The sequence below is a fragment of the Scyliorhinus torazame genome, chromosome 5 (genome assembly GCF_047496885.1).
Source record: "Scyliorhinus torazame isolate Kashiwa2021f chromosome 5, sScyTor2.1, whole genome shotgun sequence".
Taxonomy (NCBI): domain Eukaryota; kingdom Metazoa; phylum Chordata; class Chondrichthyes; order Carcharhiniformes; family Scyliorhinidae; genus Scyliorhinus; species Scyliorhinus torazame.
In genome coordinates this window covers 81,359,668-81,503,210 of record NC_092711.1, presented here as the reverse complement: position 1 = coordinate 81,503,210, position 143,543 = coordinate 81,359,668, and the positions used below count along the sequence as shown (strand labels likewise).

The following is a 143,543-nucleotide window of genomic DNA, read 5'->3' as shown; positions in this document are numbered from 1 at the left end:
TTCCCTCTTTAACAGCACTCTGGGTGTACCTACCCAACATGGACTGCAGCGATTCAAGAAAGTAGCTCACTACCACCTTCTCAAAGGCAATTAGGGATGGGCAATGAATGTCCTAGCCAGCAATGCCCAAATCGCTTGTATTCATTTAAAAAGAATCAAGACTGCATATTTTCAGCTCAGTAACATTGCCAGCCTCCAGCCTTTTCTCAGCTCATTTGCTTCTGAAACTCTCATCTATTCTTTTATTTCCTCTAGACCCAACTATCCTAACGCACCCTGGGGTGACCTCTCACATTCAACCTCCCTGTAATATTGAGATCATCCAAAACTGTGCTTACTCACACCAAGACGTGGTCATCCACCTTCCCTTTGCCCACTGACTTATAAAATCTCTCGTTTAAGAAGCACCTTTTCCTCCAGGGTTGTATCTCCCTATCTCTGTCACCGAGATATTTACTTTCATCTAATTCAGGACTCAGGCAGACAATTGTTAATCAGGAAGGGAATCAAGGTTAGGGGGATAAGACGGGAAAGTGGAGTTGAGGATATCAGATCAGACACAATTTCATGGAATGGCAGGGCAGACTCAATGATCCGAATGGCCTACTTCTGCTCTGCATCTTACATCTTATGGTCATGAGCATTTGCAATATTAATCACTCTATGACTGGTGGCTGTTCTTTCAGTTGCCTGATAGCCAAGCTCTGGAAATTCTTCCTTAAGCCTCTCATGCTCACTCCTTCACTTTCTTATATTAAGACCATCCTTAAAACCTACCTTGGAAACAAGCTTTTGTCCACCTGCCCTGATATCTCCCTGTGTGGCTCAGTGTCAAATGTTGCTTTGAATTGGGCGAAACCTGGATGGCTTAGAAAAAAAAAATGGATCAAATTGAAGCATGTTTCTCTCTTTCAAATCCTCGACATGTTGCATAATTACTCTTGGTGGCTGAGGTTGCACCAGAATGTCCATCACCACCTGAACCAGTGTCGCCTCTGCGTCCACATGAATCCAGCTCTGAGAACAGAGGTCCCAAAGGAGACTCTCCCCTGGTCACCGGGACCGAGGCCCCGCCCACACTATTGCGTCACATAACGGCGCATGCGCTTCACTCCCCACTGATCCAAGGTGGTGCCAGTCACCTGGGCCTGTTCATGGGGAAAAGCCTCGGTGTAACTAACCCGGGGCCTGCAGGTTCTTATTGAGGTTGTGAGACCTGCACTGGGTTTTTATGAAGCCTCCGCTCCCTCCCCAACCCCACTCCATCTCCATTCCCCCCTCCGGCCCACCGACTCTCACCCGTTCAGTAAAGCATCTCCCGCACGCACAAGGCCTCAAGCAAAATGACACTGTGCATGCTCCACATATAGCCCAGCATTGCGCCTGCGCGGTTGGCTCCTGTGGTGTGAATAGGGCACTTGCACATACGCAGGGAATGCTGGGTAATTACAGCGCCACTGAACTGAAACTGCAGAGAAAATAAATTTGTTACCCAATTGAGATGAATTGCGTTTTGAAAAATTCAGACTAATTTTTGTGAGTAGGTGCTTGCTTCTATATATATTTTTGAAATTTTCTAATTAAGGGGCAATTTAACGTGTCCAATCCACCGACCATACACATTTTCTTGGGATGTGGGGGTGAAACCCATGCAGACACGAATGTGACCCGGGGCCGGGATTGAACACAGGTTCTCAGAACCAGTGCTAACTACTGCACCACCGTTCCGTCCCAGTCCTCTCTTATATTTCATTTCTGGGAATAAGGAGAGATTTTTAAACGTTTCCAACCTCCCTTTCACCTCCCCTGATTCTATTTGGACTGGGTTCTGTCCCGGAATCATTGCTTTCCCTCTCTTTTCTCTCTATTTCCTTACATTGACTATTCATTCCATTATAGGTGTAAATCATGCGGCTCTTCATCCCTGTGCTGGCTCTTTGGACATTCAATCCAATTACTTACACACAACAGGCGGCACTGTCAGAACAATATCTATCTGATATATCAGATGTGGAGGTGCCGACGTTGGACTGGAGTGGGCACAATAAGAAGTTTTACAACACCAGGTTAAAGTCCAACAGTTTTTTTTGGAGTCACTAGCTCTCGGAGTGCAGCTCCTTCATCAGGGCAAAAGGTGAATGGAGAAGGTCTTCCAACGTTTCAGATCGAAGATCTACAGTCCTGCCACATCCAATCGTGAATTGTGGTGCAATTAAACAACTCACTGAAGGAGGAGGATCCACAAATATCCCCATCCTCAATGATGGAGGAGCTGCCACTTCCGGGTGCGGCGATGACCAGCTAAGTCGCACGTTTCGGCAGCTCCCGGTGGAATGGACTTTTGGGCTCTTAATAAGAGCCCCAACGGCAATTTTAACGGCTAAAAGCACTGTGCGGTAAACCAGAAGGGAATCCCCCCTAGATACGGATGGAAAAAGGAGAGGAAGGTGGCTGGATTGCGGTGGTTCCTTTAGAGCAGCGGCAAGGAAGGCAAGCAAAAACCAAGATGGCGTCGGAAGGTGGCAGTTTAATATGGGGCCCTGAACAACACGGGTTTTTGAAACGCTGCGTGGAAGAGCTTAAAAAGGAGATGAAGAAGGAGCTGTTGGCCCCTATATTACAGGCGATTGAAGGGCTAAAAGATGAGCAAAAGACCCAGGAGCGGGAGCTTCGGGTCGTGAAGGCAAAGGCTGCCGAGAACGATGACGATATACAGGGCCTGGTGGTGAAGACGGAGATGCACGAGGCACACCATAAACGATGTGTGGAAAGGCTGGAGGTGCTGGAGAATAATGCGAGGAGGAAGAATTTAAGGATTCTTGGTCTTCCTGAAGGTGCAGAAGGGGCGGACGTCAAAGAACAAAAGAACAAAGAAATGTACAGCACAGGAACAGGCCCTTCGGCCCTCCAAGCCCGTGCCGACCATACTGCCCGACTAAACTACAATCTTCTACACTTCCTGGGTCCGTATCCTTCTATTCCCATCCTATTCATATATTTGTCAAGATGCCCCTTAAATGTCCCTATCGTCCCTGCCTCCACTACCTCCTCCGGTAGTGAGTTCCAGGCACCCACTACCCTCTGCGTAAAAAACTTGCCTCGTACATCTACTCTAAACTTTGCCCCTCTCACCTTAAACCTATGCCCCCTAGTAATTGACCCCTCTACCCTGGGGAAAAGCCTCTGACTATCCACTCTGTCTATGCCCCTCATAATTTTGTATACCTCTATCAGGTCGCCCCTCAACCTCCTTCGTTCCAGTGAGAACAAACCGAGTTTATTCAATCGCTCCTCATAGCTTATGCCCTCCATACCAGGCAACATTCTGGTAAATCTCTTCTGCACCCTCTCTAAAGCCTCCACATCCTTCTGGTAGTGTGGCGACCAGAATTGAACACTATACTCCAAGTGTGGCCTAACTAAGGTTCTATACAGCTGCAACATGACTTGCCAATTCTTATACTCAATGCCCCGGCCAATGAAGGCAAGCATGCCGTATGCCTTCTTGACTACCTTCTCCACCTGTGTAGCCCCTTTCAGTGATCTGTGGACCTGTACTCCTAGATCTCTTTGACTTTCAATACTCTTGAGGGTTCTACCATTCACTGTATATTCCCTACCTGCATTAGCCCTTCCAAAATGCATTACCTCACATTTGTCCAGGTTAAACTCCATCTGCCATCTCTCCGCCCAAGTCTCCAGACAATCTAAATCCTGCTGTATCCTCAGACAGTCCTCATCGCTATCCGCAATTCCACCAACCTTTGTGTCGTCTGCAAACTTACTAATCAGACCAGTTACATTTTCCTCCAAATCATTTATATATACTACAAAGAGCAAAGGTCCCAGCACTGATCCCTGTGGAACACCACTGGTCACAGCCCTCCAATTAGAAAAGCATCCCTCCATTGCTACCCTCTGCCTTCTATGGCCTAGCCAGTTCTGTATCCACCTTGCCAGTTCACCCCTGATCCCGTGTGACTTCACCTTTTGTACTAGTCTACCATGAGGGACCTTGTCAAAGGCCTTACTGAAGTCCATATAGACAACATCTACTGCCCTACCTGCATCAATCATCTTAGTGACCTCCTCGAAAAACTCTATCAAGTTAGTGAGACACGACCTCCCCTTCACAAAACCGTGCTGCCTCTCACTAATACGTCCATTTGCTTCCAAATGGGAGTAGATCCTGTCTCGAAGAATTCTCTCCAGTAATTTCCCTACCACTGAAGTAAGGCTCACCGGCCTGTAGTTCCCGGGATTATCCCTGCCACCCTTCTTAAACAGAGGAACAACATTGGCTATTCTCCAGTCCTCCGGGACATCCCCTGAAGACAGCGAGGATCCAAAGATTTCTGTCAAGGCCTCAGCAATTTCCTCTCCAGCCTCCTTCAGTATTCTGGGGTAGATCCCATCCGGCCCTGGGGACTTATCTACCTTAATATTTTTTAAGACACCCAACACCTCGTCTTTTTGGATCACAATGTGACCCAGGCTATCTACACCCCCTTCTCCAGACTCAACATCTACCAATTCCTTCTCTTTGGTGAATACTGATGCAAAGTATTCATTTAGTACCTCGCCCATTTCCTCTGGCTCCACACATAGATTCCCTTGCCTATCCTTCAGTGGGCCAACCCTTTCCCTGGCTACCCTCTTGCTTTTTATGTAAGTGTAAAAAGCCTTGGGATTTTCCTTAACCCTATTTGCCAATGACTTTTCATGACCCCTTCTAGCCCTCCTGACTCCCTGCTTAAGTTCCTTCCTACTTTCCTTATATGCCACACAGGCTTCGTCTGTTCCCAGCCTTTTAGCCCTGACAAATGCCTCCTTTTTCTTTTTGACGAGGCCTACAATATCATTCGTCATCCAAGGTTCCCGAAAATTGCCGTATTTGTCTTTCTTCCTCACAGGAACATGCCTGTCCTGTATTCCTATCAACTGACACTTGAAAGCCTCCCACATGTCAGATGTTGATTTGCCCTCAAACATCCGCCCCCAATCTATGCTCTTCAGTTCCCGCCTAATATTGTTATAATTAGCCTTCCCCCAATTTAGCACATTCATCCTCGGACCACTCTTATCCTTGTCCACCAGTACTTTAAAACTTACTGAATTGTGGTCACTGTTACCGAAATGCTCCCCTACTGAAACATCTACCACCTGGCCGGGCTCATTCCCCAATACCAGGTCCAGTACCGCCTCTTCCCTAGTTGGACTGTTTACATATTGTTTTAAGAAGCCCTCCTGGATGCTCCTTACAAACTCTGCCCCGTCTAAGCCCCTGGCACTAAGTGAGTCCCAGTCAATATTGGGGAAGTTGAAGTCTCCCATCACCACAACCCTGTTGTTTTTACTCTTTTCCAAAATCTGTCTACCTATCTGCTCCTCTATCTCCCGCTGGCTGTTGGGAGGCCTGTAGTATACCCCCAACATTGTGACTGCACCCTTCTTATTCCTGATCTCTACCCATATAGCCTCACTGCCCTCTGAGGTGTCCTCTCGCTGTATAGCTGTGATACTCTCCTGAACAAGTAGCGCAACTCCGCCTCCCCTTTTACATCCCCCTCTATCCCGCCTGAAACATCTAAAACCTGGAACGTTTAGCTGCCAATCCTGCCCTTCCCTCAACCAGGTCTCTGTAATGGCAACAACATCATAGTTCCAAGTAGTAATCCAAGCTCTAAGTTCATCTGCCTTACCCGTAATGCTCCTTGCATTAAAACATATGCACTTCAGGCCACCAGACCCGCTGTGTTCAGCAACTTCTCCCCGTCTGCTCTGCCTCAGAGCCACACTGTCCATATTCCCTAGTTCTCCCTCAACGCTCTCACCTTCTGACCTATTGCTCCCGTGCCCACCCCCCTGCCATACTAGTTTAAACCCTCCCGTGTGACACTAGCAAATCTCGCGGCCAGGATATTTATGCCTCTCCGGTTTAGATGCAACCCGTCCATCTTATACAGGTCACACCGGTTATACACGTCGGGGCACATGTGAGCACGATGCTGCATTCGTTGATGGGATCGGAGGCCCCGACGGGTCCGCTGGAGGTGGAGGGAGCCTATCGAGTTATGGCGCGAAGACCGAGGGCTGGAGAAATTCCTCGAGCCATAGTGGTGAGATTCCTCCGTTTTAAGGACAGAGAGACGGTCCTCAGAAGGGCAAAGAAAACTCGGAGCAGTAGATGGGAGAACGCGGTGATCCGCGTATATCAAGACTGGAGTGCGGAGGTGGCGAGAAGGAGGGCGAGCTTTAATCGGGCCAAGGCGGTGCTTCATAAAAAGAAGATCAAATTTGGAATGCTGCAGCCGGCAAGACTGTGGGTCACATATCAAGGGAAGCACCACTACTTTGAAACGGCGGATGAGGCGTAGACATTTATTGTTGAAGAGAAATTGGAATGAGTGGGTTATTAAAAAAGAACGTTTGAGACAAAGTGGTGGGGCGAATATGGGGGGCGAAGAGGGGGAAAAAAAGGAGGGGAGAGATGATTTTTATGTTGTTAATCCTGCGACCCGGTAACTTTTCTCTCTTCCACAGGTTGTGGGGGAGGGAGGAAGGGAGGTGGAGGAGTTGGGGGCATTGGCCATTGGGGGCGGGGCCAAAAGGGAAGCGCGGACTTTGTTCCCGCGCTATGATAATTATGGCGGGAATAGGGAAGCAGGAAGGAGGGGGCGTCGCACGGTGCGAGCCGAGGTCACGGGGGGAAGCCGAGGTCGGCCAGAGTTTGCTGACTTCTGGGAGCAACATGGGGGGTGTAACTACGCTAGTGGGGGATCTAGCGGGGGGGGGGATTTACTGGGTTGCTGCTGCCGGGGAGAAGGGGGAGCTGGTATGGGGTGGGGTGGTGGGGCGGGGGGGGGGGGGGGGGCACCGCCTGGGGGGGGACACAGCTGCGTGGGAACCGGGTGAGGAGCTGGGTAAAAGGGGGTGGCTAATCGACAAGGGGGGGGGGGGGTAAAGAGCCCCCCAACCCGGCTGATCACCTGGAATGTGAGAGGGCTGAACGGGCCGATAAAGAGGGCACGGGTACTCGCACACCTAAAAAAACTTAAGGCAGATGTGGTTATGTTACAGGAGACGCATTTGAAACTGATAGACCAGGTTAGACTACGCAAAGGATGGGTGGGGCAGGTGTTTCATTCGGGGCTAGATGCGAAAAACAGGGGGTGGCTATATTAGTGGGGAAGCGGGTAATGTTTGAGGCAAAGACCATAGTGGCGGATAGTGGGGGCAGATACGTGATGGTGAGTGGCAAATTACAGGGGAAGGCGGTGGTCTTAGTGAACGTATATGCCCCGAACTGGGATGATGCCAACTTTATGAGGCGCATGTTAGGACGTATCCCGGACCTAGAGGTGGGGAAGTTGGTAATGGGTGGAGATTTTAACACGGTGCTGGAACCAGGGCTGGACAGATCGAGGTCCAGGACTGGAAGAAGGCCGGCAGCAGCCAAGGTGCTTAAAGACTTTATGGAGCAGACGGGAGGAGTAGACCCGTGGAGATTTAGTAGACCTAGGAGTAAGGAGTTTTCGTTTTTCTCCTATGTCCACAAAGTTTATTCGTGAATAGACTTTTTTGTTTTGGGAAGGGCGTTGATCCCGAAGGTGAGGGGGACGGAGTATACGGCTATAGCTATTTCGGATCACGCTCCACATTGGGTGGACTTGGAGATAGGGGAGGAAAAGGAACGGCGTCCACCCTGGAGAATGGACATGGGACTAATGTCGGATGAGGGTGTGTGTCTAAGGGTGAGGGGGTGTATTGAAAAGTACTTGGAACTCAATGATAATGGGGAGGTCCAGGTGGGAGTGGTCTGGGAGGCGCTGAAGGCAGTGGTTAGAGGGGAGCTGATATCAATCAGGGCACATAAAGGAAAGCAGGAGAGTAGGAAATGGGAGCGGTTGCTGCAAGAACTTCTGAGGGTGGACAGGCAATATGCGGAGGCACCGGAGGAGGGACTGTACAGGGAAAGGCAAAGGCTACACGTAGAATTTGATTTGCTGACTATGGGTACTGCAGAGGCACAGTGGAGGAAGGCACAGGGTGTACAATACGAATATGGGGAGAAGGCGAGCAGGTTGCTGGCCCACCAATTGAGGAAAAGGGGAGCAGCGAGGGAAATAGGGGGAGTGAGGGATGAGGAGGGAGAGATGGAGCGGGGAGCGGAGAGAGTGAATGGAGTGTTCAAGGCATTCTATGAAAGATTATATGAAGCTCAACCCCCGGATGGGAAGGAGAGAATTATGTGTTTTCTGGACCAGCTGGAATTTCCTAAGGTGGAGGAGCAGGAGAGGGTGGGACTGGGAGCACAGATCGAAATGGAGGAAGTAGTGAAAGGAATTAGGAGCATGCAGGCGGGGAAGGCTCCGGGACCGGATGGATTCCCAGTTGAATTTTACAGGAAATATGTGGACTTGCTCACCCCGCTCCTGATGAGAACCTTTAATGAGGCGAGGGAAAGGGGACAGCTGCTCCCGACTATGTCAGAGGCAACGATATCGCTTCTCCTAAAGAAAGAAAAAGACCCGCTGCAATGCAGGTCCTATAGGCCTATTTCCCTCCTGAATGTGGACGCTAAGATTCTGGCCAAGGTAATGGCAATGAGGATAGAGGATTGTGTCCCCGGGGTGGTCCATGAGGACCAAACTGGGTTTGTGAAGGGGAGACAGCTGAATACGAATATACGGAGGCTGCTAGGGGTAATGATGATGCCCCCACCAGAGGGGGAAGCGGAGATAGTGGTGGCGATGGATGCCAAGAAAGCATTTGATAGAGTGGAGTGGGATTATTTGTGGGAGGTGTTGAGGAGATTTGGCTTTGGAGATGAGTATATTAGATGGGTACAGCTGCTGTATAGGGCCCCGATGGCGAGCGTGGTCACGAATGGACGGGGGTCTGCATATTTTCGGCTCCATAGAGGGACGAGGCAGGGATGTCCTCTGTCCCCATTATTGTTTGCACTGGCGATTGAGCCTCTGGCAACAGCACTGAGGGGTTCCAGGAAGTGGAGGGGAGTACTCAGGGGAGGAGAAGAACACCGGGTATCTCTGTATGCGGACGATTTGTTGTTGTATGTGGCGGACCCGGCGGAGGGGATGCGAGAGATAATGCGGATACTTGGGGAGTTTGGAGAATTTTCAGGATATAAACTGAACATGGGGAAAAGTTTGTGGTGCATCCAGGGGGGCAGAGCAGAGAAATAGAGGACTTACCGCTGAGGAAGGTAACAAGGGACTTTCGCTACTTGGGGATCCAGATAGCCAAGAACTGGGGTACATTGCACAGGTTAAATTTAACGGGGTTGGTGGAACAGATGGAGGAGGACTTCAAGAGATGGGACATGGTATCCCTGTCACTGGCAGGGAGGGTGCAGGTGGTTAAAATGGTGGTCCTCCCGAGATTCCTTTTTGTGTTTCAGTGCCTCCCGGTGGTGATCACGAAGGCTTTTTTCAAAAGGATTGAGAAGAATATCATGAGTTTTGTGTGGGCCGGGAAGACCCCGAGAGTGAGGAGGGGATTTTTGCAGCGTAGTAGGGATAGTGGGGGGCTGGCACTACCGAGCCTAAGTGAGTACTACTGGGCCGCCAATATCTCAATGGTATGTAAGTGGACGGGAGAAGAGGAGGGAGCGGCGTGGAAGAGATTGGAGTGGGCGTCCTGCAGGGGGACTAGCCTACAAGCTATGGTGACGGCGCCGTTGCCGTTCTCACCGAAGAAATACACCACAAGCCCGGTGGTGGTGGCTACTCTGAAAATCTGGGGGCAGTGGAGACGGCATAGGGGTAAGACGGGAGCCTCGGTGTGGTCCCCGATAAGAAATAACCATAGGTTTGCTCCGGGGAGAATGGATGGGGGATTTGGAACATGGCAAAGAGCAGGAGTAACACAATTGAGAGATCTGTTTGTAGATGGGACGTTTGCAAGTCTGGGAGCGCTGACCGAAAAATATGGGTTGCCCCAAGGGAATGCATTCCGGTATATGCAACTGAGGGCTTTTGCGAGGCAACAGGTGAGGGAATTCCCGCAGCTCCCGACGCAGGAGGTGCAGGACAGAGTGATCTCAAAGACATGGGTGGGGGACGGTAAGGTATCAGACAAAGATAGGGAAATGAGGGACGAGGGGGAGATTATGGTAGATGAGCTGAAAGGGAAATGGTAAGAGGAGCTGGGGGAGGAGATTGAGGAGGGGTTGTGGGCTGATGCCCTAAGTCGGGTAAACTCATCGTCCTCGTGTGCCAGGCTAAGCCTGATACAATTTAAGGTGTTACACAGGGCGCATATGACTGGAGCACGGCTCAGTAAATTTTTTTGGAGTCGAGGATAGGTGTGCGAGATGCTCGAAAAGCCCAGCGAATCACACCCACATGTTCTGGTCATGTCCGGCACTACAGGGGTTTTGGGTGGGGGTGACAAAGGTGCTTTCGAAGGTGGTGGGGGTCCAGGTCGAACCAAGCTGGGGGTTGGCTATATTCGGGGTTGCAGAGGAGCCGGGAGTGCAGGAGGCGAAAGAGGCCGATGTTTTGGCCTTTGCGTCCCTAGTAGACCGGCGCAGGATACTGTTGATGTGGAAGGAAGCCAAGCCCCCGGGTGTGGAGACCTGGATAAATGACATGGCAGGGTTTATAAAGCTGGAACGGATTATGTTCGTCCTAAGGGGGTCGGCTCAAGGGTTCACCAGGCGATGGCAACCGTTCGTCGAATACCTCACAGAAAGATAGAAGGAATGGAAAAGAAGAAGACAGCAGCAGCAACCCAGGGGGGGGGGGGGGGGCGGAGAGGAACCAGAAGGACTCTCAGGGATGTTAGTGTATAAGTATAATATGTATAGGTTGTTGTTATAGGTAATTGTATATTGGACTTCTGAATTGTATTTTTGGAGAGTATTTATTTGGGACAAGGCAGTTGCCATTTAGTTTTGTTTTTTAATTTTGTTTGTTGATGTTGTTTATATATTATTTATTTCTTGCTTAAAACTGGCCATTGTTATTTATATTGTTATATTACTGTGTAAAGGATACACAATGTACTGTCATGGGTTGGCCAAAAATTGTGAATAAAATATATATTTTTAAAAAAATGATGGAGGAGCTCAGCACATTTGTGCAAAAGACAAGGCTGAAGCATTCGCAGTAATCTTCAGCCAAAAGTGCCGGGTGGATGATCCAGCTTGATCTCCTCCAGAGATCTCCAACATCACAGATGCCAGTCTTCAGTCAATTTCATTCACAACACGTGATATCAAGAAATGGCTGAAGGCAGTGAATACTGCATTCGTTTTGAAGACTTGTGCCATACTCCTAGCAAAGCTGTTCTAATAAAGCTAGAACACCGGCATCTACCCAGCAACTGGAGGGTAGCACAGTGGTTCGCACTGTTGCTTCACAGCACCAGGGTCCCAGGTTCGATTCCCGGCTTGGATCACTGTCTGTGCTGATTCTGCACGTTCTCCCCGTGTCTGCGTGGTTTCCTCCGGGTGCTCCGTTTCTTTCCATAAGTCCCGAAAGACGTGCTGTTAGGTAATTTGGACATTCTGAACTTTCCCTCTGTGTACCCAAACAGGCACCGGAGTGTGGCGTCTAGGGGCGTTTCACAGTAACTTCATTGCAGTGTTAATGTAAGCCTACTTGTGACAATAATAAAGATTATGTGTTTGTGTATTTTAGGGAACAGGTCGAACTTCCTTGGTTCGACCTGTTGTCCCCTCAGATATTCCATCTGTTTTTGATTAATGTATCTGGAGTCTGAGTTCTTCCAGTCTGTCTCCAATTCTCCTTCCTGTCTCGGGTATATGGGTCCAGGTAGCTTGGTGTTGTGATTTGTGTTGTTCAGTTGTCTGTCTGTCTCCAGCAGGTATTGTTGTCTCTCAATAATGACTGTGCTGCTACCCTTGTCTTCTGGTCTTATGAACATATCCGTGTTGGATCCAAGCTCCCGGATTGTCTGTCTTTCTCTCCGGGTAAGAGTCTGTTTGTGTCTTGTATTTCACTACTCTGACTGGGCAGAGACCTGATTGAAGGGATTCAAACATGGGAGTTCTGGTAAAGATGAGCAAGGATTTGGGAGGTGACAACATGTTCAAACAATTTAAAGAGGAGAGGGCGGTTGAAGGTGGGGCACTAATTTGTAAGGATGGCAGGGTCAAGTGTTTGTTTTATTGAGGAGAGAGTGATGATGGCAGATTTGAAGGACAGAGGGACAGTACCTGAAGAGAGAGAGAAATGTTGACAATATTCGTGGACACAGGGTAGTTGGCTGATCAGTAGCTTAGTGGTAATAGGGTCGATGGAGCAGGAGCTGGGACTCATGGACAAGATGAGCTCTGAGAGGGCATGAGGGGAGATGGGAGAGAAACTCGAGAAAGATGTGGGTTCACGGCTCGGGAAAGGATGAAATTTAGAGACAGTTTGGTCTGGTGGGCTCAAGGAAGGGAGGGAATCAGCAGAGGCAGCTGATCGGATTTACTCAATCTCAGTCACAAAGAAGCTCAGCAAGCTCCTCACACTTCTTGTTGGTGGTGAGGATGGAAGAGACGGGAGAGCGAGATTACTTCAAAAGGAACTAACTTGTGTCAGAGTAATTAAAGAGTTTCAGCACACTGCATATTTCACACAAATCTAATTTATTTTACTTTTAGCCAGAATATTAGCCGCTGTAAATGGGCTGGAATTGTTATCAGCAGAAAGAGACCCAAATGAACATAGTTCAGTCCTGAATGTGAGAAACAGCAAAACCCAAACGCAGTCGTTACTTGTGGCCTCGTTGGTGTCTCAGCAGGTGGATGAAGTGGTGAATCCCTTCCCACCTGAGCAGATGAATGGTCTCTGCCCAGTGTGAACCCGCTGGTGTGTCTGCAGGTTGGATGATCGAGTGAATCCCTTCCCACACTTGGAGCAGGCGAATGGTCTCTCCCCAGTGTGAACTCGCTGATGTTCAGTGAGGTGAGATGATTGTTTGAACGCAGTCCCGCAGTCAGAGCACCTGAACGGTTTCTCGTCAGTGTGAACACGTTGATGGAACATCAGTTCCCAAGAACTTTTATAGCGCTTTCCGCAGTCTGGACATTGGAATGGTCTCTCTCCAGTGTGAACACGCTGGTGTCTCAGCAGGTGGGATGACTGAGTGAATTCCTTCCCACACTTGGAGCAGGTGAATGGTCTCTCCCCAGTGTGAACTCGCTGGTGTATCTGCAGGTTGGATGAGTGAGTGAATCCCTTCCCACACTTGGAGCAGGTGAATGGTCTCTCCCCAGTGTGACTGCGTCGATGAATTTCCAGCTTGGATGGGGAAGTAAATCCTTTCCCACAGTCCGCACATTTCCACGGTTTCTCCTCCGTGTGACTCCATTTGTGGCTTGTGAGGTCTGATGATCGAGTGAATCCTCGTCCACACACACAACACATGTACGGTTTCTCCCCACTGTGGACTATGCTTTTTCCTTCCATGTTCAAAATCCGCCAATCTTCAGGATATGATAAATTGAGGACTCTGTCAGATCCTGATGTGATGCTTGGTTTGAGTTTCCGGATTTTGAATCCTCCATTTCGAACACCCTGTGAAACTGATTGAAAACAGAAAATAGGGAGTGAGAGAGAACCCACAAAAACACAAAGGCAGGTTGTGAAATTGAGCTGAATGAATCTGGTCATTTGTGGGGCCGGCACTGGGAAGAAGTGACCATGAAAACTGCTGGATTGTGTATATCTGCAAGACATATTAAGAGAGTAGTTGGCAAAGGATTTTTGACCTTGAGTTTCATAAATAGAAATATGATACTGAAACTATGCTTCTGGTGGCACAGTGGTTAGCACTACTGCCTCAGGGTCCCAGGTTCAATTCCCGTCACAGGTGACTGTGTGTGGAGCTTGCACATTCTCCCCGTGTCTGCGTGGGTTTCCTCTGGGTGCTCCGGTTTCCTCCCACAGTGCGAAGGTGTGCAGGTGAGGTGGATTGGCCATGATAAATTGCCCTTAGTGTCCAAAGGTGAGTTAGGGGCACTGGTTTACAGGGACAGGGTGGAGGCATGGGCTTAAGCTTAAGTAGGGTGCTTTTTCCAAGGGCCAGTGAAGACCCGATGGGCCAAATGGCCTCCCTCTGCACTGTAGGAATTCTATGATTCTAATTCTATTCTATGAATCTTTATAAAGCTCTGGTCACCACTCTTCAGGAAGGATGTGAAGGTTCTTGGAGAAGGTGCAGAGGAGATTTCCCAGAATGGTTCCAGGAAAGGAGTTTGAGGGGAGATTTGATTCAGGGACACAAGATCATGCCAGATTTCCATCAGGTGGACAAAGAAACTCTGTTTCCATTCACTGGTCGTACAAGCAGTCGGGACACAGATTGAAAGTTTTGGGTAAAGCCTGGATTGAACTGTACAAGATCCTGAGCGGTCTTGACAGGGTGGATGTGGAGAGGATGTTTCCTCTCGTGGGAGAATCTGGAACAAGGGGGTTACTGTTGCAAAATAAGGGGTCACCCATTTCAGATGGAGATGAGGATTTTTTATTCTCTTGAGGGCTGTAAGACTTTGGAACTCACGCCCTTAAAAGGCAGTGGAAGCAGAGACCTTGAATATTTTTTTAAAATTTAGAGTACCCAATACATTTTTTCCAATTAAGGGGCAGTTTAGCATGGCCAATCCACCTAGCTTGCACATTTTTAGGTTGTGGGGGCGAAACCCACACAAACACGGGGAGAATGTGCAAACCCCACATGGACAGTGACCCAGAGCCGGGATTGAAGCTGGGACCTCGGCGCCGTGAGGGCGTAGTGCTAACCCACTGCGCCACCGTGCTGCCCGACTTGAATATTTTTAAGGCAGAGCTGGATAGATTCTTGATGAGTAAGGAGGTGAAAGGTCATTGGGGTAGGCAGGAATGTGGAGTTGGGGTTAGAATGAGTTCAGCCGCAATCTTATTGAATGCTGAGCAGGCTCGAGGGGCCGAGTGGCCTGTTCCTAGTTTGTATGTCAAAGGTACAGGAGATATGAGGTGATATGAGATGTATGTTTTTACACAGAGAGCGACAATGACCTGAAACTTGCTGCCTATGAGGGAGTTTGAAAATAGACACAAACGAATGATTTGATTTCAAAAGGAAATTGGAGGGAAATAAACCTGCGAGGATACAGGGATAGAGCAGGAGAATGGCACTGAGTGGATTGTTCCAGAGAGATAGCATGGACTCAATGGGCCGATTGCCATTCTCTGTGCCATCATGTCTCTGACTCTTTTGTGCAGGCTAGTTTTGTAATTTAACCCCGGGGGGTTCAGGTATCACTCAGATAAATCTGATCTACACTCCCTCCGAGGCCATTCTATCCTTCCTCAGGTTTGTTGCCCAGAGCTGAACACAGTTCTCCAGGTTTTGTCGAACCAGGGTTTGTGAATCTCGGGGCTTTTCCAGTCACACTGAGACCTGAAATCTTCCCTCACAGACAGAACAGACAAACCTTTTACCTTCCACACCCAGATGCTGCTGAAATTCAGTTTCTAATGAATCGAGTGACTCTGTCAGATCGCGATGTGACGTTTGGTTTGCTTTTCCCGTTGTTAAACCTCCGCTTCCAGTATCTTGGAAATTTACAGAAACCTCACTGTCAGTTTCGGATAGAAATTCACAACATTCTCTCCTCGCCAACTTTGATTAAATATATTCCTGGAGGTTTGATCACATGACGTACCCCCATCCTCCAGCCATTAATCGGTCAACACATCCATCCTTGTGACACACTGCCTTCCTCGGCCAATTGGGAAGCAAAATGACTCATTACCTTACAGGACAGTTACTGTCCTAACGATTTTCCAGACACCCAGGTATGAATCTCACGAACGCAGGGCGTGGAGTTGGTGCGAATCCAGGGAGGAGCAGCTTTGGAACAGTAAATATAAATAACTTACCATGGGGATTTACGGCCTAGACAGCAGGGAGAGGAGTTGGCGCAAATCCAGGGAGGAGCAGCTTCGGAACAGTAAGTATAAATAACTTACCTCGGGGATTCACGGCCTAGTCGGCAGGGAGCGGAGTTGGTGCGAATCCGGGGAGGAGGAGCTTCAGAACAGTAAGTATAAATAACTTACCTCAGGGATTCACGGCCTAGTCGGCAGGGAGCAGAATTGGTGTGAATCCGGGGAGGAGGGGCTTCAGAACAGTAAGTATAAATAACTTACCTCAGGGATTCACGGTGTAGTCGGCAGGGAGCGGATTTGGCCCGAATCCGGGGAGGAGGAGCTTTGAACAGTAAATATAAATAACTTAACTCAGAATAAAGCTGATTGGCTGGTTGGGAATCTGTACTAAATGTGAGAAACTGGAGTAATTAACTAAGTCGGGGAGTAACTCGGAGATCAGTAACTAGGAGATTGCTGTTTGTATCTATATCAACGATTTGGATGAGAATGTACAAGGCATGATCAGTAAGGTTGCAGATGACACTAAAATAGGTGGTATTGTCGACAGTGAGGAAGGTTATCAAAAATTGCAGCAGGCTCTCGATCAGCCGGGGAAGTGGGCCAAGAAATGGAGTTCAGTACAGATAAGTGCGAGGAGTTGCATTTCGGAAAGTCAAATCAAGGTAGGATTTTCACAATGAATGGTAGGGTCTTGGGGTGTATCATGGAACAGAGGGATCTTGGAGTTCAGGTGCACGGTTCTCTAAAGGTGGAGTCACAGGTAGATAGGGCAGAACGGTAGCATAGTGGTTAGCACAGTTGCTTCACAGCTCCAGGGACCCAGGTACGATTCCCAGCTGGGGCACTGTCTGTGCTGAGTATGCACATTCTCCCCGTGTCTGCGTGTGTTGTCTGGTTTCCTACCACAGTCTAAAGATGTGCGGGTTCGGTGGACTGGCCATGCTAAATTGCCCTTAGTGTCCAAAAAAAGGTTGAGTGGGGGTTACTGGGTTACGGGGATAGGGTAGATAAGTGGGCTTGAGTAGAGTGCTCCTTGTAAGGGCTGATGCAGGCTCAATGGGCCGAATAAATTCTCTGAAGAAGGCTTTTGGCGTGCTGGCCTTCATCAGTCAGGGCATTGAGTATACAAGTTGGGAAGTTATGTTGCAGTTGTACAGGACGTTGGTGAGGTCGCACCTGGAGTATTGTGTTCAGTTTTGGCTGCTTTGCTATAGGAAAGATGTTATTAAACTGGAGAGAGTGCAGAACAGATTTACAAGGATGTTGCCAGGACTCAAGGGACTGAGTTATAGGGAGAGATTGGACAGGCCAGGATATTTTTCTTTGGAGCGTAAGAGACTGAGGGGTGATCTTATCGAGGTGTGTAAGATCATGAGAGGCATGGATAGGGTGAATGCACTCAGTCTTTTTCTCAGGGTTGGGGAATCGAGAACTAGAGAGCATAGCTTTAAGTTCAGAGGGGAAAGAATTAATGGGAACCTAAGGAGCAACAGTTTTACACTGAGGATGGTACGTATGTGGAATGAGCTGCCGGAGAAAATGGTTGAGGCAGGGACAGTGACAACATTGAAAAGGCATTTGGACAGATACATCGATAGGAAAGGTTCAGAGGGATATGGGCCAAATACAGGCAAATGGGATTGGCTTAGATGGGCTTTTTGGTTGGCATGGACCAGTTTGGGCCGAAGGGCCTGTCTCCATACCATAGATTCTATGAACCCCCAAGTCTCTTTGGACACCCACTATACTTAACATCTTTCTATTCAGAAAGTACTCAGTTCTATGCTTTTTTGGTTCAAAACAGATAACCTCACACATGTTTACATTGCCACAATCTTGCCCATTCACGAGTTTGTCAATATCTTCTTGCAATTTTTTGCTATCATGTATGCTGTCTACGATGCCACCAAACTTTCATCAGCAACAGTGCAGAAGAGGCCCTTCAGTCCATCGAGTTTGCACCGACACATGATAAACCTGACCCACCTACCTAATCCCATTTGCCAGCACTTGGCTCATAGCCTTCAATGTTATGACGTGCCCGTCTTCATCCAGGTACTTTTTTTAGAGGATGTGAGGCAACCCGTCTCTATCACCCTCCTGAGGCAGTGCATGAAATGAAAATGAATGAAATGAAAATTGCTTATTGTCACAAGTAGGCTTCAATGAAGTTACTGTGAAAAGCCCCTAGTCGCCACATTCCGCCGCCTGTTCGGGGCATTCCAGACCGTCACCACCCTCTGGGTAAAAACATTTTTCTTCAGTAAATGTGTTAATAAATCTAATCCCCAATCTCTGCTGTCTGTTGGTTAGCCAATCCTCTATCCAAACTAATATATTATCTCTCAACCCCGTGGGATTTTACCTTGATTATTACCTTTTGTGTGACACCTTATCAAATGTATTCTGGGAGTCCAAATACATCTACAGGACCCCATTATCCACTTGGCTTGTTACATCTCCCAAGAACTCCTAAGAAATGAGTCAAACACGATTTACCCTTCACAAAACCACGCTGACTCTGGTGGATTGCAGTTTGACTTTCCAAATGTCCGGTTGCTACTTTCTCAATCATGGATTCCAACAGTTTCCCAACAACAGGCATTAAACTAACTAATTTCCTACTTTCTGCCTTTTTGACCTAATCCAGTGACATTGGAGATTTTCTCAGTGGAGCCTCAGTCACCATCACTGAGACTAACTTTAAATTCCAAATTTTATTAATTGAATGGATTGGAGCCCATGTCCCCAGAACATTTTCCTGTCTCTCTGGGTGACTAATGCAGTGACATTGTCACTGGGTCAGTGTCTCCCCCCTGGTCTCTGTGAGGTTGTTTGTGGAGAGAAGCCGGAAGTGGCAGATAGTGAGAGTGGAGAATGTTCATTGTTTCAAATTCGGCTCCAGGGCCCCACTGGGGTTTGTAAACCACCACCCACCCACACACACACCCCACCCCACCCACCCCACACCCCACAAAAAACACTGACCTCTCACCTGACACCTCACAATGCCCGGGCATTGGTTGACGGCATCGCGCGACCAATAGGAGAAGAGTGGGCGGGTCCGGGGGACCGGGCGGGAGTGACTGGTCCTCCAACCAATCGGAGTGAATGTGGTTCGGACTGGGCCGAATGAAGCATGCGCAGTGGCGTGAACGTCGGAATAGCGGGACGGAGGGAGAGCTGGATCATGCTGGTCGTTTGGCACGCTTCGTAAACATGTTATATAAAGCAAAAATCCGGAAAAATAAACCACTGGTACCTGGCGATCTGAGCGGGATTCGGAGCTTTCTCACACAGTACTATGCAGCCGCCATCTTTATTTGGTACTGGCAGCGGTGCGCATGCGCCGTCTCAAATTGGGTTCCTCGCAGCAGTGCACATGCGCCCTCGGCATCCTTATTTGGATCACTGGCAGCTCACTGCGCACGCGCACCCACCATCTTTATTGGGGCACAAGCATCAGAGCGCAGGCTCAGTCGCCATCATTGTTGGGGGCAACGTTTTTGAAATGTGTCTTCATGACAGAATGTCCATCCAACTATTTCACTCAGTTACAAATTCCTATTTAAGGGGCAGAATATATGCCGAGGATTGTGACAATAATTCGAATTTATATTATGACTTGAACAGAATAAAACTTTTTCGACTTTCAGAGAAACGTTACAAAATAACAATTGACACTGACGAGATATTAGATTTTAAGGACAATCTTAACGGAGGAAAGAGAGTCGGAGAGTCAGAGAGTTTTAAGGAGGAAATTCCAGAAATTGAGGCCTTGGCAACTCAGTAATGGTGGACAGATTAGAATCAGGAATGCTGGAATTAAATGAGTGCAGAAATCTGAAAGGAGTGTGTGTGGAGGAGATTACAGAGATCAGGGTGATCATTACCATGGAGTAAAACAATGATAAATTTAAACTTTTTGTGCCTTTTAAAAAGGAAGCATTTGTAGAATTGTGGGCACAGGGGTGGTGTTAGTAAGTAAGCACATGGGTAGCAGAGTTTGGAATGGGATGGAGGGGGTTGTTTAATGTTGGAGTCTGGCTGCGAGTGCATTGTAATAATCTGGTTGAGAGGTAACAGAAGAATGGATAATGGTTTCTGCAGCAGATGGACAGAGACGAAGGTGGAGTAGAGCTGTGTTACTGAGGTGGAAATCGGCAATCTTGGTGATGGTGTGGATCTGTGGTCAAGAGCTCATCTGGGGTGAAATATTTCACCATGGTTGTGAACAGTCAGCTTCAGCCTCAGACATTGGACAGGGATGGAATTAGTGGCAAGGGACTGGAGTTTGTAGCGGGGATGAAGGGAATGGGTTCAGTCTTCTCAATATTTAAATGGAGGAAAGTTCTGCTCATCCAGCACTGGATGTCAGACAAGATCGGACAGTGTGTGTCTTGGAAAGGAACTTGCAGGTGGTGATGTTCACATACATCTGCTGCCCTGCTCCATCCAGGTGGTGGAGGTTAAGGGTTCAGGAGATTCTGTCAAATTGTGATTCAGTTGTTGGTCCATTGCTTCCTGTTACCCTCACTCCGTTCTCACTCTCTCTCCCTTTCCATCAATCTTTTTGATTCTCTCTCTCTCCCCCACTACTCACTGTCTTTCCCTCTCTCACTTTGTTTTTCACATAAAATTCTCGAGCCCAGAGGGTTGTGGATAATAATAATAATCATTATTGCCACAAGTAGGCTTACATTAACATTGCAATGAAGTTACTGTGACCATCATTGAACATATTGAACAAAGAACAAAGAAATGTACAGCACAGGAACAGGCCCTTCGGCCCTCCAAGCCCGTGCCGACCATGCTGCCCGACTAAACTACAATCTTCTACACTTCCTGGGTCCGTATCCTTCTATTCCCATCCTATTCATATATTTGTCAAGATGCCCCTTAAATGTCCCTATCGTCCCTGCTTCCACTACCTCCTCCGGTAGCGAGTTCCAGGCACCCACTACCCTCTGCGTAAAAAACTTGCCTCGTACATCTACTCGAAACCTTGCCCCTCTCACCTTAAACCTATGCCCCCTAGTAATTGACCCCTCTACCCTGGGGAAAAGCCTCTGACTATCCACTCTGTCTATGCCCCTCATAATTTTGTATACCTCTATCAGGTCTCCCCTCAACCTCCTTCGTTCCAGTGAGAACAAACCGAGTTTATTCAACCGCTCCTCATAGCTAATGCCCTCCATACCAGGCAACATTCTGGTAAATCTCTTCTGCACCCTCTCTAAAGCCTCCACATCCTTCTGGTAGTGTGGCGACCAGAATTGAACACTATACTCCAAGTGTGGCCTAACTAAGGTTCTATACAGCTGCAACATGACTTGCCAATTCTTATACTCAATGCCCCGGCCAATGAAGGCAAGCATGCCGTATGCCTTCTTGACTACCTTCTCCACCTGTGTTGCCCCTTTCAATGACCCGTGGACCTGTACTCCTAGATCTCTTTGACTTTCAATACTCTTGAGGGTTCTACCATTCACTGTATATTCCCTACCTGCATTAGACCTTCCAAAATGCATTACCTCACATTTGTCCGAATTAAACTCCATCTGCCATCTCTCCGCCCAAGTCTCCAGACAATCTAAATCCTGCTGTATCCTCCGACAGTCCTCATCGCTATCCGCAATTCCACCAACCTTTGTGTCGTCTGCAAACTTACTAATCAGACCAGTTACATTTTCCTCCAAATCGTTTATATATACTACAAAGAGCAAAGGTCCCAGCACTGATCCCTGTGGAACACCACTGGTCACAGCCCTCCAATTAGAAAATCATCCCTCCATTGCTACTCTCTGCCTTCTATGGCCTAGCCAGTTCTGTATCCACCTTGCCAGCTCACCCCTGATCCCGTGTGACTTCACCTTTTGTACTAGTCTACCATGAGGGACCTTGTCAAAGGCCTTACTGAAGTCCATATAGACAACATCTACTGCCCTACCTGCATCAATCATCTTAGTGACCTCCTCGAAAAACTCTATCAAGTTAGTGAGACACGACCTCCCCTTCACAAAACCGTGCTGCCTCTCACTAATACGTCCATTTGCTTCCAAATGGGAGTAGATCCTGTCTCGAAGAATTCGCTCCAGTAATTTCCCTACCACTGAAGTAAGGCTCACCGGCCTGTAGGTCCCGGGATTATCCTTGCTACCCTTCTTAAACAGAGGAACAACATTGGCTATTCTCCAGTCCTCCAGGACATCCCCTGAAGACAGCGAGGATCCAAAGATTTCTGTCAAGGCCTCAGCAAGTTCCTCTCCAGCCTCCTTCAGTATTCTGGGGTAGATCCCATCAGGCCCTGGGGACTTATCTACCTTAATATTTTTTAAGACACCCAACACCTCGTCTTTTTGGATCACAATGTGACCCAGGCTATCTACACCCCCTTCTCCAGACTCAACATCTACCAATTCCTTCTCTTTGGTGAATACTGATGCAAAGTATTCATTTAGTACCTCGCCCATTTCCTCTGGCTCCACACATAGATTCCCTTGCCTATCCTTCAGTGGGCCAACCCTTTCCCTGGCTACCCTCTTGCTTTTTATGTACGTGTAAAAAGCCTTGGGATTTTCCTTAACCCTATTTGCCAATGACTTTTCGTGACCCCTTCTAGCCCTCCTGACTCCTTGCTTAAGTTCCTTCCTACTTTCCTTATATTCCACGCAGGCTTCGTCTGTTCCCAGCCTTTTAGCCCTGACAAATGCCTCCTTTTTCTTTTTGACGAGGCCTACAATATCACTCGTCATCCAAGGTTCCCGAAAATTGCCGTATTTATCTTTCTTCCTCACAGGAACATGCCGGTCCTGTATTCCTTTCAACTGCCACTTGAAAGCCTCCCACATGTCAGATGTTGATTTGCCCTCAAACATCCGCCCCCAATCTATGTTCTTCAGTTCCCGCCTAATATTGTTATAATTAGCCTTCCCCCAATTTAGCACATTCATCCCAGGACCACTCTTATCCTTGTCCACCAGTACTTTAAAACTTACTGAATTGTGGTCACTGTTACCGAAATGCTCCCCTACTGAAACATCTACCACCTGGCCGGGCTCATTCCCCAATACCAGGTCCAGTACCGCCCCTTCCCTAGTTGGACTGTCTACATATTGTTTTAAGAAGCCCTCCTGGATGCTCCTTACAAACTCCGCCCCGTCTAAGCCCCTGGCACTAAGTGAGTCCCAGTCAATATTGGGGAAGTTGAAATCTCCCATCACCACAACCCTGTTGTTTTTACTCTTTTCCAAAATCTGTCTACCTATCTGCTCCTCTATCTCCCGCTGGCTGTTGCGAGGCCTGTAGTATACCCCCAACATTGTGACTGCACCCTTCTGATTCCTGATCTCTACCCATATAGCCTCACTGCCCTCTGAGGTGTCCTCTCGCAGTACAGCTGTGATATTCTCCCGAACAAGTAGCGCAACTCCGCCTCCCCTTTTACATCCCCCTCTATCCCACCTGAAACATCTAAATCCTGGAACGTTTAGCTGCCAATCCTGCCTCCTTCCCTCAACCAGGTCTCTGTAATGGCAACAACATCATAGTTCCAAGTACTAATCCAAGCTCTAAGTTCATCTGCCTTACCCGTAATGCTCCTTGCATTTTAACATATGCACTTCAGGCCACCAGACCCGCTGTGTTCAGCAACTTCTCCCTGTCTGCTCTGCCTCAGAGCCACACTGTCCCTATTCCCTAGTTCTCCCTCAATGCTCTCACCTTCTGACCTATTGCTCCCGTGCCCACCCCCCTGCCATACTAGTTTAAACCCTCCCGTGTGACACTAGCAAACCTCGCAGCCAGGATATTTATGCCTCTCCGGTTTAGATGCAACCCGTCCTTCTTATACAAGTCACACCTGCCCCGGAAGAGCTCCCAGTGGTCCAGATAATGGAAACCCTCACTCCTACACCAGCTGTTTAGCCACGTGTTTAGCTGCTCTATCTTCCTTTTTCTAACCTCACTGGCACGTGGCACAGGGAGCAATCCCGAGATTACAACCCTCGAGGTCCTGTCTTTTAACTTTCTGCCTAGCTCCCTGAACTCCTGCTGCAGGACCTCATGCCCCTTCCTGCCTATGTCGTTAGTACCAATATGTACAACGACCTCTGCCTGTTTGCCCTCCCTCTTCAGGATGCCCTCTACCCGTTCGGAGACATCCTGGACCCTGGCACCAGGGAGGCAACATACCATCCTGGAGTCTCTTTCACGTCCACAGAAGCGCCTATCTGTGCCCCTGACTATAGAGTCCCCTATTACTATTACTCTTCTGCGCTTTGACCCTCCCTTCTGAACATCAGAGCCAGCCGTGGTGCCACTGCTCTGGCTGCTGCTGTTTTCCCCTGATAGGCTATCCCCCCCGACAGTATCCAAAGGGGTATATCTGTTCGAGAGGGGGACAACCACAGGGGATTCCTGCACTGACTGCCTGCCCTTTCTGGTGGTCACCCATTTCTCTGCCTGCACCTTGGGTGTGATCACATTTACATAACTGCGATCTATGACGCTTTCCGCCACCTGCATGCTCCTAAGTGCATCCAATTGCTGCTCCAACCGAACCATGCGGTCTGTGAGGAGCTCCAGTTGGGTGCACGTTCTGCAGATGAAGCCATCCGGGACGCTGGAAGCCTCACGGACCTGCCACATCTCACAGTCAGAGCACAGCACCCCTCTAACTGACATTGCGTCAATTAATTAAAATTAAAATTTGTCTTTTTTTAAAAATATATTTTTTTTAATTTCAAAGTTACTGTCAACTATCTGTTTCCTCGCACTAGATTTCGAATAGAAATGCGATAGCTAACTATAGTACTCTCCGATCTCTGGCTTAGATATCCCTCTAAATTATAATTAAGTTATTATGTTTAATTAGTTACCAAATACTCAAATTTTTTTTAAATTTAATGTAGAATCCCAACCAGCCACTCTGGCCACAGCTTTTCTGTGATGTCACTTCAGTTTCCCCCCGACACACACAATTTGAAAAAAGGTATAAAAGTAAAAATGAGTAAAAATCACTTACTTACCTTCTTACCTTCTGAGTGTCTTAGATGTTCTCAGGTTCTCTCGCTGACAGAGACTGCTCCTCCACCTCCGAACCTTGACCTGCACAATGCTAATAATATGAAGGCTGAGATGGTGAGATTTTTGGTCTCTCAAGAAGTCAAAGGACATAGAGAGCTAACGGGAAAGAGGAATTGAAGACTGAGATCAGCCACAATTGTGTTCAATGGCAGAGCAGGTTTGATGGGCCGAATGGTCTACTTCTGCACCTATTTCTTGTGTTCTTGCAGAGGCCCCAATCTTGTGTGGGCTCAGGCCGGGCGGCAGGTTCCCTTCCCTGAAGGACATTAACAAACTGGTTCACATTTCACAAAAGCTTCAACAGTTTTTGTGGTCACTTTTTCCCAGTGCCGGCCCCACAAGTTACCAGATTCATTCAGCTCAATTTCACAGCCTGCCTTTGTGTTTTTGTGGGATCTCTCACTCCCTTTTTTCTGTTTTAACTCAATTTCACAGGGTATCAGCAGGGAAGGATGTGCAATTGGGAAACTCCAACCAAACACCACATCAAAATCTGACAGTCGTGTAACTGATCATAACCTGAATATCATCAGATTTTGAACATGGAAGGAAAAAGCACAGTTCACAGTGGGGAGAAACCGTACACGTGTTCTGTGTGTGGACAAAGCTTCAGCCGATTATCTGGTCTGTCAAAACACAAGCGCAGTCACAGCAGGGAGAAATCATGGAAATATGGGGACTGGGGCAAGGCGTTCAATTACCCATCTGACCTGGCAACCCATCAACACATTCATACTGGGGAGAAGCCTTTCATCTGCCCCGAGTGTGGGCGTGGATTCACTCAGTCATACAGCCTGTTGATGCACCTGTGAGTTCACACTGGGGAAAGACCTTTCATCTGCTCTGAGTGTGGGAAGGGATTCACTCATTCATCCCAACTGCTGACACACCCGCAGATTCACAATGATGAGAGACCTTTTAAATGCAGAAAATGCAGGAAGTGCTTTATAAGTTCTCGGGATCAGATGTCCCATCAAAGAGTTCACACTGACAAGAGACCGTTTAAAAGCCTAGACTGTGGGAAGTGCTTTAAAAGTTCCGGGGAACTGGTATCCCATCAACATGTTCACACTGACAAGAAACCATTCAGGTGCTCCGACTGATTGACTGGGTTCAGACGATCATCTCAACTCACTACACCAGCCGATTCACACTGGGGAGAGACCATTCACGTGCTCCCAGTGTGGAAAGGGATTCATTCACTCAGGCAACCTGCTGAGACACCAGCAGGTTCACAAGTAACTGCTGTGATTGGATTTTGCTGTTAATCACATCCAGGACTGAACCATGTTCATCGGACTCGGTTTTGACTCATATTTATAAACGCTAACCCAGTAATAAGGGATAATATTCTGGATAAAAGTTAATTAATCAATAAAAGTCAATTATTTAACACAAGTGTGTTTCAAATCTTTTAACATCCCATCACAAGTTAGTTCTGTTTGAAGGTCTCTCCCTCTCCCCTGTCTCCTCCATCCTCACCTCAAGTGTGTGGAGTTCATGAAGCTTCTTTCTCACTGAGGTTGAGACAATCTGATCAGCTGCCTCTGCTGCTTTCCTCTCTTCCACTGGGCCAAACTGTCTCTGAAATTCCACCTGGCCTGAGCTCATCTTTCTCCAGTTTCTCTCCTACCCTCCATCTTCCTCAGAGCTCATCTTGTCCATTACACCTGCCTCCTGCGCCAGGGTCCTGGGTTCGATTCCCGCCTTGGGTCTCTTTCTGTGTGGAGTCTGCACGTACTCCCCGTGTCTGCGTGAGCTTCCTCCGGGTGCTCCGGTTTCCTCCCACAAGTCCCAAAAGCCGTGTTTGTTGGGTGAATTGGACATTCTGAATTCTCCCTGTGTACCCGAACAGGCGCCGGAGTGTGGCGACTAGGGGCTTTTCACAGTAACTTCATAGCAGTGTTAATGTAATCCTACTTGTGACACTAATAAAGATTGTTTGATTATTATTTAACCACATTCTCACAAAACTGCTGACCATTCAACTTCTCCATGTTGTGCGATATTGTTCATAGTTCTGTCTCTTGGTCCTGTCGCTCATCTTTAAATGCACCATCACCCATCCTCAAAAAATATTTAACCCCACCATCATTGCAAACTACCAGATCAAAACCTCTCTTTCCTCTCCAAAGTCCTTGTACTCAGTGTCCCCCAGGATCTATCCTCGGCCATTCCTATTTCCCATCTACACGCTGCCACTAGGTGACATCATCCAAAAGCACCGTGTTAGTTTTCACATGGATACTGACGACACTCAGCTCTACCTCACCCCCATCCCTCTCCATTCCTCCACTGTTACTCAATTATCAAACTGCTTATCCCACATCCAGTGCTGGATGAGCAGAAATTTCCTCCAATTAAAAATTGGGAAGACCAAAGCCATTGTCTTCAGTCACCAATAGAAATTCAGATCCCTAACTCCCGAGTCCATCCCTCTCCCTGGGAACTGTCTGAGGCTGAACCACACTCTGCACAATCTCCGTGTCAGATTTGACCCCAAGGTGAGTTTCTGACCACATATCCACACCATCACGAATACCAGATATTTCAATGTCAATAATGTCACCTGTCTCCCCCCCCCCCCCCACCCCAGCCCATCTGCTGCTGAAACCCTCATCCATGCCCCTGTTACCTTTAGACTTGATTCCAATACATTCCTATCTGCCTTTCACATTCACCCCACACAGAAAGGTGAGATCATCCAAAACTCTGCTGGCCGTGTATTTTCTCACACCAAGTCCTGTTCACCATCGCCCCTGTGCTCACTGACCTACATTGGCTCTGATTAAGCAAAGCCTCCATTATAAAATTTGCATTCATGTTGTCAAATCCCTCCGTGGCCATGAACACCGTCAGCCTTTAACCATGGAAACAAAAAGCCCTGTTCAATGTGGGGAGAAACAGTTCACGTGTTCTGAATGTAGATGATGTTTTAGATGATGATCTGACCTTTCGAACGATACGTAGTCACGCTGGGAGAAGCTTTGGAAATCTGGGGATTATGGAATAGATTTAATCAGAGCTGGAGATTCATCGACCTGTTCACACTGAGGAGTGACCGTTAATGTTCTCCATGTGTGGGAACGGATTCACTCAGCTAACCAGCCTCATTTCTTCATGGTCAATCTGTGCAGGACTGTTACAAAGTGCAATATATCTACTGAGGTTCGGTGCTCAGTACGGAACACAGTTCATGCAGCAAGTGACGAAAAGACAGCAGGAATTTCTCTAATCTGTGATTTACAAGGACACATTCTCCGGTTCCCAGAAGTTACTTTTCTTCAATAATTTCCTCATTCTCCCTAAACTACCCTGCCTGTTAATTCTGTTATTTCTGAAGGCCTTCCGGTGACGGCGGGCGGGAGGCAGCCGCACAATGGAGGGCTCCCGTTCGGGAACGGCATTTTCGGGGCTTTAAGCCCGGTCCCAGGGTCCACGGATGCGGCAAAAGCAGGGAGAAGGCACAGAGGCGGCATCGTGAAGGCACAGTGAGGAAAAATGTCGAGGGTGAGCAAAAAAATGTCCATTAGGAAAAAAGCTGAAGGTCCGTCGGGGAGTGGAAAGGTCACCACGGGGTCACCAAGGAAAATGGAGGTTGGAGCACCGGGGAGGCCGCATTGCTTACGGCTGAAGAAATAACTAAGGTGATGGCTGCGGAATTCGAAAGGCAATTTACAAAATACATGGAGATAATGAGGAAGGAGATGAGAGAGGTTTTGGGTGTGCTGGTGGAGGAGGCGATTTCCCCAGTGACGAGCGCAGTGGCGGATGTGCGAGAGCATGGGGAGGCGCTGAAGGAAGTGGAGGAGACGTTATTGCAGCACGGTGATCAACTTGCCTCGATGGGGAAGGAGATGCGGAAGGTGATGGACATTAACAAGGATCTGCGAGGAAAAATGGAAGACCTGGAAAACAGCGCCAGGCGACAGAATTTGAGGATTGTGGGGCTGCCCGAAGGAGTTGAAGGACCGAGGCCGACTGAGTATTTTGCCTTGATGCTGGCGAAGCTATTGGGGAGGGGGAGGATCCTTCCCGATATGAACTGGATCGGGCTCATCGGTCGTGGAGGCCTGTACCAAAGGCGAGTGAGCCGCCAAGGGTAGTGACTCTGAGCTTCCGTAGGTACATTGTGAAGGAGAAAGTCCTGAGCTGGGCCAAGCAGAAGCGGGTGGTGCAGTGGGCTGGAGCTGGTGTACGTGTATACCAGGACTTTACGGTGGAGCTAGCAAGGAGGCGGGCTGCCTTCAACCAGGTGAAGAGGGCACTGTACATTAGCAAGGTGCAATGCGGCATTGTATATCCATCGAAGCTGAGGGTGACTTACAAGCTCAGGGACTTTTATTTTGGAACGGCGGAAGCAGCGGAGGAGTTTGCGAAGGCAGAAGGACTGTGGCAGAACTGAGATATTGAGAAAAGGTTATGTGCCGATGTAACCTCATGACTGTATTTTCTTTTTTTGTGTGTCACTGCGTGCGGGTGTATGGGCTAAAGGAGTCAATGTTGTATATATTTGGACAAGGGAAGTGATGGGACTTTCAGTCGAAATGAGGGCTCTTTGGGGTGTAGGTGGATATGCGGAGTGTGTGTGCTAATGGGGGATTTCTGGGCTTTCCTAGGGCCGGGCAAGGGGGAAAGGGATCCGGGCGGGGGCCTCCACGCTGGCCGGTTTAAGCTGGCCAGTGAACGGGAGTGAGGTGGGGGGAGGGGCTGCGGCCATCGGAACCTGGCAGAACAGGGTCTGAGTGGTCTAGCCGGGGTGGAAAGTTGGGGGGGAAGGAACCGAGGTTGGGGGGAGGGGTTTTACAAGAGGCAGTGGATGGGACGAGTTGGAGACTGGGGCGGGTGCACAACCCTTGGGTATCATGTATGGTACTCTTTCAGAGGTTGAAGGGCGTTGAGTGTAGGGTGGGGAGGGGGAGTGGACTCTGTAGGTCAATAGTGACCATGGGCGGTCCCGGGCTCATTTTTCTCCTTTTTTTTTTGTTTCCACCGTGGGTTTGTTTTATTGGATGCATAAATTGACAGGTGGGCCGTTGTTTGGGGTGGTGGGAGGATGGGATCGTTGTTATTGTTCAGGGGGTTGATTTTGTATTTGTTACCGTTTACTGTCTGTGGGTGGGGTGTAAATTGTGAAGGAAAATGGAGAATAAAAACATTTAAAAAAAAATAATTCTGTTATTTCTGATAGTTCCACTATTGTAGCTATAAACATCACACATTAGAATTCAATCTGTTCCAAGGGCAGCACGGTGGCACAGTGGTTAGCACTGCTGCTTATGGCACTGAGGACTCAGTTCGATCCCGGCTCTCGGTGTGGAGTTTGCACATTCTCCCCGTGTCTGCATGGGTCTCACTCCCACAACCCAAAGATGTGCAGAGTAGGTGAATTGGCGATGCTAAATTGTCCCTTAATTGAAAAAAAATAATTGGTACTCTCAGTTAATTTTTAAAATTCGGCTCCATTATTCACTCTGGTTTACGTTTATGTTGAGGTTATTAACAGACAAACTCTGTCCTGAGGCCCTGATCTGATTAGAGTTTCCAATAAGTCGATTCTGTGAAACGGAATGTCTTCTCAGCGTTTCCACGGTGACCTGACTGCAGTGAAGGAATGTCTTATCAGCGTTTCCACGGTGACCTGTCTGCAGTGAAGCGCCTGCTTGAGTTTCTAACTCAGACTAAACTTCTCTCTCCCATAACACACATATCAGACATTGGATGTCAATGTATTTCAGCCATGTTATGTTAATGTCTCCAAAACCCTAAAAGGATTCAGATACACAAATGTTTAAATGTGGGAGGACAAGTTAATAAAGTGTTTAAAAATCACATGGGATCCAAGGTTTTGTAATTCTAAGTGTGGAATACAAAAGAACAGAGGTCATGTAAACCAAAACAAATCATTGGTTAGGCTGCAGTTGGAATATTAGATCAGGTTTTGGGGATCTTACACCAGGAAGGATGTCAAGGCCATGGAGAGGGTGTAGAAGAGATTCACTGAGATGATCCCAGGGAACAGAGGCTTCAGTTACCAGGAGGGATTCGAGAAACTGGGGCTCTTTTCATTCGAACAGAGACCGACTGGAGATCAGAGGGAGGGGAGGGGGTTCGAGTCCGGCCTTGAGTGACTGTGTAGAGTTTGCACTTCCTCCCCACGTCTGCGTGGGTTCCTTCCGGGTGCTCCGGTTTCCTCCCACAGTCCAACGATGCACAGGTTAGGTGGATTGGCCATTCTAAAAGATTTCCCCTGAGTGTCCAAAGGTTAGGTGGGGTTACGGGGATAGGGTGGAGGAGTGGTCCCGAGTGGGGTGCCGTATTGGAGGGTCTGTGCAGACTCAATGGGCCGAATGGCCTCCTTCTGCACTGTAGGGATTCTATGGAACAAAAAAGGCTCATATGAAATATCAAGCAGACTGTACAACAATGTTCAGGATCTCACTGTCCCCCTGGACCTGCGGGGGGGGAGGGGGGGCGGGGCGGGGGGGAACAGTGGGAACCGGTGATGGTTTCTCTGATCTTGGAATGAAATATTATTTTTTAAATGAAGGGTGTCTGTACTGGAAAATCTGAGTACCAAGTGCCAGCTTGAACCATTCTCTAATCAGTTACAGCACAGCTCCCTCTACATTGCCCCATGAGACACTCCCAAGGCAGTTTCAAAATGGTGTGAGATACAAAGTAAATTTCCCTCGATGCTGTCCCCATCAAACACTCCCACGATAGGTATAGCACAAGGTTAGATATAATGTATATCCTCCTCTGCACTGTCCCCATCAAACACTTCCAGGACAGGTACAACACAGAGTTAGATGCAGAGTAAAGCCCCAGTTCCCCTCTGTCATCAAACACTGCCAGGTGCAGATACACAGGCAGGTTAGCAAAACCATCCCTGGATGCCAAGGCTAGGAGTGACAGTATGGAAGGTATGGTGAGCTGGGACTGTTAAATTTTGGTTTTGGGATCGCAGATTACCCACAAAGTGGAGCGGGGAATGGGGTGAGATCAAGCTTAAAGCACATCTAGGTAGATAAATCCCCAGGACCTGATGAAATGTATGCCAGAATGTTATGGGAGGCTAGGGGGGAAATTGCAGGTTCCCGAGTAGAGATCGAGGGAGATTTACTCTCTAGTAGAAATTGCAGGTTCCCTAGTAGAGATATTTGAATCGCCGATAGCCTCAACGTGAGGTGCCTGAAGATAGGAGGGTAGCAAATGTTGTGCCTTTGTTTAAGAAAGGCCAGAGGGAAAAACCTGGGAATTAAAGACCGGTGAGCCTAACATCTGTGGTGGATAAGTTGTTGGAAGGTATTCTTTAAAAAAAATTAATTTAGAGTACCTAATTAATTATTTTCCAATTAAGGGGAAATTTAGCGTGTTCAATCCACCTACACTGAACATCTTTGGGTTGTGGGGGCGAAACCCACGCAAACATGGGGAGAATGTGCAAATTTGGTTGAGTTTTTTAAAGGGTTAACCAATAAGGTAGATGAGGGCAGTGCAGTCGACGTTGTCTACATGGACTTTAGCAAGGCCTTTGTCAAGGTACCACATGGTAGGTTGTTGCACAAGGTTAAATCTCACAGGATCCAGGGTGAGGTAGCCAATTGGATACAAAATTGGCTTGACGACAGAAGATAAAGGGTGATTGTAGAAGACTGTTTTTCAAACTGGAGGCCGGTGACCAGCAGTTTGCCTCAGGAATCGGTGCTGGGTCCACTGTTATTTGTTATTTATATTAATGATTTGGATGAGAATGTAGGAGGCATGGTTAGTAAGTTTGCAAATGACACCAAGATTGGTGGCATAATTACCTGAAAAGAAGGTTATCTAGGATTGCAACGGAACAATTGGGCCAGTGGGCCGGTGAATGGCAGATGGGAGTTTAATTTAGATAAATGTGAGGTGATACATTTTGGTAGATCGAATCGGGGTAGGACCTACTCAGTTAGTGGTAGGGAGTTGGGGAAAGTTAAAGAACAAAGAGATCGAGAAGGTTCAAAACTCCTTGAAGGTGGAATTACGGGTGGACAGGGTGGTGAAGAAGGTATTCGGCATACTTGGTTTCATTCGTCAGAACACTGAATACAGGAGTTGGGACGTCTTGCTGAAGTTGTACAAGACATTAGTAAGGCCACACTTGGGATACTGTGTACACTTTTGGTCCTATTATAGAAAGGATATTATTAAACTAGAAAGAGTGCAGAAAGGATTTACTCGGATGCAACCAGGACTTGATGGTTTGAGTTATGAGAGGCTGGATAGACTAGGACATTTTTCCCCTGGAGCGTAGGAGGCTTAGGGGTGATCTTATTGAGGTCTGTAAAATAATGAGGGGCATAGATAAGGTAGATAGTCAACATCGTTTCCCAAAGGTAGAGGACTCTAGAACTAGAGGGCATAGGTTTACGGTGAGAATGGAGATATATATAAAGGAGCCAGAGGGGCATTTTATTCACACAGAGGGTTGTGAGTATCAGACAGTTATATAGGAAAGGTGGGTTAGAGGGTTATGAGCCAAATGTGGGCAATTGGGACTAGCTCAGTGGTAAAAACTGGGCGGCATGGACAAGTTGGGCCGAAGGGCCTGTTTTCATGCTGTAAACCACTCTGACTCTATACAACTGCAGCAAAACATCCCTACATCTATATTAGATTTCCTTTGCAATAAACAATAATATTCCATTAACCTTCCTAATCACTTGCTGTACCTGCAGACTAATTTGGGATCGGGCACCCCGATCCCTCTGTAACTCAGAGTTCTGCAATCTCTCTCCATTTAAATAATATTGTTTTATTTCATACTTCCTGACAAAGTGGACAATCGACATTTTCCCAAGTTATGCTCCATCTATCAATTTTTTGCCCACTCATTTAACCTGTTTGTAGTCCTTTGCAGAATCCTTAAATCCACCTCACAAATTACTTTCCTCCCGGTCTTTGAGACATCAGAAAATTTAGCCGCCATTCAATCCCGTCATCCAACACATTCTTATAGATTGTAAATGGGTGAGAGCCCAGCACTGATCCTGGTGACATTCCACTTGTCACATCTTACCAACCCAGAAATGACCCATTTATACCGAATGGCTGCTTCCCATTCGCTAACCAATCCTCTATCCATGCTGATATGTTGACTCCACAGCATGAGCTCTTATTTTGTGTAATAACCTTTGCTGTGGCACCTTGGGAAATACCTTCTGGAAATCCAGATAAAGCACATCTACAGCTTCCCCGTTATTGACATCCCTTGTCACTTCCTCAGAGAACCTTGATAAATTAGTCAATCACGATTGATTCCTTAAACCCATTTTCAAACACTGTGTCAAAAGAAAATTCAAATCTCCTCTACCCCTCTCGCTCCTTTACCAATTACCTTAGAGGGACTCACTTTCTGTTATAGAGCCTGTCAACCTCTCACCCACTTTCCCAAAAGTGAAAAAAATTTAATCAGGAAAAGTCCAACAAATTCAAATATTTTCCTGTTAAAAGTTTATTGATGAAACAGAACATGGTTAAAAAAAACTAACAGAAAATTACTTAAGGATCAAAGACAACCAGAGTAACAGGATGTTCACAATGTTCTGGGTCTCAACTTGTTTCCCTTTGGCTCCTCTGTACCCTGTTCCCGTGACTCCCCGCTTTGGACACGGGGGCACTGAACCCTGGGGGTCGCATCACCATCAGCCCCGGTCACCCTCGCGCCTGAACCCTGATTGGTTGGAGGTGCAGTTCCCAGTCAGTCCTCCAGCACCTTCCTGGCTCTATTAGCGACGCCCATGGCAGTTTCCCAACTGGGCCACAGGCCCCATTATTCTCAGCTAAATTCAGCCCTCAGCTCCATCACCTGGCTGTCAGTGACACGAGCAATAGAGACAGAAAGGTGCCCAAGGTTCAAATAGGAAGACAAAACTTGTGGATTAGGATCTCCATAAAGGTCAGCAACTTCTTATAAAAAATCTAATTCCCGGTCAATAAATTAAAGGATCACACGACGGGACTTCAAGTTTTATGAACAAACAAACTAGAAGCTACTTTAACTCGGAAACCTACACATTAAACTATAAACTAGAACTTTGCCCTTTTACACAACCGAGAATCACACTCCACGATTATAGTTACTCTGTCCTGGAAGTCGGAACTTAATTGTCTCAGAACCTGTCCAAAGTGATGATTCATTCCCAAGGATTTACTTCAGTTCTTCAACCAAGACACTGAGAAACAAAGGGAGAATAGAATAGAATGTGAACTGGCAAAATATGTAAAAGCTTCTATGGCTACGTAGTAAGGAAACGTTTGGCTCAGACAAAAGGTTTGACCATTCCAGATAGAGTCAGGAGAGTTTAGAATGAGGAATGGAGATCTCTACAGCCACCTCGTTCAACACTCTAGGATGTAGATCATCAGCTTTTGGAGTTTTATTCACTTTCAGTCCAATTAATTTCTCCAGGATGACTTTTTCACCAATACTAATCTCTGCCAGTCCCTTGGTTCTCTGGTATTTTTTGGACAATTTCTGGATCTTCCTCTGTGAAGACAGAAACACATTGTTTAGTTTCTCTGCATTTCCTCATTCCCCATTCTAAACTCTCCTGTCTCTGCCTGGAATGGACCCACATTGGTCTTTGCTAATCTTTTCCTTTTCACATTCCTGTAGAAGCTTTTCCAGTCGTTTTTTATGTTTCTCGCCAGTTTGCTCTCATCAGTTTCTTGATCCTCCTTTGCTGAATTCTAATGGATCTCATGGAATCTTTAACTTTTCTTGTTTGCCACGGTTACATCACTTTTCCTGTTGGATTTTTATTCCTCAAAGGAATCTATATTTGCTGTATATGTGTGAAATGAAAGTTGCAAAACCAACATAGGACCATAGGCTGCTCTCCCCTTTGACAGAGAGAGAGCTGACTGGAGGTGATTTAACCTGAGGGTCAGCACACCTCAGGCGAGGGGCCTGGTTGAGAAGGCGGGGCCTTCATGAATAAACGCCGCCAGTACAGGGGTTGAATCCTCACTGTTGGCCTTGCTCTGCATCACAAACCAGTCGTCCAGCCAACTGAGCTAACCGATCCCTGATAAATATGTAATAATTCCTTAAATATTAGGTATTCCCTGTACCAATCAGTTTCCCACTCCACCTCAAGACAACTTGCCCCTCACACCCTGATAGTTTTCCTCTGTGAGGAACACCCAGATAAATTAAACAAAAGAACCATGTAACCACCAGGACCCATCTCCATGGCAACGTGGCATGCTTTGGGGGGGGGCTGTTGAAACAGAAATGGAAACTAAATATCTTCACACTTCCAAACACCAGTTCACTCTGTGATCCTTGTGCAATTTGAAGCCAGGTATTAGCAACAAGACTCAAAGAGCATCAACCCACTGGAGGCAAAGTGGTGAGACCGGCCAGTCCAGCAGAAAGAAACCCTCCGACCATCCTCACTGACCACCTGTCAGAATGAACAAAACGCAGCCCTGGGTGTAGAGCAGAAACAATAACAGCAGAATCCAACCTCTGTAATCGATTGTGACATTTTTGGCATCACAGCAGGTTCGATGAAACATGCAATCCAGTCTTACATTGAGAGGTGGACGGCCACTCCCCAGTGTGAACTCGCTGGTGTGACTGCAGGTGAGATAACTGAGTGAATCCCTTCCCACACTGAGCAGGTGAATGGCCTCGCCCCAGTGTGAATTCACTGGTGTGACTGCAGGTTGAATACTCGAGTAAATCCTTTCCCACACTGAGAGCAGGTGAATGGCCTCTCCCCAGTTTTTGATTTATTATTGTCACATGTATTAGTATACAGTGAAACATATTGCTTCTTGCATGATGTACAAACAATGCATACCGTACATAGGGAAGGAAGGAGAGACTGCAGATTATCAATAATTACAGTTATAGCAAGGTGTAGAGAAACGATCAACTTAATACGAGGTAGGTCCATTCAAAAGTCTGATAGCAGTAGAGAAGAAGCTGGTCTTGAGTCGGTTGGTACGTGACCTCAAACTTTGGCCTCTTTTTCCTGACGGATAAAGGTGGAAGAGAGTATGTCTGGGGTGCATGGGGTCCTTAATTATGCTGGCTGCCTTTCCGAGGCAGCGGGAATTATAGATAGAGTCAATGGATGGGAGGCTGGTTTGCGTGATGGACTGAGCTACATTCACAACCTTTTGTCGTTTCCTGCGGTTTGGGCAGAGCAGACTCCATACCAAGCTGTGATACAACCAGAAAGAATGCTTTCTATGGTGCATCAGGAGAAGTTGGGGAGAGTCGTGGCTGACATGCCAAATTTCCTTCATCTTCTGAGAAAGTAGTCGTTGGTGGGCTCTTTTTTTTTTAACAAACAATTTTATTGAGGTATTTTTTGGCATTGTAAACAGTTACAGATAACAGAAATGTGCAAACATCAATATAAAACCAATACTTCAATCAAACCATACTGCACATGCCCGCTCCTCTTCCCCCAGACACTAGTTGGTGGGCTTTCTTAACTATAGTGTCGGCATGTGGGACCAGGACAGGTTGTTGGTGATCTGTACACCTAAAAACTTGAAGCTCTCGACCCTTTCTACTTCGTTCACGTTGATGTAGACTGGGGCATGTTCTCCACTATGCTTCCTGAAGTTGATGACAATGTCCTTCGTTTTGTTGACATTGAGGGAGAGATTATTGTCGTCACACCAGTTGACCAGATTCTCTATCTCATTCCTGTACTCTGTCTCGTCATTGTTTGAAATCCGACCCACTACGGTGGTGTCATCAGCAAATTTGAAAATCGAGTTGATGGGGAATTTGGCCACACAGTCATAGGTGTATAAGGAGTATAATAGGGGGCTGAAGACACAGCCTTCTCAGGCACCCTTGTTGAGGATGATCGTGGAGGAGGTGTTGTTGCCTATCCTTACTGATTGTGGCCTATGGGTTAGAAAGTTCAGGATCCAGTTGCAGAGGGAGGAGCCGAGGACAAGGCCACGGAGTTTGGAGATGAGTTTCGTAGGAATGATGGTGTTGAAGGCTGAGCTGTAGTCGATGAATAGGAGTCTGACATAGGTGTCTTTGTTATCTAGGTGTTCCAGGGTAGAGTGCAGGGCCATGGAGATGGCGTTTGCTGTGACCTGTTATAGCGGTAGGCGAACTGTCGTGGATCAAGGCAATGCGGGAGGTTGGAGTTGATTCGTGCCATGAGTAACCTTTCGAAGCACTTCATGATGATGGATGTCAGAGCCACTGGATTATAGTCATTTCAGCACGCTGCTTGGCTTTTTTTTTGGTACAGGGATGATGCTCGTCTTCTTGAAGCAGATAGGGACCTCAGATTGTTGTAAAGAGAGGTTGAAGATGTCTGCGAATACCTCCGCCAGCTGATCCGTGCAAGACCTGAGTGCTAGTCCGGGTACCTCATCTGGGCCAGTGGCTTTCCGTGCGTTGACCTTCGAGAAGGCTGCTCTGAGTGTGAACCCCTGATGTCTCCTCAGGTGAGGTAATTGAGTAAATCCTTTCCCACACTAAGAGCACATGGACGTCCTCTCCCCAGTGTGAACTCGCTGATGTTTCCGCAGGTTGGATGAATCAATGAATCCCTTCCCACACTGAGAGCAGGTGAATGGCCTCTCCCCAGTGTGAACTCGCTGGTGTGTCTGGAGGTGAGATAACCGAGAGAATCCCTTCCTACACTGAGAGCAGGTGAATGGCCTCTCCCCAGTGTGAACTCGCTGGTGTGTCCGCAGGTGACATAACCGAGTGAATCCCTTCCGACACTGAGAGCAGGTGAATGGCCTCTCCCCAGTGTGAACTCGCTGATGTTTCCGCAGGGTGGATGAATCAATAAATCCCTTCCCACATTGGGAGCAGGTGAATGGCCTCTCCCCAGTGTGAACTCGCTGGTGTGTCTGCAGGGTGTCTAAATGTGCAAATCCTTTCCCACACTGAGAGCAGGTGAATGGCCTCTCCCCAGTGTGATCTCGCTGGTGTCTCCGCAGGTTGGATGAATCACTGAATGCCTTCCCACACTGCGAGCAACTGAATGGCCTCTCCCCAGTGTGAACTCGCTGGTGTGTCTGCAGGTTGGATGAATCACTGAATCCTTTCCCACACTGAAAGCAGGTGTATGGCCTCTCCCCAGTGTGAACTCGCTGGTGTTTCCGCAGGGTGGATGAATCACTGAATCCCTTCCCACACTGAGAGCAGGTGAACGGCCTCTCTCCAGTGTGACTTCGTCGATGAGTTTCCACCTTTGACGGGGCTCTGAATCCCTTCCCACAGTCCCCACATTTCCATGGATTCTCCATGTTTTGGGTCTCTTTGTGTCTCTCCAGGTTGGGCAATCAGTTGAAGCCTCGTCCACAGATACAACACGAGTACGGTCTCTCCCCACTCTGAATGTTGTGATGTTTTTCAGACTGTGTAATTGGTTAAAGCTCCACAGTCAGTTGACTGGAACACTCTCACTCGGGTGTGTGTTGTTAGGGTCTCGGTGCTTTTCCAGTCACACTGATGTTTGAAATCTTTAGCTGACAATCTGGGCAAACATTCTCCTTCTCGATTCAAAGGCTGATGATATTGAGGCTCCAGGGAATCGAGTGACTGTCAGATCGAGACGTGACGTTTGAGATTTCTGTCTAATTCTTCCTCATCTAATATCCTGTAAAAACAATTTACAAAATTCATCACTGTCAGTACAGGATAGAAACTCAGAACAGACAATTCTAGTTTCTATGTCACATTTTTTCCTCTCTCTTATTCCGCGGAAGCTGTAAATCTCCATCCCACACACTCTCCCTCCATTCTCACTCTGCTGTATCTAATATTCACCCTCCTAATTCTCCTGAAGGTGCTGATTCAGGCTGATTGACAGATCCATGCTCCAGGAGATCATAACAAATATGAGCTGCAGTTGGCCATTCGGCCCATCGACCCTGAACCATTCAATGGGATCATTGACTGATCTACCATAACACCGTTTTCCCACATTATCCCTCATTTCACAGTGGTTAGCACAGTTGGGTAGCACGGTGGTTAGCACTGTTGCTTCACAGCACCAGGGTCCCAGGTTCGATACCCTGCTTGGGTCACTGTCTGTGCGGAGTCTGCACGTTCTCCCCGTGTCTGCTCCGCTTTCCTCCCACAGTCCAAAGATGTGCAGGTTAGGTGGATTGGCCATGCTAAATTGTCCTTAGTGTCCAAAAAGGTTGGGTGGGGTTACTGGGTTACGGGGATAGGGTGGAGGCGTGGGCTTAAGTACGGTGCTCTTTCTAAGGGCGGTGCAGACTCGATGGGCCGAATGGACTCCTTCTGCACTGTAAATCCTCTGGGGTACAGAATTCCAAAGCTTCACCACATACTCGAGAAAATAAATCCCTCGTCATCTCAGCTTTCTCTCCATTTACCTGCCAGTTCCCCACAGCACCGAGGTCCCAGGTTCTATTCCAGCTCTGGGTCACTGTCCGTGTAGAATTTGCACATTCTTTCCGTGGGTTTCGCACCCACAACCCAAAGATGTGCAGGTTAGGTGGATTGGCCATGCTAAATTGCCCCTTAATTGGAAAAAATGAATTGGGTACTCTAAATTTATTTTTAAAAAAGGAAAAAAAAGAGACCCGCTGAACCGGAGGAGAGAATCCTGAACGTTCAGCAAGATGCCTCCGTTGAAATTCGATCCTTTGAAAACCAGCCGAGTGGCAGGCGGAGGTCCTGGAGCATTCGGATCACCGAGCGTCGGAGAAAGAACAACCGAGTCGTCGGCCAGTCAGAAGGTGTGGAGGGTAAGGCTCCCGTTAGGTTCTTCGAGGACTGGCTGCCATGCTGGGCGCCACGGTAGCACAGTGGCTAACACTGTTGCTTCACAGCGTCAGGGACCTGGGTTCAATTCCCAGCTTGGGTCACTGTGCAGAGTCTGTATGTTCTCCCTGTGTCTATGTGGGTTTCCTCCGGGTGCTCCAGTTTCCTCCCACAAGACGTGTTTGTTAGGTGAATTGGATATTCTGAATTCTCCCCGTGTACCCGAACAGGCGCCAGAATGTGGCGACTAGGGGATTTTCACAGTAACTTAATTGCAGTGTTAATGTAAGCCTCCTTGTGACAATAATAAAGATTATAATGAATGGGCCAAAGGCGCTCTTTCCGTGCTGTAAAACTCTATGACTCTAAAGATAGAGGTGGTAGAGAATTACTTTATAGAGAAACTGCCAAAGCCACAACATTCACCAGCTCTGAGGACACACCTTAGCTCCCTTTCCAATCTGAAAGCAGCCTGAGCTGGATTTACATTCCCCTTAATTGATCATTGCTGGGTGATAATCCTGTACTTCCTCACCTCACACCACTGTGACAGCACCTTCACTGCACAGACTGCAGCAACTGACCAAACATCACCTTCCCAGTTATTCCTGAAGGCACCGCCTTCCCAACCTGGCCCCTTGCCTGAGGTGCGGTGATCCTCAGGTCGCATCACCGCCGGTCAGCTCTCTCCCGGGACCAGGCCCTGGTTCACAGCCGCCATCTTGGGGAAGCAGGGCGCATGCGCCGGCGTCTTAGTGACGCAACAGCTCGTGGGCGGGACCTGAAGGTTTCTGTTCCGCAGCAGGGTCCTAGTGCCCGTCAGAAATAGTGTGGGAACAGGTTTTTAAAGAGTTTCACCCACTCTCAGGCTGCAGCTGATGTTTGTGGCCTGGAGGAGTCTCTGGATCACGTAGACATTCAGTGTGAGAGGCTGCAACCTCTGTATAGTTACCCGAAGGGGGTTATACAGCGTTTGATTACATTTCGTGGTCCTTTCCAGTCCATTATCAGGACGTTTGTGTGATATTTTCTTCCCCTTTGGGTGATCTTTCTTTATTTAAAATACATTTCAGGAGCAGGCTTACTGGCCATTTTTAAAGGAAAGGTTATTTATTATCACACTATTTCCCTGGATGTTTGAACATCTCAGTCTCTCGTCTCTTTCACACTCACTGACACATACACAGAAATTAGGTACAGACCAAGTTGAAGCTGTAATGATGAAAATGGAATCTAGACTGCAATCGTTATATCGCTGCAGGCCTCTTCTTGTTGAGCTGATCCTTTAGTTGGAGTGAAGCGTTTTCAGAAACAAATAAGTCTCATGAGTCTCTGAAGCTTCTTGTTGATGAATAGCCAGGAGGTTGGTTCTCAGGTGGACTTGGAAGCTGGAATGGAATAAGTACAGTACTGTGGCTGCACTGGGAGACATTCAGCTCTGCTGTTTCAGCTGGTTCCTGGTGCTTCAGATGCTTCTCACACACACATTTGCTTTGTTCAGGGTTTATTATACTGCATCCCTGACAATTAACTGCAGGGTTAAAACTCAGACCCAGAATACCCCGATACAATAGCAGTTTACGAAGTTCACTCACTCAGAGATAACTCTGCCCCAATTTGAGCTCATTCTCCTGTGTTCAATAGGACACTTGGAGACCAACACTCCAGAGATTTCATATTCCGCAAATGCTGGTTCATCCTGACACAAGACATTTAAACTTCACAGGTGGCTGCAAAGTTTCCTTATTCAGGACTGTGTTTAACTAAATATTGGTCACAGAATCGAATATCGCCCACAGTTTAATGTCCATAATAACCTGTTAAGTTGCAGCCACCTTGACAGACTTTGTGGATCTGACAGTCTATAATATCTAGTATCCTTGTGCTGAACGTGACATCTTGAATCTATTCTTGGGTCTGGATAAAACAGTGCATTGTAGCTGTGTGGGATGGGCGGCACAGTAGCACAGTGGTTAGCACTGTTGCTTCACAGCTCCAGGGTCCCAGGTTCGATTCCCAGCTCGGGTCACTGTCTGTGTGGAGTCTGCACGTTCTCCCCGTGTCTGCATGGGTTTTCCTCCGGGTGCTCCGGTTTCCTCCCACAAGTCCCGAAACGTGCTGTTAGGTAATATGGACATTCTGAATTCTCTCTCTCTGTACCCAAACAGGCACCGGAATGTGGCAACTAGGGGCTTTTCACAGTAACTGACACTGTTTTAAAAAAATTTTTTTTAATTCTCCTTTTTCACATTTTTTCCCAAATTTACACCCACCAACAATAAACAATAATCAGTCACAAATATGTCAATAACAACGATCCCATCCTCCCACCAAACCCCAAACATTAGCCCGCATGTTCACACAAGCAAATGACAAAGGAATTAGGGATCACCTATAGTCACCACTTACACACACAGCCCCCCTCCCCCCAACCCTCCCACCCACCTGCCCCAACTAATGTTCGATGTTATCGAGTTCTTGAAAGTGCATAATGAATAATGCCCATGAATTGTAGAACCCCTCCATCCTTCCCCTCACTTCAAACTGAACCTTCTCAAGAGTCAAGAATTCTAACAGGTCCCCCCACCACGCCAGGGCACAGGGTGGAGAGGTTGCTCTCCAACCTATCAGGATCCGCCTTCAGGTGATCAACGAGGCAAAGGCTACAACATCTGCCTCCGCACCCGTTTCCAACCCTGGCTGGTCAGACACCCCGAATATGGCCTCCCGAGGTCCCGGGTCCAGTTTCACGTGCATCACTTTAGAAATTATCCTAAAAACCTCCTTTCTTCCAGTAATCTTCTAGCTTTGGACAGGGCCAAAACATATGACCGTGATTACCCCCCCCCCCCCCCCCCCCCCGCAAACGTTCACACTCATGTTCTACTCCTTCAAAGAACTCATAGAATCATAGAATCTACAGTGCAGAAGAAGGCTATTTGGCCCATCGAGTCTGCACCGGCTCTTTGAAAGATCACCCGTCCCAAGCCCACACCTCCACCCTATCCCCATAACCCAGTAACCCCACCCAACATTAAGGGCAATTTTAGACACCAAGGGCAATTTAGCATGGCCAATCCACCTAACCTGCACATCTTTAGACTGTGGGAGGAAACCGGAGCACCCGGAGGAAACCCACGCACACACGGGGAGAACGTGCAGACTCCGCACAGACAGTGACCCAAGCCGGGAATCGAACCTGGGACCCTGGAGCTGTGAAGCCATTGTGCTAACCACCATACTACCGTGCTGCTCATCCTCGCCCTTGTGAGGTGTCCTCTGTATGCCACCTTCAGCTGTATCAGCCCCAATCTCGCGCACGAGGTGGAGGCATTCACTCTCCGGAGCACCTCACACCAGAACCCCTCCTCCATATCCTCTCCCAACTCTTCCTCCCACTTTGCTTTGATCCCTTCCAGTGGTGCCTTCTCCTCTTCCAAAATAGCTCCGTAAACCGCTAACTCTCCTCCCTTCTCCAGTCCCCCTGTCGTCAGCACCTCCTCCAGCAATGTGGAGGCCGGCTCTACTCGGAAGCTTTGTATCTCCTTTCTGGCAAAGTCTCGAACCTGTATGGATCTAAACAATTCCCCCTGTTCCAGCCCATACTTCGCTGCCAGCTCCTTTAATCCTGCAAACCGACCCCTAAGAAACAAATCTTTTAGTGTCATAATCCCCTTCTCCTCCCATTTCCGAAAATTTCCATCCCACCTCCCTGGCTCAAATCTGTGGTTCCCCCGAATTGGCATTTCCCTTGACCCTGCCCCCTACCCAAAGTGTTGGCAAAACTGCCTCCAAATTCTCAATGAAGCTATTATTACCGGACTCCGTGAGTATTTCCACGGGTCAATCGGGAGCGGCGATGTTGCTAGTGCTTCCAATCCCGACCCCCTGCACAAACTCTCCTCCATTCTGACCCACTGGGAATCAAACCCTATGACCCAGCTCCGCACCTTCTCCACATTCACCGCCCAGTAGTAATACGTCAGGTTCGGAAAGCCCAAACCCCCTGCCTGCCTTCCCCTCTAGCAGCACCTTTCTAACTCTGGCCACCTTGCCTTCCCATATGAATGAAGTCATCCTTCCCTCAATCTCTCTGACAAAAGCCTTTGGTAGGAAAATCGGCAGGCATTGGAAAATAAACAGAAATCTTGGCAACACGTTCATTTTAACCGCCTGTACCCGACCCGCCAGTGACAGAGGGAGACAATCCCACCTTGCCAGATCAGCTTTCACACTACCCACCAAACTAGAAATGTTGTACCTGCGGAGCCCCCCTCCCCGTCCCCCCGCCCCCCACTCCCGGGCAACCTGCACCCACAGGTTTGTAAAGTGAGTCCCTGCCCTACGGAATGGCAGCCCCGACACACCGGCCCCCACCCCCGGCCGAGATACCACAAAATACTCACTCTTGTCTAGATTTAGTTTGCATCCCGAGAAAGACCCAAACACCCGAAGCAGCTCCAATATTCCCCCTATCGACACACTCGGTTCCGACACGTATAACAGCAAGTCATTGGCATATAAGAAGACCCTATGCTCTATCCCCCCCCCCCCCCCCCCCGGACTATTCCTTTCCATACCCCCGAACCTCTTAATGTGATGGCCAACGGCTCAATCGCGAGTGCAAACAGCAGGGGGGACATAGCACATCCCTGCCTAGTCCCATGGTGGAGAGAAAGTTATTTCAAGCCAATGTTGCTTGTGCGGACACTTGCCCTCGGCTCCTTATATAGTAGCTTTACCCAGTTCACAAATCTTGGTCCAATCCCAAGCCGCTCCAGAACTGCCATCAAGTACCCCCATTCTACCCGGTCGAACGCCTTCTCAGCGTCCAATGCCACAATCACCTCTGTTTCCCTCCCCTCCGCTGGTGCCATAAAAACATTCAATACCCTTCTAACATTTGAAAAGAGCTGCCTCCCTCTCACAAACCCCTCTGATCTTCACCTATCATCTTCGAGAGGCACTCCTCCAGCCTACTCACCAGTGCCCTGAAATAGATTTAAGGACATTTTTATGGGCTGGAGACGAATGCAAAATAGGAGAGGGTGGGCGTAGTTATTGTAGTGGATGTTGTTGCCAGCAACATAGGTGGAATAAAGCAAAAAGGTTCTTCTCAGGGAGCATGAACAGCTCGGTTTGAATTCAAAAGCGAACAAAGAAGTAATAACCTCTCGAGTACTATCTGGGCCATGAGCAAATTGGCATTGGGTAAATGGGATCAAAATGTTGAATGTGTGATTTGTGCAGTAGAAATAGGTTTCGATTCATACGGTACTATTGCCAGTAGTAGGGAAAGAGGGAGCTGTATCATTGGGATAACCTTCACTTGAACCACATTGGGTCGAGTGCCCAGGTGAATCACATATTTGGGCTGGAGAGAGAGAGATTTGAACAAAATAGTTGGTATGGGGACAGGGTTGAGGTGAGGGGAAAGACTGAAAGTTAACGAGAAAAGATAAGGTTATAGTTAGAGTAGCAATGCAGGCAATGATGCCCAGAGTGCAACAGGAATGGTCAGAACATACAAATACAATGATGAAACAGTAAAGAGGGTCAGAGTAGGAAAACATGATAGAAAGTCAGATTTTAAACTTTATCTGACTGCATCAGTATTTCTAATAAGATTGATGAACTTATGGAAGAAATAGAAATAAATGTGTATGATATCATAGCCAATGTAGGGATACATTTGTAAAGTTACTAAGGCTGGGGACTGAATATTCAGGGTTGGGTGACTTTTCAGACGCTTAGGACAAAATGAAAGGGTCTGGTTTAGCTTGGTTCATCAAGTTTGAGATCGATACAGTTGTGAGAAATGATCTCGGTTCAGAAGACGAAGACGTGGAATCAACTTGTTTGGAGATAAGGAAAGTGAATGAAGTAAGTCACTGTTGGAAGTATTTTATATGTCATCTAACAGGAGCAGCATCATCGGATTTATAATAACTGCAGAAATAATGGGGACTTGTAAGAAAGGTACCTCAATAATCGTGGGTATTTATAACTTGCTTATCAGTTGGACAAAGTAAGTTGACAGGGGTAGGATTCAGGATGTGTTCATTGGGAGTATCCAGGACAGTTTAAATTAACATTTTTTTTTTGTACATTCAAGGGACGTGCATTAACTGGCTAGGCCAGCATTTATTATGCATCTCTAATTGACCACAAGAATGTGGTGTTGATCTGCCTTCTTGAACAGCAGCAGTCCATGTGGTGTAGGTACACCCACAGTGTTGTTGGGGAGTTCCACAATTATGAGCCAGTGACAATGAAGGAATGACATTATATTTCCAAGTCAGGATGGTGAGTAACTTGGAGTGGAACGTCCGGGTGGTGGTGTTTTCATATATCTGTTGTCCTCGCCCTAGTGGATGGTAGTGGTTGAGGGTTTGGAAGGTGTTGTGTAAGGAGCTTTGGTAAATATCATCAATGCACACTGTAGATGGCACTACTGCCACTGTTCATCTGTGGAGGTGGGAGTGAGTGTGTGGAAGGGGTGCCAATCAAGTGGACTGCCTTGTCCTGGATGGCGTCAGGTTTCTTGAGTGTTGTTGGAGCTGTACTCAGACAAAGGCAGAGTATTCCATCACACTTCTGACTTGTGCAGTGTGGATTGTGGACAGGCTTTGGGAGAAGCAGGTGAGTTACTCGCTGCAGCATTCCTAGCCTCTGACCTGCTCTGTAGTTACAGTATTTATGCAGCTCATCCAATTCACTTTCTGGTCACCTGCAAATACCTAAATGCACTCGTCCTCGAGAGTTGAAATTTCTCCTCCATCTCGTCTAGACCCGGAAATCTACCTTCCAGAAACAAATCCCTGAACCTCTCAACCCCTTTTTCCCCCCAGAGTCCAGCCCTGACGGTGCAAATCTATGATTATCACAAATTGGCGACAGTAATGACATGTCTCTCAGTCCAAAATGTTGTCTAAACTGGTTCCAATTCCTTAAAGATGCCACTACCACTGGGCTCATCGAGTCTGGCTGGGGAGAACAGAAGAGTGGCCGTAACCAATGCCCTTAGACATGACCCTGCACAAGAGGCCTCCTCCATCCATCCCCACCCCACGTCCGGCTCCTCAAACCATCTTCGCACTTTTCCAATGTTCGCGGCCCAGTAATAGAGCATCATGATTGATCGCGCCAACCCACCTGATTGTCTCCCTCTCTGCAGGAAAGCTCTTCTAATCCCGGGAGTCTTTCCCTCCCAGACAAAGACAGAGATGAATCTATTAACTGTAGTGAAAAGAGATTTAGGGAGGGAGATCTACAGGCTCCAGAACACGAATAGAAACCTCGGTGAAATGTTCATTCTGACCATATCTCCTCTATCCGCCAAGGTTAGTGGGAGGGCATCCCACCTATTCACGTCCTCCTTCACCAGACCGACCAAGTTCAGCTGATGTGACAGTGTCCAATCGTGTGCCACCCGTCCCCAAATACCTAAACCTGGACTTGGTCAGTTTAAAGGGCAGCCTCCCCAGATCTGTCCTGTATCCCAGGGAATTTAGTGGGAAGATTGCACTCTCGCTCATATTCGGTCTGTACCTTAAAAAGGATCCAACTACTTCAACAGTTTAATAATTTTTCCCATACCCGAGAGATCAGAAACGTACAACAACTGATCATCTGCATAAAGAGGCACTCTCTGTTCCTCCCCCTCTCCCCTCTCAATCCTTTCCATTTCACTCACAATCTGTGTGCAATGGCCAACCGTTCAATCGCTAGCGCAAACAACAGTGGAGTCAGCAGGCATCCCTGTCTTGTGCCTGAATATATGAGTCAGAAATATCCTGAGCTCACAGCATTGGTCCGGACACTAGCCATAGGAATTATATCGCAGTTTCACCCAGGAAATAAAAGTACGACCAAACCCAAATCGCCCAGACCTCGAAGAGGTAGCTGCCCTCCACACGGTCAACGGCCTTCTCCAGATCCATGGAGGTGGTTACCTCCGGCACCTGCTCCATAGGGGGCGACATGACCACATTCAAAAGCCTCCTGATGTTGGATGATAACTGTGGCCCCTGACGAACCCTGTCTGGTCCTCAGAGATCACTTCTGTTGTGCACTCCTCCAAACATTTCGCCAGAACCATAGCTGGTATTTTCACATCAGTATTTTATCGTGAAATAAGTTGATAAGACCCACACACAAGGGGATCTTTGTCCTTTTCCAGGGATTAGAGAACTCAGGGTCAACGACTGTGTGGTCGGCAGCAGTCCCCTCAGCAGAGAGTCATTGAAAATTCCCAGTAAGTACAGCACCAACAAGGCCGCAAACTGTTTGTAAAATTCCACCGGAAAACCATCCGGCCCCAGGGCTTTCCCCGATTGCTAGGAACGAATACAGTCAATAACTTCCTCCAACCCCATTGCTCATCACTCTCTCTACCACTGGGAAGTCCAATCCATCTAAAAATTGCTCCCTCTCCGAGCCAACCTCCAGTGGTTCAAACTTGTATAGCCCTCGATGAAAAACCTCAAAAGCTCCATTAATCTTATCCGGGGCAGTAACCAGCTCTCCCCACTCACCTTTTACCTGAGCTATTCCCCATGTGGCTGCCTGCCGTCTCAATTGGTGAGCTAATAATCGACTGGTTTTATCCCCATACTCATAAAATGCTCCTCGCAAACGCTGGCTCACCGCATTCCCCGTCAATTCAAACTTAAACATCATTTGTACATCTTTCTCTCTGCCAACAACTCTGCCGTAGGGGCCGTGGAGAACTGTCGAGCACCTCAAAGATTAAATCTACCAACCTCTGCCTTTCAGCCCTGCCAGCCTTGTCCATGAGGGAGATTTTATTTAAATGTTTTGACGCGAGTTGTTCTGATCTGACTGAATGCAGATTTAATGGTATCTTTCCAAACGTAAAAAGGTCTGAAAGGCAGAGGTTGGTAGATTTAATCTTGGAGGTGGATTGACAGTATTCCATGGCCCAGATTCACATGATGAAGCAGGAGTCCTTTTAGCCCAAGATTCCCCTGCTATCTCTTCGAAAGTACACTGATTCATCCAACTGCTCTGCTCTTCCCCACAGCCCTGCAAATTATTCCCTTTCAATTATTTATGTTTGGAAAGATACCATTGAATCTGCTTTCAGGCAGATCAGAACAACTCGCGTCAAAAAATTTGAGTACGGGGTTAAAGTCAGTCGATTATTGGCTCACCAATTGAGATGGCAGGCAGCCACATGGGGAATAGCTCAGGTTAAAGATGAGGGGGGAGAGCTGGTTACTGCCCCGGAAAAGATTAATGGAGCTTTTGAGGTTTTTCATCGAGGAATGATGGGCTAAAAGGACTCCTGCTTCATCATGTGAATCTGAGCCTCCTGCCTTTATGCAGGTGAAAAGAGACAGATTTCATTGCAGCCTCTTCCCTGTATATGTATTGAAAGAGAAGGGTTTTGTGTTCGCTCTGAGTGACTGATATAACTGGTTGAAGGCCCATTTCCCACTCAGTCCTCCAGCGCCTCCCTGTCTCTCTATTAGTGCGATGCCCATGGCAGTTTCCCAACTGGGAAACTGGGGCCCTGTTATTCGCCGCCAAATGCAGCCCTCAGCTCCGTCGCCTGGCTGTCATTGACACGAGCAATAGAGACAAAAAGGTGCCCGAGTCTCAAAGTCAAAACTTGTGGCTCTAAACCAACGCTCTCACATTTGTTGAAGTTAAATCCATGTTATCCAGACTGAGGTCTTTATTATTAAATTTAGGCAAAGGGTTTTAAAGGCTAACTTTCCCTTTCTAACTTTGGATTGTCTACAGTTTCAGCCCTGACTCAGTGGGTGGCACTCCCACCCTGAATCAGAAAGTTGTGGGATTAAATCCCAGTCCAGGGACCAGAGGACAAAAATGACATCCAATATTCCTTGTGCCAGCCCTGAGGGAGTGCTGCACTGTCAGAGTTTCCTTCTTTCAAATAAGATGTTCAACTGAAGCCCTGTCTGTCCCTCTCAGGTCCTGTAAAAGTTCCCACTATTGTGAAGAAGAATTGGGGATTTATCCCATGTGTCCAACATTTATCCCTCAATCAACATCACCAAAATAAGATCTGCTTATTATCACATTGGTTTGTGGGATCTTGCTGTGTATAAATTTGCTGCTGTTTTTCCTACATTACACCAGTTACAACCCTACAAAAGTACTCGATTGGCTGTAAAGCACTTTGTGACGTCCTGCGATTGTGAAAGGCGCTACAGAAATGCAAGTTTTTAAATCGAAGATTGATGTTATCTGATCTTCTTATCTGTAACTTAATTGATTTCAGCCACCCCAACTTACCATTTAATGAATTCACTTTGTTTCACTGTTTCAGACACGTTTTTAACCAATTAAAACAAGGCAGAATTGTCTGGATAGTAAATTTAAAATGTGTATTAAAAGAAAATGGTTTACTGAACAACTTGAAGACATTGACTTTTACAATTTCATGCAGGTGATCAGTCTGTAGAAGCGTAACCCTCTCTGGCTCCTTCTTTGACAGTAATTTCCTTGGAACTCGGCCTTGAGAGTCTTCAGTACTTGGCCAGCAAGGAAGACCTTCGGAACCTCGACTTTCATCCCCAAAGTGACCATTACATCAGGTCAGCGTTGAGCCTGTTGTAACATAACCATTGGTAAATTGGGCACTAGTTTAATTGAACTGGATTCCCAGTTACTGACACCACCTTCTCTCATTAACTTAGACAGGAATACAATCGAACAGTTTCATACTATCTCTTTACCTGATTCTGTACAATTCCTGATTCATACAGTTTCAAATGTTGAGGCTAATCAGGGCTGGAAGGTCTCTCTTGCCGATACATTTATCCTCATTGCACATACACAGCAATTAAGCTTTTACAATTTTACAGCAAATAAAACTCAATCCTTTACTATAACTACTGATTCATTCATTACTACTATTTTGACTACTTTATGAGCCCCTTCCTTTGATCTAATGGAATATTTCCATTTCCAAGGAATTGATCATCGATTTCAGGAAGCGTAGCACGACACACACTCCCGGTTGCATCAATGGCTCAGAAGTGGAGATGGTCGATAGCTTTAAGTTCCTGGGTGTCACCATCGCGAACAGTCTGTCCTGATCCACTCACGTTGATGCAACAGTCAAGAAAGCCCAACAACGTCTCTACTTCCTACGGAGGCTAAAGAAATTTGGCATGTCTGCATCGACTCTCACAAACTTCTACAGATGTGCAATAGAGAGCATCCTATCCAGCTGCATCACGCTTGGTATGGCAACTGCTCGGTCTGTATCACGAACCAGCTGTCCAGCCAACTGAGCTAACCGACCCCTTGGTAAATAGGTAATAATTCCTAAAATATTAGCTATTCTCTGTCTCCCATCAGTTTCCCAGTCCACCTCAGACAACTTGCCCCTCAAACCCGGATAGTTTTCTTGTGTAAGTAACACCCAGATCAGTGAGTAACACCCGGAGATTTTGTTTTTTTAAATTTAGAATACTTTTGTAAGGGCCACGAAGAATCCAGTACGAGTTTTAAGGATACAAAGTAATAACATTTATTTACTATAACATATATACATAACAGCAACTTCCCTTGCTACATACTCCTTCCTGCTGGTTCCTGAACTGGCCAGCTTATTTATACTGGGAGTTTACTAGTGGTTTCTCCGCCCCCCCTCATTGGGGAAGCTCATACTCCCACAGGATTGTGGGATAGTCATTAGTCCCCAGCCAATGGTAAGTAGGCAGGTTATAACATCCCTCCCCCAAAGTCCAAGGAATCCACCGAAGACCCTGGCGAAGGAGGGCGTCGGACTCGTTTGGCCGCAGGCCGGACACCATTTGCACGCGGCGCTGGATCAGGCGGCGTGTAACGAGACGGAGACCGCCATGATGAACGGCGCGGTTGTACATCCACGGCCCGTGGACCCAAGGATTCCCCCTCTGATGCATCCTGTGTCTCCATCTCGGAGTCAGAGTCTGCTGCCTCCGTCATGTCAGCGTCTCTGTCTCCATTCGGTCCCGTAACGACCTGCGCAGGCTTAGAGTGAGGCACCAGTGGCAGATTGTGAGGACTACCTTCCCTTGTCTCTGGTCTCTGCGGCTGTTGAAATGAGCTCCGGGGGCGGGGAATCTTTTGAGGGGATGGTCTTCTGGACCGAACGTGGTCTACATGTTTTCGCTGGAGACGACCCTGGGCTTGCACTTGGTAAGATATAGGGCCCGTTTGGCGAAAGATTACACCAGGAACCCATTGGGTACCACCAGCAAAATTCCGAACGAACACTGGGTCACCGGGCACAAACTGACGAATCGGCCGATGCCGAGAAAATCCCTGTCCCTGCCGTTCTTGTGTGCGGCGTACTTTTGCGCCAATGTCCGGAAAAACCATACTAAGGCGGGTGCGAAGTCTCCGGCCCATTAGGAGTTCTGCGGGAGCTACCCCAGTCACTGCATGGGGGGTGGTCCTGTACGTAAACAAAAAGCGAGCCAGTCTCATAGAACATAGAAAATACAGCACAGAACAGGCCCTTCGGCCCACAATGTTGTGCCGAACCTTTGTCCTAGATTAATCATAGACTCGTGTCCATTGATCCGGAAGGCTGCTTCTTTAGGCCTCTTTTGAATGTCTGCACTGCGCGCTCTGCCAACCCATTTGAAGCCGGGTGGTAAGGGGCAGTGCGGATATGGCGGATGCCGTTCATCTTCGTGAACCTCGCAAACTCCTCACTCGTGAATGGAGTGCCGTTATCCGTGACCAGCACCTCGGGGTGGCCATGCGGACTAAACGATAAACGCATCTTTTCAATTGTTGCGCAGGACGTTGTCCCCTGCATCTTATGCACCTCTAGCCATTTGGACTGGGCGTCAATTAGTAGAAGGAACATGGATCCTTGAAAAGGGCCTGCGAAATCTGCATGCAAGCGTGCCCAAGGCCGCCCTGACCATTCCCAGTGATGTAGGGGCGCGGCCGGTGGAAGCTTCTGATGCTCCTGGCAAATGGAGCAGTGTTGGGCCACCTTCTCAATGTCGGTGTCGAGGTCTGGCCACCAGACATAACTCCGGGCCAACATTTTCATTTTGGTCACGCCTGGATGCCCATTATTTTCTGCACTTGTTCGGGGCATTTTAAGGATCTGTGCACCTTCGCCATCCACTGTACTTAACCTCTTTCCATTTAGAAAGTCCTCTGTTATATTATTTTTTTGGTTCAAAATGGATAACCTCACACTTGATTACAATGAATTCCATCTGCCACAAATTTGCCCATTCACCTGGTCTGTCAATATCTCCATGCAATTTTATGCCATCGTCTGGGCTGCCTACAATGCCACCTAACATTGTATCAACAGCAACAGTGAAGAGGCCTTTCACCCATCAAGTCTGCATCAGTCAGAATCCAGGAGGGAGAGAGAGAACCTAGTGGAGTGGTGTAGCGACAACAATCTCTCCCTCAATGCCAGCAAAACTAAAGAGCTGGTCATTGACTTCAGGAAGCAAAGTACAGAACACACCCCTGTCAGCATCAACGGGGCCGAGGTGGAGATGGTTAGCAGTTTCAAATTCCTAGGGGTACGCATCTCCAAAGATCTGTCCTGGTCCACCCACGTCGACACTACCACCAAGAAAGCACAACAGCACCTATATTTCCTCAGGAAACTAAGGAAATTCGGCATGTCCACATTAACTCTTACCAACTTTTACAGATGCACCATAGAAAGCATCCTATCGGGCTGCATCACAGCCTGGTATGGCAACTGCTCGGCCCAAGACCGTAAGAAACTTCAGAGAGTCGTGAACACAGCCCAGTCCATCACACAAACCTGCCTCCCACCCATTGACTCCATCTACACCTCCCGCTGCCTGGGGAAAATGGGCAGCATAATCAAAGACCCCTGCCACCCGGCTTACTCACTCTTCCAACTTCTTCCATCGGGCAGGAAATACAAAAGTCTGAGAACACGCACGAACAGACTCAAAAACAGCTTCTTCCCCGCTGTTACCAGACTCTTAAATGACCCTCTTATGGACTGACCCGATTAACACTACACCCCTGAATGCTTCACCCGATGCCAGTGCTTATGTAGTTACATTGTGTACCTTGTGTTGCCCTATTATGTATTTTATTTTATTTCCTTTTCTTCCCATGTACTTAATGATCTGTTGAGCTGCTCGCAGAAAACTACTTTTCACTGTACCTCGGTACACGTGACAATAAACAAAATCCAAATCCAACACTGACACACGAAAAACACCTGACCTACCGACCTAACCCCATTTGCCAGCAGTTGATCCATAGCCTTGAATGTTATGGCGTGCCAGTCTTCATCCAGGTACTTTTTAAAGGATGTGAGGCAACCTGCTTCTACCACCCTCCCAGGCAATGCGTTCCAGAACGTCACCACCCTCTGGGTGAAAACGTTTTTCCTCAAACCCCCCCTAAACCCCCTGCCCCTCATCATGAACTTGTGTCCCCTTGTGACTGACCCTTCAACTGAGGGGAACAGCTGCTCCCTACCCACCTTGTCCATGCCCCTCATAATCTTGTGCACCTCGATCAGGTCGCCCCTCAGTCTTCTCTGCTCCAATGAAAATAACCCAAGCCTACCCAACCTCGCTTCATAACTGAAACATTCCATCCCAGGCAACATCCTGGTGAATCGCCTCTTCACCCCTCCAGTGCAATCACAGCCTTCCTATAATGTGGCAACCAGAACTGCACACAGTACTCCAGCTAATAATAATAATGATAATCTTTATTAGTGTCACAAGTCGGGGCAGCACGGTAGCATAGTGGTTAGCATAATTGATTCACGGCTCCAGGTTCGATTCCCGGCTTGGGTCACTGTCTGTGCGGAGTCTGCACATTCTCTCCGTGTGTGCGTGGGTTTCCTCCGGGTGCTCCGGTTTCCTCCCACAGTCCAAAGATGTGCAGGTTAGGTGGATTGGCCATGCTAAATTGCCCTTAGTGTCCAAAATTGCCCTTAGTGTTGGGTGTGGTGACTGGGTTATGGGTATAGGGTGGAGGTGTGGGCTTGGGTAGGGTGCTCTTTCCAAGAGCCGGTGCAGACTCGATGGGCTGAATGGCCTCCTTCTGCACTGTAAATTCTACGATAAGTAGGCTTACATTAACACTGCAATAAAGTTACTGTGAAAATCTCGTCGCCACAGTCCGGTGCCTGTTCAGGTCACAGAGGGACACAGAATGTATTGAATAGCTGTGGTTCCAACACTGACCCCTGTGGAACCCCAATAGTCACCGGCTGCCATCCTGAAATAGACCCCTTCATCCCCACTCTCCGCCTTCTGCCTGTCAACTAATTCTCGAACCATTCCAGTACCTTGCCCCTAACGCCATGGGCTCTTATATTTATTTAGCAGCCTGTTGTACGGCGCCTTGTCAAAGGTTTTCTGGAAACCCAAATGGATCACATCCACTGGCTCTCCTTTGTCGAACTTCCTTTTTACCTCCTCAAAGAATTCTAACAGATTTGTCAGGCATGACCTCCCCTTGATGAAGCCATGTTGACTCAGTCCTATTTTACCATGCACTTCCAAGAACTCCGTAATCTCATCCACAATAATGGCCTCTAAAATCTTATCAACAACCAAAGTCAGAGTAACCTGCCTATAATTTCCCATATTCTACCTTCTTTCTTTCTTAAACTGGGGTGTTACATTAGTCACTTCCCTGTCCCCCGGGAGCCCCTTGACTCGTGATCCCTGAAGGATCACCACCAATGGCCCCACAACCTCCGCAGTTATCTCCTTCGGTACCCTGGGGTGTAGTCCACCCGGACTGGGTGATTTATCCACCTTCAGACCTTTCAGCTTCCCCAGCACCTTCTCCTTAGTGATGGCCACTACACTCACCTCTGCCCCCGACTTTCTTTCCTCCACTCCCAGTTTTCTCTTTCCCTCTCCTCTGTTGGATCGCCCTCCTTGCCCCTGGATTTGGAGCATCTTGTGAAGGCACTGCTGGTAGTACCGCTCCAGTGCCTTTTAGATGCCTGCTCTAGGTTTTCCAAGTTTCTGAAGCCTTTGGAAGGTAGAAAGAGTGAGGGATAGCCAACAGCTCATGGAAAGCAATGGCATGCACAATTTCACCAGTGCTGTCAATACAATTGATGACCTAAGCAGTCAATGGCCCACCCCACTGAGAGCAAAGTGTGGAGGGGAACTCATCAAGGACAGAGTGTCAGTCAGTGCTCACTGGAGGGAACATTCTGAAGATTCCCTCGACCGAGACTCTGTCTTTGGCTTTAATGTCCTTAAATCTATTCCCCAGTATCCTGTCCGGCTCAGTCCATGTTGGACCCCAATCGGGAGCAGAGTGAAAAAGCCATTCAACAGCTGAAAAACAACACGGCCTCTGGAGCAGAATGAATCCCTGCTGAAATTCTGAAGCATGGCGGGGTTACACTCCTGGCACAGCGACACAATCTCATATTCCTCACCTGGGGAGATGGATGCATGCCCGGGGATCTCCGAGACACTGTGGCTATATTCAAGAGAGCCAAGTCTGATTGTGGTAACTGCACAGGCGACTCCCTGCTGTCTGCCACACAGAAGATCATTGCCAGGATCCTCCTCAATGATCTCCTCTTCGTGGCCAACAAGCTCCTTCCAGAGTCACAGTTAGGTTTTCTCCCTTCATGAGGCACCAAAGACATGATCTACACTACTTGACAAACCCAAGGAAAATACAAGGAACAGCATCAATCGCAGTTCTTGGTCTTTTCTGACCTCACAAAAACGCTTTATACCGTCAAAGAGATGTTTTATTCAGTATGTTCTTCAAATTTGGCTGTCCTCAGAAATTGGCCACCATCCTCCGCCTGCACAATAATGACACACAAGCCATGATCCTCATCAATGGAAACACTCCAGACACTATTTCAGTGAAGACTGGGATCAAACAAGGCTGTGTCACTGCACCAACCCTCTTCCCCTTCACGGTAGCACAGTTGTTAGCACTGTTGCTTCACAGCACCAGGGACCTGGGTTCGATTCCCACTTGGGTCACTGTGCGGAGTCTGCAAGTTCTCCCCGTGTCTGCGTGGGTCTCCCACAAGTCCTGAAAGACGGGAGGTGAATTGTAAGTTGAACTGGACATTCTGTATTTTCCCGCAATTTACCCGAACAGGCGTCAGAGTGTTGGACAAGGGGATTTTCACAGCACTTCATTGCAGTGTTAATATAAGCCTACTTGTGACAATAATAAAGACTGTTATTATTATTCTGTATAAACTCCAACCCGGTTATAAGAAATTAAATTCTGAATAAAAATCAAGTCAAATCAGTTTGTGTTAATCATAGTTAATCACTGCAGTGTTGATGTAAGCCTACTTGTGACACAAATAAAGATCATCTCACCTCCAGCAAATTACCCACGGGTGTGGAGATAATCGACAGGACAGGAAACCAACACCATCTTCAAAACAAAACCAGAATCAGTTGAATCTCAGACATTAAGCTCCAGTTTGCAGATGCCTGATCTGTTTTTCAATCCATCCATCTCCCTTGATTCTATAACCATTAATACTCTTGTCTCACAAACTTCAATCAATCTCAGTTTTTATAGTTTCTATTGACAGAATCTGAACAGAATTCCAGATTTCACTATATTTTCTGTGAAGTGATTTCTGACATTGCCCCTGAACAGCCCAGTCTCAGTTAAACAAATAAATATCACTGATTTGGACATTTAAATGGTGACAATTGTTTTACTCTTAACAGGTTATGTAACAAAATTTCAAAAACATAATAATAATTTGAGTAAAACTCTGCAGAAGCTGGAAATGTGAAGTGAAAACAGAAAGTTGTGGAAATCCTCAGCAGGTTTGGCAGCTTCTGTGAAGAGAGAGAAAGAGAGTTAACATTTCCAATGCAATCTGATTCTTCTTCACAACTGAGTGTTTGCAGCATTGTGATTTCATTTGGCAAACATACTGAATGTGAACTTTGTGGTTCTTACAGATATCTGGCTGTAAATCTGATTTCAGTCCTTCCTCTGAACACTTTCCAACCTCAGCTCCAGCTCATTGTCCTTCACTAAAGACCCGGGTAGAAAATCCCGCCACAAGCTGGCGGCGGCCGCCGGGTGACCCGGGTGTTGTCACCAGAGCGGAAACCCGCCCACAACTTCTTCCCGTACTAAGATGGCCGCCCAAGCGCTCCGCTCCAGAACAAAAGACCCGACTTCCATTCCCAAGAAGGTGGTTGTCGCTAGTTGCCCCGGGCCTGTCACAGGGGAGGAAGCCCCGCCCACTCCCTCTTCCCTTACTAAGATGGACGCCCAGCGCTACGCTCCAAGAACAAAAGACCCGACTTCCTTTCCCAAGATGGCGGCTGGTTGCAGGATCAATCCAGACCCGGATTACCTTCTTCTTATTGGTCGTGACCTGCCGTCAATCACTCCCCAGCCATTGTGAGCTGGAGCATGCGCAGTGTGAATATGAAGCTGGACTCAGGCGGGTGAGTGGAGGCCCCAAACCCCCAATAAGACCCATTGATTTTATTGTCAGTCTGCAGACAGGAACTGGAGAACTGAACCCAGACAGAGGAGAGGGAGGGAGAAAACTGGGAGTGGAGGAAAGAAATGGTGCAGATGGTGAGATGGGTTTGCATTTCAGCCCAGGGAGGAGGGAGAGTGTGCGGGACAGGGATTTACAGCTTTGGGGGAACAAGAGAGGAACAAATGTTCCAGAGAAACTAGAATTGTCTGTTCAGAATTTCTATCTGGACTGACAGTGATGGCTTTTGTAAACTCCTTTTACAGGATATTAGAAGCGGAAGATTGGCCGACAGAAAACTCAACCAAACATCAAGATCTGACAGTCACTCAATTCTTTAGAACCTGAATATCCCAGTCTTTGAATGTGGAAGGAGTAATGTTTGTCTGTTCAGTTTGTGAGAAAAGATTTCAATTATCAGTGTGACTGAAAAAGCACCAAGACCCACACAGACATTGAGTGTTCCAGTGAACTGATGTGGGAAGAGCTTTAACCAATTACATAGGCAGAAAAAACATCACATCATTCACAGTGGGGAGAAACATACACGTGTTGTGTGTCTGGATGAGAGTTCAATTTGTCATTCAACCTGGAGAGACACAAGGACACCGGCACTATGGAGAAACCGTGGAAATGTGGGGACAGTTGGAAGGGATTCAGCTACCCTTCTGAACTGGAAATGCACCGACGCAGTCACACTGGGGAGAGGCCATTCACCTGCTCCACCTGTGGGAAGGGATTCACTCAGTCATCCAGCCTGCTGACACACCAGTATGTTCACACGATTAGACACCTTTCAAATGTTCTGACTGTGAGAAGAAATTTAAAAGCAAAAGTATCTCTTGAGACACCAACACATTCACAGTGAGGAGAAGCCATTCACCTGCTCCTTGTGTGGAAAGGGATTCACTGCTACATCTAACCTGCAGAAACACCAGCGAGTTCACACTGATAAAAGACCTTTTAAATGTCCAGACTGTGGGAAGTGCTTTAAAACGTCCGGGGAAGTGACCTGTCATCAACGTGTTCACACTGACGAGAGACCATTCAGTTGCTCTCACTGCGGGACTGGCTTCAGGCGATCATCTGAACTTACTGTACATCAGAGAATTCACACTGGGGAGAGACCATTTACCTGCTCTGTGTGTGGGAAGGGATTCATTCAGTCTTATCACCTACTGAAACACCAACAAATTCACTCTGATATAAAACCTTTTAAATGTTTTGACTGTGAGCAGAGCTTTCGAAGCAGCAATGGTCTCGTGATGCATCAGCGAATTCACACTGGGGAGAGACCGTTCACCTGCTTTGTGTGTGGGAAGGGATTCACTCAGTCATCCAACCTGCTGAAACACCAACAAATTCACTCTGATATAAAAGCTTTTAAATGTTTTGCCTGTGAGCAGAGCTTTAGAAGCAGCAATGAGCTGATGATTCACCAGCGAGTTCACGCTGGAGAGAAATCGTTCACCTGCCCCGAGTGCGGGAATGGATTCACTGACTTACAACTTATGCTGAAACACCAGCGACTTCATGAGTCTCTCCAGGAATTGGATTCTGCTGTTTTTGCTGCTGTCAATCAGATCCAGGACTGAATGTGTGGGTTAACCCTGAGGTGTGTAAGAAACATGCCCCAGTCACTCTCTTCCATGGTTCAGAGCTCCGAGATACAGACAGAAGGCTCCTTTACAACTGTGTTTAGAGTCAACAAGATTAATTCCCGTACCAGCCTCCCCGAAGAGGCGCCAGAATATGGCGACTCGGGGCTTTTCACAGTAACTTCATTGAAGCCTATTTGTGACAATAAGTGATTTTCATTTCATTTCGTGATGAATGCTGAAAACTGAAAGATTTTAGTCCAGGAGTCAAGAGCTTACCCAAAAAGGGGATCCAAGTCATTGGTGATTTTAAAGCAATTTGTGAAAAAGCGACAGTGTAGATTTGGTACACAAGCTAAATCGGCTGGAAATACATGTGACCCACAACATGTGAGAATGGTTTACTGGTCCCGGATCAGGGAGATGCTGATCTCCGAGGCTGGAGGTGACAGTCTCCTCTGAATGGTTTACTGATCCCGGATCAGACACTCGGACAGATGGAGCCGATCTCCGAGGCTGGAGGTGACGGTCTCCTCGGAATAGTTTACCGATCCCGGATCAATCACTCGGACAGATGGAGCTGATCTCCGGGGCTGGAGATGACGGTCTCCTCGGAATGGTTTACTGATCCCGGATCAGACACTCGGACAGATGGAGCTGATCTCCGGGGCTGGAGTCTCTTGTGTTCTCCTTCCTCTGGATCCAGTCAGAATATTTGGTGTTAGTCTGAATCCAGCACCGATCATTTTGAAAATCTTTCCTATCCAAAGTGATTTTCCTGTCGAACCGTTTTAACCTTTACTCAGACAGTTGGTTTATATTTGGGTCGTCAGATCCAACCGTCTCCAGTTTAGAAATCTGGTTCCAGGGTTTGTGACAGAGAGAACAGGCCTTTGCTGTGTGTGTCACCCAGCAAGCTGCTGTGGAAGCTTTGTTACTGAGAGCCAGAGAGAGCTCATTCTATTCACAGTCAATGAATTTCTGACATTTTATGAACATTATTAGATGGTGATATTAGATGGTGATTTTTTGTACAAAATGTGCTGTCCAATCAGAGATGATGCAAAGCTGTGATCTGTTCCTGACTGAAGGTGAAGTTTCCAGCTGAGAATCTTCGGTCTGAAGTTTCCGAGTGTTTTTGTGACATTCCTGAGTTTTCCAATGTGAGGCAGTGATAACAACAACTGACATTTACCCATCAACAGGTTAAAATGTCGGAGACCCTTCACAGAGGGACAGAAGCTGGGTGGAAAAGGTAAGGAGACAGGTTTAGTGAGGGGCTTCCAGCCCTTAGGACCTCGGTAGGTGAAGGTGCCTCTGCCAATGGTGGAGTGAAGCAAGTCAAGGAGCTGAAGGGGGTGAGGTTTTTTTTGTGATTGTTTTATGGGATGTGGACGTCACTGGAAAGGCCGGGTTTAGTTACCCATCCCTAATTGCCCATCAACTGAGTGGCCAACTCAGCACTAGAGTTAACCACATTGCTGTGGGTCTGGAGTCACATGGAGGCCAGACCAGGTAAGGCGGCAGATTTCCCTCCCTAAAGGACATTCGTGAACCAGATGGGTTTTCCCAACAATCGATGATAGTTGTCACGGCCGCTGAGACTAACTTTAGAATTCCAGGTTTATTCATTGGATTTGGGATTTGAATCCGTGTCTCCAGAGCATTAGCCTGGGCCTCTGGATCACTAATCCAGTGACATTACCACAATGCCACCTTCTCCCCTAATTGGACGAGTGAGGGAGCGTGGAGAGTTGTAGGGCTGGAGGAGGTTCCAGAGACTGTGTCATGGAGAGAGTGGCTGCCTCCATGGAGCTTCAAGCACGGCTCTGAAATGGGTCAGTGTAGGTCATGACCACGGCCATGCAAGAGATGTCTGCTGCCTTGAACAGGATGACAGATACTGTCAACACGTCACTGATCTCCCCCAAGCTGGTCAGCAGCAGAGTGGGAGGAATGATGTGACGCTGGTCCAGGAGAGGGATGGTGGAGGAAGGAGACATGGATCTGGGAACTCCACTCAAAGAGCTCCCACCTTGGACCCGTTCCCCCCAAACCCACAGGCAGTATCCAACGCGCCGCCCCGTCTCCAGCTGAATCTGCCCGGCACAGGATCAGATGGGTCAGTCTGTCCCAGGACCCTCAGGGGCTCTGAAACCCAGAGGGTGGAGACCACAAGCCTCTGGGCAGTGAGAGCAGGGATGTGAGCAGCCTGTCTCTACCTCTGCTGAAACAACACAGGTTCCACCAAGTAGAAGCAACAGGAAGGGTCTGGGCTCCAAATTGTAATTCACCAAGTGTCTGAAATGGGGATTTGACAAGATATGAAGTTTCTTTATTTAATAATGATGCACAAACTGTATTGACTGGAACCACTTCCAGCTCTTGTCCGTTCTTACATCCCGGGGCCAGCTCAGCCTCTCACTGAGTTCATGCTGAACGTGAATCCAGGCTGGGGGCCATTGGGTGGATGTGCAATGGGAGGATGAGTGAGTGAACAGGGAGGGGGAGGGGGGTTGGTGCTGCTGGTGGGAAGTGTTCTTTCTGAAGGAGTCCCACCTGAAACACAGACCATTCATTTCTCACTTTGAAATGATTGAGCTGCTGTCTTTCCCCATTTTTGTTCAGTTTTTCAATATTTATATATTTGAATCTCGACTGAAACATATTCTTGTTGTAACGCTGAGATCCAGAGGATTTTAAATCTGTTAAAGTCAATCCCCATCGAGTACACAGGAGGACTCAACTGGTCCGAACTTTTTATGTTAGAAATAAACCAAGATCTTACAAGATGTTTATCGGAGAATTGTTTTTCTCTGAGACCAGGGATGGTCAAACTCTGTCCCAAAGTTCAGATTTGGGCCTTGAGCCTGGGCTATGGAGCCCACGTACATGGAGCGCCATTCCCGGATGTCCTTCATCCCTGATTTTAATCACATTCCAATTGATGGCCGTTAGCTGCCTGGACCCTAATCTCTGGAATTTCGTCCGTAAACCCCTCTACTTTTCCACTTCATTTTCCACCTTTAAAACCCTCCTTATAACCAAACTCTTTGACCAAGACTTTGGTCATCGACCCCAATGTGTTCTCATGATCTTGTGAAACTGCTTGAGACATTTTATTATGTTAAAAACTCATTATAAATAGAGCTGTTGTAGCTCAGTGAGATCTGATCACTTACTGAGTGAGTGAGTCTGTATAAATGTAACTCCGATACACACAGTTTGTGTCATAGTTCAGTGAGATCTGATCGCTGAGTGAGTGAGTCTGTATAAATGTAACTTAGATACACACAGCTTGTTAAACCAGTCCTGGGGAGGAGGAAGTTCTGAGCTGCCCACTGGATTTCTGTTCTCCATAATTGGGAAAAGGTGATTCTTTCCCAATATTGGAAATTACTAATAAAGTTGTTAAAGATGATAGCTGCAGTATTTGTTGGAATGAGAGTGAAGGAGTGGGATTGATTCACAGCCTGAGTCACCAGTTTAAGGACATGAGGAGAGACAATCTGGAGAGGGGAAAAGAATCAGGAGGAGACTGGAGACTGAATCTAGAACAATGAGCAGAGCGGGAGAGGAGTGTGTGGGACTGAGATTCATAGATTTGGGAGAATGCACCATAGAAACTAGAATGGTCCTGAATTTCTATCCTGTATTTACACCAAAAACCTCTGTAAACTCCTTTTACTGGGAGTTAGAGGGAGAGGATTTGCAGACAGAAAATTCAAAGTAACAATCTTGACAAGATCTTTCAGAATGATTTATGACATCAGGTGTGCAAACAGGTCTGGTTTAGTGTCAGACGTTACCAGGGAGAGGAATGGAGTTGTTAGCTCGGGAATGAAAACAATGACTTTGGTTTTCCCAAGATTTAATTGAAGGAAATGTCTGCACATCCACCACTGGATATCAGACAAACAGGCTGAGAATTGCACAAAGGCAAAGGTGGAGAGAGGTGGTGGTGAGGTGGAGCTGGGAGCGGTCAGTGTAAATGTGACAACTGACACTGTGTTCAGATGGTGTTATTGTGGGGAACATGTGGATGAGAAATAAGAGGACACAAGTCTGGATCCTTTGGGAACACCAGAGGTAACTGTGCGAGTGGGAAGGGAAGACATTACAAGTGATTCTCTGACTGATGGAGAAGAATGGAACCAGGAGAGTGCAGCTGGGTGACAGTGGAGAGGTGACGGAGCAGAATGGTGTGGTCGACCTTGTCAAAGGCTGCAGACAGGCTGAGGACAGAGGGGAGGTTTATCTTTGTCACAGAGGATGTCATTTGTAACTTTGATAAGAACTGTCCCAGTCCTATGACAGAGCAGAAACCTGATTGGAGGGGCTCAAACATGGAGTTCCAGAAAGATGCACAGGGTTTTGGGAGGTGACAACATGTTTGAGGAGTTTGGAGAGAAAAGGGAGGCTGGAGATGGGGCAGTAGTTTGTAAGGAAGGTGAGGGTTTCGAGGAACAGGTGATGATGGCAGGTTTGAAGGACAGAGGGACAGTACCAGAGAGAGAGAGACATGACAATGTGAGTGAACATGGGGAAGTTGGGTGATAAGTTTTGTGAGAACAGGGTCGATGAAGCAGGAGCTGGGTCTCATGGACAAGATGAGCTCTGAGAGGGCATGAGGGGAGATGGGAGCGAAACTAGAGAAAGATGTGGGTTCAGGGCTCTGGAAAGGATGAAATTTAGAGTCAGTTTGGTCTGGTGGGCTAGTGAAAGGGATGAAAGCAGCAGAGGCAGCTGATCAGATTGTCTCAATATCAGTGATTAGAAGCTCCATGAGCTCCTCACACTTGTTGGAGATGAGGATGGAGGAGACAGGGGAGGGGGAGAGAACTTCAAAAGCAACTAATTTGTATTAGAGATATTAAAAAGTTTCAACACTGTGTTTTACACAAAACTGATTTATTCGACTTTTAGCCAGAATATGACCCCCTGTTAGTGGGCTGGAATCTAATAACATCAGCAGAAACGTCCCGATGAACATGGTTCAGTCCTGAATGTGATTAACAGCAAAAACTAATCATTGTAGTTACTTGTGAACTCGCTGGTGATGCAGCATGTTGGATGAGGTAGTCAATCCCTTCCCACAGTCTGAGCAGGTGAATGGCCTCTCCCCGGTGTGAATTCGCTGGTGTACAGTGAGTTGAGATGACCGTTTGAACCCAGTCCCACAGTCAGAGCATCTCAACGGTTTCTCATCAAAGTTGACACGTTGATGGGACATCAGTTCCCAAGAACTTTTGAAGCACTTCCCACAGTCTGGACATTTAAAAGGTCTCTCGTCCGTGTGAACCCGCTGGTGAGTGATCAGGTGGGCTGAAATAATGAATCTTTTCCCACACTCCAAGCAGGTGAATGGTCTCTCTCCCGAGTGAATTCGCTGGTGCGTCAGCAGGTCGGATGACTGAGTGAATCCCTTCCCACACTCGGAGCAGGTGAACGGCCTCTCCTCGGAGTGAATTCGTTGGTGCTTCAGGAGGTTGGATGAATGACTGAATCCCTTCCACACACACACAGCAGGTGAATGGTCTCTCCCCACTGTGGCTGCGTCGATGAATTTCCAGCAGAGATGGGGAAATGAATCCTTTCCCACAGTCCCCACATTTCCACCGTTTCTCCCCAGTGTGACTACACTTGTGCCTTGACAGGCCAGATGATTGCCAGAATCCTCGTCCACACACATAACACGTGTACGGTTTGTCCTTACTGTGAACGGTGCTTTTCTCTTCCATGTTCAAAATCCAATGATATTCGGGTTACAATAAATTGGGCGAGTCCGTGAGATCCTGATGTGATGTTTGGTGAGAGGTTTTTGACGGCGATGTCTTCCCTTCGAATACCCTGTGAAATTAATTTAAAACAGGACAATGTAAAATGGAGCTGAATGCATCTGGTACTTTGTGGGGCCGGGACTAGGAAGAAGTGATCATGAAAGTTACTGGTTATTGTGAAAACTCAACTGGTTCACTAATGTCCTTCGGGAAGGGAACCTGCCACCTGGTCTGGCCCGACACAGGACTCTGGCCTCTATGGGAGGCGAGAGATAGAGGTGGGAGGCGAAGGACGAGGATTTTGTATATCAGCAAGATATATTGAGAGGGTAGTTAGCAAAGCAAATGGGGTGTTGAGCTTCATAAGCAGGAATACTGATAGAAAAACTGGGGTTATGCTCTGGTTAGGTCACATCTTGAGTATTGTGTACATATCTGGTCACCAGACTTTAGGAAGGATGTGAAGATTCTTGAGAAGTTGCCGAGGAGATGTACCAGAATAGTTTGAGCAAAAGATGCTGGGGGGGAGACTTGATTCAGGTTCTCAAGATTCTGACGGGTTTAGATAAGGTAGACAAAAAAATCTGGGACAGAGATTTACATTTTTGGATAAGAGGTAGAGGGGGATGTGAGGGAGAATATTTTTACACAGTGAGTGATAATGACCCAAAACCTGCTGCCCATGAAGGGGAGGAAATAGACACGCTGAATAATTTTGAAGGGAATTGAAGAGACACTGGAGGGAAATAAACCTGTGAGGACACGGGCTAGAGCAGGGGAATGGGACTCACTGGATTGCTGTATAGAGCTGGCACGGACTCAATGGGTGGAATGCCATCCTCTATACCATTATGACTTTGTGGCTCTCCAAGAAATCCTAGAATCCCTACAGTGCAGAAAGAGCCCATTTGGTCCTTCGAGTCTGTACCAACCCTCTGAAAGAACACCCTACTGAGGCCCACTCCTCCACCTTATCCCCATAACCCTACCTAGCCTTTTGTACACAAAGGGACAATTCAGCACAGCCAATCCACCTAACCTGCACATTTTTGTGGGAGGTAACCGGAGCATCCGGAGGAAACCTACGAAGACTATGAATTCCTATAATTGCACCTTGTAATTTAACTCTGGGCATTCAGATATCCCTCGGTAACTCTGTGCTAAGCTCCCTCCGAGGCCATTCTATCCTTCCTCAGGACTGTTGCCCAGAACTGAACACCGTTCTCCAGGTTTGGTCTAACCAGGGTTTGTGAATCTCGGGGCTTTTCCAGTCACACTGAGACCTGAAATCTTTCCTCACAGACACAGCAGACAAACCTTTTACCTTCCACACCCAAATGCTGCTGAAATTCAGGTCCTGAAGAATCGAGTGGCTCTGTCAGATCGCGATGTGATGTTTGGTTTGAGTTTCCTGTCTGTCAATCATCCACTTCCAGTATTCTGTAAATTTACAGAAACCATCACTTGTCAGTTGTTATAGCGTCTCAATCTGTCACCGTTAACTTCTACGAACAAATGATTCACAGGAGTACCAGAGCAGATTTATGGTCATTTATTCAGGCATATGCAGGGAGAGATAGCTCAACAAGCATTCTCGCTGAACTAAACCATTTGTTTACACGATGTGGCAAATAGTTATAATTTTTTTTAACACATGCACAGTCATTGTTTAAAGTTTTGATCTGGTATTACATATAAATACGCACTCTCACCTACCCTTGCAGGCACCTCTTATCTTGTTATTGTCCACTGTCCCTCCCTGTTACTGAGACAGCCGTTACCTACTGTTCCTTGTTATTGAAGCTCGCTGTCCTTGCGAGAACACAGCTGCAAATTCTGCTGACTTGTGCTTTAAGTTTTACAAAGGTCAATTAGAATTTTAGTAACAATCTGTATCCCCTTTTCTGTTGTTTTATTCAGACTGAAACCTCATTTTTAATCATATCATAACCTTAACATGTACTATTTATTTCCCCTTTACAGTCCAGAATAGAAATCCACAGTATTCTCTCTGCCTGCTCCCTGGTCCAGGATGACCGCTCCTGCTCCCTGGTCCAGGATGACCGCTCCTGCTCCCTGGTCCAGGATGACCGCTCCTGCTCCCTGGTCCAGGATGACCGCTCCTGCTCCCTGGTCCAGGATGACCGCTCCTGCTCCCTGGTCCAGGATGACCGCTCCTGCTCCTGGGTCCAGGATGACCGCTCCTGCTCCCGGGTCCAGGATGACCGCTCCTGCTCCCGGGTCCAGGATGACCGCTCCAGCTCCCTGGTCCAGGATGACTGCTCCAGCTCCCTGGTCCAGGATGACCGCTCCTGCTCCCTGGTCCAGGATGACCGCTCCTGCTCCCTGGTCCAGGATGACCGCACCTGCTCCCTGGTCCAGGATGACCGCTCCTGCTCCCTGGTCCAGGATGACCGCTCCTGCTCCCTGGTCCAGGATGACCGCTCCTGCTCCCTGGTCCAGGATGACCGCTCCTGCTCCCTGGTCCAGGATGACCGCTCCTGCTTCCTGGTCCAGGATGACCGCTCCTGCTCCCTGGTCCAGGATGACCGCTCCTGCTCCCTGGTCCAGGATGACCACTCCTGCTCCCTGGTCCAGGATGACCGCTCCTGCTCCCTGGTCCAGGATGACCGCTCCTGCTTCCTGGTCCAGGATGACCGCTCCTGCTCCCTGTTCCAGGATGACCGCTCCTGCTTCCTGGTCCAGGATGACCGCTCCTGCTCCCTGGTCCAGGATGACCGCTCCTGCTCCCTGGTCCAGGATGACCGCTCCAGCTCACTGGTCCAAGATGACCACTCCTGCTCCCTGGTCCAGGATGATCGCTCCTGCTCCCTGGTCCAGGATGATCGCTCCTGCTCCCTGGTCCAGGCTGACCGCTCCAGCTCCCTGGTCCAGGATGACCGCTCCTGCTCCGTGGTTCAGGATGACCGCTCCCGCTCCCTGGTCCAGGATGACCGCTCCTGCTCCCTGGTCCAAGCACCAATCCCTAGCTAGCTCATGGAAGCGCCTGGGAGGCGAGCAGGTGACTAGTTTCATATAGGGGGGGTTGGGATTGTTGGTGGTGGACCAGTTCTGCTGATGGGGGGTGGGGGGGGGGGGGGGTCAGCAGAACAGTTCACCCATACACCCCAAAAAAAAAATCAAACTAGTCACCTAAGGGCAGCACGGTAGCATGGTGGTTAGCACAATTGCTTCACAGCACCAGGGTCCCAGGTTCGATTCCGGCTTGGGTCACTGTCTGTGCGGAATCTGCACATCCTCCCTGTGTGTGCGTGGGTTTCTTCCGGGTGCTCCGGCTTCCTCCCACAGTCCAAAGATGTGCAGGTTAGGTGGATTGGCTATGATAAATTGCCCTTAGTGTCCAAAATTGCCCTTAGTGTTGGGTTGGGTTACTGGGTTATGGGGATAGGGTGGAGGTGTTGACCTTGTGTAGGGTGCTCTTTCCAAGAGCCGGTGCAGACTCGATAGGCTGAATGGCCCCCTTCTGCACTGTAAATTCTATCTATGAAAACCTGCTCGCCTCCCACTTCGCTTCCGTGAGCTAGCCTGGTTGCCCCCAAGCAAATGGCGCGTTGATTACCCAGCATTCCCCGCGGTGGTGAATTTCCCTTATCAACACCACAGGACAGCAATGCGCAGGCGCAATGCCTGTGAGTAGTTGGAGCATGCGCAATGTGTGATGGCGCTTGGAAAGAGATGCTTCTTTGTTTCATGGGCAAGTGGTCAAGATGTTGAAATCCGGAGGAAGCGATGGAGCCGGCTCTGGATGGGGAAGGTTTCTAAACACTGCGTGAAGGCCCCAAAGCAGGAATACGTACCTGTAGGTCCCGCGTTTGCAGCTTTGGATCTTTTTCCCTATTTCAGTCCCTTAACGGCCGCCGTCTTGATTGAAATGGAGCGGTGCGCATGCGTGGATGCGGTGACGTCTGTAATTGGCGTGGCTTCGTAGTGTGTACCCGGTCAGGTCCTAGTGCCCGAAGAATATATCAGTGGCGACAAGTTAAACAACTTCACTCATCCCCAACTGCAGTTCAGAGGAGGGACGATTGTACATATTCAGTGTGAGAGGTTGCAGCCTCTGTATAGTTTCCTGAAGGGGCTGCTCCTCAACTTTGGTTACACTTCAGCCCCAGACTCCTAATCCTTGGCTGCTCAGTGTGGAGGAGGCTGGGCGAATCTGAAATTCTTCTCCTGGATCTTTTTTGGGGGCTGATTAACAAAGACATTTGTTGAACCTCAATGAGCAGTTCCTATGGAGGTTGGGCAGCTGTCAGATTGCCTTCCAACGTTTCATTGAAAGGGGAAGTCTTACAACACCAGGTTAAAGTCCAACAGGTTTGTTTCAAACACTAGCTTTCGGAGCACTGCTCCTTCCTCAGGTGAATGGAACAGGTGAATTCCTCATTCACCTGAGGAAGGAGCAGTGCTCCGAAAGCTAGTGTTTGAAACAAACCTGTTGGACTTTAACCTGGTGTTGTAAGACTTCTGACTGTGCTCACCCCAGTCCAACGCCGGCATCTCCACTTAATTGAAAGGGAGCAGTGGTGGCCAATGGTATACTTGCTACCTTCCACGACTGGTGGGAGCCTCAGGGTTCGGAGCAACTCCTAAACACTGGAAACAACATTCTGGTTTAGTGAGGAAGCTTCCCTTTGATTATGTTGCTAATTTTGTCTTCTTTCAGTTTGTTTGGACCACTTACTTGGGGTAACAAGAGATAAAAGATTAGTCCACAGAAACTGGAATTGTCTGTTCTGAATTTCTAATATACTGTACAGTGATGATGTTTATAAACTTATTTTAAAGGGTATTAGAGAGGAAATTTTGCAAGTGGAAACTCAAACAAAACATCACAGAGATGTAACAATCACTTGCTACATCAGAATCTGAATAACATCGGCCTTTGAATGTGAAAGGAGAAATGTTTCTCTGTTCTGTTTATGAGAAAAGATTTCAAACATCAGTGTGACTGGAAATGCGCCGAGACCCACACAACACACACCCGAATGGGGAATTTTAACTGAGGAAAGATTGGATCGACTGGGATTGTTTTCTGTGGAACAGAGGAGGCTGACTGGACATATAATTGAGGTGTGTAACATTATGAGGGTCCCAGATATAGTGGATCAGACGGCAGAAGGACCTATTTCATTAAGACAGGTCAGTAACCTGGGGGCAGAGATTTAAGTATCCATTGGAAGGATTAGAGGGGAATTGAGGATTTTATTCACCTGGGGGTGTGGTGGGGATCTGGAACTCTGTCTGAAAGGGTGGTAGAGACAGAAACCCTCATCACATTTAAAGACACCCTGATGTGGAGTTTCTGTGACCTGCAGGGCTACAGACCAAGAGGTGGAAAGTGGGCTGAATGGCCTCCTCTGTGCTGTAAATTTCTAGGATTCTGTGATGACAAGTGGTCCTCGAGTTTTTAATCCAAGACAGACCTCACCCTGAATGTGACAGTCACCCAGGTTTTGATTTGATTTATTTATAATAATAATCTTTATTGTCACAAGTAGGCTTACATTAACACTGCAATGAAGTTACTGTGAAAATCCCCTAGTCGCCACATTCCGGGGCTGTTCGGGTACACTGAGGGAGAATTCAGAATGTCCAAATTACCTAACAGCATGTCTTTCAGGACTTGTTGGAGGAAACACGAGCACACGGAGGAAACCCACGCAGACACAGGAAAAATGTGAAGACCCTGCACCGACAGTGACCCAAGCCAGGAATTGAACCTGGGACCCTGGTGCTGTGAAGCCACAGTGCTAACCACTGTGCAGCCTACACTGCTGGCCTTGCTCTGCATCATATAAAAATTGTCAATATATCTGGTTCAAAACAGTCTTGTTTGATTTCACTTTGCTGTGTTTAAATCCTCCCCTTGTAACCCCCTGTAAAAGGAGTTTCCAGAATCCATCACTGTCAGTCCTGTTGAGTGGACAGGGATCGCCGCGCATGCGCCCTGTCCCCGATGAGGATGCTGGTGGTTAACTGGGGAAATACTCTGCAGGAAACCTTCCCGCTCAGTGCAAACTCGAGACTGGTAATTTCTTGTTTTAAGCTTTGAGGCCTCCCCTCCCACCCACTGCCCCTAACGCTGCCTCCGCTTATCCGCCTCCTTCCAGCCTGAAGAGGAAACAAACAAGCGTCTGTCCCTCGACACGAGCCGCACTGCGCATACACCACATCACAATGCCCGCGGGAGTGAATTACGGCAGCTCGGACCAATAGGAAGAGGGGGCGAGGTTGGAGGCCCGAATGGTTGAGGCTGGTCCTCCAACCAATCGGAGGGAATGAGGGGCGGGGTTGATCGCGGATCTCCCTCATTCGCTGAGGCTCTGCATCATTTGGAGTTCTTCCCATTGGCCACGTGGGCCTGGGTTCCAGGATCTCATTTCCTGCCTGAAAGGTGTTGACCAATGGGAAAACTTGGAGGATCGGGTGGACTCTGGTCTTCCAGCAAATCAGACTGTGGGCTTTGTGTGATTGAAGATTGAGCTTCACACACACTAAAACTTCTTACTAACTCAAACTTCAGAATAAAACATTTTCTTTCCACTTCAATGGACTTTTTTTAGAGTCCATTGACCCTTCTACAGAACTTACAAACGTTATTGTTAGTCAGAGAGATCTAGGTGTACAGGTCCACAGGTCACTGAAAGGGGCAACACAGGTGGAGAAGGTAGTCAAGAAGGCATACGGCATGCTTGCCTTCATTGGCCGGGGCATTGAGTATAAGAATTGGCAAGTCTTGTTGCAGCTGTATAGAACCGTAGTTAGACCACACGTGGAGTATAGTGTTCAATTCTGGTCGCACACTACCAGAAGGATGTGGAGGCTTTAGAGAGGGTGCAGAAGAGATTTACCAGGATGTTGCCTGGTATGGAGGACATTAGCTATGAGGAGCGGTTGAATAAACTCGGTTTGTTCTCATCGGAACGAAGGAGGTTGAGGGGCGACCTGAAAGAGGTCTACAAAATTATGAGGGGCATAGACAGAGTGGATAATCAGAGGCTTTTCCCTAGGGTAGAGGGGTCAATTACTAGGGGGCATAGGTTTAAGGTGCGAGGGGCAAGGTTTAGAGGAGATGTACGAGGCAAGTTTTTTTACACAGAGGATAGTGGGTGCCTGGAACTCGCTGCCGGAGGAGGTGGTGGAAGCAGGAACGATAGTGACATTAAAGGGGCATCTTGACAAATACATGAATAGGATGGGAATAGAGGGATACTGACCCAGGAAGGGTAGAAGATTTTAGTTTAGATGGGCAGCATGGGCGGCATGGGCTTGGAGGGCCGAAGGGCCTGTTCCTGTGCTGTACTTTTCTTTGTTCTTTGTTAATTCTGTTTCACTCGCCACAGATGTAGCATGGTGGCACACTGGTTAGCACTGCTGCATCACAGCACCAGCGACCTGGGTTCAATTCCAGCCTGGTGTGAATGTGTGGAGTTTGCACATTCTCCCCGTGTCTGTGTGGGTTCCCTCTGGGTGCTCCAGTTTTCTCCAAAGATGTGTAGGTTGGGTGGATTGACCACACTAAATTGCCCCTTATGTGTCCAAAGAAAGGTTAGGTGGAGTTGAGGAAATAAACAGAAAGGCAAGATGGGTAGGTAGGCCAAATTTGGAGTAAAATCTTATTACAGTAGAATAAGGAGTTAGGTTAGCGGACTTTTAAACATCTCTAGCTTAGGCTGGAGAAAATGGGGGGCAGTCTGTAATTGCCTGTAACTGGGATTTCGCAAACCATGAAGAGGGGGCTGGGCAGCCATTAGGATCGGTTCTTTGTGCAGAGGATGCTGGGTAAGAGGGGCCCAGGGTCAGCTTATATGGCCAGGTCAAGGAATGTGAGAGAAAGACCTATGAGAATCTTGTATTTGTCACCATCTTCAACACCATAATCCCAGCCAAGCTCATATCGAAGCTCGAAAACCTAGGAGTTGGCTCCCCACTCTGCAACTGGATCCTCGGTTTTCTGACCAACAGACCACAATCAGTAAGAATGAACAACAACACCTCCTCCACAATAGTCCTCAACACCGGCGCCCCGCAAGGCTGCGTACTTAGCCCCCTACTCTACTCCCTGTACACACACGACTGCGTGGCAAAAATTGGTTCCAACTCCTTCTACAAGTTTGCTGACGATACGACCATAGTGGGCCAGATCTCGAATAACGATGAGTCCGAATACAGGAGGGAGATAGAGAACCTAGTGGAGTGGTGTAGCGACAACAATCTCTCCCTCAATGCCAGCAAAACTAAAGAGCTGGTAATTGACTTCAGGAAGCAAAGTACTGTACACACCCCTGTCAGCATCAACGGGGCCGAGGTGGAGATGGTTAGCAGTTTCAACAGCAGCGCCTATACTTCCTCAGGAAACTAAGGAAATTCGGCATGTCCACATTGACTCTTACCAACTTTTACAGATGCACCATAGAAAGCATCCTATCCGGCTGCATCACAGCCTGGTATGGCAACTGCTCGGCCCAGGACCACAAGAAACTTCAGAGAGTTGTGAACACCGCCCAGTCCATCACACGAATCTGCCTCCCATCCATTGACTCCATCTCCACCTCCCGCTGCCAGGGGAAAGGGGGCAGTATAATCAAAGATCCCTCCACCCGGCTTACTCACTCTTCCAACTTCTTCCATCGGGCAGGAGATACAGAAGTCTGAGAACACGCACGAACAGACTCAAAAACAGCTTCTTCCCCACTGTCACCAGACTCCTAAATGACCCTCTTATGGACTGACTTCATTAACACTACACCCTGTATGCTTCATCCGATGCCAGTGCTTATGTTGCCCTATTATGCATTTTCTTTTATTCCCTTTTCTTCTCATGTACTTAATGATCTGTTGAGCTGCTCGCAGAAAAATACTTTTCACTGTACCTCGGTACACGTGACAATAAACAAATCCAATCCAATCCGTTACCTTATTTGGTCGTGAGTATGTGAAACTCGATGCTGAATCCATGTGTGTGTGAATCCAGATGCTGTGCTTCCTTTGTCTCACTCGCTCTGGAGGTTTCAAGAGACATGTTGTCTCCTGCCTGTTATCAGAGTGAGTGGAGCTTGCAAGCTATTTGAAATAAATCAATGCCTACAATCCGACTTAGCCTTTGACTGAGACTAGACTGGGGCCAGGAAGAACTCAATATCATCAGAGTTACTGGGTTACGGGGATAGGGTGGAGGCTTGGTCTTAAATAGGGTGCTTTTCCAAGGGCCGATGCAGGCTCAATGGGTGGAATAGCCTCCTTCTGTATTGTAAGTTCTCTGATTCTGGAGGATTTTCTCTCTCAGTCTGATCCGATGTGTCTGTCTGCTGGTATTTCCGAAGGTAGCACAGTGGGTAGCACTGTTGCTTCATAGCGCCAGGATTCCGAGTTCAATTCCCGTTTGGGTCATGGTCTGTGCGGTGTCTACACGTTCCCTCCTTGTCTGCGTGGGTATCCTCCGGGTGCTCCGGTTTCCTCCCACAAGTCCCGAAAGATGTGCTTGTCAGGTAATTTAGACATTTTGAATTCTCCCTCTGTGTACCCGAACAGGCACCGGATTGTGGCGACTAGGGGCTTTTCACGGTAACTTCATTGCAGTGTTAATGTAAGCCTACTTGCGGCAATAACAAAGAATATTAATAATATGTGTTTGGGTATTTTAGGGAGCAGGTAGAACTTCCTTTGTTCTACCTGTTATCCCCTCAGAAATTCCATCTGTTTTTGGTTAATAAGTCTGGCTGTTTTGGGTATATGGGTCTAGGTAGCTTGGTGTTATGATTCGTGTTGTTTAGTTGTCGGTCTGTCTCCAGCAGGTATTGTTGTCTCTCGATAATGACTGTGCTGCTACCCTTGTCTTCTGGGTCTTATGAACATATCCGTGTCGGATCCAAGCTCCCGGATTGTCTGTCTTTCTCTCCGGGTAAGATTCTGTTTGTCTCTTGTATTTCACTGTGACAGGGCAGAGACCTGATTGAAGGGGTTCAAGCATGGGAGTTCTGGGAAAGATGAGCAAGGAGTTGGGAGGTGACAACATGTTCAAAGAGTTTGGAGAGGACAGGGAGGTTGAAGACGGGGCAGTAATTTTTAAGGCTGGCAGGGCCAAGGGTTTGTTTTATTGTGGAGGGGGTGATGATGGCAGATTTGAAGGACAGAGGGAATGTACCTGAAGAGAGAGAAATGTTGACAATATCTGTGGACACGGTAGTTGGCTGATCAGTAGCTCAGTGGGAATAGATTCGATGGAGCAGGAGCTGGACCTCATGGACAAGATGAGCTCTCAGAGGGCATGAGGGGAGATGGGAGAGAAACTAGAGAAAGATATGGGTTTACTCAATCTCAGTCACAAAGAAGCTCCACAAGCTCCTCACACTTCTTGTTGGAGGTGAGGATGGAAGGGACAGGGGAAGAGCGAGAGTACTTCAAAAGGAACTAACTTGTGTCAGAGATATTAAAAAGTATCCACACGCTGCGTATTTAACACAAATCTAATTTATTTGACTTTTAGCCAGAATATTGGCCCCTGTAAATGGGCTGGAGTTTGTTATCAGAAGAAAGAGACCCAAATGAACATGGTTCAGTCCTGAATGTGAGGAACAGCAAAATACAATCGCTGTAGTTATTTGTGGCCTCGCTGGTGTGTCAGCAGGTTGGATGAAGTGGTGAATCCCTTCCCACACTTGGCGCAAGTGTATGGCCTCTCCCCAGTGTGAATCCGCTGATGTACAGTGAGGTTAGATGATTGCCTGAACCCAGTCCCGCAGTGAGAGCACCTGAACGGTTTCTCATCAGTGTGAACACGTTGATGGCTCATCAGTTCCCCAGAACTTTTATAGCACTTCCCGCAGTCTGGACATTGGAATGGTCTCTCATCAGTGTGAACTCGCTGGTGTGTGGACAGAGTGGATGACTCAGTGAATCCCTTCCCACATTTGGAGCAGGTGAATGGTCTCTCCCCAGTGTGAATTCGCTGGTGACTCAGCAGGGAAGATGACTTAGTGAATCCCTTCCCACACTTGGAGCAGGTGAATGGTCTCTCCCCAGTGTGAACTCGCTGGTGTCTCAGCAGGTGGGATGACTTACTGAATCCTTTCCCACACTCTGAACAGGTGAATGGTCTCTCCCCAGTGTGAATTCGCTGGTGTGTGGACAAAGTGGATGACTGAGTGAATCTCTTCCCACACTTTGAGCAGGTGAATGGTCTTTCCCCAGTGTGAACTCGCTGGTGTTTCCGCAGGTCGAAAGACTGTGTGAATCCCTTCCCACACTTTGAGCAGGTGAATGGTCTCTCCCCAGTGTGACTGCGTCGATGAGTTTCTAGCTTGGATGGGGAACTGAATCCTTTCCCACAGTCCGCACATTTCCACGGTTTCTCCTCAGTTTGACTGCATTTGTGGTTTGTGAGACCTGATGATTGACTGAATCCTCGCCCACACACACAACACGTGTATGGTTTCTCCCCACTGTGAACGATGCTTTTTCCTTCCATGTTCAAAATCCGCTGATATTCAGGATATGATAAATTGAGGACTCTGTCAGATCCTGATCTGATGCTTGGTTTGGGTTTTTGGACTTTGAAGCCTCCCCTTCGAACACCCTGTGAAACTGATTCAAAACAGAAAATAGGGAGTGAGAGAGAACCCACATAAACACAAAGGCAGGTTGTGAAATTGAGCTGAATGAATGTGGTCATTTGTGGGGAAAAAGTGACCATATAAACTGCTCAATTGTTGTAAAAACCGACTGATCTCTTTGGGAAGAGAAAGAGGTGAAGAGGGATTTTGTATATTTACAAGACATATCAAGAGATAGTTGGCAAAGCAAATTCGATGTTGAGCTTCATAAACAGTAATATTGATACCAAAAACTATGCTTCTGGTGGCACAGTGGTTAGCACTGCAACCTCGCAGCACCAGGGACCCGGGTTCAATTCCAACCTTGATGACTGTCTGTGAGGACTTTGCACTTTCCCCCCCGTGTCTGCGTGGGTTTCCACCCGGTGCTCAGATTCCCTCCAACAGTCCAAAGAAGTGAAAGTTAGGTGGATTGGCCTTGATAAATTGCCCCTCAGTGTCCAGTATGTGCAGGTTAGGTGGGGCTATGGGGTTACAGGGACAGGGTTGGAGTGTGGGCCTCGGCAAAGTGCCCTTTCAGAGAATCAGCGCAGACGGGATGGGCCGAATGGCCTCCTTCTGCACTGTAGGAATTCTATGGTTCTAATTCTATTCTCTGAATCTTTATAAAGCTTTGGTGACCACTCTTCAGGAAGAATGTGAAGGTTCTTGTAGAAGGTGCAGAGGAGATTTACCAGAAAAGTTCCAGCAAAGGAACTCATGTCACTGAACAGAGCCCCAGAGCTTTGGACACATGGGACATAATGTCTGACAAGACAGTGAAATCCGGAGAGCAGGCTTGGCTTCCTTTCCTTTCTCTCTCTGCCTCCACTCTGCCCCACCAACAAGATATTGGGACTTTCTATAGATATGTCAGGAATAAAAGAATGACTAGGGTAAGAGTAGGGCCAGTCAAGGACAGTAGTGGGAAGTTGTGCGTGGAGTCCGAGGAGATAGGAGAGGTGCGAAATGAATATTTTTTTGTCAGTATTCACACAGGAAAAAGACAATGTTGTAGAGGAGAATACTGAGATTCAGGCTACGAGACTAGAAGGGCTTGAGGTTCATAAGGAGGTGGTGTTAGCAATTCTGGAAAGTGTGAAAATAGATAAGTCCCCTGGGCCGGATGGGATTTATCCGAGGATTCTCTGGGAAGCTAGGGAGGAGATTGCTGAGCCTTTGGCTTTGATCTTTAAGTCATCTTTGTCTACAGGAATAGTGCCAGAAGACTGGAGGATAGCAAATGTTGTCCCCTTGTTCAAGAAGGGGAGTAGAGATAACCCCGGTAACTATAGACCAGTGAGCCTTACTTCTGTTGTGGGAAAAATCTTGGAAAGGTTTATAAGAGAAAGGATGTATAATCATCTGGAATGGAATAATTTGATTAGAGAAAGTCAACACGGTTTTGTGAAGGGTAGGTCGTGCCTCACAAACCTTATAGAGTTCTTTGAGAAGGTGACCAAACAGGTGGATGAGGGTAAAGCAGTTGATGTGGTATATATGGATTTCAGTAAAGCGTTTGATAAGGTTCCCCACAGTAGGCTACTGCAGAAAATACGGAGGCATGGGATTCAGGGTGATTTAGCAGTTTGGATCAGAAATTGGCTAGCTGGAAGAAGACAATGGGTGGTGGTTGATGGGAAATGTTCAGACTGGAGTCCAGTTACTAGTGGTGTACCACAAGGATCTGTTTTGGGGCCACTGCTGTTTGTCATTTTTATAAATGACCTGGAGGAGGACGTAGAAGGATGGGTGAGTAAATCTGCAGATGACACTAAAGTCAGTGGAGTTGTGGACAGTGCGGAAGGATGTTACAAGTTACAGAGCGACATAGATAAGCTGCAGCGCTGGGCTGAGAGGTGGCAAATGGAGTTTAATGCAGAAAAGGGTGAGGTGATTCATTTTGAAAGGAATAACAGGAAGAGTACTGGGCTAATGGTAAGATTCTTGGCAGTGTGGATGAGCAGAGAGATCTTGGTGTCCATGTACATAGATTCCTGAAAGTTGCCACCCAGGTTGAGAGGGTTGTTAAGAAGGCGTACGGTGTGTTAGCTTTTATTGGTAGAGGGATTGAGTTTAGGAGCCATGAGGTCATGTTGCAGCTATACAACACTCTGGTGCGGCCGCATTTGGAGTATTGCGTGCAATTCTGGTTGCCGCATTATAGGAAGGAAGTGGAAGCATTGGAAAGGGTGCAGAGGAGATTTACCAGAATGTTGCCTGGTATGGAGGGAAGATCTTATGAGGAAAGGCTGAGGGACCTGAGGCTGTTTTCGTTAGAGAGAAGGTTAAGAGGTGACTTAATTGAGGCATACAAGATGATCAGAGGATTGGATAGGGTGGACAGTGAGAGCCTTTTTCCTCGGATGGTGATGTCTAGCACGAGGGGACATACCTTTAAATTAAAGGGAGATAGATATAAGACAGATGTCAGAGGTAGGTTCTTTACTCAAGAGAGTGGTAGGGGCGTGGAATGCCCTGCATGCAACAGTAGTGGACTCGCCAACACTAAGGACATTCAAATGGTCATTGGATAGACATATGGACAATAAGGGAATAGTGTAGATGGGCTTTAGAGTGGTTTCACAGGTCAGCGCAACATCGAGGGCCGAAGGGCCTGTACTGCGCTGTAATGTTCTATGTTCTAATGCAGTTTGATGGACAGGTTGTCTCCATTCTGAACAATGGGGAATAAGCTCCTCCCACTCATTGAAACAACGCCCTGACAAAGATGCCAAACGCGCATGCGCCCTGATGCACATCCAATAAAGATGGCGGCCATTAATCAGAGCCGAAGATAGAACATAGAACATAGAACAATACAGCGCAGTACAGGCCCTTCGGCCCACGATGTTGCACCGAAACAAAAGCCATCTAACCTACACTATGCCATTATCATCCATATGTTTATCCAATAAACCTTTAAATGCCCTCAATGTTGGCATTGATGAGGAGCTGCAGCTCCGCTCGGTACAAACTGGGTCCAGGAAACTCTTTTCCGCGGTTTACAACAGTTTTTCGCAACGTTTCCGCCCACCCCCGCGATCTCTCTTTTCCTCCATACTGTTAAAACAGCTCTGACGAAGGCGCCCTTCTACTGCGCATGCTTTCATCACAGTGGGTCCTGCCTTTTATTCACTTGGAGGACCAGCCGCCCTCTCTCAGTCCGCTAGACCCGCCCCTCCTCTTCCTATTGGTCGGGAGCTGCCGTCAATCAATCGGGCACTGTGACGGTTTCAGATGGTTAGAGCGGCCACAGGCTCAAGCTGACTCGCTGATTGTCCAACAATCACAGCGAGTGTCACCGGGATCCCGAAGCACCGCATCTGTTACGTCATCAAGGTGGCCCCTCAGCTCCGCTAAACAAAGATGGCGGCCTTGGAACTGGGACTGACACCGGATAAAAGCTCCGCAACTGCAAACACGGGACTTGCAGGGTCTTATGCCGGCCTTGTGACCAGCAGGGGGGTGTTTATTAAACTTTCACTCCCTCCCCACCCCCACTCCCAGCTCCATTCCTCCCTCTGCCTCACCGCTGGAAACAGCCGCTCCAACATGCGCAGACCTCCGAGCAAAGTGACATTGCGCATGCTCGATACACGCAGCAATGCGTTTGCGCACTGGGTTCCTGTGCAGTGAATCGGGCACATTCACATCCGCAGGGAATGTTGGATAAGAGCCGCACCATTGACACCACAAACAGTAAATTGGTTACCAGTTGATAAAAATAATCAAACAAATTATTGTCAATGGGTATTCTGCTATTCTCCATTTCTCAGAATGATTAAATGCTGCTCTCCTGTGGAAGAATGCAGAATTTAAGGTTTTCTTCCTCAATGGGTCCTTCCTCTATCCTCCCCAGAAGATGCAACTCTTGTTGGGTTCAATCCCAGAATCAGTCATTCCTCTATCTTCTTCCCTCTTGCTCGTGATAGTGAATGTTCAATGTTTTATGGAATGATCCAGACCAGATGTCACTCGGCATACCATGTCTCTACTGACTCTGTACAAGAGCTGCCACTTTTCCTGCTTAAATTCCATTTGCCACTGTTCTGCCCATATCCAGTCCATCTGTATCATCCTGTAATTTAAGGCTTTTCTCCTCGCTAGTTACCACACCAACAATTTTTGATCTGCAAACTTATTGATCATACCTTCACATATTTCAAGACCTCGACTTTATATATAATTACTATTGGTGACTGAGGCTGCACCCAAACCTGTGCTTCCTTCCTTCGAGTGGTTTCATAACTCTGGAGAAACAATGCTGAAAAAGCTGGTGTTATGGTCAAGGCTAATAACTGGGTGCTGCCTTGCCTGTCTCTGAATTTACTCCACTCCTGTTCACTCCCCACTTATGTAATAAGCATTGACCGTAATGACTAGGAAGAGTTTAGAACATAGAACAGTACAACACAGTACAGGCCCTTCGGCCCACGATGTTGTGCCGACCATTTATCCTAATCGAAGATCAACCTAACGTACACCCCTTCAATTTACTGCTGTTCATATGGCTGTCCAAGAGTTGCTTAAAAGTCCCCAATGACTCTGTCTCCACCACCTCTGCTGGCAGTGCATTCCACGCACCCACCACTCTCTGTGTAAAGAACCTACCTCTGACATCTCCCCGATATCTTCCTCCAATCACCTTAAAAGTATGTCCCTTGATGACATTTCCGCCCTGGGGTAAAGTCTTTGGCTACCCACTCTATCCATGCCTCTCATCACCTTGTACACCTCTATCAAATCACCTCTCTTCCTTCTTCACTCCAGTGAGAAAAACCCTAGCTCCCTCAACGTTTCTTCATAAGACATGCCTTCTAGTCCAGGCAACATCCTGATAAATATCCTCTGTATCCTCTCCAAAGCATCCACATCCTTCCTATAATGAGGCGACCAGAACTGGACACAATATTCCAAGTGTGGTCTAACTAGGGTTTTATAAAGCTGCAGCAAAATCTCACGGCTCTGAAACTCAATACCCCTGTTAATGAAAGCCAACACAGCATATGCCTTCTTAACAACCCTATCAACCTGGGTGGCATCTTTGAGGGATCTATGTCCGTGGACCCCAAGATCCCTCTATTCCTCCACACTTCCAAGAATCCTGCCTTTGAACTCTGTATTCAGCATTCAAATTCGATCTTCCAAAATGAATCACTTCACATTTATCAAGGGTGAACTCCATCTGCCACTTCTCAGCCCAGTCGCTCAACACTATCTACAACTCCCCCAACCTTTGTGTCATCGGCAAACGTACTAGCCCACCTTTCCACTTCCTCATCCAAGTCATTTATAAAAAAACACAAAGAGCAGAGGTCCCAGAACAGATTCCTGCAGGACACCACTTGTCACCGGCCACCAGGCGGAATACTTTTCATCCACTACCACTCGCTGTCTTCTATTGGCCAACCAATTCTGTATCCAGACAGCCAAATTTCCCTGTATCCCATGCCCCCTAACTTTCTGAATGAGCCTACCATGGGGAACCTTATCAAATGTCTTACTGAAATCCATTTACACCACATCCACTGCCTGACCTTCATCAATGTGTCTCGTGACATCGTCAAAGAATTCAATGAGGCTTGTGAGGCATGACCTACACCAATCAAAGCCATGCTGACTATCTTTAATCAAACGATGGTTTTCTAAATAATCATAAATCCTATCTCTTAGAATCCTTTCCAATAATTTGCTCACCACAGACGCAAGACTGATGGGTCTGTAATTACCAGGGATTTCCCTATTCCCTTTCTTGAACAGGGGAACAACATTCGCCTCCCTCCAATCATCTGGTACCAATCCAGTGGAGTGCGAGATCGCAAAGATCATTGCCAATGGTGCAGCAATCTCCTCCCTCACTTCCCGTAGTAACCTTGGGTATATTCCGTCAGGCCCAGGGGGCTTATCTATCCTGATGCTTTTCAAAATTTCCAGCACATTCTCCTTCTTAGTGTCAACCTGTTCGAGTCTATTAACCTGGTTCACACTGCTCTCATGAGCAACAAGATCCCTCTCTCCCGTGAATACTAAAGCAATATATTCATTTAGGCCCTCCCCCATCTCCTCAGACTCTAGGCACAAGTTCCCTCCACTAGACCTGATCGGCCCTACTCTCACTCTGATCATCCTCACTTCTCACAGAAGTATAGAACGCCTTGGGGTTCTCCCTAATCCTTCCCGCCAGGGCTTTTTCATGCCCCCTTCTAGCTCGCCTCAGTCCATTTTTGAGTTGCTTCCTGGCTACTTTGTAACCCTCTAAAGCTGTGCTAGATCCTTGCTTCCTCAACCTTACGTAAGCTTCCTTGTTCCTCTTGACTAGAAGCTCCACTTCTCTTGTCATCCAAGACTCCTTCACCTTACCATTCCTTCCTCATCTCACTGGGACAAAACTATTCAGCACTCGCAGCAAGTGCTCCTTAACCAACCACCACATTACTGTTCTGCATTTGCCCAAGAACAATTGTTCCCACATTATGCTCCTCAGCTCCTGTCTCATAGCTGCCAATCAGTCACTATCGTGACAAAGTGCTCCTCAAACTGTATCATTAGGGCAGCACGGTAGCACAGTGGTTAGCACTGTTGCTTCAGAGCCCCAGGGTCCTGGGTTCAATTGCCACTTGGGTCACTGTCTGTGCAGACTCTGCACATTCTCCCCGTTGGGTGAATTAGTCACCCGAACAGGTGGCGACTTGGGGATTTTCACAGTAACTTCATTGCTGTGATAATGTAAGCCTACGTGTGACAAGAATAAAGATTATTATTATTACATTTGAATTCCAACGCCTCAATGAAGAGGCAGAGAGGGATCTCTGCCAAAGATCTGCGGGTCGAGAAACACCTTCTCCAATCACAGAAAGACTACAAGAGAAACACATGACTCTGAGTAGATGTCATCCTCGAAATGTACAAAAAGGACGTGTTGCCTCTCAACTGGAGGGGCACCAATATCCTGGCTGGGAAGTTTGCTTGAGTCACTCGGGAGGATTTAAACTAGTATGGCAGGGGGTTGGGAAACAGAGCGCTAGCGTAGAAGGTGTAATAACTGAAGGGGAATTGGAGAACAAAAATAAGAGAACAACATCATCCTGTCTGCTCAAACATAATGGTTTGAAGTGTATTTGTTTCCACGCCAGAAGTATAGTGGGGAGGCAGATGAACTTAGAGCACTTATTGGTACTTGGAATTACGATGTTGTGGCTATCACAGAAAAACATGTTTAAAGGAAGGGTCGGATTGGCAGCTGAACGTTGGAGGATAGGGATGCATCTGGAGTGATAGAGAAGGATGTAAAAGTGGTGGAGGAGTAGCATTAAGGAGAATATTATTATATTGTGAGGGGAAATATACCGTAAATGGCAAAACTCCTGGGAATATAGAAAGTCAGAGAGATCTGTGTGTTGCATGTGCACAGATGTTTGAGGTTCGCAGCACAAATGGACAAGGTACTCAAGAAAGCATACGGAATGCTTGGATTCATTGGACGGGGCATCAAGTATCATAGATTATCATAGAATTTACAGTGCAGAAGGAGGCCATTCGGCCCATCAAGTCTGCACCAGCTCTTGGAAAGAGCACCTTACCCAAGGTCAACACCTGCACCCTATCCCCATAACCCAGTAACCCCACCCAACACAAAGGGCAATTTTGGACACTGAGGGCAATTTATCATGGCCAATCCACCTAACCTGCACATCTTTGGACTGTGGGAGGAAACCGGAGCACCCGGAGGAAACTCACGCACACACGGGGAGGATGTGCAGACTCCGCACAGACAGTGACCCAGTGGGGAATCGAACCTGGGACCCTGGAGCTGTGAAGCAATTGTGCTATCCACAACGCTACCGTGCTGCCCTCTATAAAAACTGGCACGTCATGCTACTGTTGTATAGAACCTTGTTAAGGCCACATTTGGAATATTGTCCATAATTCTGGTCGCCACAGTACCAGAAGGATGTGGAGGCTTTGGAGAAGGTGCAGAGGAGGTTTACCAGGATGTTGCCTAGTCTGGAGGGTGTTAGCGATGTGGAGAGGCTGAATAGACTCGGACTGTTTTCCTTAGAAAGACGGAGGTTGAGGGGTGACCTGATAGATGTCGACAAGGTTATGAGGGGCATGGATAGAGTGGATGGGCGGGCACTCTTTCCCAGGGTGGAGGGGTCAGTCAGCAAGGGGCATAGGTTTAAGGTCCCTGGGGTAAAGTTAGTGGAGATGTGCAAGGTAGGTTATTTTACGTAGAGGGTGGTGAGTGCCTGGAATGCATTGCCAGGGGAGGTTGTGGAAGCAGATACATTAACGGCGTTCAAAAGGCATCTTGACAAACACATGGGTAGGATGGGTATAGAGGGATACGGCACAAGGAAGTGCTGAGGGTTTTGGCAAAGGTTGGCATCATGACTGGTACAGGCTTGGAGGGCTGATGGGCCTGTTCCTGTGCTGTATTGTTCTTTGTTCAAAGACCCTGTTCAATGGGGGAGAAACAGTTCATGTGTTCGGAATGTGGATGACGTTTTAGCTGATGGTCTGACCTTTCGAACGATATGTAGTCTCGCTGGGAGAAGCTTTGGAAATCTGGGGATTGTGGAATAGATTTTTTTTTTAAATAATATTTTATTGAAAATTTTTGGTCAACCAACACAGTACATTGTGCATCCTTTACACAACATTGTAACAATACAGATAAAAATGACCTTTTTTAATTTAAACAAAAACAACAACAAATAAATAAATATTAAATAACAAAAAAATAAAAACTAGCCCTAATTGGCAACTGCCTTGTCTCAGGCCACACCCCCCCCCCCATCCCTCCCCCCCCTCCCCCAAGTCCTGGGCCGCTGCTGCTGCCTTCTTTGTTCTCCCCCATCTATCTTTCCGCAAGATATTCGACGAACGGTTGCCACCGCCTAGTAAACCCTTGAGCCGACCCCCTTAGGACGAACTTAATCCGCTCTAACTTTATGAACCCCGCCATATCATTTATCCAGGTCGCCACCCCCGGGGGCTTGGCTTCTTTCCACATTAGCAATATTCTGCGCCGGGCTACTAGGGACGCAAAGGCCAAAACATCGGCCTCTTTCGCCTCCTGCACTCCCGGCTCTTGTGCAACCCCAAATATAGCCAACCCCCAGCTTGGTTCGACCCGGACTCCTACTACTTTCGAAAGCACCTTTGTCACCCCCATCCAAAACCCCTGTAGTGCCGGGCATGACCAAAACATATGGGTATGATTCGCTGGGCTTCTCGAGCACCTCGCACACCTATCCTCCACCCCAAAAAATATGCTGAGCCGTGTTCCAGTCATATGTGCCCTGTGTAATACCTTAAACTGAATCAGGCTTAACCTGGCGCACGAGGACGACGAGTTTACCCTGTTTAGGGCATCTGCCCACATCCCCTCCTCAATCTCCTCCCCTAGCTCTTCTTCCCATTTCCCTTTTAGTTCGTCCATCATAGTCTCCCCTTCGTCTCTCATTTCCCTATATATATCCGACACCTTACCGTCCCCCACCCATTTCTTTGAGATGACTCTGTCCTGCACCTCTTGTGTCGGGAGCTGTGGGAATTCCCTCACCTGTTGCCTCGCAAAAGCCCTCAATTGCATGTACCTGAATGCATTCCCTTGGGGCAACCCATATTTCTCGGTCAGCGCTCCCAGACTCGCAAACTTCCCATCCACAAATAGATCTTTCAATTGCGTTATACCTGCTCTTTGCCACATTCCATATCCCCCATCCATTCCCCCCGGGGCAAACCTATGGTTGTTTCTTATCGGGGACCCCCCCAGTGCTCCGGTCTTTCCCCTATGTCGTCTCCACTGTCCCCAAATCTTCAGTGTAGCTACCACCACCGGACTCGTGGTATAGTTCCTTGGTGAGAACGGCAATGGGGCTGTCACCATAGCCTGCAGGCTGGTCCCCCTACAGGACGCCCTCTCTAATCTCTTCCACGCCGCTCCTTCCTCCTCTCCCATCCACTTACTCACCATTGAAATATTAGCGGCCCAATAATACTCACTTAGGCTCGGTAGTGCCAGCCCCCCCCTATCCCTACTACGCTGTAAGAATCCCTTCCTCACTCTCGAAGTCTTCCCGGCCCAAACAAAACCCATGATACTCTTTTCTATCCTTTTGAAAAAAGCCTTCGTGATCACCACCGGGAGACACTGAAACACAAAGAGGAATCTCGGGAGGACCACCATCTTAACCGCCTGCACCCTCCCTGCCATTGACAATGCTACCATATCCCATCTCTTGAAATCTTCCTCCATCTGTTCCACCAACCGCGTCAAATTTAGCCTGTGCAATGTGCCCCAATTCTTAGCTATCTGGATCCCCAGGTAACAAAAGTCTCTTGTTACCTTCCTCAACGGTAGGTCTTCTATTTCTCTACTCTGCTCCCCTGGATGCACCACAAACAGCTCACTCTTCCCCATGTTCAATTTATACCCTGAAAACTCCCCAAACTCCCCAAGTATCCACATTATTTCTGGCATCCCCTCCGCTGGATCCGCCACATATAGTAGCAGATCATCCGCATATAAAGATACCCGGTGTTCTTCTCCTCCCCTAAGTATTCCCCTCCATCTCTTGGAACCTCTCAGCGCTATCGCCAGGGGCTCAATCGCCAGTGCAAACAGTAATGGGGACAGAGGACATCCCTGCCTTGTCCCTCTATGGAGCCGAAAATATGCCGATCCCCGTCCATTCATGACCACACTCGCCACTGGGGCCCTATACAACAGCTGCACCCATCTAACATACCCCTCTCCGAACCCAAATCTCCTCAACACCTCCCACAGATAATCCCACTCCACTCTATCAAATGCTTTCTCGGCATCCATCGCCACTACTATCTCCGTTTCACCCTCTGGTGGGGCCATCATCATTACCCCTAACAACCTCCGTATGTTCGTGTTCAGCTGTCTCCCCTTCACAAACCCAGTTTGGTCCTCATGAACCACCCCCGGGACACATTCCTCTATTCTCATTGCCATTACCTTGGCCAGGACCTTGGCATCTACATTGAGGAGGGAGATTGGTCTGTAGGACCCGCATTGTAGCGGATCCTTTTCCTTCTTTAAAAGAAGCGATATCGTTGCTTCTGACATAGTCGGGGGCAGTTGTCCCCTTTCCTTTGCCTCGTTAAAGGTCCTCGTCAGTAGCGGGGCGAGCAAGTCCAAATATTTTCTGTAAAATTCAACTGGGAATCCGTCCGGTCCCGGGGCCTTTCCCGTCTGCATGTTCCTAATTCCTTTCACCACTTCTTCTACCGTGATCTGTGCTACCAATCCCATCCTTTCCTGCTCTTCCACCTTGGGAATTTCCAGCCGATCCAAAAACTCCATCATTCTCTCCCTCCCATCCGGGGGTTGAGCTTCATACAATTTTTTATAAAATGTCTTGAACACTTCATTCACTCTCTCCGCTCCCCGCTCCGTCTCTCCATCTTCGTCTCTCACCCCCCCTATTTCCCTCGCTGCTCCCCTTTTCCTCAATTGGTGTGCCAGCAATCTGCTCGCCTTCTCTCCATATTCATACTGTACACCCTGCACCTTCCTCCATTGTGCCTCTGCAGTGCCTGTGGTCAGCAAGTCAAATTCCACATGCAGCCTTTGCCTTTCCCTATACAGTCCCTCCTCCGGTGCTTCCGCATACTGTCTGTCCACCCTCAAAAGTTCTTGCAGCAACCGCTCCCGTTCCTTACTCTCCTGCTTCCCTTTATGTGCCCTTATTGATATCAGCTTCCCCCTAACCACCGCCTTCAACGCCTCCCAGACCACTCCCACCTGAACCTCCCCATTGTCATTGAGTTCCAAGTACTTTTCAATGCATCCCCTCACCCTTAAGCACACCCCCTCATCCGCCATTAGTCCCATGTCCATTCTCCAGGGTGGACGCCCTCTTGTTTCCTCCCCATATCTCCAAGTCTACCCAGTGTGGGGCATGATCCGAAATGGCTATAGCCGTATATTCCGTTCCCCTCACCCTCGGGATCAATGCCCTACCCAACACAAAAAAGTCTATGCGTGAATAGACTTTATGGACATAGGAGAAAAACGAGAACTCCTTACTCCTAGGTCTACTGAATCTCCACGGGTCCACCCCTCCCATCTGCTCCATAAAATCCTTAAGCACCTTGGCTGCTGCCGGCCTCCTACCAGTCCTGGACTTCGACCTATCCAGCCTTGGTTCCAACACCGTGTTGAAGTCTCCCCCCATTATCAGCTTTCCGGTCTCTAGGTCTGGGATGCGTCCTAGCATTCGCCTCATAAAATTGGCATCGTCCCAATTCGGGGCATACACGTTTACCAACACCACCATCTCTCCCTGTAATTTGCCACTCACCATCACGTATCTGCCCCCGTTATCCGCCACTATAGTCTTTGCCTCGAACATTACCCGCTTCCCCACTAATATAGCCACCCCCCTGTTTTTCGCATCCAGCCCCGAATGGAACACCTGCCCTACCCATCCTTTGCGCAACCTAACCTGATCTATCAGTTTCAGGTGCGTTTCCTGTAACATGACCACATCTGCTTTAAGTTTCTTAAGGTGTGCGAGTACTCGTGCCCTCTTTATCGGCCCGTTAAGCCCCCTCACGTTCCACGTGATCAGCCGAGTTGGGGGGCTTCCCACCCCCTCCCCTTGCCGGTTAGCCATCATCTTTTCCCAGCTTCTCGCCCAGTTCCCACGCAGCTATATTTCTCCCAGACGGTGCCCCCCCGCCCATCCTTTCCCGTACCCACTCCCCCTTTCCCCAGCAGCAGCAACCCAGTAATTCCCCCCTCCCCCCCCCCCTGCTAGACCCCCCGCTAGCGTAATTACTCCCCCCATGTTGCTCCCAGAAGTCAGCAAACTCTGGCTGACCTCGGCTTCCCCCCGTGATCACGGCTCGCCCCGTGCGGCGCCCCCTCCTTCCTGCTTCTCTATTTCCGCCATAATTATCATAGCGCGGGAACCAAGCCCGCGCCTCTCCCTCGGCCCCGCCTCCCATGGCCAACGCCCCATCTCCTCTCCCTCCCCACCTCCCCCCATCACCACCTGTGGGAGAAAGAAAAGTTACCATACCGCAGGATTAATCATACAATCCCTCTTCGCCCCCCCCCCCCCACTCGTCCCACCACTTTGTCCAAACGTTCATTTTCGTAGTCCAATCATTCCAATGTTTCTTCTACAATAAAAGTCCACGCTTCATCCGCCGTCTCAAAGTAGTGGTGCCTCCCTTGATATGTGACCCAGTCTTGCCGGTTGCAGCATTCCAAATTTTATCTTTTTTTTGTGAAGTACCGATTAAAGCTCGCCCTCCTTCTCGCCACCTCCGCACTCCAATCTTGATAGACGCGGATCACCGCGTTCTCCCATTTACTACACCGAGTTTTCTTCGCCCATCTAAGGACCATTTCTCTATCCTTAAAACGGAGAAATCTCACCACTATGGCTCTGGGAGCTTCTCCTGCTCTCGATCCTCGCACCATAACTCGGTATGCTCCCTCCACCTCCAACGGACCCGTCGGGGCCTCCACTCCCATTAACGAGTGCAACATCGTGCTCACATATGCCCCGACGTCCGCCCCCTCCACACCTTCAGGAAGGCCAAGAATCCTCAAGTTGTTCCTCCTTGCGTTGTTTTCCAGTGCCTCCAATCTCTCCACAGATCGTTTCTGGTGTGCCCCCTGTATCTCCGACTTCACCACCAGGCCCTGTATATCGTTTTCATTCTCTGCTGCTTTTGCCTTCACGACCCGAAGCTCCTGCTCCTGGGTCTTTTGTTCCTCTTTCAGCCCTTCAATCGCCTGTAATATCGGGGCCAACAACTCTTTCTTCATTTCCTTTTTTATCTCCTCCACGCAGCGTTTCAAAAACTCTTGTTGTTCAGGGCCCCATATGAAACTGCCACCTTCCGACGCCATCTTGGTTTCTGCTTGCCTTCCTTGCCGTTGTTCCAAAGGATCCGCTGCAATCCGGCCACTTTCCTCTCCTTTTTCCATCCGTGTCCAGGGGGAACACCCTTCTGGTTTACCGCACGGTGTTTTCAGCCGTTAAAATTGCCGTTGGGGCTCCTTTCAAGAGCCCAAAAGTCCGTTCCACCGGGAGCTGCCGAAACGTGCGACTTAGCTGGTCATCGCCGCACCCGGAAGTCCCGGAATAGATTTAATCAGACCTGGAGATTCATCGACCTGTTCACACTGAGGAGTGACCGTTAATATTCTGTGTGTGGGAACAGATTCACTCAGCTAACCAGCCTCACTTCATCATCGTCAATCTGTACTGGACAGTTACCAAGTGCAATGTATCTTTCCTGAGGTTTGGTGCCCAGTATGGAACACAGTTCATGCAGCAAGTGAGGAAAAGACAGCAGGAATTTCTCTAATCTGTGATTTACAAGGACACATTCTCGGTTCCCAGCAGTTACGTTTCTTCAGTAATTTCCTCATTTTCCCTAAACTACCCTGCCTGTTAATTCTATTATTTCTGATAATTCCATTACTATAGCTATAAACATCACACATTAGAATTTAATCTGTACCATTATGCATTCTGGTTTAAGTTTATGTTCAGGTTAATAACAGACAAAATCTGTCCTCTCCCCAATCTGATTAGAGTTTCCAATGAGTCGATTCTGTGGAATGGAATGTCTTATCAGCGTTTCCACGGTGACCTGTCTGCAGTGAAGGAATGTCTTATCAGCGTTTCTACGGTGACCTATCTGCAGTGAAGCGCCTGCTTGAGTTTCTAACTCAGACTAAACTTCTCTCTCCCATATCACACATTATATCAGACATTGGATGTCAATGTCTTTCAGCCATGCTATGTTAATATCTCCCAAAGAGTTTCAGATACACAAACTTTTAAATGTGGGAGGACAAGTTGATAAAGTGTTTAAAAAACACATGGGATCCAAGGTTTTATAATTCTGGGCGTGGAATACAAAAGGACAGAGGTCATGCAAATCTGTACAAATCATTGGTGAGGCTGCAGTTGGAATATTAGATCAGGTTTTGGGGACCTTACACCAGGAAGGATGTCAAGGCCATGGAGAGGGTGGAGAAGAGATTGAGAAACTGGGGCTCTTTTCATTCGAACAGTGGCTGACTGGAGATCAGAGGGAGGGGGTTCGATTCCGTCCTTGGGTGACTGTGTAGAGTTTGCACTTCCTCTCCGTGTCTGCGTGGGTTCCTTCCGGGTGCTCCAGTTTCCTCCCACAGTCCAAAGATGCACAGGTTAGGTGGATTGGCCATTCTAAAAGATTTCCCCTGAGTGTCCAAAGGTTAGGTGGGGTTACGGGGATAGGGTGGAGGAGTGGTCCTGAGTGGGGTGCCGTATTAGAGGGTCGCTGCAGACTTGATGGGCCGAATGGCCTCCTGGAATGAAGGGATTCTATGGACCAGAAAAAGGCCCTATGAAATATCGAGCAGACTGTACAACAATGTTCAGGATTCTCACTGTCCCTCTGGGCCTGTGTGTGTGTGTGTGTGTGGGGGGGAGGGGGGGGGGGGGGTTAAAGTGAAGGGTGTCTATACTGGAAAATCTGAGTACCAAGTGCCAGCTTGAACCATTCTCCAATCAGTTACAGCACAGCTCCCTCTACATTGCCCCATGAAACACTCCCCAAGGCTGATACAAAATGGTGTTCGATACAGAGTAAATCTCTCTTGATGCTGTCCCCATCAAACACTCCCACAATAGGTATAGCACAAGGTTGGATACAACATAAATCCTCCTCTGCACTGTCACCATCAAACACTCGAGGACAGGTACAACACGGAGTTAGATGCAGAGTAAAGCTTCAGTTGCACCCCGTCATCAAACACTCCCAGGCCAGGTGCAGCATGGGGTTAGCTTCAGAAGAAATCTCCTTATACACTGACCCCATCAAACACTCCCAGGACATGAACAGCACGGGGTTAGATACAGAGTAAAGCTCCAGTTACACTCTATCATCAAACACTGCCAGGTGCAGATACACAGGCAGGTTAGCAAAACCATCCCTGGATGCCAAGGCTAGGAGAGACAGAATGGAAGGTATGGCGAGCTGGGAATGTTAAAATTTGGTTTTGGGATTGCAAAGTGGAGGGGGGGAATGGGGTTAGATCAAGCTTTCAGCATATCCAGGTAGATAAATCCCCAGAAACTGATGAAATGTATCCCAGGACATTGTGGTAGACTAGGGGGGAAATTGCGGGTCCCCTAGCAGAGATATTTGAATCGTCGACAGCCACAGGTGAGGTGCCTGAAGATTGGAGGGTAGCAAATGTTGTGCCTTTGTTTAAGAAAGGCCAGAGGGAAAAGTCTGGGAACTACAGGCTGGTGAACCTAATGTCTGTGGTGGGTAAGTTGTCAGAAGGTATTCTGAGAGACAGGATCTACAGGCATTTATAGAGGCAAGGACTGATTAGGGACAGTCAGCATGGCATTGTGAGTGGAAAATCATGTCTCACAAATTTGATTGAGTTTTTCAAAGTGGTAGCCAAGAAGGTAGATGAGAGCAGAGCAGTCGACATTGTTGACATGGACTTTAGCAAGGCTTTCGTCAAGGTACCGCATGATAGGTTGTTGCACAAGGTTATATCTCACGGGATCCAGGGTGAGGTAGCCAATTGGTTACAAAATTGGCTTGACGACAGAAGACTAAAGGTGGTTGTAGAGGGTTGTCTTTCAAACTGGAGGTCTGTGACCAGCGGTGTGCCTCAGGAATCGGTGCTGGGTCCACTATTATTTGTTATTTAGATCAATAATTTGGAGGAGAATGCAGGAGACATGGTTAGTAAGTTTGCAGATGACACCAAGATTGGTGGCATAGTGAGAGTGAAGAAGGTTATCTAGGATTGCAACGGAACTTGATCAATTGGGTCAGTGGGCCGATGAATGGCAGATGGAGTTTAATTTAGCTAAACGTGAGGTGATGCATTTTGGTAGATCGGGGCAGGACCTACTCAGTTAGTAGTAAGGAGTTGGGGAAAGTTATAGAACAAAGATCTCGGAGTACAGATTCATAGCTCCTTGAAAGTGGAGTCACAGGTGGACAGGGTGGTGAAGAAGGCATTCGGCATACTTGGTTACATTGGTCAGAACATTGAATGCAGGAGTTGGTACGTCTTGCTGAACTTGTACAAGACATTGGTATGGCCACATTTGGAGCACTGTGTACAGTTCTGGTCCTATTATAGAAAGGATATTATTAAACTGGAAAGAGCGCAGAAAAGATTTACTCGGATGCGACCAGGACTTGATGGTTTGAGTTATGAGAGGCTGGATAGACTAGGACTTTTTCCCCTGGAGTGTAGGAGGCTTCGGGGTGATCTTGTCGAGGTCTGTAAAATAATGAGGGGCACAGATAAGGTAGATAGTCAACATCTCTTCCCAAAGGTAGAGGAGTCTAAAACTAGAGGGCATAGGTTTAATGTGAGAGGAGAGAGATATAAAAGGGTACAGAGGGGCATTTTGTTCACACAGAGGGTGGTGGGTGTCTGGAACGAGCTGCCAGAGGCAGTAGTAGAGGTGGGTACAACTTTGTCTTTTAAAAAGCATTTAGACAGTTATGTGGGAAAGCTGGGTAGAGGGATATGGGCCAAATGCGGGCAATTGGGACTAGTTTAAAAACTGGGCGGCATGGACAAGTTGGGCCGAAGGGCCTGTTTTCATGCTGTAAACCTCTCTGACTCGATACAACTGCAGCACAACATCCCTACATTTATATTAGATTTCCTTTGCAATAAACAATAATATTCCATCGATCTTCCTAATCACTGGCTGTACCTGCAGATTAACTTGGGATCGGGCACCCCGATCCCTCTGTTTCGCAGAGTTCTGCAATCTCTCTCCATTTAAATAATATTGTTTTATTGAACACTTTCTGAAAATGTGGACAATCCACATTTCCCAAAGTTAGGCTCCATCTGTCAGTTTTTGCCCACTCACTCAACCTATTTGTAGTCCTTTGCAGAGATCTTAAATCCACTTCACAAATTACTTTCCTACCCGTCTTTGAGGCATCAGAAAATTTAACCGCCATACATTCAATCCTGTCATCCAACACATTCATACAGATTGTAAATGGTTGGGAGCCCAGCACTGATCTTGGTGACATTCCACTTGTCACATCTTACCAACCCAGAAATGACCCATTTATACCTTCTGGCTACTTCCTGCTAGCTAACCAATCCTCTAGCCACGCTGATGTGTTGCCCCCACACAATGAGCGCTAGTTTTGTGTCTTAACCTTTGATGTGGCACCTTGGGAAATACCTTCTGGAAATCCAGATAAAGCACATCTACAGGTTCCCATTTATTGACATCCCTTGTTACTTCCTCAGAGAACCTTGATGAATTAGTCAATCACGATTGATTCCCTGAACCCATTTTCAAACACTGTCAAAAGAAAAATCAAATCTCCTCTACCCCTCTGGCACCTTTGCCAATTACCTTAGAGGGACTCACTTTCTGTTAAAGAGCCTGTCAACCCCTCTCACCCACTTTCCCAAAAGTGAATAATCAGGAAAAGTCCAAAAAATTCAAATATTATCCAGTTAAAAGTTTATTGACGAAACAGAAACATGGTTTAAAAAAAACCCTGAAAATTACTTGAGGATCAAAGACAACCAGAGTAACAGGATGTTCACAATGTTCTTGTCCCAAATGGTTTCCCTTCGGCTCCTCTGTACCCTGTTCCTGTGACTTCCAGCTTGGGACACGTGGGCACTGAACCCTGGAGTCACATCACCATCAGCCCCAGTGATCCTCGCCCCTGAACCCTGATTGGTTGGATGTGCAATTCCCAGTCAGTCCTCCAGCACGTTCCTGTCTCTATTAGCGATGCCCATGGCAGTTTCCCAACTGGGACACAGGCCCCGTTATTCTCAGCTAAATTCAGCCCTCAACTCCATCACCTGGCTGTCATTGACACGAGCAATAGAGACAGAAAGGTGCCCGAGGGTCAAATAGGAAGACAAAACTTGTGGATTAGGACCCCATAAAGGTCACCAACTTCTTATAAAAATTCAAGCTCCCAGTCAACAAATTAAAGGATCACACGACGGGTCTTCAATTATGACTTTTAATGCAACAAAAAAACAAACTAGAAGCTACTTTAACTCGGAAACCTACACAGTAAACTATAAACTAGAACTTTGCCCTTTTGCACAATCTAAAATCACACTGCACGATTATAGTTACTCTGTCCTGGCAGTCAAAATTTAATTGTCTCAGAACCTGTCCAAAGTGATGATTCATTCCCGAGGATTTACTTCAGTTCTTCAACCAAGACACTGAGAAACAAAGGGAGGATAGAATAGAATGTGAACTAGCAAAATACATAAAAATGGACTGTAAACTCTTCTGTGGCTACGTAAAAAGCAAACGTTTGGCTCAAACAAAGGTTTATCTGTTACAGATAGAGTCAGGAGAATTTAGAATGAGGAATAGAGATCTCTACAGCCACCTCATTCAACACTCTGGGTTGTGGATCATCAGCTTTTGGAGTTTTATTCACTTTCAACCCCATTAATTTCTCCAGTGCTACTTTTTCACCAATACTAATCATAGAATTTACAGTGCAGGAGGAGGCCATTTGGCCCATCGAGTCTGCACCGGCTCTTGGAAAGAGCACCCGACCAAAGGTCAACACCTCCACCCTATCCCCATAACCCAGTAACCCCACACAACACTAAGGGCAATTTTGGACACGAAGGGCAATTTACCATAGCCAATCCACCTAACCTGCACATCTTTGGACTGCGGGAGGGAACCGGAGTACCCGGAGGAAACCCATGCACACACCGGGAGGATGTGCAGACTCCACACAGACAGTGACCCAAGCTGGAATCGAACCTGGGACACTGGAGCTGTGAAGCAATTGTGCTAACCACTATGCTACCGTGCTGCCCTTGGTTCTCTGCCAGTCCCTTGGTTCTTGGTGTTTTGGGGACAATTTCTGTATCTTCCTCTGTGGAGACAGACACATATTGTTTAGTTTCTCTGCCATTTCCTCATTCCCCATTATAAACTCCCCTGTCTCTGCCTGGAATGGACCCACATTGATCTTTGCTAATCTTTTCCTTTTCCCATTCCTGGAGAAGCTTTTCCAGTCGGTTTTTATGTGTCTCACCAGTTTGCTCTCATCAGTTTCTTGGTCCTGCTTTGCTGAATTCTAACGGATCCCATGGAATCTTTAACTTTTCTTGTTCGCCACAGTTACATCACGTTTCCTGTTGGATTTTTGTTCCTTAAATTTGTTGTACATGTGAAATAAAAGTCAGAAAAATCCCACAGGACCATAGGCTGCTCTCCCCTTTGACAGAGAGAGAGCTGACTGGAGGTGATTTAACCGGAGGGTCAGCGCTCCTCAGGTGAGGGACCTGGTTGAATAAACTCAGCCAGTACGGGAGTTAAATCCTCACTGTTGACCTTGCTCTGCATCACAAACAGTTGTCCAGCCAACTGAGCTAACAGACCCCCTGATAAATATGTAATAATTCCTTAAACATTAGGTATTCCCTGTACCAATCAGTTGCCCAGTCCACCTTGGACAACTTGCCTCTCACACCCTGATAGTTTTCCTCTGTGAGGAACACCCTGATAAATTAGACAAAAGAACCATGTAACCACCAGGGCCCATCTCCATGGCAATGTGGCATGCTTTGGGGGTTCCAAACAGAAATGGAAGCTAAATGTCTTCACACTTCCAAACACCTTTTCTCTCTGTGATTCTTGTGTAATTTGAAGCCAGGTATTAGCAACAAGGCTCAAAGAGAATCAGCCCAGTGGAGGCAAAGTGGTGACACTGGCCTGTCCAGCAGAAAGAAACCCTCCGACCATCCCACTGACCACCTGTCAGAATGAACAAAATGCAGTCCTGGATGTAGAGCAGAAACAATAACAGCAGAATCCAACTCCTGTAATCAATTGTGAAATTGTTGGTGTCACAGCAGGTGCGATTAAACATGGAATCCCGTCTCACATTGAGAGGTGGATGGCCTCTCCCCAGTGTGAACTCGCTGGTGTCTCCTCAGGTTGGATAATTGAGCAAATCCTTTCCCACACCGAGAGCAGGCGAATGGCCTCTCCCCAGTGTGAACTCGCTGATGTCTCCGCAGGGTGGATAAAGGAGTGAATCCCTTCCCACACTGAGCGCATGTAAACGGTCTCTCCCCAGTGTGAATTTGTTGGTGTGTCTGCAGGTTGGATAACTGAGTGAATCCCTTCCCACACTGAGAGCAGGTGAATGGCCTCTCCCCAGTGTGAACTCGCTGGTGTATCCGCAGGTGAGATAATTGAGTAAATCCTTTCCCACACTGAGAGCAATTAAATGGTCTCTCCTCAGTGTGACCTTGCTGGTGGCTCAATAGGTGGGACGAATCACGGAACCCTTTCCCACATTGGGAGCAAGTAAATGGCCTCTCCCCGGTGTGAATTCGCTGGTGTCTCAATAGGTGGGACATATTACAAAATCCTTTCCCACACTGAGAGCAGGTGAATGGCCTCTCCCCAGTGTGAACTCGCTGGTGTGTCTGCAAGTTGGATAACTTGGTAAATCCTTTCTCACACTTTGAGCAGGTGAACGGCCTCTCCCCAGTGTGACTGCGTCGATGAGTCTCCAGCTCATATGGGAATCTGTATCCCTTCCCACAGTCCCCACATTTCCACGGTTTCTCCATGGTTTGGGTCCCCTCACGTCTCTCCAGGTTGGACAATCTGTTGAAGCCTCAGATCAACACGGGTCCGGTCCCTCCCCGCTCTGAATATTGTGGTGTTTTTCAGGCAGTGTAACTGGTTAAAGCTCCTTCCACAGTCAGTTCACTGGAACACTCTCACTCGGGTGTGTGTTGTGTGGGTCTCGGTGCTTTTCCAGTCACACTGATGTTTCCACAGTCAGTTCACTGGAACACTCTCATTTGGGTGTGTGTTCTGTGGGTCTCGGTGCTGTTCCAGTCACACAGACGTTTGAAATCTTTAGTTGACAGTTTGGGCAAAGATTTTTCATTCCACATTCATAGTCTGAGGATATTCTGGTTCCAAGGAAGGGAGTGACTATCAGATTGAGACGTGATGTTTGAGATTTCTGGCTGTAATTCCTCCTCGTCTAATAACCTGTAAAAATAATTTACAAAATTCATCACTGTCAGTACAGGATAGAAACTCAGAACAGACAATTCTAGTTTCTATGTCATATTTTTTCCTCTGTCTTATTCCCCGAAAGCTGCAAATCTTCATCCCACACACTCCCTCCATTCTCTTTTTAAAAAAAATTTCAAGTACCCAATTCATTTTTTTCAATTTTGGGGGGCAATTTAGCATGGTCAATCCAACTAACCTGCACATCTTTGGGTTTTGGGGGCAAAAACGACACAAACACAGGGAGAATGTGCAAACTCCACATTGACAGTGACCCAGAGCCGGGATCGAACCTGGGACCTTGGCACTGTGAGGCAGCAGTGCAAACCACTGTGCCACCATGCTGCCTCTCGCCCTCAATTCCTATTCCGCTGTATCTAATAATAATAATCTTCATTAGTGTCAGAAGTTGGCTTACATTAACACTGCAACAAAGTTACTGTGAAAATCCCCTAGTCGCCACACTACGGCGCTATTCACCCTCCCTATTCTCCTGAAGATGCTGAATCAGGCTGATTGACAGATCCATGCTCACATCTTCCTGTCCAGGAGGTCACAACAAATATGAGCTGCAACCAAAGAAAAAATGCTGGAAAATCTGAGCAGGTCTGGCAGTATCTGTAGGGAGAGAAAAGAGTTAACATTTGAAGTCCAGATGACTCTTTGTCAAAGCTAACAGACAGAGAAAGTGGGAAATATTTATACATGAAAGATGACTCCATTCTCACTCCACAGTATAAATATTTAAATGTTAAAATTATAAATGTCTCAATAAAATATTTTCTAAAAAGGAAGTGAAGAAATGCCTTGATGAAACTGCGCAGGTGGATTCAGCGGGAATGGAGCCGCCTTTTCAACATGGCGGCCTGACCCTCAGGAGGTCTCTCGACCCCGCGCTCTCCGGGGCTCTGGGAGGCGGCGAAAATTATGACTGCCGACATTATTCGTGTGACTGACCAGAGGCTCAGTGTGCTGACTCAATATCTGTGAGCTCATGAGGCCCAGATGCAAAACACCATGAAGAAGCTCGATGATCCGGAGGAGAGAATCCTGCACGTTCAGCAAGATGCCTCCTCGACGGAGGCGGAGAAAAAACATCCGGGTCGTTGGCCTGTCAGATGGTCATCATAGCATTTACAATGTAGAAGGCCACTTGGCCCATCAAGTCTGCACCTTGGAAACAGCACCCCAGCCAAGCCCATACATCCACCCCATCCCTGGAACCCAGTATCCCCACCTAACCTTTTATTTGGACACTAAGGGCAATTTATCACGGCCAATCCACCTAACCTGCACATCTTTGGACTGTGGGAGGAAACTGGAGAGCCCGGAGTAAACCCACGCAGCCAGGAGAGAATGTGCAGACTCCGCACAGATAGTGACCCAAGCCGGGAATCGAACCTGGGACCCTGGTGCTGTGAAGCAACTGTTCTAACCACTGTGCTACCATGCTGCCCATAAATTCTGTTATTTTCTGTCCATTTAGTGTGGAGGGTAAGGCTCCCGTGAGGTTCTTTAAGGACCGACTGCCACGTTTTCGCAACTGGATTTGAAGCCTGGGCGTTTCAAATTAGAAAGGGTGCATCGTATCCTGTCTCTGAGGCTGAGGGATAGTTTTCATCCCAAGCCTGTAATCATTCGCTTCCACAACTTGAAAGAAGGTCCTGGAGAGGGAACGGTGAGATGGCACCTGGCCCCAGGAGGGAGGGAGTATTCAGGACTTTTCGGCAGCAACACAAACGAAGCTTTGAGACTTCGATGAAGGTCAAAGGCAGCTCAAGGCTGTGGGGAGTGAATTACGTTATGCTTTATCCTGCAACCCGAAAAATGGTATCCAACAACTCCGTCAAGTCTTTCAATAATCCAACTATTGACTTGGCCTTCATTAAATCCATGAAGGGCAAGGATCTGGAGGAATGGTTTGCAGCTTGGACATCCACTGCACTGAACCTCTTTCCATTTAGAAAGTACTCTGTTCTATTCTTTTTTGGTCCAAAATGTATAACCTCACACTTGTTTACATTGAATTCAATTTGCCACAAATTTGCCCATTCACCGAGTCTGTCAATATCTTCTTGCAATTTTATGCCATCATCTAGTCTGTCTGCGATGCCACCGAACTTTGTATCATCAGCAACAGTGAAGAGGCCCTTCGGCCCATTGAGTCTGAATGGCCACCGACACGTGAAAAGCACCTGACCTACCTATTCCCATTTGCCGGCACTTGGTCCATAGCCTTGAATGTTATGACGTGCCAAGTGTTTAAAGGATGTGAGGCAACCCGCTTCTACCACCCTCCCAGGCAGTGGGTTCCAAACCGTCACCACCCTCTGGGTAACAAGATTTTTCCTCAAAACCCCCCTAAACCTTCTCCCCTCATCTTGAACTTGTGTCCCTCATGACTGATCGTCAACTGAGGGGAACAGCTGCTCCCTTTCCACCCTGTCCAAGCCCCTAATAATCTTGTACACCTCGATCAACCCCCCAACCCCCCCCCCTCCCCCACAACCCCCTCCCCCACAACCCCCCCCCCCAACCCCCCCCTCCCCCACAACCCCCTCCCCCACAACCCCCCCCTCCCCACAACCCCCTCCCCCACAACCCCCCCCCTCCCCCACAACCCCCTCCCCCACAACCCCCCCCCTCCCCCACAACCCCCCCCCCCAACCCCCCCAACCCCCCCCTCCCCCACAACCCCCTCCCCCACAACCCCCCCCTCCCCCACAACCCCCTCCCCCACAACCCCCCCCCCCCCCCACACACGCACACACACACACACACACACATACACACATACACACAGACCGGCCCCCTTCTCGGCTCCAATGAAAACAACCCAAGCCTGAGGATAAACCAGAAAATTAAAAGGAAAATGCAGGATAATCCAGAAAATTACAAGCCGGTGAACTTTACGTCAGTGGTAGGGAAATTATTGGAGAGGATTCTTCGAGACAGGATTTGCTGCCATTTCGAAGCAAGTGGACGTATTAGTGATAGGCAGCACGGTTTTGTGAAGAGGAGGTAGTGTCTCACTAACTTGATAGAGTTTTTTGAGGAAGTGATGAAGATGATTGATGAAGTTAGTAAGCCCCTTGGCAGACTGGTACAGAAGGTGAAGTCACACAGGATCAGAGCTGAACTGGTAAGATAGTTACAGAATTGGCTCGGTCATAGAAGACTGAGGGTAGCAGTGGAAGGCTGTGACTAGTGGTGTTTCGTGGGGATCACTGCTGTGACCTGTGCTGTTTGTAGTATATATAAGTGATTTGAAGGAAAATGTAACTGGTTTGATTGGTAAGTTTGCAGACAACACAAAGGTTAGTGGAATTGCGGATAGTGATGTAGACCATCTGAGGATGCAGCAGGATAGAAATCGGTCAGAGACTTGGGCAGAGAGATGGCAGATGGAGTTTAATCCAGCCAAATGTGAGGTAATGCATTCTGGAAGGTCTAATACAGTGGGGAAATATATAGCAAATGGCAGAACCATTAAGAGTATGGCATCGCAAGTGGAGAAGGTAGTCAAGAAGTCATACGGCATGCTTGCCTTCATCAGCCGGGGCATTGAGTTTAAAAATTGAAAAGTCATGTTGCAGCTTTACAGAACCTTAGTTAGGCCACACTTGGAATATAGTGTTCAATTCTGGTCGCCACACTAACAGAAGGACGTGGAGGCTTTGGAGAGAGTACAGAAAAGATTTACCAGGATGTTGCCTTGTATGGAGGGCATTAGCTGTGCGGAGAGGTTGGAGAAACTTTCTTTCAGAAAGTTGGAGAAAGTTGGAGAAAATTTCTTCAGCCAGAGAGTGGTGGGTATATGGAATTCATTGCCACAGAGGGCGGTGGAGGCCGGGACGTTGAGTGTCTTTAAGACAGAAGTTGATAAATTCTTGATTTCTCGAGGAATTAAGGGCGATGGAGAGAGAGCGGGTCAACGGAGTTGAAATCAGCCATGATTGAATGGTGGAGTGGACTCGATGGGCCGACTGGCCTTACTTCCACTCCTATGTCTTATGGTCTAAACTTGGTTTGATCTCACTGGAACGACGGAGGTTGAGGGGTGACCTGACAGAAGTCGACAAAATTATGAGGGGCATGGACAGAGAGGATGGTCAGAAACATTTTTCCAGGGTGGAAGAGTCAATTACTTGGAGACACAGGTTTCAGGTGAGAGGGGCAAAGTTTAGAGGAGATGTACGAGGGAAATTCTTTTACACAGAGGGTAGTGCGTGCCTGGAACTCACTGCCAGAGGTGGTGGTGGAAGCAGGTATAAGTGGCATTTAAGGGACGCCTTGACAAATAGATGAATAGGATGGGGGACCCCAGAAGAGTAGAAAGTTTTAGATTAGATGGGCAGCATGGTCAGTGCAGGTTTGAGAAGGACGAAGGGCCTGTTCCTGTGCTGTAACTTTCTTTGTTCTTTGTTTGTTCTATCTTACCTCTCTTCATAAATGTTCCATCCCGTGCAACATCCTGGTGAATCTCCTCTGCACCGTCTCCAATTATATCCTTCCTATAATTGTCCCATTGGGCAGACGCAGCATGGGTTCATAAAGGGCAGGTCGTGCCTAACTAATTTAGTGGAATTTTTTGAGGACATTACCAGTGCGGTAGATAACGGGGAGCCAATGGATGTGGTATATCTGGATTTCCAGAAAGCCTTTAACAAGGTGCCACACAAAAGTTTGCTGCATAAGATAAAGATGCATGGCATTAAAGGGAAAGTAGTAGCATGGATAGAGGATTGGTTAATTAATAGAAAGCAAAGAGTGGGGATTATGGGTGTTTCTCTGGTTGGCAATCAGTAGCTAGTGGTGTCCGTCAGGGATCAGTGTTGGGCCCACAACTGTTCACAATTTACATAGATGATTTGGAGTTGGGGACCAAGGGCAATGTGTCCAAGTTTGCAGACGACACTAAGATAAGTGGGAAAGCAAAAAGTGCAGAGGATACCGGAAGTCTGTATAGGGATTTGGATAGGCTAAGTGAATGGGCTAGGGTCTGGCAGATGGAATACAATGTTGACAAATGTGAGGTTATCCATTTTGGTAGGAATAACAGCAAAAGGGATTATTATTTAAATGATAAAATATTAAAACATGCTACTGTGCAGAGAGACCTGGGCGTGCTAGTGCATGAGTCGCAAAAAGTTGGTTTTCAGGTGCAACAGGTGATTAAGAAGGCAAATGGAATTTTGTCCTTCATTGCTAGACGGATGGAGTTTAAGACTAGGGAGGTTATGCTGCAATTGTATAAGGTGTTAGTGAGGCCACACCTGGAGTATTGTGTTCAGTTTTGGTCTCCTTACTTGAGAAAGGACGCACTGGCACTGGAGGGTGTGCAGAGGAGATTCACTAGGTTAATCCCAGAGCTGAAGGGGTTGGATTACGAGGAGAGGTTGAGTAGACTGGGACTGTACTCGTTGGAATTTAGAAGGATGAGGGGGGCTCTTATAGAAACATATAAAATTATGAAGGGAATAGATAGGATAGATGCGGGCAGGTTGTTTCCACTGGCGGGTGAAAGCAGAACTAGGGGGCATAGCCTCAAAATAAGGGGAAGTAGATTTAGGACTGAGTTTAGGAGGAACTTCTTCACCCAAAGGGTTGTGAGTCTATGGAATTCCTTACCCAGTGGAGCAGTAGAGGCTCCTTCATTAAATGCTTTTAAGATAAAGATAGATAGTTTTTTGAAGAATAAAGGGATTAAGGGTTATGGTGTTCGGGCCGGAAAGTGGAGCGGAGTCCATGAAAGATCAGCCATGATCTCATTGAATGGTGGAGCAGGCTCGAGGGGCCAGATGGCCTACTCCTGCTTCTAGTTCTAGTTCTTATAATGTAGCAACCAGAAATGCGAACAGTAATGTCCCATATGTCTTTTTCACCAACCTATTAACCTGCCCTTCCACGTTCAGAGATCTCTGGACAAACACACCAAGGTCCCTTTGTTGCTCAGAACTTCCCAGTGTCATGCTGTTCATTGAATACTTCCTTGTCACATTACCCCTTCCAAAGTGTGTCACCTCACTTTTTAGGGTTCCAGTTCCATTTGCCACTTTTCTACCCATTCCGTCTATATCTTTCTGTAACCCAAGACACTCAACCTCACTGTTAACCATCTGGCCAATCTTTGAGTTATCCGCAAGTCTTCCATGTGGGATCTTTTCCAAAGCTTTATTGAAATCCATGTAAACTACATCAACTGCACAACCCCCATCTCCACACCTGGTCACATGCTCAAAAAATGCAATCAAATTTGTTAGGCATGACCTCCCTCTGACAGTGTCATGCTGACTATTCCTGATCAAACCTCTCCAAGTGGAAATAGAGTCCATCAGAACGTTCTCCAATAGTTTCCCTACCACTGATGTAAGACTCACTGGACTGCAGTTCCCTGGCTTATCTCAACAACCTTTCTTAAATAATAGGACCACATTAGCTGTTCTCAAGTCACCTGGCAACTCCCCTCGTGGCCAGAAATTAAAATTTTGGGTCAGAGCCCCTGAAATCTCCTACCTGGCCTCCCACAGCATCCTAGGACACAATTCATGCAGACCTAGTAATCTAATAATCTTATGGGCGGCACAGTAGTATAGTGGTTAGCACTGCTGCTTCACAGCACCAGTGACCTGGGTTCGATTCCTGGCTTGGGTCACTGTCTGTGCGGAGTCAGCACATTCTGCCCGTGTCTGCGTGGGTTTCCTCCCACAAGTACCGAAAGACGAGCTTCTTAGGTGAATTGGACATTCTGAATTATTCCTCAGTGCATCCGAACTGGTGTCGGAGTGTGGCAACTCAGGGATTTTAATAGTAACTTCATTGCAGTGTTAATGTAAGCCTTCTTGTGACAATAATAAAGATTATTGTGAATTGGCCGAAGGGGCCCTTTCCGTGCTGTAAAATTCTACGACTTTAAAGATAGAGGTGGTAGAGGGAGGGAGGGAATGAATTTATAGAGAAAGTGCCAAAGCCACAACACTCACCAGCTCTGAGGACACACCTTAGCTCCCTTTCCAATCTGAAAGCAGCCTGAGCTGGATTTACATTCCCCTTAATTGATCATTGCTGGGTGATAATCCTGTACTTCCTCACCTCACACCACTGTGACAGCACCTTCACTACACAGACTGCAGCAACTGACCAAACATCACCTTCCCAGTTATTCCTGAAGGCACCACCTTCCCAACCTGGCCCCTTGCCTGAGGTGTGGTGATCCTCAGGTCACATCACCGCCGGTCAGCTCTCTCCCGGGACCAGGCCCTGGTTCACAGCCGCCATCTTGGGGAAGCAGGGCGCATGCGCTGGCGTCTTGGTGATGCTCAAGCTAGTGGGCGGGGCCTGAAGGTTTCTGTTCCCAGCCGGGTCCTAGTGCCAGGCGAACAATTAAACGCCAACAGGTTTTTTAAATGTTTCACCCACTCCCAGGCTGAAGCTGATGTTTGTGGCCTGGAGGTGCCTATGGATCACGTAGACATTCAGTGTGAGAGGCTGCAGCCTCTATCTAGCTACCTGAAGGGGGTTATACAGTGTTTGATTACATTTAGTGGTCCTTTCCAGTTCATTATCAGGATGTTTATGTGATATTTTCTTACCCTCAGTGTGATATTTCTTTATTTAAAATACATTTCAGCAGCAGACTGACTGGTGATTTTTAAAGGAATAAAGTTTATTTATTATCACACTATTTCCCTGGATGTTTGAACATCTCAGCTCCTCATCTCTTTCACACTCACTGACACATACACAGAAATTAGGTACAGATCAAGTTGAAGCTGTAATGATGGAAATTGAATGTAGACTGTAATCTTTATATCGCTGCAGGTCTGTTGTCTTCTTCTTGAACTAATCCTTTAGTTGGAGTGAAGCATTTTTAGAAACGAATAATTCTCACGAGGCTCTGAAGCTTTCTGTAGATGAATCGCCAGGAGGTTGGTTCTCAGGTGGACTTGGAAGCTGGAATAAGTACAGTACTGTGGCTGCACTGGAAAACATTCAGCTCTGCTGGTTCAGCTGGTTCCTGGTGCTTCAGATGCTTCTCACACACACATTTGCTTTGTTCAGGGTTTATTATACTGTATCCCTGACAATTAACTGCAGGGTTAAAACTCAGACCCAGAACACCCCGATACAATAGCAGTTTACGATGCTCACTCACACTTATCTCTGCCCAAATTCGAGCTCATTCTCCTGTGTTCAATACGGCACTTGGAGACCAACAGTCCAGAGATTTCACGCTCCTCAAATGCTGGTTCATCCTGACACAACGAGACATTTAAACTTCACAGGTGGCTGCAAAGTTTCCTTATTCAGGTCCGTGTTTAACTAAATATTGGTCACAGAATCGAATATTACCCACAGTTTATCCACAATAACATGTTAAGTTGCAGCCATCTTGGCAGAGTTTGTGGATCTTACAGTCTGTAATATCTAGTATCCTTGTGCCGAACATGACATATTGAATCTACTCTTGGGTCTGGATAAAACAGTGCATTGTCGCTGGGTGGGATGGGCGGCATGGTAGCACAGTGGATAGCACTGTTGCTTCACAGCTCCAGGGTCCCAGGTTCGATTCCCAGCTTGGGTCACTGTCTGTGTGGAGTCTGCACGTTCTCCCTGTGTCTGCGTCGGTTTTCCTCCGGGTGCTCCGGTTTCCTCCCACAAGTCCCGAAACGTGCGGTTAGGTAATATGGACTTTCTGAATTCTCCCTCTGTGTACCCAAACAGGCACCAGAATGTGGCAACTCGGGGGTTTTCACAGTAACTGGCACTGTTTTTTTTTTTTACATATTTGTTTTTATTCTCCTTTTTCACATTTTCTCCCAAATTCACACCCACCAATAAACAATAATCAGTAACAAATATGTAAATCCTCATATCAATAACAACAATCCCATCCTCCCACCAAACCATGTTCACACAAACAAATGACAAAAAGGAATGAAGGATCACCCATAGTCACCATTAACACACAGCCCCCTCCCCCCAACCCGCCCCAACTAATGTTCAATGTTATCCAGTTCTTGAAAGTGCATAATGAATAATGCCCATGAATTGTAGAACCCCTCCATCCTTCCCCTCAGTTCAAACTGAACCTTCTCAAGAGTCAAGAATTCCAACAGGCCCCCCCACCACGCCAAGGCACAGGGTGGAATGGTTGCTCTCCAACCTATCAGGATCCGCCTTTGGGCGATCAACAAGGCGAAGGCTACAACATCTGCCTCCGCACCCGTTTGCAACCCTGGCTGGTCCGTCACCCCGAATATGGCCTCCCGGGGGCCCGGGTCCAGTTTCACGTGCACCATTTTAGAAATTATCCTAAAAACCTCCTTCCAGTAATCCTCTAGCTTTGGACAGGGCCAAAACATATGGATGTGATCCCCCTCCACATCTCCTCCACAACGTTCCCACACATCTTCTACTCCTTCAAAGAATCGCCCTTGTGAGGTGTGCTCTGTATACCACCTTCAGCTGCATCAGCCCCAACCTCGTGCACGAGGTGGAGGCATTCACTCTCCGGAGCACCTCACACCAGAACCCCTCCTCCATATCCTCTCCCAACTCTTCCTCCCACTTTGCTTTGATCCCTTCCAGTGGTGCCTTCCCCTCTTCCAAAATAGCTCCTTACATCGCTGACACTACCTCCTCCAGCAATGTGGAGGCCAGCTCCACCTGGAAGCTCTGTATCTCCTTTCTGGCAAAATCTCGAACCTGCATGTATTTAAACATTTCCCCCTGCTCCAGCCCATACTTCGCTTCCAGCTCCTTCAATCCTGCAAACCGACTCCTAAGAAACAAATCTTTTAGCGTCTTAATCCCCTTCTCCTCCCATTTCTGAAAATTTCCATCCCACTTCGCTGGCTCAAATCTGTGGTTCCCCCGAATCGGCATTTCCCTTGACCCTGCCCCCAACCCGAAGTGTTGGCAAAACTGCCTCCAGATTTACAATGGAGCTATTATTACCGGACTCCCGGAGTATTTTCCCGGAGCTACCGGGAGCGGCGCTGTTGCTATTGCTTTCAATCCCGTCCCCCTGCACAAACTCTCCTCCATTCTGACCCACTGGGAATCAATCCCTCTGACCCAGCTCCGCACCTCCTCCACATTCGCTGCCCAGTAGTAATACATCAGGTTCGGAAGGCCCAAACCCCCCGCCTGCCTTCCCCTCTGTAGAAGCACCTTTCTAACTCTGGCCACCTTCCCTCCATTATAAATGAAGTAATCCTTCCCAAAATCTCTCTGAAAAAAGCCTTTGGTAGGAAAATCGGCAGGCATTGGAAAATAAACAGAAATCGTAGCAACACGTTCATTTTAACCGGCTGTACCCGACCCGCCAGTGACAGAGAGAGACCATCCCATCTTGCCAGATCAGCTTTCACTCTCTCCACCAAACTAGAAATGTTGTACTTGCGGAGCCCCCCTCCGCCCCACTCCCGGGCAACCTGCACCCCCAGGTATCTAAAGTGAGTCCCTGCCCTACGGAATGGCAGCCCCGACACACCGGCCCCCACCCACCGCCAAGACACCACAAAATACTCACTCTTGTCTCGATTTAGTTTAGACCACGAGAAAGACCCAAACCCCCGAAGCAGCTCCAATATTCCCCCTATCGACACACTCGGTTCCGACACGTGTAACAGCAAGTCATCGGCATATAAGGATCCCTATGCTCTATTCACCCCACCCCCGCACTATTCCTTTCCATACCCCCAAACCTCTTAATGTGATGTCCAACGGCTCAATCGCAAGTGCAAACAGCAGGGGGGACATAGGACATCCCTGCCTAGTCCCACGGTGGAGGGAAAAGTATCTCGAGCTGATGTCGGTTGTGCGGACACTCGCCCTCGGTTCCTTATATAGTAGCTTTACCCAGTCCACAAATTTTGGTCCAATCCCAAATCGGTGCAGAACTGCCATCAAGTCCCCCCCATTCTACTTGGTCAAACGCATTCTCAGCGTCCAATGCCACAACCACCTCTGTTTCCTTCCCCTCTGCCGGCACCATAACGACGTTCAATACACTTCTAACATTTGAAAAGAGCTGCTTCCCTATCACGAGCCCCGTCTGATCTTCACATATCACCTTCGGGAGACACTCCCCAGCCTACCTGCCAGTACCTTCGCCAATACTTTTGAGTCCACATTCAGAAGCGATACGAACCTATACGACCCACACTCCATCGGATTATCTTTTTTTAGCAACAGTGAAATCGATGCCAGCCACAAAGTTTGTGGCAACACCCCCTTCCCTATCGCCTCCTCAAACATCCCCACCATCAGGGGTACCAGCCTATCCTTAAATTTTTTATCATATTCCATCGGAAACCCATCCGGCCCTGCCACCTTCCCCGACTGTTCTCCTCCCCTAACCTCGGGTACTCCAACCCATCTAGAAATTCCTGCATCTCACGGTCTCCCCCAGGTGGCTCTGATCTGGACAACCCCTCATAAAATTCCTCAAAAACCTTGTTAATCAGTTGCAGAGCTACCACCAACTTCCCCGCCCTATCCCTCACTTGAACTATTTCCCTTGCCGCTGCTTCCCTCTGGAGCTGACCTGCTAACATATGTTCGTAAACTGCATCCCTTGCTCGTCTCAGCTGGTGCACCGCCTTCCTGGTAGATAGTCGGTCAAAGCTCGCCTGTAGTTCCTTCCTCTTTTCCAGCTTTGCTTAGTCCCCATCTTCGGCATAACTCCTATCTACCTCCAACATCTCATCAGTTGAAACTTACATATTCCTTAATTACCTTTTCAATTTTGTCACAGAACACTTCGTTCCCCAAAAGTCCCACATCTAATTTCCACCCCGGTCTCTGCGCTGCCCCCTTCTCCAGTACCATATCCATCCAATGTGGAGCGTGATCTGACACTGCAATTGTCGAGTATTCCGACCCCTTAACCCCAGCCAGCAAAGCCTTTGCCACCACGAAAAAGTCGATCTGCGAGACCTTATGGACTGCTGAGAAAAACGAGTACTCCCATTCCCTCGGGTGCAGAAACCTCCAAGAGTCCACCCCTCCCATTTCCACCATTAGCCCAGCCAGCGCCTTTGCCCCCCCCCCCCCCCCCCCCGATGGGACCAGCAAGCGCGGCCATGACCTGTCCAACCTAGGCTCCTGCACCAAGTTCCAGTCCCCCCCACCAACAGTTTGTGTGTGTCCAAGTCGGAGATGGCCCCAAGCACCTTCTTTGCGAATCCCACATCGTCCCAATTGGGGCCATATACACTGAACAGCGCCACAAACCTCCTCTCCAGTGTCCCTGTCACAATCGGATATCTACCCCCTGATCTGCCATCACTTTCTCCATCTGGAAGCGTACCCTTTTGCTGACCAGCACCGCTACCCCTTGAGCCCTTCCGTCAAATCCAGAGTGAAACACCTGACTCACCCAGCCCTTTTTAAGTCTCATCTGATACTTCACCCTCAAGTGAGTCTTCTGCAGCATTGCTACATCTTTTACATTGCTTTCAAACTTTTAAGATGCGCAAGCACCCTTGACCTCTTGACCGGACCTTCTAACCCCCTCACATTCCATATGACTATCCCAACTGGGGGTCTCTCACCCCGCCCCACCCTTCTTATCCACCATCATCATACCACCGGGCCCTGCCCCATGAGCCTGACCCGCCCCTATCCATTAACATCAAACCCCTCCCCCCCCCACAAATCCCCCCCAACATTTCCTCTCGAAAAAACATCTCCCAGCATCAATCTCTCCCCACCCCCCCCCCGCCCCCCCTCGCTTGCCTCGTAGGCCCATCGAAACCTGCTAACCAGGCTCCAATGTCCGCAGCCCTCCTCGCACCTCACCTCCGTTCACTAGCTGACTTTAATTAGCTAGCGCGAGTGGCTCCCCCGCCATGAAATACCGTCCCCTCCTACCCAGTCCCAGAGAAAGAAAAAGCAAGAACAACAATCCAACCCATACAATTCACTAAACTAAGATATAACCGTCGCAACACAGAATGCCAATCAACCCAACCAATAACCTGAACTCTGGAACAATGTGAAGAGAATTAAATTACAATACACGTCAGTAAAAAGAAAGTTATAACATTGATACATTTTCCAGCTCCCCAATCACAGCCCAGTCCCTCTTCCAGCTCCGCTCCTCACGTCTGTCCCAAGCCTCCTGCCTGCACGAATGCCTCAGCCGCCTCCGCTGTCTCGAAATAAAAGTCTTTGGCATCATACGTCACCCTCAGCTTCGCACCCCCTTTTTGTACAGTGCCGCTTTCACTCGCCAGAACGCTGCTCCTCTTTTTGCCAACTCCACCGTCAAGTCCTGGTAGATCCAAACTCCAGCAGCATCCCACTGCACCTTGCGCTTCTCCTTCGGCCAGCTTAACACCTTCTCCTTCATGCAGTACTTATGGAAGCAGATAATTACTGCTCTTGGCGGCTCATTCACTTTGGGCTTCGGCCTTAATGACCGATGAGCTCGGTCCAGCTCGTACCGGGAGGGGTTCTCACCCTCCCCCATCAACTCCGCCAGCTTCTTAGCGAAGTACTCTGTTGGCCTTGCACCCTCTGTCCCTTCGGGAAAGCCCACAATTCTCAGATTGTGCCGCCTCGAGCGGTTCTCCAAGTCCTCGAGCTTTGCTCGGAGTCCTCTGTTGACCTCCACGACCCTCCGTAGCTCGTCCCCCATCGAGGTGAGCTGGTCGATGTGCTGCGACACGGCCTCCTCCACTTCCTTCATCTTCTCGCCCTGCTCTCTCACCTCGGCCGATGTCTTTGCCACAGCTACCCTCAATGACTTCAATGCGACCACCGTCTCCTTCCTCAACGCCTCCATGTGCCTCACAAACTGCTTTTCCAGCTCCACCACCATCACCTCGGTCATCTTCTCCACCGTAAGTAGTGCTGACCCACCATGCGGTCCGGCATCCGCCATCTTGTCAGCACTTTTGCTCGTCTTCTCATTCAACGGCGAGCCCGTCTTTCCAACCTTTCTCAACGCTGCTTTTCACATCCTTTAATGGCTTATTATTTTTCCTTTTTTTTCCACCTTCTTCAATCCTTTCTTTTTTTTTAATAGAAAAAACAAAAACATTTTTTTCCTTCAAAAAAAAAAGGGAGAAAAAATTTTTCACCAAATTTCTTTAAAACATCTTTCTCTTCTTTTTTGTATTCCTCCAGAATTTCCCTGGGACCGGGCTTCAGTCTTCTTACCACATTCTAGGCGGGACATCCGATGTGGGACATCTCACCTACATCACGCCCTGGCTTTGGGCCTGCCGCCTCGGCCTGTATGGCTCCGCCCCCGCTGCTCCTTTCAAATTTTCAGGTCCGGCTTTCAGGTTGTCCCGCTCCTCCTCCACGTGCAGCCGCTCCACCGAACCCACCGAGACCAGTCTCTTCCCCCACCCCTCATCCTTCCAACCCTCCGGCTCCCTGAAACGGAGCTTTGACACTTGGGCGAGGGAGGCAGGGCTGACCCCGGAGAAGTTTAATTTTTTTTTTAAAAACAGTGGGGAGCCCCCCGAAAAAGACCGCGATATCGTGGACCAGCAGGAGCTTCTCCTCATCGCGGCCGCTCCGCTCGCGACGCCACTGTCTCTCCCAGTGTGAATTCGCTGGTGTTTCCGCAGGTTGGATGAATCACTGAATCCCTTCTCACACTCTGAGCAGGTGAATGGTCTCTACCCTGTGTGAATTCGCTGGTGTGTGGACAGAGCGGATGACTGAGTGAATCTCTTCCCACACTTGGGGCAGGTGAATGGTCTCTCCCCTGTGTGAACTCGCCGGTGTGTGGACAGAGTGGATAACCGAGTGAATCCCTACCCACACTTGGAGCAGGTGAATGGTCTCTGCCCAGTGTGACTGCATTGATGAGTTTGCAGCTGGGATGGAGAAATGGCTGATGAAATTCAACGTGGGCAAGTGTGAGGTCTTGCACTTTAGAAAAAAGATTAGAGGCATGGACTATTTTCTAAACGGTGACAAAATTCATAATGCTGAAGTGCAAAGGGACTTGGGAGTCCTAGTCCAGGATTCTCTAAAGGTAAACTTGCAGGTTGAGTCCGTAATTAAGAAAGCAAATGCAATGTTGTCATTTATCTCAAGAGGCTTGGAATATAAAAGCAGGGATGTACTTCTGAAGCTTTATAAAGCATTAGTTCGGCCCCATTTAGAATACTGTGAGCAATTTTGGGCCCCACACAACAGGAAGGACATACTGGCACTGGAGCGGGTCCAGCGGAGATTCACACGGATGATCCCAGGAATGGTAGGCCTAACATACGGTGAACGTCTGAGGATCCTGGGATTATATTCATTGGAGTTTAGGAGGTTGAGGGGAATCTAATAGAAACTTACAAGATAATGAATGGCTCAGATAGGGTGGACGGAGGGAAGTTGTTTCCATTAGCAGGGGAGACTAGGACCCGGGGGCACAGCCTTAGAATAAAAGGGAGTCACTTTAGAACAGAGATGAGGAGAAATTTCTTCAGCCAGAGTGGTGGGTCTGTGGAATTCATTTCCACAGAGGGCAGTGGAGGCCGGGACGTTGAGTGTCTTTAAGACAGAAGTTGATAATTCCTTGAGAAATCAAGAATTTAAGGGCTATGGAGAGAGAGCGGGTAAATGGAGTTGAAATCAGCCATGATTGAATGGTGGAGTTGACTCGATGGGCCGAATGGCCTTACTTCCGCTCCTATGTCTTATTGTCTTAAGTCAATTTCTTTGACTTTCAGCCAGAATATTAGCCCCTGTAAATGGGCTGGAGTTTGTTATCAGCAGAAAGAGACCCAAATGAATATGGTTCAGTCCAGAATGTGAGGAACAGCAAAATCCAATCACTGTGGTTACTTGTGGCCTCGTTGGTGTCTCAGCAGGTTGGGTGAAGTAGTGAATCCCTTCCCACACTCGGAGCAGGTGAATGATCTCTCCCCTGTGTGAACTCGCTGGTGTGTGGACAGAGCGAATGACCGAGTGAATCCCTTCCCACACTCTGAGCAGGTGAATGGTCTCTCCCCTGTGTGAACTCGCTGGTGTGTGGACAGAGCGGATGACTGAGTGAATCCCTTCCCACACTCGGCGCAGGCGAATGGCGTCTCCCCAGTGTGAATTCTCTGGTGTGTGGACAGGTTGGATGACTGAGTGAATCCCTTCCCACACTCGGCGCAGGTGAATGGCCTCTCCTCAGTGTGAATTCGCTGATGTGCAGTGAGGTCACATGATCGTCTAAACCCAGTCCCGCAGTGAGAGCACCTGAACGGTCTCTCGTCAGTGTGAATACGTTGATGGCTCATCAGATTCCCAGAACTTTTATAGCACTTCCCGCAGTCTGGACATTTAAACGGTCTCTCATCAGTGTGAACTTTCTGGTGTCTCAGCAAGTGGGCTGAAATAGCAAATCCCTTCCCACACTGAGAGCAGGTGAACGGCCTCTCCCCAGTGTGAATTCGCTGGTGTTTCCGCACGTTGGATGAATCACTGAATCCCTTCTCACACTCTGAGCAGGTGAATGGTCTCTCCCCAGTGTGAATTCGCTGGTGTCTGGACAGAGCGGATGACTCAGTGAATCCCTTCCCACACTTGGGGCAGGTGAATGGTCTCTCCCCAGTGTGAACTCGTTGGTGTGTGGACAGAGTGGATAACCGAGTGAATCCCTTCCCACACTCAGCGCAGGCGAATGGTCTCTGCCCAGTGTGACTGCGTCGATGAGTTTCCAGCTGGGATGGGGAAGTGAATCCTTTCCCACAGTCCGCACATTTCCACGGTTTCTCCTCAGTGTGACTGCATTTGTGGCTTGTGAGGCCTGATGATCGACTGAATCCTCGTCCACACACACAACACGTGTACGGTTTCTCCCCACTGTGAACGATGCTTTTTCCTTCCATGTTCAAAGTACGTTGATATTCAGGATATGATAAATTGAGGACTCTGTCAGATCCTTATGTGATGCTTGGTTTGAGTTTCCGGACTTCGAAGCCTCTCCTTCGAACACCCTGTGAAACTGATTGAAAACAGAAAATAGGGAGTGAGAGAGAACCCACAGAAACACAAAGGCAGGTTGTGAAATTGAGCTGAATGAATCTGGTCATTTGTGGGGCCGACACTGGGAAAAAGTGAGCATGAAAACTGCTGGATTGTCATAAAAACCCAACTGGCCTCTTTGGGAGGAGAGAGAAAGAGGTGAAGAGGGATTTTGTATATCTACAAGACATACTAAGAGAGCAGTTGGCAAAGCAAATTCGATCTTCAGCTTCATAAACAGTAATATTGATACCAAAACTATGCTTCTGGTGGCACAGTGGTTAGCACTGTTGCCTCACAGTGCCAGGGACCCGGGTTCAATTCCGGCCTTGGTGACTGTCTGTGGGGGGTCTGCACTTCCTCCCCGTGTCGGCGTGGGTTTCCACCCGGTGCTCAGGTTTCCTCCAACAGTCCAATGAAGGGAAAGTTAGGTGGATTGGTCTTGATAAATTGCCCCTTAGTGTCCAGGGATGCGCAGGTTATGTGGGGCTATGGAGTTACAGGGACAGGGTGGGGGTGTGGACCGAGGCAGGGTGTCCTTTCAGCGAATCAGTGCAGACTCGATGGGCTGAGTGGCCTCCTGCACTGTAGGAATTCTATGATTCCAATTCTATTCGATGAATCTTTCTAAAGCTCTGGTCACCACTTTTCAGGAAGGATCTGAAGGTTCTTGGAGAAGGTGCAGAGGAGATTTTGCAGAATGGTTCCAGCAAAGAAGGTTGAGGGGAGATTTGATTCAGGAACTCAAGATTATGCCAGGTTTCCATCAGGTGGATAAAGAAACTCTGTTTCCATTCACTAATCGTCCAGGGACAAAGATTTAAAGTTTTGGGTAAAACCTGGATTGAACTATATAAGATCCTGAGGGGTTTTGACAGGGTGGATGTGGAGAGGATGTTTCCTCTTGTGGGGGAATCGAGAACGAGGGCACCACTGTTGCAAAATAACGGGTCACCCATTTCAGATGGAGATGAGGATTTTGTATTCTTTTGAGGGCTGTAAGACTTTGGAACTCGCGTCCTTAAAAGGCAGCGGAAGCAGAGTCCTTGAATATTTTTAAGGCAGAGCTGGATAGATTCTTGATGAGCAAGGGGGTGAAAGGTTATCAGGGGTAGACAGGAATGTGGAGTTAACGTTAGAATGAGATCAGCTGCAATCTTATTGAATGCTGAGCAGGCTCGAGGGGCCGAGTGGCCTGTTCTGAGTTTGTATGTCAAAGGTACAGGAGATATGAGATTTATGTTTTTACACAGCGAGTGGCAATGACCTGAAACTTGCTGCCTATGAGGGAGTTTGAAAATAGACACAATGAATGATTTGATTTCAAAAGGAAATTGGATAGACATCTGAGGGAAATAAAACTGTGAGGATACAGGGATAGAGCAGGGGAATGGCACTGACTGGATTGCCCCAGTGAGCTAGCATGGTCTCAATGGGCCGAATGCCCTTTGTGCCATCATGTCTCTGACTCCTTTGTGTAATCTAGTTTTGTAATTTAACCCCAGGGGGTTCAGATATCACTCAGGTAAATCTGTGCTACACTCCCTCCGAGGCCATTCTATCCTTCCTCAGGTTTGTTGCCCAGAACTGAACACAGTTCTCCAGGTTTGGTCTAACCAGGGTTTGTGAATCTCGGGGCTTTTCCAGTCACACTGAGACCTGAAATCTTCCCTCACAGACACAACAGACAAACCTTTTACCTTCCACACCCAGATGCTGCTGAAATTCAGTTTCTAATGAACCAAGTGACTCTGTCAGATCGCGATGTGACGTTTGGTTTGCGTTTCCCGTCTGTTAAACCTCTACTTCCAGTATCCTGTAAATTTACAGAAACCTCACTGTCAGTTTAGGATAGAAATTCACAACATTCTCTCCTTGCCAACTTTGATTAAATGTATTCCTGGAGGTTTGATCACATGACCTGCCCCCATCCTCCAGCCATTAATCGGTCAACACATCCATCCTTGTGACACACTGCCTTCCTCGGCCAATTGGGAAGCAAAATGACTCATTACCTTACAGGACAGTTACTGTCCTAACGATTTTCCAGACACCCAGGTATGAATCTCACCAATGCAGGGAGTGGAGTTGGTGCGAACACAGGCAGGAGCAGCTTCGGAACAGTAAATATAAATAACTTACCTCGGGGATTCACGGCCTATTCGGCAGGGAGCGGATTTGGCCCGAATCCGGGGAGGAGAAGCTTTGAACAGTAAATATAAATAACTTACCTCAGAGTAAAGCTGATTGGCTGATTGGGAATCTGTTCTAAATTTGAGAAACTGGAGTAATTAACTAAATAGGGAGTAACTCGGAGATCAGTAACTAGGAGATTGCTGTTTATATATATAATCAACGATTTGGATGAGAATGTACAAGACATGATCAGTAAGTTTGCAGATGACACTAAAATAGGTGGTCTTGGCGGCAGTGAGGAAGGTTATCAAAAATTGCAGCAGGCACTTGATCAGCTGGGGAAGTGGGCCGAGAAATGGCAAATGGAATTCAATACAGATCAGTGTGAGGAGTTGCATTTCAGAAATCAAGGTAGGACTTTCACAGTGAATGGTAAGGCCTGAGGGTGTATCATGGAACAGAAGGATCTTGGAGTTCAGGTGCACGGTTCTCTAAAGGTGGAGTCACAGGTCGATAGGGCAGCACGGTAGCACAGTGGTTACCACAGTTGCTTCACAGCTCCAGGGACCCCCGTTCGATTCCCAGCTGGGTCACTGTCTGTGCGGAGTCTGCACGTTCTCCCCGTGTCTGCGTGTGTTCCCTGGTTTCCTCCCACAGTCTAAAGATGTGCGGGTTCGGTGGACTGGCCATGCTAAATTGCCCTTAGTGTCCAAAAAAAAGGTTAAGTGGGAGTTACTGGGTTACGGGGATAGGGTAGATAAGTGGGCTTGAGTAGGGTGCTTTTTGTAAGGGCCGGTGCAGGCTCGATGGGCCGAATAGCCTCCTTCTGCACTATAAATTCTCTGAAGAAGGCTTTTGGCGTGCTGACCTTCATCAGTCAGGGCACTGAGTATACAAGTTGGGAAGTTATGTTGCAGTTGTACAGGACGTTGGTGAGGTCGCACCTGGAGTATTGTGTTCAGTTTTGGCTGCTTTGCTATGGGAAAGATGTTATTAAACTGGAGAGAGTGAAGAAGAGATTTACAAGGATGTTGCCAGGACTCGAGAGACTGAGTGAAAGGGAGAGATTGGACAGGCCAGGACCTTTATCTTTGGAGCGTAGGAGACTGAGGGGTGATCTTATCGAGATGTATAAGATCATGAGAGGCGTGGACAGGGTGAATACACTCAGTCTTTTTCTCAGGGTTGGGTAATCTAGAACTAGAGGGCTTTGGTTTAAGTTCAGAGGGGAAAGAATTAATGGGAACCGAAGGAGCAATGGTTTTACACAGAGGATGGTACGGAATGAGCTGCTGGAGGAAGTAGTTGAGGCAGGGACATTGACAAGATTGTAAAGGCATTTGGACAGATACATGGTTAGGAAAGGTTCAGAGGGATATGGGCCAAATGCAGGCAAATGGGATTGACCTAGATGAGCTTTTTGGTTGGCATGGACCGGTTTGGGCTGAAGGGCCGGTCTCCGTGCCATAGATTCTATGAACCCCAAATCTCTTTGGACATCCACTATACTTAACATCTTTCCATTTAGAAAGTACTCAGTTCTATCCTTTTTTGGTTCCAAACAGATAACCTCACACATGTTTACATTACCACAATCTTGCCCATTGACCTTGTCTGTCAATATCTTCTTGCAATATAATGCAATCATCTATGCTGTCTGTGATGCCACCGAACTTTGTATCATCAGCAACACAGAGGGGCTGGTTTAGCACACTGGGCAGGCCAGCAGCACGGTTCAATTCCCGTACCAGCCTCCCCAAACAAGCGCCAGAATGTGGCGACTAGGGGCTTTTCACAGTAACTTCATTTGAAGCCTACTTGTGACAATAAGCAATTTTCATTTCATTTATTTCCCAGTGCAGGAGAGGCCCCTCGGTCCATCGAGTTTGCACTAACACATGATAAACTTGACCCACCTACCTAATCCCATTTGCCAGCACTTGGCTCATAGCCTTTAATGTTATGACGTGCCAGTCTTCATCCAGGTACTTTTTTTAGAGGATGTGAGACAACCGTCTCTCCCACCCTCCTCGGCAGTGCATTCCAGACCCTCGCCACCCTCTGGGTAAAAACATTTTTCTTCAGTACATGTGTCAATAAATCTAACCCCACTCTCTGTTGTCTGTTGGTTAGCCAATCCTCTATCCAAGCTAATATCTCTCAACCCCGTGGGATTTTACCTTGATTATTACCTTTTATGTGACACTTTATCAAATGTATTCTGGGAGTCAAAAAACATCGACAGGACCCCATTATCCACTTGGCTTGTTACATCTTCCAAGAACTGCAAGAAATGAGTCAAACACGATTTACCCTTCACAAAACCACGCTGACTCTGATGGATTGCAGTTTGACTTTCCAAATGTCCAGATACTGCTTCCTCAATAATAGATTCTAACAGTTTTCCAACAACAGACTTTAAACTAACTAGTTTCCTACTTTCTGCCTTTTTGACCTAATCCAGTGACATTGGAGATTTTCTCAGTGACCCTCAGTCACCATCACTGAAACGAACTTTAAATTCCAGATTTTATTAATGTAATGTCCCCAGAACATTTTCCTGTCTCTCTGGGTGACTAATGAAGTGACATGGTCACTGGGTCAGTGTCTCCCCCCTGGTCTCCAGGAGGTTGTTTGTGGAGAGAAGCCGGAAGTGGTGGACAGTGAGAGTGGAGAATGTTCATTGTTCAGCTCTGGGGCCGCACTCGGGATTTGTAAACCCCGCCCCCAACACTGACCTCTCACCTGACCCCTCATAATTCCCGGACAATGATTGACGGCATCGCGCGACCAATAGAAGAGTGGACGGGTCCTGGAGGGGGGGGGGGGGTTGGAAGTGACAGGTCCTCCAGCCAATCGGAGTGAATCAGGGGCGGGACTGGGCCGAGTGAAGCATGCGCAGTGTGATTAATGGCGACGCAGAAAAGTTTCTTTCTCGGATCCACAATCCGTGAAGGTGGGAATGGCGGGACGGAGGGAGCTGAATCATGCGGGTTGTTAGGCACGCTTCGTAAACATGTTATATGAACTGAACATCTGACAAAATAAACCACCGGTACCTGGGGATCTGGGCGGAGGCTGCAGCTTTGTTACATACGAGCCTGTGCACCCGCCATCTTTATTTGGTACTGGCAGCGGTGCGCATGCGCCCTCGTTATTTGGCTCACTGGCAGATGTGCGCACGCGCACCCGCACCCACCATCTTTATTGGGGCACGAGCAGCAGAGCGCAGGCTCAGTCGCCATCATTGTTGGGGGCAACATTTTTGTAATGTCTTCATGACAGACTTTCCCTCTGAGTTACAAATTCTTATTTATGGGGCAGAATATATGCCGAGGGCAGTGACAATAACTCGAATTTATATTGTGACTTGAACAGAATATAACTTTTAAGACTTTCAGAGAAACGTTACAAAATAACAATTGACATTGAGCCGCATGAGGAGATATTAGATTTGAAGGAGAATCTTAATGGAAGAAATTGAGTCAGAGAGTCGGAGAGTTTTAAGGAGGAAATTCCTGAAATTGAGACCTTGGCAACTCAGTAATGGTGGAGAGATTAAAATGAGGAATTCTCAAGTGGCTGGAATTAAATGAGTGCAGCGATCTCAAAGGGGTGTGTGTGGAGGAGATTACAGTGATCAGGATGATCATTATCATGGAGGACAAGAATGAAAAATTTAAACTTCTTTGTGCCTTTTAAAAGGAAGCATTTGCAGATCAGTGGGCACAGGGGCTGGTGTGAGTAAGCACTTGGGTAGCAGAGTTTGGGATGGGATGGAGGGGGTTGTTTAATGTTGCAGTCCGGCTGTGAGTGCGTTGGAATAATTTGGTTGAGAGGTAACAGAAGAATGGATGATGGTTTCTGCAGCAGATGAACAGAGACAAAGGTGGAGTCGAGCTGTGTTCCTGAGGTGGAAATCGGCAATCTTGGTGACAGTGTGGATCTGTGGTCAAGAGCTCATCTAGGGGTGAAATATTTCACCATGGTTGTGAACAGTCCGCTTCAGCCTCAGACATTGGACAGGGATGGAATTGGTGGCAAGGGACTGGAGTTTGTAGCGGGGTTGAAAGGGAATGGGTTCAGTCTTGTCAATATTTAAATGGAGGAAAGTTCTGCTCATCCAGCCCTGGATGTCAGACAAGTTCAACAGTGTGTGTCTTGGAAAGGAACTTGCAGGTGGTGATGTTTACACACATCTGCTGTCCTGCTCCATCCAGGTGGTGGAGGTTAAGGGTTCAGGAGATTCTGTCAAATTGTGATTCAGTTGTTGGTCCATTGCTTGCTGTTACCCTCACTCCTTTCTCACTCTCTCCCTTTCCATCAATCTTTTTGATTTTCTCTCTCCCCCACTACTCGCTCTCTTTCTCTCACTCTGTTTCTCATATTAAATTCTCTAGCCCAGAGGGTTGTGGATGTTAATAATAATCATTATTGTCACAAGTAAGCTTACATTAACATTGCAATGAAGTTACTGTGACCATCAGTGAATATATATAAGGCTGAGATGGTGAGTTTTTGGTCTCTCAGGAAGTCAAAGGACATAGAGAGCTAACGGGAAAGTGGAATTGAAGACTGAGATCAGCCACAAATGTGTTCAATGGCAGAGCAGGTTTGAAGGGCCGAATGGTCTACTTCTGCTCCTATTTCTTGTGTTCTTGCAGAGGCCCAAATCTTGTGTGGGCTCAGACCGGGTGGCAGGTTCCCTTCCCTGAAGGACATTAACAAACTAGTTCACTTTTCACAAAAGGTTCAACAGTTTTCGTGGTCACTTTTTCCCAGTGCCAGCCCCACAAGTTACCAGATTGATTCAGCACAATTTCACAACCTGCCTTTGTGTTTTTGTGGGATCTCTCTCTCCCTTTTGTTTGTTTTAACTCAATTTCACAGGGTATCAGCAGGGAAGGATGTGCAATTGGGAAACTCCAACCAAGCACCACATCAAAATCTGACAGTCGTGTAACTGATCGTAACCTAAATATCATCAGATTTTGAACATGGAAGGAAAAAGCACAGTTCACAGTCGGGAGAAACCATGGAAATGTGGGGACTGTGGCAAAGCGTTCAATTACCCATCTGACCTGGCACCCCATCGACACATTCACACTGGGGAGAAGCCTTTCACCTGCCCCGAGTGTGGGCGTGGATTCACTCAGTCATACAGCCTGTTGATGCACCAGTGAGTTCAAACTGGGGAAAGGCCTTTCACTTGTCCAGAGTGTGGGCATGGATTCACTCAGTCATCCCAACTGCTGACACACCAGCCGATTCACAATGATGAGAGACCTTTTAAATGCAGAAAATGCGGGAAGCGCTTTAATAGTTCTCGGGAACTGGTGTCACACCAGCATGTTCACACTGACGAGAAACTATTCAGGTGCTCTGACTGGGACTGGGTTCAGACGATTATCTCAACTCACTCTACACCAGCGGATTCACACTGGGGAGAGGCCATTCACCTGCTCCCAGTGTGGAAAGGGATTCATTCACTCAGGCAACCTGCTGAGACACCAGTGGGTTCACAAGTAACTGATGTGATTGGATTTTGCTGTTAATCACATCCAGGACTGAAGCATGTTCATTGGACTCGGGTTGGACTCATATTTATAAACGCTAATCCAGTTATAAGGGATAATATTCTGGATAAAAGTCAATTATTTAACACAAGTGTGTCGAATCTTTTAACATCCCATCACAAGTTAGTTCTGTTTGAAGGTCTCCCTCGCCCCTGTCTCCTCCATCCTCACCTCAAGTGTGTGGAGTTCATGAAGCTTCTTTCTCACTGAGATTGAGACAATTTGATGAGCTGCCTCTGCTGCTTTCCTCTCTACCAATGGGCCAAATTGTCTCGAAAATTCCACCTGGTCTGAGCTCTGAACTCCTCTTTCTCCAGTTTCTCTCCTACCTCCTATCTTCATCAGAGCTCATCTTCTCCATTAGACCTGCCTCCTGCGCCAGGGTCCTGGGTTCGATTCCCGGCTTGGGTCATTGTCGGTGCGGAGTCTGCACGTTCTCCCCGTGTCTGCTCCCAGGGTGTTCCTGTTTCCTCCCACAAGTCCCGAAAGACGTGTTTGTTAGGTGAATTGGACATTCTGAATTCTCCCTCTGTGTACCCGAACAGGCACTGGAGTGTGGTGACTAGGGGCTTTTCACAGTAACTTCATTGCAGTGTTAATGTGAGCCTACTTGTGACACAAATAAAGGTGTTTGATTATTACTATTTCACCACATTCTCACAAAACTGCTGACCATTCACCTTCTCCATGTTGTGTGATATTGTTCATAGTTCTCTCTCTTCGTCCTGTCGCTCATCTTTAAATGCACCATCATCACCCATCCTAAAACAATATTTAACCCCACCATCATTGCAACTACCACATCAAAACCTCCCTTTCCTCTCCAACTCCTTGTACTCGGTGTCCCCCAAGGATCTGTCCTCGGCCCCTCCATTTTCTCATCAACACGCTTCCAGTAGGTGACATCATCCAAAAGCACCGTGTTAGTTTTCACATGTACACTGACGAGACCCAGCTCTCCCTCACCCCCATCCCTCTCCATTCCTCCACTGTTACTCAATTATCAAACTACTTATCCCATATCCGGTACTGAATGAGCAGAAATTTCCTCCAATTAAAAATTGGGAAGATCAAAGCCATTGTCTTCAGTCACCATTACAAATTCCGTTTCCTAACTCCCGAGTCCATCCCTCTCCCTGGGAACTGTCTGAGGCTGAACCACACTCTGCACAATCTCCGTGTCAGATCTGACCCCAAGTTGAGATTCTGACCCCATATCCACACCATCACTAATACCAGATATTTCAATCTCCATAATGTCACCTGTGTCCATCCCCACCCCAACTGCTGCTGAAACCTCATCCACGCCCCTGTTACCTTTTGACTTGATAACAGACAAACTCTGTCCTCTCCCCGATCCGATTAGTTTCCAATGAGTCGATTCTGTGGAATGGAATGTCTCATCAGCGTTTCCACGGTGACCTTTCTGCAGTGAAGCGCCTGCTTGAGTTTATAATTCAGACTAAACTTCTCTCTCCTAGAACACACATTATATCAGACATTGGATGTCAATGTATTTCAGCCATGTTATGTTAATATCTCCCAATATCGTGGGACCTGTACAAGCAGGACGGGTTGCATCTGAACCAGAGGGGCACCAATATCCTGGGAGAGAGGTTTTCTAGTACTCTTCGGGAGGGTTTAAACTAATTTGGCTGGGGAATGGGAACCGGATTTGTAGTCCAGCAACTAAGGTAGCCGATATTCAGGACGCCAAAGCATGTAGTGAGGCAGTGGGGAAGGGAACACTGACAAAGGAGAATACTTGCAGGCACGGAGATGGGTTGAAGTGTGTATACTTCAACGCAAGAAACATCAGGAATAAGGTGGGTGAACCTAAGGCATGGATCGGTACTTGGGACTACGATGTGGTGGCCATCACGGAAACTTGGATAGAAGAGGGGCAGAAATGGTTGTTGGAGATCCCTGGTTATAGATGTTTCAATAAGATTAGGGAGGGTGGTAAAAGAGGTGGGGGGTGGCATTATTAATTAGAGATAGTATAACAGCTGCAGAAAGGCAGTTCGAGGAGTATCACCCTATTGAGGTAGTATGGGTTGAAGTCAGAAATAGGAAAGGAGCAGTCACCTTGTTAGGAGTTTTCTATAGGCCCCCCAATAGTAGCAGAGATGTGGAGGAACAGATTGGGAAACAGATTTTGGAAAGGTGCAGAAGTCATAGGGTAGTAGTCATGGGCGACTTTAACTTCCCAAATATTGAGTGGAAACTCTTTAGATCAAATAGTTTGGATGGGGTGGTGTTTGTGCAGTGTGTCCAGGAAGCTTTTCTAACACAGTATGTAGATTGTCCGACCAGAGGAGGGGCAATATTGGATTTAGTACTGGGTAATGAACCAGGGCAAGTGATAGATTTGTTAGTGGGGGAGCATTTTGGAGATAGTGACCACAATTCTGTGACTTTCACTTTAGTAATGGAGAGGGATAGGTACGTGCAACAGGGCAAGGTTTACAATTGGGGGAAGGGTAAATACGATGTTGTCAGACAGAAATTGAAGTGCATAAGTTGGGAACATAGGCTGTCAGGGAAGGACACAAGTGAAATGTGGAACTTGTTCAAGGAACAGGTGCTACGTGTCCTTGATATGTATGTCCCTGTCAGGCAGGGAAGAGATGGTCGAGTGAGGGAACCATGGTTGACAAGAGAGGTTGAATGTCTTGTTAAGAGGAAAAAGGAGACTTATGTAAGGCTGAGGAAACAAGGTTCAGTCAGGGCATTGGAGGGATACAAGATAGCCAGGAGGGAACTGAAGAAAGGGATTAGGAGAGCTAAGAGATGGCATGAACAATCTTTGGCGGTTAGGATCAAGTAAAACCCCAAGGCCTTTTACACATATGTGAGAAATATGAGAATGATTAGAGCGAGGGTAGGTCCGATCAAGGACAGTAGCGGGAGATTGTGTATTGAGATGAAAAGATAGGAGAGGTCTTGAACGAGTACTTTTCTTCTGTATTTACAAATGAGAGGGGCGATATTGTTAGAGAGGACAGTGTGAAACAGATTGGTAAGCTCGAGGAAATACTTGTTCGGAAGGAAGATGTGTTGGGCATTTTGAAAAACCTGAGGATAGACAAGTCCCCCGGGCCTGACAGGATATATCCAAGGATTCTATGGGAAGCAAGAGATGAAATTGCAGAGCCGTTGGCAATGATCTTTTCGTCCTCACTGTCAACAGGGGTGGTACCAGGGGATTGGAGAGTGGCGAATGTCGTGCCCCTGTTCAAAAAAGGGACTCGGGATAACCCTGGGAATTACAGGCCAGTTAGTCTTACTTCGGTGGTAGGCAAAGTAATGGAAAGGGTACTGAAGGATAGGATTTCTGAGCATCTGGAAAGACACTGCTTGATTAGGGATAGTCAGCACGGATTTGTGAGGGGTAGGTCTTGCCTTACAAGTCTTATTGAATTCTTTGAGGAGGTGACCAAGCATGTGGATGAAGGTAAAGCAGTGGATGTAGTGTACATGGATTTTAGTAAGGCATTTGATAAGGTTCCCCATGGTAGGCTTATGCAGAAAGTAAGGAGGCATGGGATAGTGGGAAGTTTGGCCAGTTGGATAACGAACTGGCTAACCGATAGAAGTCAGAGAGTGGTGGTGGATGGTAAATATTCAGCCTGGATCCCAGTTACCAGTGGCGTACCGCAGGGATCAGTTCTGGGTCCTCTGCTGTTTGTGATTTTCATTAATGACTTGGATGAGGGAGTTGAAGGGTGGGTCAGTAAATTTGCAGACGATACGAAGATTGGTGGAGTTGTGGATGGTGAGGAGGGCTGTTGTCGGCTGCAAAGAGACATAGATAGGATGCAGAGCTGGGCTGAGAAGTGGCAGATGGAGTTTAACCCTGAAAAGTGTGAGGTTGTCCATTTTGGAAGGACAAATATGAATGCGGAATACAGGGTTAACGGTAGAGTTCTTGGCAATGTGGAGGAGCAGAGAAATCTTGGGGTCTATGTTCATACATCTTTGAAAGTTGCCACTCAAGTGGATAGAGCTGTGAAGAAGGCCTATGGTGTGCTCGCGTTCATTAACAGAGGGATTGAATTTAAGAGCCGTGAGGTGATGATGCAGCTGTACAAAACTTTGGTAAGGCCACATTTGGAGTACTGTGTACAGTTCTGGTCGCCTCATTTTAGGAAGGATGTGGAAGCTTTGGAAAAGGTGCAAAGAAGATTTACCAGGATGTTGCCTGGAATGGAGAGTAGGTCTTACGAGGAAAGGTTGAGGGTGCTAGGCCTTTTCTCATTAGAACGGAGAAGGATGAGGGGCGACTTGATAGAGGTTTATAAGATGATCAGGGGAACAGATAGACAGTCAGAGACTTTTTCCCCGGGTGGAACAAACCATTACAAGGGGACATAAATTTAAGGTGAAAGGTGGAAGATATAGGAGGGATATCAGAGCTAGGTTCTTTACCCAGAGAGTAGTGGGGGCATGGAATGCACTGCCTGTGGAAGTAGTTGAGTCAGAAACATTAGGGACCTTCAAGCAGCTATTGGATAGGTACATGGATTACAGTAAAATGATATAGTTTAGATTTATTTGTTCTCAAGGGCAGCACGGTAGCATTGTGGATAGCACAATGCTTCACAGCTCCAGGGTCCCAGGTTCGATTCCGGCTTGGGTCACTGTCTGTGCGGAGTCTGCACGTCCTCCCCGTGTCTGCGTGGGTTTCCTCCGGGTGCTCCGGTTTCCTTCCACAGTCCGAAGATGTGCAGGTTAGGTGAATTGGCCAATGATAAATTGCCCTTAATGTCCAAAATTGCCCTTGGTGTTGGGTGGAGGTGTTGAGTTTGGGTAGGGTGCTCTTTCCAGGAGCCGGTGCAGACTCAAAGGGCCGAATGGCCTCCTCCTGCACTGTAAATGCAATGATAATCTATGATTAATCTAGGACAAAGGTTCGGCACAACATCGTGGGCCGAAGGGCCTGTTCTGTGCTGTATTTTCTAAGACTCTAAGATCCCAGGGAAGAGAGGCTTTAGTTACCAGGAGAGATTAGAGAAACTGGGGCTCTTTTCATTCGAACAAAGGCTGACTGTAGATCAGAGGGTGGGGGGTTCGATTCCAGCCTTGGGTGACTGTGTAAAGTTTACACTTCCTCCCTTGTCTGCGTGGGTTCCTTCCAGGTGCTCCGGTTTCCTCCCACAGTCCAACGATGCACAGGTTAGGTGGATTGGCCATTCTAAAAGATTTCCCCTGAGTGGCCAAAGGTTAGGTGAGGTTCTGGGAATAGGGTGGAGGAGTGGTCCCGAGTGGGGTGCCGCATTGAAGGGTTGGTGCAGACTTGATAGGCCAAATGGCCTCCTTCTGCACCATAGTGATTCTATGGAACTGAAAAAGTCTCATATGAAATATCAATCAGACTGTACAACAATGTTCAAGACCCTCACTGTCCCTCTGGGCCTGCGGGGTGTGTGTTTGTGGGAAGGGGGGACGGGGGACGGGACGGACGGACGGACGGGGGGGGGGGGGGGGGGGGGGACGGACAGTGGACGCACCGGTGATGGTTTCTCTTAGCTCTGAATGAAATGTTATTTTTAAAGTGAAGGGTGTCTGTACTGGAAAAGCTGAGTACCAAGTGCCAGCTTGAACCATTCTCCAATCAGTTACAGCACAGCTCCCTCTACATTGCCCCATGAAACACTCCCAAGGCAGACACAAAATGGTGTTAGATACAGAGTAAATCTCCCTCGATGCTGTCCCCATCAAACACTCCCACAATAGGTATAACACAAGGTTAGATACAATGTATATCCTCCTCTGCACTGTCCCCACCAAACACTCCCAGGACAGGTACAACACAGAGTTTGATACAGAGTCAAGCTCCAGTTACACTCTATCATCAAACACTCCCAGGCCAGGTGCAGCACGAGGTTAGATTCAGAAAAAATCTCCTTATAGACTGACCCCATCAAACACTCCCAGCATAGGTACAACACAAGAGTTAGATACAGAGTAAAGCTGCCTCTCCACTGACCCCCATCAACCACTCCCAGGACAGGTACAACACGGGGTTAGATACGGAGTGAAGCTCCAGTTCCCCTCTATCCTCAAACACTGGCAGGTGCAGATACACAGGCAGGTTAGCAAAACCAAGGGGCTGGTTTAGCACGCTGGTCTAAATCGCTGGCTTTTAAAGCAGACCAAGGCGGGCCAGCAGCAAGGCTCAATTACCGTACCAGCCTCCCCGAACAGGCGCCGGAATGTGGCGACTAGGGGCTTTTCACAGTAACTTCATTGAAGCCTACTCGTGACAATAAGCGATTTTCATTTTCATTTCATTTTCAAAACCATTCCTGGATGCCAAGTATAGGAGAGACAGTATGGAAGGTATGGCGAGCTGGGACTGTTAAAATTTGGTTTTGGGATCACAGATTACCCACAAAGTGGAGTGGGGGAATGGGGTTAGATCAAGCTTAAAGCACATCCAGGTAGGTAAATCCCTGGAAACTGATGAAATGTATCCCAGGACGTTGTGGAAGGCTGGGGGGGGGGGGGGGGGGGGGGGGGGGGGGGGGGGAATTGCGGGTCGCCGAGCAGAGATATATGAATCGTCGACAGCCACAGGTGAGGTGCCTGAAGATTGGAGGGTAGCAAATGTTGTGCCTTTGTTTAAGAAAGGCCAGAGGGAAAAGCCTGGGAACTACAGACTGGTGAGCCTCACGTCTGTGGTGGGTAAGTTGTTGGAAGGTATTCTGAGAGACAGGATCTACCGGCATTTAGAGAGGCAAGGACTGATTAGGGACAGCCAGCATGGCTTTGTGAGTGGAAAATCATGCCTCACAAATTTGGTTGAGTTTTTTAAAGGGGTATCCAACAAGGTAGATGAGAGCAGTGCAGTTGACCTAGTCTACATGGACCTGAGCAAGGCCTTTGACAAGGTACTGCATGGTAGGTTGTTGCACAAGGTTAAATCTCACGGGATCCAGGATGAGGTAGTCAATTGGATACAAAATTGGCTTGGCGACAGAAGCCAAAGGGTAGTTGTAGAAGGTTGTTTTTCCAACTGGAGGCCTGTGACCAGCGATGTGCCTCAGGGATCAGTGCTGGGTCCAATGTTATTTGTTATTGAAATTAATGATTTGGAGGAGAATGTAGGAGGCATGGTTAGTAAGTTTGCAAATGACACCAAGATTCAGTGAAGAATGTTATTTAGGATTGCATCAGAACTTGATCAATTGGACCAGTGGGCCGATCAATGGCAGATGGGAATTAAATTTAGATAAATGTGAGGTGATACATTTTGGTTGATCGAATCGGGGCAGGACCTACTCAGTTAATGGGAGGGAGTTGGGGAGAGTGAAAGAACAAAGAGATCTAGGAGTACAGGTTCATAGCTCCTTGAAAGTGGAGTCAGACGTGGACAGGGTGATGAAGAAGGCATTCGGCATACTTGGTTTCATTGGTGAGAACATTGAATACAGGAGTTGGGACGTCTGGCTGAACTTGTACAAGACATTGGTATGGCCACACTTAGAGCACTGTGCACATTTCTGGTCCTATTATAGAAAGGATATTATTAAACTAGAAAGAGCGCGGAAAAGATTTACTCGGATGCGACCAGGACTTGATGGTTTGAGTTAGGAGAGGCTGGATAGACTAGGAATTTTTTCCCTGGAGAATAGAAGGCTTAAGGGTGATCTTACAGAGGTCTGCAAAATAATGAGGGGCATAGATAAGGTAGATAGTCAACATCTTTTCCCAAAGGTAGAGGCGTCTAGAACTAGAGGGCATAGGTTTAAGATGAGAGGGGAGAGATATAAAAGAGTACAGAGGGGAATTTTTTTCACACAGAGGCTTGCGAGTATCAGACAGTTCTATGGGAAAGCTGGGTATAGAGGGTTATGGGCCAAATGCGGGCAATTTGGACGAGCTCAGTGGTAAAAACTGGGCGGCATGGACAAGTTGGGCCGAAGGGCCAGTTTTCATGCTGTAAACCTCTCTGACTCTATACAACTGCAGCAAAACATCCCTACATTTATATTAGATTTTCTTTGCAATAAACAATATTCCACTGACCTTCCTAATCACTTGCTGTACCTGCAGACTAACTTGGGATCGGGCACCGGGATCCCTCTGTACCTCAGAGTTCTGCAATCTCCCTCCATTTAAATAATAGTTTTATTTAACACTTCCTGACAAGGTGGACAATTCACATTTTCCAAAGTTATGCTCCATTTGTCATTTGCCCACTCACTTAACCTATTTGTAGTCCTTTGCAGACTCCTTAAATCCACTTCACAAATTACTTTCCTACCCGTCTTTAAGCATCAGAAAATTTAGCCGCCATTCAATCCCGTCATCCAACACATTCATACAGATTGTAAATGGGTGAGAGCCCAGCACTGATCCTGGTGACATTCCGCTTGTCACATCTTACCAAACCAGAAATGACCCATTTATACCTACTGGCTGCTTCCTGTTCGCTAACCAATCCTCTATCCATGCTGATATGTTGCCCCCACACCATGAGCTCATATTTTGTGTAATAATCTTTGATGTGGCTCCTTGGGAAATACCTTCTGCAAATCCAGACAAAGCACATCTACAGGTTCTCCTTTATTGACATCCCTTGTTACTTCCTCAGAGAACCTTGATAAATTAGTCACGATTGATTCCCTGAACCCATTTTCAAACAGTGTCAAAAGAAAATTCAAATCCCCTCTACCCCTCCGGCTCCTTTGCCAATTACCTTAGAGGGACTCATTTTCTGTTAACCTCTCACCCACTTTCCTGAAAGTGAGCAGATTTAATCAGGAAATGTCCAACAAATTCAAATATTTTCCTGTTAAAAGATTATTGACGAAACAGAACATGGTTAAAAAAAACTAACAGAAAATTACTTGAGGATCAAAGATAACCAGAGTAACAGGATGTTCACAATGTTCTGGACCCAAATGGTTTCCCTTCGGCTCCTCTGTACCCTGTTCCCATGACTCCCCGCTTTGGACAAGGGGGCACTGAACCCTGGGGGTAACACCACCATCAGCACCGGTCACCCTTGCCCCTGAACCCCGATTGGTTGGTGGTGCAGTTCCCACCCGGTCCTCCAGCACCTTCCTGTCTCTATTAGCGACGCCCATGGCAGTTTCCCAATGTGGCACAGGTCCCATTATTCTCAGCTAAATTCAGCCCTCAGCTCCATCAACTGGCTGTCAGTGACATGAGCAATAGAGACAGAAAGGTGCCAGAGGGTCAAATAGGAAGACATAACTTGTGGATCTGGACCCCCATAAAGTTCAGCAACTTCTTATAAAAAATTCAAATCCCCAGTCAACAAATTAAAGGATCACACGACGGGACTTCAAGTTTTATGACTTTTAATACAACAAACAAACAAACTAGAAGCTACTTTAACTTGGAAACCTACACATGAACTATAAAATAGAACTTTCCCCTTTTACATAACCGACAATCACACTCCACGATTATAGTTACTCTGTCCTGGAAGTCAAAATTTAATTGTCTCAGAACCTGTCCAAAGTGATAATTCATTCCCGAGGATTTACTTCAGTTCTTCAACCAAGACACTGAGAAACAAAGGGAGAATAGAATAGAATGTGAATTGGCAAAATACATAAAGATTGACTGTTAAAGCTTCTGTGGCTACGTAAAAAGGAAACGTTTGGCTCAAACAAAGGTTTGTCTGTTCCAGATAGAGTCAGGAGAATTTAGAATGAGGAATAGAGATCTCTACAGCCACCTCGTTCAACACTCTGGGGTGTGGATCATCAGCTTTTGGAGTTTTATTCACTTTCAACCCCATTCATTTCTCCAGTACGACTTCTTTACCAATACTAATCTCCACCAGTCCCTTGGTTCTCTGGTGTTTTGGGGACAATTTCTGTATCTTCCTCTGTGAAGACAGACACACATTGTTTAGTTTCTCTGCATTTCCTCATTCCCCATTCTAAACTCTCCTGTCTCTGCCTGGAATGGACCCACATTGGTCTTTGCTAATCTTTTCCTTTTCACATTCCTGCAGAAGCTTTTCCAGTCAGTTTTTATGTTTCTCGCCAGTTTGCTCTCATCAGTTTCTTGGTCCTCCTTTGCTGAATTCTAATGGATCTCATGGAATCTTTAACTTTTCTTGTTAGTCACGGTTGCATCACTTTTCCTGTTGGATTTTTGTTTCTGAAAGGAATCTATATTTGTTGTGTATATGTGAAATAAAAGTTGCAAAAGTCCCAGAGGACCATAGGCTGCTCTCCCTTTGACAGAGAGAGAGCTGACTGGTGGTGATTTAACCTGAGGGTCAGCACACCTCAGGCAAGGGGCCTGGTTGAGAAGGCGGGGCCTTCATGAATAAACTCAGCCAGTACGGGAGTTGAATCCTCACTGTTGGCCTTGCTCTGCGTCACGAACCAGCCGTCCAGCCAACTGAGCTAACCGACCCCTGATAAATACGTAATAATTCCTTAAATATTAGGTATTCCCTGTACCAATCAGTTTCCTAGTCCACCTCAGGCAACTTGACGCTGATAGCCTGATAGTTTCCTTCTGTCAGGGACACCCAGATAACTTAAACAAAGTAACCATGTAACCACCAGGGCCCATCTCCATGGCAACGTGGCATGCTTTGGGGGGTTTGAAACAGAAATGGAAACTAAATATCTTCAAACTTCCAAACATCCTTTTACTCTGTGATCCTTGTGCAATTTTGAAGCCAGGTTTTAGCAACCAGGCTCAAAGAGAATCAGCCCACTGGAGGCAAGGTGGTGAGACCGGCCAGTCCAGCATAAAGAAACCCTCCGACCATCCCACTGACCACCTGTCAGAATTAACAAAATGCAGTCCTGGGTGTAGAGCAGAAACAATAACAGCAGAATCCAAGCCCTGTAATCGATTATGAAATTGTTGGTGTCACAGCAAGTCCAATGAAACATGCAATCACATCTCACATTGAGAAGTGGATGGCCTCTCCCCAGTGTGAACTCGCTGGTGTCTCCGCAGGTTGGATAATAGAGTAAATCCTTTCCCACACTGAGAGAAGGTGAATGGCCTCTCCCCAGTGTGAACTCGCTGGTGTGTCTGCAGGTGAGATAACTGAGTGAATCCCTTCCCACACTGAGAGCAGGTGAATGGCCTCTCCCCAGTGTGAACTCGCTGGTGTGTCTGCAGGTGAGATAACCGAGTGAATCCCTTCCCACACTGAGAGCAGGTGAATGGCTTCTCCCCAGTGTGAACTCGCTGGTGTGTCTGCAGGGTGGATAAATGTGCAAATCCTTTCCCACACTGAGAGCAGATGAATGGCCTCTCCCCAGTGTGAACTCGCTGGTGTGTCTGCAGGTGAGATAACTGAGTGAATCCCTTCCTACACTGAGAGCAGGTGAATGGCCTCTCCCCAGTGTGAACTCGCTGGTGTGTCTGCAGGTGAGATAACTGAGTGAATCCCTTCCCACACTGAGAGCAGGTGAATGGCCTCTCCCCAGTGTGAATTTGCTGATGTCTCTGCAGGGTGGATGAATCATTGAATCCCTTCCCACACTGAGAGCAGGTGAATGGCTTCTCCCCAGTGTGACGTTGCTGGTGTGTCTGCAGGGTGGATAATTGAATGAATCCCTTCCCACACTTGGAGCAGGTGAATGGCCTCTCCCCAGTGTGACTGCGCCGATGAAGCTCCAGCAGAGATGGGGCTCTGAATCCCTTCCCACAGTCCCCACATTTCCACGGTTTCTCCATGTTTTGGGTCTCCTGACATCTCTCCAGGCAGGACAATCAGTTGAAGCCTCGTCCACAACACGAGTACGGTCCCTCCCCGCTCTGAATATTGTGATGTTTTTCAGATTGTGTCACTGGTTAAAGCTCTTTCCTCAGTCAGTTCACTGGAACACCCCCACTCGGGTGTGTGTTGTGTGGGTCTCGGTGCTTTTCCAGTCACACTGATGTTTCCACCGTCAGTTCACTGGAACACTCTCACCCGGGTGTGTGTTGTGTGGGTCTCGGTGCTTTTCCAGTCACACTGATGGTTGAAATATTTAGCTGACTGTTCGGGGAAACATTTCTCCTTCTAGATTCAAAGCCCGATGATATCCAGGTTCTAAGGAAAGAAGTGACTGTCAGATCAAGACGTAACGTTTGAGATTTCTGTCTGTAATTCCTCCTCGTCTAATATCCTGTAAAAACAATTTACAAAATTCATCACTGTCAGTACAGGATAGAAACTCAGAACAGACAATTCTAGTTTCTATGTCACTTTTTTTCCTCTCTCTTATTCCCCGAAAGCTGTAAATGTCCATACCACACATTCCCTCCATTCTCACTCTGCTGTATCTCATATTGACCCTCCTAATTCTCCTGAAGGCGCTGATTCAGGTTGATTGACAAATCCAAGCGCACAGCTTCCTGTCCAGATCATAACAAATATGAGCTGCAGTCGGCCATTCGGCCCATCGAGCCTGATCCATTCAATGGGATCGTGTCCCTGGAAGATTTCAGGGTTCGGATTGGTAGGATTATGCTGGAAAAAGTGAAGAAATGCATTGATAAAACAGCACAGGTGGATTCAGTGGGAATGGAGCCGCCTTTTCAACATGGCGGCCTGACCCTCAGGAGGTCTCTCGACCGCTAGGAGGTCTCTCGACCCCACGCTCTCTGGGGCTCTCTGGGAGGCAGCAAAAATGATGACTGTCAACATTATCCGTGTTACTGACCAGAGGCGGAGTATGCTGACTCAATATCTGTGACCTCATGAGGCCCAGCTCCAAAACGCCATGAAGAGGCTCGATGGTCCGGAGGAGAGAATCCTGAACATTCAGCAAGATGCTTCCGTCGAATTCAATCCTTTGAAAACCAGTCAAGTGGCTGGCGGAGGTCCTGGAGAACTGAGGTTCGGAGAAAGAACATCCGAGTCATTGGCCTGTCAGATGGTCATCATAGAATTTACAGTGCAGGAGGCCACTCGGCCCATCGAGTCTGCGCCTTGGAAACAGCACCCCACCCAAGCCCATACCTCCACCCCATCCCCGTAACCCCACCTAACCTTTTATTTGGGCACGAAGGGCAATTTATCGTGGCCAATCCACCGAACCTGCACATCTTTGGACTGTGCGAGGAAACTTGAGCACCCGGCGGAAACCCATGCAGACACGGGGAGAATGTGCAGACTCCGCACAGATAGTGACCCAAGCTGGGAATCGAACCTGGGACCCTGGATCTACCACTGTGCTGCCCATAAATTATGATATTTTCTGTCCATTTAGTGTGGAGAGTAAGACTCCCGTTAGGTTCTTAGAGGATCGACTGCCACGTTTTCTCGAGCTGGATGTGAAGCCTGGGCATTCCAAATTAGAAAGGGAGCATCGGTCTTTGAGGCCGAGGGATAGTTTTCATCCCAGGCCTGTAATCATTCGCTTCCACAACTTGAGAGAATGTCCTGGAGAGGGAACGATGAGGTGGAACCTGGCTGCAGGAAGGAGTGAGGATTTACTTCTTCCAGGAATTTCGGCAGCAACACAAAGGAAGCGTCGAGGCCTCGATGAGGTTCAAAGGCAACGCAAGGCTGTGCGGCGTGAATTACGTTGTGCGTTATCCTGAGACCCGAAAAATGGTATCCAACAACTCCGTCAAGTCTTTCAATAATCCAACTATTACCTTGGCCTTCATGAAATCCATGAAGGGCAAGGATCTGAAGGGATGGTTTGCAGCTCGAACTAACTCAGGTGCTAATCAGGACTCTTCGCCCTATCATGGTATCGTTGTCTGAATTTCAGAATCACAGAAATACACACAGGGACAGGAGTAGGCCATTCATCCCCTCGCATCTGTCCTGCCATTTAGTGAGATCATGGCTGATCTGTGACCTAACTCCATATCCCTGAATATCTTTGCTTAACAAAACTCTACCTCCGATTTAAACTTAACAACTGATCCAGCTTCACCTGCTGTGTGTGGGAGAGAGTTCCAAACCTCTCCCACCCTGTGTGTGAAGATGTTCTTCCGAACATCTCTCCAGAACGGTCTAGCCCTAATTTTTAGACAATGATCCCTAATTTTAGAATCTCCAACCAGTGGAAATAGTTGATCTTTATCTACCCTGTCTTTCCCTGTTAATATCTTAAATACATCAATTAGATCACACCTTAAATGTCTAAATTCCAGCAAAAACAGGCCTAATTTGTGGTTAAAACTTTGGGTCTGAGTCTCTGCAATCTCTCACTCGCCTCCAACAGCATCCTGGGACACAATTCATCCAGAGCTAGTAATCTAATAAACTTACTGGGCGGCACGGTAGCATAGTGGTTAGCACTGCTGCTTCACAGCACCAGGGATCCAGGTTCGATTCCGAGCTTGGTTCTCTGTCTGTGTGGAGTCTGCTCATTCTCCCTGTGTCTGCGTGTGTTTCCTCTGGGTGCTCCGGTTTCCTCCCACAAGTCCCGAACGATGAGCTTAGTAGGTGAATTGGACATTCTGAATTCTCCCTCTGTGTGCCCGAACAGGCGCCGGAGTGTGGCGACTGGGGGATTTTCACAGTAACTTCATTGCAGTGTTAATGTAAGCCTACTTGTGACAATAATAAAGATTATTATGAATGGGTCGAAGGGCCTCTTTCCGTGCTGTAAAGAGAGGGACTTTATAGAGAAACTGCCAAAGCCTCAACACTCACCAGCTCTGAGGACACACCTTCGCTCCCTTTCCAATCTGAAAGCAGCCTGAGCTGGATTTACATTCCCCTTAATTGATCATTGCTGGGTGATAATCCTGTACTTCCTCACCTCACACCACTGTGACAGCACCTTCACTACACAGACTGCAGCAACTGACCGAACATCACCTTCCCAGTTATTCCTGAAGGCACCGCCTTCCCAACCTGGCCCCTTGCCTGAGGTGTGGCGATCCTCAGGTCACATCACCGCCGGTCAGCTCTCTCCCGGGACCAGGCCCTGGTTCACAGCCGCCATCTTGGGGAAGCAGAGCGCATGCGCTAGCGTCTTGTCGATGCAACAGTTAGTAGGCGGGGCCTGAAGGTTTCTGTTCTCCAGCCGGGTCCTAGCGCCCGCACAGTTGGTCTTTGGTAAACAGGTTCCAAAAAATTTCACCCACTCCCAAACTGAAGTTGATGTTTGTGGCCTGGAGGTGTCTGTGGATCACGTAGACATTCAGTGTGAGAGGCTGCAGCCTCTGTATAGTTACCTGAAGGCGGTTATACAGCGTTTGATTACATTTCATGATCCTTTCCAGTTCATTATTGGGATGTTTGTGTGATATTTTCTTACCCTCAGAGTGATCTTTCTTTATTTAAAATACATTTAAGCAGCAGGCTGACTGGTGATTTTTAAACCGAAGATGGTTATTTATTGTCACACAATTTCCCTGGATGTTTGAACATCTCAGTCTGTCTTATTTACACTCACTGACACATAAACAGAAATTAGATACAGATCAAGTTGAAGCTGTAATGATGAAAATGGAATGTAGACTGCAGTCTTTATATTGCTGCAGGTCTGTTGTCTTCTTATTGAGCTAATCCTTTAGTTGGAGTGAAGCGTTTTTAGAAACAAATAATTCTCATGAGTCTCTGAAGCTTCTTGTAGATGAATAGCTCGGAGGTTGGTTCTCAGGTGGACTTGGAAGCTGGAATAAGTACAGTACTGTGGCTGCACTGGAAATCATTCAGCTCTGCTGGTTCAGCTGGTTCCTGGTGCGTCAGGTGCTTCTCACACACACATTTGCTTTGTTCAGGGTTTATTATACTGCATCCCTGACAATTAACTGCAGGGTTAAAACTCTGAGACCCAGAACACCCGATACAATAGCAGTTTACGATGCTCACTCACGCTTATCTCTGTCCAAATTCGAGCTCATTCTCCGGTGTTCAATATGGCTCTTGGAGACCGACAGTCCAGAGATTTCATGCTCCTCAAATGCTGGTTCATCCTGACACAACGAGACATTTAAACTTCGCAGGTGGCTGCAAAGTTTCCTTATTCGGGACCGTGTTTAATTAAATATTGGTCACAGAATCGAATATTACCCACAGTTTAATGTCCATAATAACCTGTTAAGTTGCAGCCATCATGACAAAGTTTGTGGATCTTACAGTCTATAATATCTAGTATCCTTGTGCTGAGCGTGACATCCTGAATCTACTCTTGAGTCTTATTAAAACAGTGCATTGTAGCTGGGTGGTGTGGGCGGCACGGTAGCACAGTGGTAATGAAATTAAAATGAAAATCACTTATTGTCACAAGTAGGCTTCAAATGAAGTTACTGTGAAAAGCCCCTAGTCGCCACATTCCAGTACCTGTTCGGGGAGCCTGGTACTGGAATTGAACCGCGCTGCTGGCCTGCCTTGGTCTGCTTTCAAAGCCAGTGATTTAGCCCTGTGCTAAACAGCCCCTGCACTGTTAGCACTGTTGCTTCACAACTCCAAGGTCCCGGGTTCGATGCCAAGCTTGGATCACTGTCTGTGTGGAGTCTGCAAGTTCTCCCTGTGGGTTTCCTCCGGGTGCTCCGGTTTCCTTCCACAAGTCCCGAAAGACATGCTGTTGGGTGAATTGGACATTCTGAATTCCCCCTCTATGTACCCAAATATGCGCCGGAGTGTGGTGACTAGGGACTTTTCACAGAAACTTCATTGCAGTGTTAATGTAAGGCTACTTGTGACAATAAAGATTATTATTAATATTATTATGGAGGCGGATGGGTGGTTACTCTGGCTGCCGACCGCTGTTCTGTGGTCTTGTCTATTCCCAGTGGCCCTGCAGAGGGAGCATGCGCTATCCACCAGAATGTTTGACACCTTCCACAACCAGTGGACACCTCAGCGGACAGAGTGTTTCAGAGACACTGGGAACAATATTCTGGTTCAGTTAGGAAGGTTCCCAACACTTTTGTTGGGACTTCTAGCTGATTTGGGTCTTTTATTTTGACTGGACCACATGCTTGGGAAAAGCAAGAGAGGAAAGAAGGTTCGATAGAAACTAGAATGATCTGTTGTGAATTTCTATCCTATTCTTAAAATGATAGTTTTTGTAAACTTCTTTTTCAGGCATTAGAACGGGAGGATTGGCAGCCTGGCAACTCGAACCAAATATAACATCGAGATCTGACAGTCACTCAATTCATTAGCATCTAAAACTGTCAATGTGCTTGTCTGTTCTGACTGTGGGAAGATATTTCAAACATCAGTGTGACTGGAAAAGCCCCGAGACACACACACACCTGAGTGGGAGTGATCCAGTGAACTGACTGTGGAAAGAGCTTTAACCAGTTACACAGCCTGAAAAATCATCTTGTTTCCTCTTGTGGGAGAGTCTAAGACCAAAGGGCATAATCTCAGAGTAAGGGATCTCAAATTTAGGACCGAGATGAGGAGACATTTCTTCTCTCAGAGGGCAGTGAATCTGGAATTCTTTAGCTGGCATTCTGTCTCTGGAGTTTACCAAAATAAGGCAAAGGTGAAGTTGGCTTTACCCGGATGGGCCGCTTGGTGGCGCAGTGGCGCTTTCACTGAGGGGCCATGAGTTCAGTAACATCCCAGACGGGACTGGTGAGAAATATCTGTCTGGGAAAGGGGAGAAAACTATATAATCGGGGAAATGGAGCGCTCCCGAAGGACCTTCGAGAAAGGAGTTCGGCAAAGTCTTATTTTCTTAATTTTTCATTCAATATTTATTACAATTTCAGAGAAAATATTACAGAAAAGCTTATTTTGAATTAACAAAAGGGAACATAATGATTGAGGGTCACACTGAGAACAGAACACATGCCCTCTGAGCTGCCAAATGTATGTACAACTGTAACAGACATCAGAAAGAGAGAACAGGAGCTCAACATAAAGGGAAGGCAACTGTTGTAAATAAGGTACGAGATAAGTTACTTATTTAGACATGACATTGAGAGAAATTATTAGCTACATTTACATTACAGCCAAAATTACCTCGTACATTTCAAACTGAAAAACAGAAATACTGTCCATGATTGTCTCAGTTACAGATGCAGAATAATAAACTGAGAGAATTTTACTGTGAGAGTCACCAAGAGGAGATATTGTATTTCTGTCACACGCACATCACAATAAATAGTTGAGGAAAATCTACAGCGTCCGAAAGTCAACCGATCACTTGATCTGTAAAAGAGAGAGAAAATGACGAAGCAGATGTTTATGATCTGGGACATTGATGTTTGAGTTTTTAATCAATCAAACATTTAGAGATTTTTGAAACGGCTTCTGTCAGTTTGAAGTGTGAGTGGATTGAATCTTCTCACCTTCACCAGAGTGACTGCAGCGCTGTAGGAAATGCTCAGGAAGAACAGGGTGATGAATGTGGAAGCGGTTGTCCAGATGTTCCCGTTATCATCCTCATAGTCTTCAGTCCAGGTGTGGTCTGTGGTATCTACGAGGATAGAGCAAATAAATATAATCAGATTGTTTATTAATCCAGGATATATTTTTAATATTCTCGCTTCATTTTCTCCCGCTGCTAATTCATTCTTTAATATATTTGTCATTGCATATCT

The 143,543-nt window shown here is 47.6% G+C and overlaps 4 protein-coding genes and 2 long non-coding RNA genes across 21 annotated transcripts in view; all 6 read right to left on the bottom strand.

Moving 5' to 3' along the window:
- Nucleotides 1–1,426, bottom strand: part of LOC140418622 (uncharacterized) — a 3,105-nt gene extending 1,679 nt beyond the window's left edge. Inside the window, exons 1-2 of one of the 3 annotated variants that reach the window (XM_072502160.1) lie at nt 1,300–1,426; nt 778–867 (exon numbers count right to left, since the gene is read on the bottom strand). The gene's annotated coding sequence lies outside the window, so the exon portion shown is untranslated. The remainder of the gene's footprint in view (nt 1–777; nt 868–1,299) is intronic. The other 2 variants (XM_072502161.1, XM_072502162.1) reach the window with 2 other exon arrangements.
- An 11,182-nt stretch (nt 1,427–12,608) lies between these two features.
- Nucleotides 12,609–19,202, bottom strand: LOC140418630 (uncharacterized). Its single transcript, XM_072502191.1, has 3 exons — nt 19,177–19,202; nt 15,462–15,575; nt 12,609–13,564 (listed from the first exon to the last, which is right to left on the bottom strand). Exon 3 carries the CDS (start codon nt 13,446–13,448, stop codon nt 12,774–12,776), a length of 675 nt encoding a protein of 224 aa, XP_072358292.1. The 5' UTR covers nt 13,449–13,564; nt 15,462–15,575; nt 19,177–19,202; the 3' UTR covers nt 12,609–12,773.
- A 15,274-nt stretch (nt 19,203–34,476) lies between these two features.
- On the bottom strand, nt 34,477–107,658 carry LOC140418625 (uncharacterized). Of its 11 annotated transcripts, XM_072502178.1 has the most exons (4): nt 107,464–107,656; nt 99,235–100,347; nt 77,280–77,935; nt 34,477–39,133 (listed from the first exon to the last, which is right to left on the bottom strand). In XM_072502178.1, the coding sequence occupies exons 2-4, from the start codon at nt 99,912–99,914 to the stop codon at nt 38,511–38,513; spliced, it is 1,959 nt and encodes a 652-aa protein (XP_072358279.1). In that variant the 5' UTR covers nt 99,915–100,347; nt 107,464–107,656; the 3' UTR covers nt 34,477–38,510. The 11 variants fall into 11 exon arrangements, 10 of the variants coding, with proteins under 10 accessions (XP_072358279.1, XP_072358271.1, XP_072358273.1 ...); XM_072502170.1 differs by lacking the exons at nt 77,280–77,935; nt 99,235–100,347; nt 107,464–107,656 and adding exons at nt 58,134–58,191; nt 58,735–58,967 and having other exon boundaries at nt 34,477–39,646; XR_011945179.1 differs by lacking the exons at nt 34,477–39,133; nt 77,280–77,935; nt 99,235–100,347; nt 107,464–107,656 and adding exons at nt 51,147–51,384; nt 58,134–58,191; nt 58,735–58,986.
- Nucleotides 65,765–70,542, bottom strand: LOC140418634 (uncharacterized). Its single transcript, XR_011945188.1, has 3 exons — nt 70,469–70,542; nt 67,968–68,090; nt 65,765–66,720 (listed from the first exon to the last, which is right to left on the bottom strand). It is a non-coding gene; the product is annotated as an uncharacterized lncRNA (long non-coding RNA).
- An 8,519-nt stretch (nt 107,659–116,177) lies between the features above and the next one.
- LOC140418618 (uncharacterized) lies at nt 116,178–122,611 on the bottom strand. 3 transcript variants are annotated; one of them, XM_072502150.1, is made up of 3 exons: nt 122,550–122,608; nt 119,055–119,170; nt 116,178–117,334 (listed from the first exon to the last, which is right to left on the bottom strand). In XM_072502150.1, the coding sequence occupies exon 3, from the start codon at nt 117,216–117,218 to the stop codon at nt 116,181–116,183; it is 1,038 nt and encodes a 345-aa protein (XP_072358251.1). In that variant the 5' UTR covers nt 117,219–117,334; nt 119,055–119,170; nt 122,550–122,608; the 3' UTR covers nt 116,178–116,180. The 3 variants fall into 3 exon arrangements, with proteins under 3 accessions (XP_072358251.1, XP_072358253.1, XP_072358252.1); XM_072502152.1 differs by having other exon boundaries at nt 116,178–117,326; XM_072502151.1 differs by lacking the exon at nt 119,055–119,170 and having other exon boundaries at nt 122,550–122,611.
- An 11,773-nt stretch (nt 122,612–134,384) lies between these two features.
- On the bottom strand, nt 134,385–139,992 carry LOC140418631 (uncharacterized). Of its 2 annotated transcripts, XR_011945183.1 has the most exons (3): nt 139,796–139,992; nt 137,735–137,905; nt 134,385–137,197 (listed from the first exon to the last, which is right to left on the bottom strand). It is a non-coding gene; the product is annotated as an uncharacterized lncRNA (long non-coding RNA). The 2 variants fall into 2 exon arrangements; XR_011945182.1 differs by lacking the exon at nt 137,735–137,905.
- Between the last annotated feature and the right edge of the window lie 3,551 nt (nt 139,993–143,543).

Bases quoted from the DNA above. Each gene is read 5' to 3' on its own strand.
- LOC140418625 (XM_072502178.1), bottom strand. From the start codon at position 99,914: ATGGAGAAACCGTGGAAATGTGGGGACTGTGGGAAGGGATACAGATTC. The intron at 77,936-99,234 runs GCCATCCACCTC...CACTGGGGAGAG, and splicing joins CGAGTTCACACTGGGGAGAG to ACCATTCACCTGCTCAAAGT. The intron at 39,134-77,279 runs GCCACAAATAAC...AACACCAGCGAG, and splicing joins CCTGCTGACACACCAGCGAG to TTCACACTGGGGAGAGGCCA.
- LOC140418618 (XM_072502151.1), bottom strand. From the start codon at position 117,218: ATGGAAGGAAAAAGCATCGTTCACAGTGGGGAGAAACCGTACACGTGT.
- LOC140418630 (XM_072502191.1), bottom strand. From the start codon at position 13,448: ATGGAAGGAAAAAGCATAGTCCACAGTGGGGAGAAACCGTACATGTGT.